Here is a 144179-nt window from a genome sequence, read left to right as displayed (position 1 = left end):
ACCACCGATAAATCCATGATTATCGAAAACTTCAATAAGCATTTCTCAACGGCTGGCCATGCCTTCCGCCTGGCTACTTCAACCTCGGCCAACAGCCCCGCCCCCCCCCCGCTGCTCCTCGCCCAAGCCTCTCCAGGTTCTCCTTTACCCAAATCCAGATAGCAGATGTTCTGAAAGAGCTGCAAAACCTGGACCCGTACAAATCAGCTGGGCTTGACAATCTGGACCCTCTATTTCTGAAACTATCCGCCACCATTGTCGCAACCCCTATTACCAGCCTGTTCAACCTCTCTTTCATATCGTCTGAGATCCCCAAGGATTGGAAAGCTGCCGCAGTCATCCCCCTCTTCAAAGGGGGAGACACCCTGGACCCAAACTGTTACAGACCTATATCCATCCTGCCCTGCCTATCTAAGGTCTTCGAAAGCCAAGTCAACAAACAGGTCACTGACCATCTCGAATCCCACTGTACCTTCTCCGCTGTGCAATCTGGTTTCCGAGCCGGTCACGGGTGCACCTCAGCCACACTCAAGGTACTAAACGATATCATAACCGCCATCGATAAAAGACAGTACTGTGCAGCCGTCTTCATCGACCTTGCCAAGGCTTTCGACTCTGTCAATCACCATATTCTTATCGGCAGACTCAGTAGCCTCGGTTTTTCGGATGACTGCCTTGCCTGGTTCACCAATTACTTTGCAGACAGAGTTCAGTGTGTCAAATCGGAGGGCATGCTGTCCGGTCCTCTGGCAGTCTCTATGGGGGTGCCACAGGGTTCAATTCTCGGGCCGACTCTTTTCTCTGTATACATCAATGATGTTGCTCTTGCTGCGGGCGATTCCCTGATCCACCTCTACGCAGACGACACCATTCTATATACTTTCGGCCCGTCATTGGACACTGTGCTATCTAACCTCCAAACAAGCTTCAATGCCATACAACACTCCTTCCGTGGCCTCCGACTGCTCTTAAACGCTAGTAAAACCAAATGCATGCTTTTCAACCGATCGCTGCCTGCACCCGCATGCCCGCCTAGCATCACCACCCTGGATGGTTCCGACCTAGAATATGTGGACATCTATAAGTACCTAGGTGTCTGGCTAGACTGCAAACTCTCCTTCCAGACTCATATCAAACATCTCCAATCGAAAATCAAATCAAGAGTCGGCTTTCTATTCCGCAACAAAGCCTCCTTCACTCACGCCGCCAAGCTTACCCTAGTAAAACTGACTATCCTACCGATCCTCGACTTCGGCGATGTCATCTACAAAATGGCTTCCAACACTCTACTCAGCAAACTGGATGCAGTCTATCACAGTGCCATCCGTTTTGTCACTAAAGCACCTTATACCACCCACCACTGCGACTTGTATGCTCTAGTCGGCTGGCCCTCGCTACATATTCGTCGCCAGACCCACTGGCTCCAGGTCATCTACAAGTCCATGCTAGGTAAAGCTCCGCCTTATCTCAGCTCACTGGTCACGATGGCAACACCCATCCGTAGCACGCGCTCCAGCAGGTGTATCTCACTGATCATCCGTAAAGCCAACACCTCATTTGGCCGCCTTTCGTTCCAGTACTCTGCTGCCTATGACTGGAACGAATTGCAAAAATCGCTGAAGTTGGAGACTTTTATCTCCCTCACCAACTTCAAACATCAGCTATCTGAGCAGCTAACCGATCGCTGCAGCTGTACATAGTCTATTGGTAAATAGCCCACCCATTTTCACCTACCTCATCCCCATACTGTTTTTATTTATTTACTTTTCTGCTCTTTTGCACACCAATATCTCTACCTGTACATGACCATCTGATCATTTATCACTCCAGTGTTAATCTGCAAAATTGTAATTATTCGCCTACCTCATGCCTTTTGCACACATTGTATATAGACTCCCCCTTTGTTTTCTACTGTGTTATTGACTTGTTAATTGTTTACTCCATGTGTAACTCTGTGTTGTCTGCTCATACTGCTATGCTTTATCTTGGCCAGGTCGCAGTTGCAAATGAGAACTTGTTCTCAACTAGCCTACCTGGTTAAATAAAGGTGTTCTCAACTAGCCTACCTGGTTAAATAAAGGTGAAATAAAAAATAAATAAAATAAATAAAAAATACAAATTCAAAGCACCAAAGAGGCAAGTAAGAGAGGAAAGGCTGCCAGATATGATCAAATGTTGATAATTCATTGTAGAGAATATATCTAATTCTTACTAATTGTACAGTGTTTGCCAGTTCGCTGAGCCATAATTTGGTAGAGGGAGCTTCCCTCCTTTTCCAAAACAGCAAGATACATTTTTTTGCTGAAATTAGACAGTAAGAGATGAGTTGTTTTTGGGGGTTGGTTTATCCGTTTAGGGAATCAGACTCTCCCAGGATTATGAGGTGCGGGTCTGGGTCTATTGAAGTCTCCAGAACTTCAGAGAGGATATAAGCCAGATACAGCATCGCATGATTATATTGCTAAGCAATGCCGGTCTAAACATAAACCATCAGCAACCGACATAGACAGCAGTACATTTACATATTGTGGGTTAGGAGATCGGAACAAGGATTTTACTAAATTAAACGCACCCCCCAATCAAAAAATAAAAACTATATATTTTTGTATATATATATATATATATATACACAATGGGGCAAAAAAGTATTTAGTCAGCCACCAATTGTGCAAGTTCTCCCACTTAAAAAGATGAGAGAGGCCTGTAATTTTCATCATAGGTACACTTCATCTATGAGAGACAAAGTGAGAAAACAAAATCCAGAAAATCACATTGTAGGTTTTTTTAATGAATTTATTTGCAAATTATGGTGGAAAATAAGTATTTGGTCATTAACAAAAGTTTCTCAATACTTTGTTATATACCCTTTGTTGGCAATGACAGAGGTCAAACGTTTTCTGTAAGTCTTCACAAGGTTTTCACACACTGTTGCTGGTATTTTTGTCCATTCTTCCATGCAGATCTCCTCTAGAGCAGTGATGTTTTGGAGCTGTTGCTGGGCAACACGGACTTTCAACTCCCTCCAAAGATTTTCTATGGGGTTGAGATCTGGAGACTGGCTAGGCCACTCCAAGACCTTGAAATGCTTCTTACGAAGCCACTCCTTCGTTGCCCGGGCAGTGTGTTTGGGATCATTGTCATGCTGAAAGACCCAGCCACGTTTCATCTTCAATGCCCTTGCTGATGGAAGGAGGTTTTCACTCAAAATCTCACGATACATGGCCCCATTCATTCTTTCCTTTACACGGATCAGTCGTCCTGGTCCCTTTGCAGAAAAACAGCCCTAAAGCATGATGTTTCCACCCCCATGCTTCACAGTAGGTATGTTGTTCTTTGGATGCAACTCTGCATTCTTTGTCCTCCAAACACGACGAGTTGAGTTTTTACCAAAAAGTTCTATTTTGGTTTCATCTGACCATATGACATTCTCCCAATCTTCTTCTGGATCATCCAAATGCTCTCTAGCAAACTTCAGACGGGCCTGGACATGTACTGGCTTAAGCAGGGGGACACGTCTGGCACTGCAGGATTTGAGTCCATGGCGGCGTAGTGTGTTACTGATGGTAGGCTTTGTTACTTTGGTCCCAGCTCTCTGCAGGTCATTCACTAGGTCCCCCCGTGTGGTTCTGGGACTTTTGCTCACCGTTCTTGTGATCATTTTGACCCCACGGGGTGAGATCTTGCGTGGAGCCCCAGATCAAGGGAGATTATCAGTGGTCTTGTATGTCTTCCATTTCCTAACAATTGCTCCCACAGTTCATTTCTTCAAACCAAGCTGCTTACCTATTGCAGATTCAGTCTTCCCAGCCTGGTGCAGGTCTACAATTTTGTTTCTGGTGTCCTTTGACAGCTCTTTGGTCTTGGCCATAGTGGAGTTTGGAGTGTGACTGTTTGAGGTTGTGGACAGGTGTCTTTTATACTGATAACAAGTTCAAACAGGTGCCATTAATACAGGTAACGAGTGGAGGACAGAGGAGCCTCTTAAAGAAGAAGTTACAGGTCTGTGAGACCTGTTTGTAGGTGACCAAATACTTATTTTCCACCATAATTTGCAAATAAATTCATTAAAAATCCTACAATGTGATTTTCTGGATTTTTTTCTCATTTTGTCTATCATAGTTGAAGTGTACCTATGATGAAAAACACAGGCCTCTCTCATCTTTTTAAGTGGGAGAACTTGCACAATTGGTGGCTGAATAAGTGCTTTTTTGCCCCACTGTATATAGTGGGGATAACAAGTATTTGATACACTGCCGATTTTGCAGGTTTTCCTACTTACAAAGCATGTAGAGGTATGTCATTTTTTTAATCATTGGTACACTTCAACTGTGAGAGACGGAATCTAAAACAAAAATCCAGAAAATTACATTGTACGATTTTTATGTAATTAATTTGCATTTCATTGCATGACATAAGTATTTGATACACCAGAAAAGCAGAACTTAATATTTGGTACAGAAACATTTGTTTGCAATTATAGAGATCATACGTTTCCTGTAGTTCTTGACCAGGTTTGCACACACTGCAGCAGGGATTTTGGCCCACTCCTCCATACAGACATTCGCCAGATCCTTCAGGTTTCGGGGCTGTCGCTGGGCAATACGGACTTTCAGCTCCCTCCAAAGATTTTCTATTGGGTTCAGGTCTGGAGACTGGCTAGGCCACTCCAGGACCTCGAGATGCTTCTTACGGATTCACTCCTTAGTTGCCCTGGCTGTGTGTTTCGGGTCATTGTCATGCTGGAAGTCCCAGCCACAACCCATCTTCAATGCTCTTACTGAGGGAAGGAGGTTGTTGGCCAAGATCTTGCGATACATGGCCCCATCCATCCTCCCCTCAATTCGGTGCAGTCGTCCTGTCCCCTTTGCAGAAAAGCATCCCCAAAAAATGATGTTTCCACCTCCATGCTTCACGGTTGGGATGGTGTTCTTGGGGTTGTACTCATCCTTCTTCTTCCTCCAAACACGGCTAGTGGAGTTCAGACCAAAAAGCTCTATTTTTGTCTCATCAGACCACATTACCTTCTCCCATACCTCCTCTGGATCATCCAGATGGTCATTGGCAAACTTCAGACGGGCCTGGATATGCGCTGGCTTGAGCAGGGGGACCTTGCGTGCACTGCAGGATTTTAATCCATGACGGCGTAGTGTTTTACTAATGGTTTTCTTTGAGACTGTGGTCCCAGCTCTCTTCAGGTCATTGACCAGGTCCTGCCGTGTAGTTCTGGGCTAATCCCTCACGATCATTGTTGCCCCACGAGGTGAGATCTTGCATGGAGCCCCAGACAGAGGGTGATTGACCGTCATCTTGAACTTCTTCCATTTTCTAATAATTGCGCCAACAGTTGTTGCCTTCTCACCAAGCTGCTTGCCTATTGTCCTGTAGCCCATCCCAGCCTTGTGCAGGTCTACAATTTTATCCCTGATGTCCTTACACAGCTCTCTGGTCTTGGCCATTGTGGAGAGGTTGGAGTCTGTTTGATTGAGTGTGTGGACAGGTGTCTTTTTCAAACAAATTCAAACAGGTGCAGTTAATACAGATAATGAGTGGAGAACAGGAGGGCTTCTTTAAAGAAAAACTAACAGGTCTGTGAGAGCCGGAATTCTTACTGGTTGGTAGGTGATCAAATACTTATGTCATGCAATAAAATGCAAATTGATTACTTAAAACCTCTTGAAGCTAGGGGGCACTATTTTTATGTTTGGAAAAATAACGTTCCCAAAGTAAATGGCCTATTTCTCAGGACCAGATGCTAGAATATGCATATAGTCGACATATTAGGATAGAAAACACTCTAAAGTTTCCAAAACTGTCAAAATATTGTCTGTGAGTATAACAGAACTGATATTGCAGGCGAAACCCTGAGAAACCCTGAGAAAAACCAAACCAGGAAGTGGCTTCTATTTTGAAAACTCCATGTTCCATAGTCTCCCATTGCTCCATTTAAAGAGATCAACCAGATTCCTTTTCCTATCGCTTACGCAGGATGTCAGTCTTCACACATATTTTCAGTGTTTTATTTTGAAGAATGAGCGTGAACGACCACATTGCGTAAGTGGATAGGTGGGGGCTCTGAGTGAATTAAGCGCAAAAGAGAAATGCGGCCATTGTTACTCCCGGGCCTAGAGAAAAGCCAACTGTCCCAGTTGATATATTATCAAATAGATATTTGAAAAACACCCTGAGGATTGATTATAAAAAACGTCTGACATGTTTCTGTGGACATTATGGATATAATTTGGAATTTTTGTCTGCGTTGTCATGACTGCTCTTTCCGGTGGATTCCTGGGCATAACGCACCAAACTAACGGAGGTATTTGGATATAACAAATATCTTTATGGAACAAAATGAACATTTGTTGTCTAACTGGGAGTCTCGTGAGTGAAAACATCCCAAGATCAAAGGTAAATGATTAATTTGATTGCTTTTCTGATTTTCGTGACCAAGTTACCTGATGCTAAGTGTACTTATAGTTTTGTCGAGCGATCGATAAACTTACACAAACGCTTGTATTGCTTTCACTGTAAAGCATCATTTCAAAATCTGAGACGACAGGTGGATTAACAAAAGGCTAAGCTGTGTTTCTAGTAATATTATTTGACTGTGGTGCTATGCCATTCAGCGTTGCTGATGACAATTATCCCGGATCCGGTATGAGGGGTTAAAAATCATACAATGTGATTTTCTGGATTTTTGTTTTAGATTCCACCTCTCGCAGTTGAAGTGTACCTATGATAAAAAAATATATATAAATATAGTATACATACACACAGACACATACATAAATATACACACACATACATATACACAAAGACACATACACACCTACATACATACCCCAAAATAATAATCTACACTAATTTAAAATATACACATACTGTAATGCCCGGGGTGTAGTGGAGGAAGGAGTCAGACGCAGGAGACAGAGAGTTCAGAGTTGCGCTACTTCTTTATTCACCAACCAGGTGAAAACAGACACCACTCAAAACAAAATGCCCCAAAACATAGGGGAACTAAACAGTCCCAAAAACAACTCACGTACACAAATAACCGTGACATACAGGCATGTACAATGAGTACACATAAAACAATCCCGGACACCCAGCAGGCGGGCCGGCTGGCTAATAAAGCCCAACTAATAAACCTAATTAACAACAGGTGTAACTAATAAACAGACAAGTAGGGGGAGGAAAAGATCAGTGGCAGCTAGTAGGCCGGTGACGACGACCGCCGAGCGCCACCCGAACGGGAGCCACCTTCGGTAGGAGTCGTGACAGTACTCCCCCCCCCTGACGCGCGGCTCCCGCAGCGCGCCGACACCGGCCTCGAGGGCGACCCGGAGGGCGAGGCGCAGGGCGATCCGGATGGAGGCGATGGATATCCCTCAACATTGACGGATCCAAAATGTCCCCCACGAGTACCCAGCACCTCTCCTCCAGACCGTACCCCTCCCAGTCCACGAGGTACTGCAGGCTCCTCACCCGGCGTCTCGAGTCCAGAATGGCCCGTATCGTGTACGCCGGGGACCCCTCGATGTCGGGGACACCTCACCGTCCTGCAGGGGACCAGCTACCACCGGCCTGAGGAGAGACACATGAAACGAGGGGTTAATACGATAATAGGAAGGGAGTTGTAATCGATAACACACCTTGTTTATTCTCCCCAGGACTTTGAAGGGCCCTGCACACTGCGGCCCCAGTTTCCGGCAGGGCAAGCGGAGGGGTAGGTTTCGGGTCGAGAGCCAGACCCTGTCCCCCGGTACAAACACGGGGGCCTCACTGCGGTGGCGGTCAGCACTCCTCTTCTACCGTCCACTGGCTTGTTAGAGGGATTCCTGGACGGCCCTCCAGGTCTCCTTGGAGCGCAGCACCCATTCCTCCACCGCAGGAGCCTCGGTCTGACTCGGATGCCACGGTGCTAGGACCGGCTGGTACCCCAACACGCACACATGTTGGTAGAGGAGTGGCTTAATGAGTTCTGGGCCATTTCAGCCCAGGGGATGTATCTCACCCACTCCCCTGGCCGGTCCTGGCATACCCGGAACGTGAACGGGGGACCCCGATGAGAGACGATGTCCTCCGGCACCCCGTAGTGCCAGAAGACGTGGGTGAATAATGCCTCCGCAGTCTGTAGGGCTGTAGGGAGACCGGGCAATGGGAGGAGACGGCAGGACTTAGAGAACTGATCCACAATCACCAAAACCATAGTGTTCCCCTGAGATGTGGGGAGATCGGTCAGGAAATCTACGGATAGGTGAGACCATGGCCGTTGTGGAACGGGGAGGGGTTGTAACTTCCCTCTAGGAAGGTGCCTAGGAGCCTTACTCTGGGCACACACCGAACAGGAAGAGACATAAACCCTCACGTCCCTAGCCAAGGTGGGCCACCAATACTTCTCCCGGAGGCCCCCACTGTGTCCCGACACGCTAGCTCCCTGCGGACGTCCTCCCGGAGACTACACCGGTAGTGGTCTATAAGGGCCCTGTCGTTCCACCCAGACCCAGCGGCCAAGGTCCGGAACTCCAGCGCGTAATCCTGGGCGCTCCTCTTCTCCTGCCTAAGGTGGAACAGTCGCTCTCCCGGGTGAATTCTGGGTAGTGCTCCTTCGCTGAATCTGGGCCATTCCAGACCGCGTTTGCCCACTCCAGAGCACGACCCGTCAGGCAGGAGACGAGGACACTCACCCTCTCCGCTCCCGAGGGAGTGGGTCTCACAGTCACCAGGTACAGTTCTAGTTGGAGTAAGAACCCCTGACACCCCGCCGCCGCTCCATCATAATCCCTCGGGAGTGCAAGACGGAGAGCGCTGGAGCCGGGGGATGGGGAGAGAGGAGAAGGGGAATCCTGAGCTGGGGAAGCCGGCTGCTTTTCCTTCACTCTGCGGCCCAACTTATTCCAAACCATCTCAATTGCATTGAGGTTGGGTGATTGTGGAGGCCAGGTCATCTGATGCAGCACTCCATCACTCTCCTTCTTGGTCAAATAGCCCTTCCACAGCCTGGAGGTGTGTTGGGTCATTGTCCTGTTGAAAAACAAATGATAGTCCCACTTAGCACAAACCAGATGGGATGGCGTATCGCTGCAGAATGCTGTGGTAGCCATGCTGGTTAAGTGTGCCTTGAATTCTAAATATATCACAGACAGTGTCACCAGCAAAGCATCCCAACACCATCACACCTCCTCCTCCATGCTTCAAGGTAGGAACCACACATGCGGAGATCGTCCGTTCACCTACTCTGTGTTTCACAAAGACACGGCGGTTGAAACCAAAAATCGACATTTCGACTCATCAGACCAAAGGACAGATTTCCAGCGGTCTAATGTCCGTTGCTCATATTTCTTGGCCCAAGCAAGTCTCTTCTTCTTATTGGTGTCCTTTAGTAGTAGTTTCTTTGCAGCAATTCGACCATGAAGGCCTGATTCACACAGTCTCCTCTGAACAGTTGATGTTGATAGGTGTCTGTTGCTTGAACTCTGTGAAGCATTTATTTGGGCTGCAATTTCTGAGGCTGGTAACTCTAATGAACTTACACTCTGCAGCAGAGGTAACTATGGGTCTTCCTTTCCTGTGGCGGTCCTCATGAGAGCTATAATATGGACTTGGTCTTTTACTAAATAGGGACATCTTCTTTATACCACCCATGCCTTGTCACAACACATCTGACTGGCTCAAACGCATTGAGAAGGAAAGAAATTCCACAAATTAACTTTTAACAAGGCACACCTGTTAATTGAAATGCATTCCAGGTGACTACCTCATGGAGCTGGTTGAGAGAAACCCAAGAGTGTGCAAAGTGTGGCTACTTTGAAAAATCTCAAATAATAAATATATTTTGATTTGTTTAACACTTCTTTGGTTGCTACATGATTCCATATATGTTATTTCACAGTTTTGATGTCTTCACTATTATTCCACAATGTAGAAAATAGTAAAAATAAATAAAAACTCTGGAATGAGTAGGTGTGTCCAAACGTTTGATTAGTACTACTACCACACACACACCCACCCACTCCAGCGGCACAGGAATCCATGGAAGGTCACAAAGTGTTTATACAGAAATCCAGCCCAATACCCCAAAGAGGATACAATGCAGATGTAGAAGCATTGTGGCTAGGAAAAACTCCCTAGAAAGGCAGGAACCTAGGAAGAAAACTAGAGAGGAACCAGGCTCTGGCCAGTCCTCTTCTGGGTGTGGAGATTATGAGAGTACATGTCTATTAAGGCCAGATTGTTCTTCAAAATGTTAAAATATGACCAGCAGGGTCAAATATGAATCACTTTTGTTAATATAGGATGCTTTTCATGGCAGAGCATTGAGAGAGAGCGAGAGAGCGAGAGAGCGAGAGAGCGAGAGACGAAACAGCAGGTCCGGGACAAGGTAGCACATCCGATGAACAGGTCAGGGTTCCATAGCCGCAGGCAGAACAGCAGAAACTGGATCAGCATCACAACCAGGTGGACTGGGGATGGGGACAGCCAGGAGTCGTCAAGTCAGGTAGTCCTGAGGCATGGTCCTAGGGCTCAGGTCCTCCGGGAGGGGGTAGAGAGATCGAGCAAGAGAGAGAGATGGGAGCATTAGAGGGAGCATTCCTAAGATCACACAGGACAATTACACCAGACAGGACAGACTGACCCTAGCCCCCAGGCACATAAACTATTGCAGCATAGATACTGGAGGATACTGGAGAATGAGACAGGAGAGGGTCGGGGGACACTGTGTCCCTGTCCAAAGCTACCTCCAGATAGGGCCAACCAGACAGTATATAACCCCACCCACTTTTCCAAAGCACAGCTCCCACACCACCAAAGAGATATCAATAGACCATCAACTTACTACCCTGAGATAAGGCCGAGTATAGCCCACGAAGATCTCCCCTACCACACGAAACCCAAGAAGGTGCAAAACCTGACACGAACATCACATCAGTGAATCAACCCACTCAAGTCGAGTATAACAAAAAAAAAGCCTGGCATGACGTGATCCACCCCTCTTAGGGACGGCATGGGAGAGCGCAAGCAAGCCAGTGACTCAGCCCCTGTAATAGGGTCAGAGGCAGAGAATCCCAGTGGAGAGAGGGTAGTCGGCCAGGCAGAGACAGCAAGGGTGGTTCGTCACTCTAGTGCCTTGCCATTCACCTTCTTACCCCTGGGCCAAAGTACACTCAATCATAGGACCTGCTGAAGAGATGAGTCTTCAGTAAAGACTTAAATGTTGTGACCGAGTCTGCGTCTTTCAAAAGACCGGCAAACCATTCCATAAAAATTGAGCTCTATAGGAGAAAGCCCTGCCTCCAGCTGTTTGCTTAGAAATTCTGGGAACAATAAGGAGGCCTGCATCTTGTGACCGACCGTAGCATACGTGTAAGTATGTTTGGCAGGACCAAATCGGAGAGATAGGTAGGCTCAGGTATTTCCTGTATACAAGGGAGCTAGTTTCTTGTGAAATATACACTACCATTCAAAGGTTTGGGGTCACTTAGAAGTGTCCTTGTTTTTGAAATAAAAAAATAAAAAATAATTGTCCATTAAAATAACATAAAATTGATCAGAAATACAGTGTAGACATTGTTAATGTTGTAAATGACTATTGTAGCTGGAAACGGCAGATTTTTAATGGAATATCTACGTAGGCTGTCGTGGAAATTTCCTGTATTTACCAAATCATGAGAGCAAACCACACACAAGTCAGAGTTATCACAAAGTCAATTTTTAATTATATGTCTCCTAAACTATGTTATTTTCTCAAACTCAGAACCTAAACAAATCCTCACATCAACAGGCATATATCAAATCCATCCTATTTTGACAAGATCACAGAGACACATTGACTGGCACACAGACATTGTGGAGCCAAGAGATACACGCTTGACCTCTCCCCTCTCTCCGGCCCAAGCAACTTAGTCTTGACAGAGAACAGATACTGCAACCCCGCCACAGTATTATACAAAAATAAACATTCTGATGAGAAGTAACTTACAAACATATGATGAATATAAAACATCTTACCTATGTTACCAACTAATTCTGATTATTCCCCAACAAGGCGCACAGAGGTCCATTATCAGCAACCATCGCTCCTGTGTTCCAATGGCACGTTGTGTTGGCTAATCCAAGTATATCATTTTAAAAAGGCTAATTGATCATTAGAAAACCCATTTGCAATTATGTTAGCACAGCTGAAAACTGTTGTCCTGATTAAAGAAGCAATAAAACTGGCCAACTTTAGACTAGTTGAGTATCTGGGGCATCAGCCTTTGCGGGTTCAATTACAGGCTCAAAATGGCCAGAAACAAAGCACTTTCTTCTGAAACTCATCAGTCCATTCTTATTCTGAGAAATGAAGGCTATTCCATGTGAGAAATTGCCAAGAACTGAAGATCTCATACAACACTGTGTACTACTTCCTTCACAGAACAGGGCAAACTGGCTCTAACCAGAATAGAAAGAGGAGTGGGAGGCCACGGCGCGCAACTGAGTAAGAGGAAAAGTACATTAGTGTCTAGTTTGAGAAACAGATGCCTCACAAGTCCTCAACTGGCAGGTTCATTAAATAGTACCCACAAAACACCAGTCTCAACATCAACAGTGAAGAGGCGACTCCGGGATGCTGGCCTTCTAGGCAGAGTTGCAAAGAAAAAGCCATATCTCAGACTGGCCAATAAAGAAAAGATTAAGATGGGCAAAATAACACCGATACTGGACAGAGGATCTCTGCCTAGAAGGCCAGCATCCCAGAGACGCTTCCTCACTGATGACGTTGAGACTGGTGTTTTGTGGGTGTAGTGAACTACTTTTTCAAAGTAGCTTCAGTTTAGTAAACTATGTTTTCCATAGGGGTAGCTTTAGTGTAGCTTCAGTTTAGTAAACTATGTTTTCCATAGGGGTAGCTTTAGTGTAGCTTAACTTCTTTCAGTGTGATTTAAATGGTAGCTTGGTAAACTATCATTCTAGAGTAGCTTCCCCAACACTGTGAGCAAACAAGAGCAAGCGTGCATCTATCTTCAAAATACCAAATACATGTCCAACATGCTATTGTAGTCTAGCTTTTTCCTGGTTCCTTTTCCTGGCGGAGAACAGCAGCCTAGCCTTATTGTGCAAGAGAACAGTAAAGTCAGAGGCTAGATACAGTGCCTTGCGAAAGTATTCGTCCCCCTTGAACTTTGCGACCTTTTGCCACATTTCAGGCTTCAAACATAAAGATATAAAACTGTATTTTTTTGTGAAGAATCAACAACAAGTGGGACACAATCATGAAGTGGAACGACATTTATTGGATATTTCAAACTTTTTTAACAAATCAAAAACTGAAAAATTGGGCGTGCAAAATTATTCAGCCCCCTTAAGTTAATACTTTGTAGCGCCACCTTTTGCTGCGATTACAGCTGTAAGTCGCTTGGGGTATGTCTCTATCAGTTTTGCACATCGAGAGACTGAAATGTTTTCCCATTCCTCCTTGCAAAACAGCTCGAGCTCAGTGAGGTCGGATGGAGAGCATTTGTGAACAGCAGTTTTCAGTTATTTCCACAGATTCTCGATTGGATTCAGGTCTGGACTTTGACTTGGCCATTCTAACACCTGGATATGTTTATTTTTGAACCATTCCATTGTAGATTTTGCCTTATGTTTTGGATCATTGTCTTGTTGGAAGACAGTCTCACGTCCCAGTCTCAGGTCTTTTGCAGACTCCATCAGGTTTTCTTCCAGAATGGTCCTGTATTTGGCTCCATCCATCTTCCCATCAATTTTAACCATCTTCCCTGTCCCTGCTGAAGAAAAGCAGGCCCAAACCATGATGCTGCCACCACCATGTTTGACAGTGGGGATGGTGTGTTCAGCTGTGTTGCTTTTACGCCAAACATAACGTTTTGCATTGTTGCCAAAAAGTTCAATTTTGGTTTCATCTGACCAGAGCACCTTCTTCCACATGTTTGGTGTGTCTCCCAGGTGGCTTGTGGCAAACTTTAAACGACACTTTTTATGGATATCTTTAAGAAATGGCTTTCTTCTTGCCACTCTTCCATAAAGGCCAGATTTGTGCAATATACGACTGATTGTTGTCCTATGGACAGAGTCTCCCAGCTCAGCTGTAGATCTCTGCAGTTCATCCAGAGTGATCATGGGCCTCTTGTCTGCATCTTTGATCAGTCTTCTCCTTGTATGAGCTGAAAGTTTAGAGGGACGGCCAGGTCTTGGTAGCTTTGCAGTGGTCTGATACTCCTTCCATTTCAATATTATCGCTTGCACAGTGCTCCTTGGGATGTTTAAAGCTTGGGAAATCTTTTTGTATCCAAATCCGGATTTAAACTTCTTCACAACAGTATCTCGGACCTGCCTGGTGTGTTCCTTGTTCTTCATGATGCTCTCTGTGCTTTTAACGGACCTCTGAGACTATCACAGTGCAGGTGCATTTATACGGAGACTTGATTACACACAGGTGGATTGTATTTATCATCATTAGTCATTTAGGTCAACATTGGATCATTCAGAGATCCTCACTGAACTTCTGGAGAGAGTTTTCTGCACTGAAAGTAAAGGGGCTGAATAATTTTGCACGCACAATTTTTCAGTTTTTGATTTGTTAAAAAAGTTTGAAATATCCAATAAATGTCGTTCCACTTCATGATTGTGTCCCACTTGTTGTTGATTCTTCACAAAAAAATACAGTTTTATATCTTTATGTTTGAAGCCTGAAATGTGGCAAAAGGTCGCAAAGTTCAAGGGGGCCGAATACTTTCGCAAGGCACTGTACGTTATAAGTTTATGCATATTAACCTATAACTCATTATCTAAATAAAATACTAATACTGCATTGAACTGCATTGACAATAAAATGATCCTACATAAGCTGCAAACACACAATGCAATGAAGAAGCCCCTGCGCCTCCATCTTAGCAGTCCCCCACCATTGTAAAAACATATTTTGTAAGCTATAGAAATTGATTTATTAATGTCTACATTTGTTTTTGCCATGTTTATTATATTACAGAAACCTTTATGCATTCTTTTAAATAATTGTATGTGAGCTTTAATACCTTGAAGTATAATTTTTAAAGATGACTAATGTTACTGTCCCCACTACGAGGAACAAAAATACTGAAATATATAGAATATTGTCCTTGAAACATTTATATGAAATACTGTAGAATTCAATTCATTCCTCTGGGGGACTGCTCCTACTGGAGAGTGCCAATATTGCCACCAGTACCTTCAAATGCTCTCAATGGCCAATACATAGCATCAGCCATCCAGAGTTTATATAGATAATTGGTCTACTCTCGACGGTTTACAAGGTCCAGAAACAGAATTTGATTGAAATTGAGGGAACGACTAAGAGAACATCCCGCATGTGCACTGATTTAAAGCAAGATATTACTGTAGCCTATAAGCTATGCAGACTATGCTGCAGCAAATTTGACCTGTCACATGAAAAACAATTCCAGCTGATGAGATGACACATGCACCTGCGTATGGAGCGATTTTAGTGCCAACATTTCTATGTAATATTTTTGAATTTGTAGTGCACAAATAAATAAAAATTATGCATGAATTGAACTTGTATTTCTTGATTTGAAACTGAATTGAATTAATATTGAATTCAGTTTTAAAATTCAATTTCAATTTAATTGAATATTCAAGTTTAAATATTTCTATATTCTTTTTCAATATGGTAGATATTTCATTCATTGTCTGTGTATCAACTTTACAAACTGTCATTTCAAGTTTATCAAAGTTTCATATTTCAACATCTCAGATGCCTTCAGATTCAGTTTTCAAATTCAGATTCAAAACCAGACACAACATCTTGATACTTTGCCAACCAGGAAAAGGAGAGGTAAACAGGCGGTTTCTGAAGCCAAATTGGCATGTTGAATTTATTTTCATCCTATGAATTTGGCTCTAGCATTCTAACCGTTTCGGCTATAAACTATTATGACCCCAATCCTGAAAGCAAAGACTCTGCCGTCTGTTCTCCTCTATGCTGATCACAGGCCACGTTAGAAGGGTGTCACAGAAACCACAATTTGGCCCCATAATAGTACAGTTGAATGGTCCTGTCATTGCCCTTCTAAAGAGGATAGCCTTTCCAATCCCTATTTCATCTTGCTCTTGTGACTTACTATGTTTGAACCAGGTCTCCTGCATGTCACAAGACTGTGTTCGTCCACTGATCTAAAGCCCATAGGGATGAGTTCAGGAAGCTAATGGAAGCTAATGGAAGTCTTCCGGGCTCCAGCAAGGTTACTCATCAAAGGAGCGTGGTTCATCAAACCACCTCAGTTACATTTCACCCCCCTTAAACCTCATACTCAGAGATCACGGCACCAATACAACTGACTGGCTTCGAAATCAGGCTTACTGAACAACAACACTTTCTGAGGCAAACAGAAGCAGAAGGATCTGTGCACCCCATTTAATGAAAATGCAACAGAGGTAATTTGGTGATCCATGTATTTGATGAGCAACCTTGCCTGAGACCTGAAGACGTGTTTGTTTGACTGATGGAGTTCTAACCATAGATATGAAACAGTGATATCTTGATGGTTCTAACCCAGGTCTCCTGTGCACCAGAAAATGCAACTCAGACAAGATACTCATAACACAAGTGTGGTCACCGAACCACCTGTGTTACACTTCACCCCGCCCCCCACCCCATTGACCTGCTTCTTGAAGAGACCAGTCCAAGTGACAGGACCAATGCCTAGGCTGTAGCTCAACAGGGTGCAACAGTCTTAACCCAGCCAGTCACATTTTAACCTTACACTGAGTGTACAAAATATTAAGAACACCTGCTATTTCCATGACATTGACTCACCAGGTAAATCGAGGTGAAAGGTATGTTATTCATGTCACTTGTTAAATCCACTTCAATCAGTGTAGATGACTGGAGGAGACAGGTTAAAAGAAGGATTTTTAAGCCTTGAGACATGGATTGTGTATGTGTGCCATTCCGAGAGTGGATGGGCAAGACAAGATTTATGTGCCTTTGAACGGGCTATGGTAGTAGGTGCCAGGTGCACTGCTTTGCGTCAAGAACTGCAACGCTGCTGAGTTTTTCCACACTCACCAGTTTCCTGTGTGTATCAAGAATGGTCCACCACCCGAAGGACATCCAGCCAACTTGACACAACTGAGGAAAGCATTGTAATCAACATGAGCCAGAATCCCTGTGGAACGCTTTCGACACCTTGTAGAGTCCATGGTGGGTTGGAATGCTTCAGGAGGACGGTCACCTGTGTTTGCAAGGCAGAGGTTCTCAATACGAGTCTAGGTATCAGGGGAAACAGTACTCATCAAGCAAGCAGCATGTTGTCCTTTACATTAACTTCCTGAACTTATCCCTATAGGCTTTAGCTAAGTGGGCTAAAACAGTCTTATGACATGAATTTTGGGCAAATGCCAGATGGGCTGGTCCACTTTTAGACCGCAACTTTTTAGGCCGCAACTGCTCAGCTATAGCGACCAATACATTTCAGTTTGCTACTAGCTAATTTTGCAGTCTGGTCGACATGGATAAATTTATTGTAAAAACAGAAACGTAAATCTATTGACAATGAACATGAGGGAGAAGAGCTGGAGAACAACGTGACAGCTATGAACGAACAACCACCGGAGAACTAGGAAGATGGCGGCGGAGAAATGCAGATAGCTACTTTACCTAACGTGCCTCCAGTGGCTAAGGATATGGTCGATTCAAGAGGAACACAAAGTTCCAAGAGAAATTAACATTCAAGTATTTTTTTGTACTTCATGATGGGACTAGCTCACTTTGTCTTATTTGCCAGAAGGCAGTCAATTGTTTTAAACGAGCAAATTCAGGGCAACATTTCCATTCACACCATGCCCACTTTGACAAAACATATCCGTCCCAAAGCAACCTTAGAAACAACAAAATAGCACAACTCAATAACAACAAATGATGGACAGATCTAGCACTGTGGCAGAGAAAACATATGAGCTTGCTTGGATACTCGCAAGAAACAAGAAGGCCTTCACAGATGTGGAGATTGTCAAATAATGTTTTTTGGCCTCAGCCAAAATGTTGTATGCTGATTGCACAAACAAGGAGGCTATTTTAAAGCAAATTAAGGGACTGCAACTCTCAGACTCAACCATAACAAGACATCGGCAAGGACATTGGTAAGCAACTGATTACTGACATATCCGTGGCGCTGTGTTTTAGTATTACGCTTGACGAAAGCACTGATGTAAGTGACATTGCCCAATTGTTTTTGGGTCCACTTCCCTCAAAACGAGTCATTCAGAGAGGAACCTTTATGTTTACTGCCCCTTCAGGGTCAAACACGAGAGGATATTCTGAAAGCCCATGTTGTTTTTTTTGCTGCTAATAATATTGACTGGTCAAATCTGGCGCCCCAAACACACGGGGAGAAGGGACTCATAGGCCTGATGAGAAAGAGAGAGAATATTCCCAAATTTGTTACGTTTCATTGTATCATTCATCAGGAAGCACTTGTGGCTAAACTCAAAGACTGACTTACAGAATGTGATGCAGCAAGTCATGCGAGTGAGTGGTGAACCTTATTGCGAGGGCACTGAATCCCCGGCAATTCTGCAAGTAGCTGGAGGAATACCAGACAGAATACAGCGACTTGATATTTCACAATGAGGTGAGATGTCTGTCTCGTGGCAGAGTTTTGGAAAGATTTCTCTCTCTCCTCCCTCAAATCCATGAATTTGTTGCAAGCAAGGTGAGAGAGGAGCCAGAGCTGGATGATCCACAGTGGATATTAAAGCTGGCTTTTTTAACTGACATCACCTGCCACCTGAACATGGTGAATCTCCAGCTCCAAGGGAAAGCTAAAACTCCGGGCAAAATGATGTGTGTGGTCACAGCATTTCAAAATAAAATCATTTACAACATTAACAATGTCTACACTGTATTTCTGATAAATGTTAATGGATAAAAAATATGCTTTTCTTTCAAAAATAAGGACGTTTCTAAGTGACCCCAAACTTTTGATCGGTAGTGTAGATGTTTCCAAAAATCCCTGTGAGGTATTGGATGGAGACAAACAAATTAAGATATCAAATTGGGTCCATTTGCTAATAGGTTTTTATTTACTAAGAATATTATCAAATCAAATCAAATTTTATTTGTCACATACACATGGTTAGCAGATGTTAATGTGAGTGTAGCGAAATGCTTGTGACACATTACATGCTACAGAAAATAAAAGGTCAAATTTGAACTTCAAATAATATGGTTATAGCAGAATGACACAACTTGAAATCAATAAATCAGTCATCTTTCTTTTTTCACCTGCTCCTGTCCTCTTCTAAAATATAGGGATGGCACAAAAGGAAAATTGTGATTGGGTACAAAAATACAAGACAATGAACACCATTTGGCATGATCAAAATAAAACCTAAAATGATGGCTAACGGGGGTAACATAGCAGATAAGATGCATTAAGGGGATTCAACATTGAGGAACTTTTGTGAAAGGACACCATTTTAAAGTCACAGATTCAAATCCAAGTATTAATTGGTCTACAGGCAAAAATGGCTTTACCTGACTGGCCTATAATCCTCTAGACAAATCAGTAATAATATAATCATCTCCCTCTATGAAATAGAGACAGTCTTTTCTCTTCAAGGAAAGCATGAAAAGGAGTTGGATGACAGACAGGGGTCACTGGAGGCAACATGCAAGGATGACTGACGCGTGGGGTCCATATTTGCGAACATTTAAAACTTTCTCCTCAAAATCGTCATCACCCAATTAAAATTGTCAACGTAATTGCACGTGATAAAACGCGACATTAACTATTCCCATTACATAACTTGGCACATTTAGCCCTAATGCTAACCTGACCAGGTGGCAGTGATTATTTCCTGTAACAAATTCTGCATCAGCCTATCAAAGATCTTAGACCTTATATCCACCAACCAATAGATGGGTTAGCTGAAAATGAAAATGATGCACGCTCTTCAATGGAGTAGAAAGACCCCATTGAAGAGCGTGCATCATTTTCGTTTTCAGCTAACCCATCTATTGGTTGGTGGATATAAAGTCTAAGATCTTTGATAGGCAATGAGCTCTTTTTAAAAATGGCGGGTGGGGAAGCGAAACTAATGCGTGATAGTGAGGAGAGATGTCATGAGGGAAAATTGCTTTTTATCCACTCAATCTGTCCAATTTATCACCTTATCGCCTCTAAAATGTAAATAAAACACTATAAAGATGTTCTATAATGTGTCATTACATACATATTTGAAGGTTTGTGTCGAATTTAAATCGGGTTTTTAGGGCGGTGCTAAAGTGATCTTAGAAGTAAACGGCTTTGAGAATGATGATCGCATGCAATGATGATGCAAAAATGACTAGGTATCCCCCCTTACCCCCGTCATTGTCCATTTCTTGTTTTTAAAGGATGAGAGAAGTGCTACACCTGGTGGAAAGAGATTGTAAGACAGAAATAGTTGCTTTATGCGTGCACGACATGACACGTCCCGATGTAACAGAGGGTCCGTTTTTTCAACATTTCTCCAATACTATAGAGCCATTACCATGTGGATCAACGCTTGAATAGAAACCTAGTTCACACCCCCGATTTTGAAGTCAACACAGGCCCATTAGTTTTCTTTGTAGCCTCGTTAGAATGTTGTGGTTACGCACATTTGTACAGAATGGGGTGAATTTACGTTAACTACTAACGTTCAACAAAATTCCAAAGGCATATTTTCGAAATGACAAAATCACAAATGTTCTTATCCTTTTCACACATCTTTGTGCTTTTACGGGAAAAAGATAAAGGTCTATAAACAATTTATAGTTTATCGTACATCGTAAAAACCAAACTGGATGAGCCTCATGGTCTTGTTAAATAGCTGTGGAAGAATGTGCAAAGTAGAAATAAATATTACCTAGTTACAGTTCATAAAAGGAAATCAGCAATTTAAATAAATTAATTGGGCCCTAATCTATACATTTCACATGAGTGGGCATGTGCGCAGCCATGGCTGTGCCTGGGAGGGCATAGGGAGCCAGGTCCAGCCAATCAGAATGAGTTTTTCCCCACAAAAGTGCTTTACTACAGACAGAAATAGTCCTGTTGCGTAAATATTTTTGTTCAGCATAGATAATATAAAACTGTTTACTGCTGGCCCTCAATGCTCGATTCAAACATGAAGTGGATGATTCTAATAATGCATATAAAACGTACATTTAAGTGTAGCTATGTAACATATGTAGGTCTAATAAACGTATTATTAGCAGTGTGTTTGTCGACAAGGCTGAAGAAAGATGCATCTCATGCATCTCATGTAGGCAGTTCTTAATCTTAATTTTCAATGTGTTGTCTGCACCTTATTTACATAAGTATTCAGACCCTTTGCTATGAGACTCGAAATTGATCTCAGGTGCATCCTGTTTCCATTGATCATCCTTTAGATGTTTCTACAACTTGATTGAAGTCCAATCAATTGAATTCACCAAAGGTGGACATGATTTGGAAAGGCACACCAGTCTATATAAAAGTCCCACAGTTGACAGTGCATGTCAGACCAAAAACCAAGCCATGAGGTCGACTGAATTGTCTGTAGAGTGCCGAGAGAGGATTGTATATGGCACAGATCTGGGAAAGGGTACCCAAAATATTCTGCAGAATTGAAGGTCCCCAAGAACAGTGGATTTCATAATTCATAAAAATGGAAGAAGTTTGTAACCACCAAGACTCTTCCAAGAGCTGGCCGACCAGCCAAACTGAGCAATCGGGGGAGAAGGGACTTGGTCAGGGAGGTGACCAAGAACCCAATGGTCACTGACAGAGCTCCAGAGTTCCTCTGTGGAGATGGGGGAACCTTCCATTTCTGCAGCACTCCACCAATCAGGCCTTTATGGTAGAGTGGCCAGATGGAAGCCACTTCTCAGTAATGGGAAAGACAGCCCACTTGGAGTTTGCCAAAAGGCACCTAAAGGACTCTCAAACCATGAGAAACAAGATTCTCTGGTCTGATGAAACAAAGATTGAACTCTTTGTCCTGAATGCCAAGTGTCACGTCTGGAGGAAACCAGGCACCACTCATCACCTGGCCAATACCATCCTTACGGTGAAGCATGGTGGTGGCAGCATTATGCAGTGGGGATTTTTTTTCCAGCGACAAGGTCTGGGAGACTAGTCAGGATCGAGGGAAAGATGAACGGAGCAAAGTGCAGAGCGATCCAGAGCACTTAGGACCTCAGACTGGGGTGAAGGTTCACCTTCCAACAGGATAATGACCCTTGGCACACAGCCAAGACAATGCTGGAGTGGCTTCAGGCCAAGCCTCTGAATGCCCTAAACTGGCACAACCAGTTTGAACCCGATCGAACATCTCTGGAGAGAACTGAAAATAGCTGTGCAGCGACGCTCCCCATCCAACCTGTCAGCGCTTGAGGATCTGCAGAGAAGAATGGGAGAAACTCACCAAATACAAATGTGCCAAGCTTGTAGCGTCATACCCAAGAAGACAAGAGGCTGTAGTCGCTGCTGAAGGTGTTTCAACAGGGTCTGAATACTTATGTAAATGTACGTTTTTTTACATTTTTTAATACATTTGCAAAAAAAACTCTTGCCATGTCAATATGGGGTATTGTGTATTGTGTGTAGATTGAGGAACAATAATAAATCATTTTAGAATAAGGCTATAACGTAACAAAATGTGGAAAAAGTGAAGGGGTCTGAATACAGTCCACAGTAGCCTTCCCAATCAATGTATTGACTTTATAAAAAAATATTAAATGTTGTGCAATGGGGAACTGTCATGCAGTTTAATGTCACATTTTCAGTTTGAGTTTCAGTCACATTCATTCATTTGTGCAAGTCTTTCTCAGTCATTGCTAATTACAGATTGCATAATTTCAAATTCACAAAACGCTTTGAAATATTCTTACACAGGGGCGACAAGGGTTGTTGGTTCTAGCAGTGACCCTGGTCTTGTTCAGTAGGGAGAAAACATTAAGACAGAGTGAAACTGGGAGGTACTACCTGAACTTGACCAATAAGAACACTGATTCCCCCCATTGCAAACATTTTGCTACATTGTACCCTACTGAACACAACACTGGTGCTTTCTGTAGAAGTCATAGTTCAATAATCCTCTTGCCATACTACTCCGTCACTGAACTCAGTTTATATCACAAACAGAGCATAAAACCATTAGACATTACTGTTCATTGTCTCATAAATACAATCCCACTGCAGTCAACGCAACTTATGCAGGTTGCCCTCAGTGTTGCTTTCAATAGAGCAACCATATTGTCTATGTAAACTTTAACAAACATCTACATAGGGCTTGTTAATAGTCTAACTCTTACTTAGTATTATTAAAAAGCCTTGCAGCTTCATTAGAATTGGACTTGGAAGGAAAGGGGAAAGGAAAGAGTGTTTTGGCTATAATTGCTCCTTAAAACAAACAAAAAACATTTCCACAAAAATACTGATGAACTGAGCATGGCACTTCAGATCAGCTTTTTTTCATATGTCTGAGGGGAAAAAATCTATATAAATTAAAACAATTCAGACACGAGCTAGAGAGGACAAATCAACAGTCTCTCCCTAAATGACAACGATTGGCCTAAAACGCTCCCATATTTATTTATTTTTTTATTTTACCTTTATTTAACCAGGCAAGTCAGTTAAGAACAAATTCTTATTTTCAATGACGGCCTGGGAACAGTGGGTTAACTGCCTGTTCAGGGGCAGAACGACAGATTTGTACCTTGTCAGCTCGGGGGTTTGAACTCACAACCTTCCGGTTACTAGTCCAACGCTCTAACCACTAGGCTACCCTGCCGCCCCCATATGCCTACGATTGGTCCACCCATGTTACTATGATTGGCCAGTGACTATGTGCCTTTCACCCACAGTCCTTTAGCAATGTGGTCATCTGCATATGATGACATTTAGCATCCTGCAATGCATCTGGCATGTCAGTGGCTTTGTGTGTCATAGCTGAGCCCAGAGGGTAGGTATTGGGTGAGGGTGACAGATTGGCACCAAGGGAGAGACTCTAGGGAAATTACTATGGTTGTGTTTAGTCGGGAGGAGAGAGAGAGACATTTTGAAACTGGGAGGTACTACTTGAACCTGTCCAATAAGAAACATTCATTATTGTTTTCTGTTACAAAAACTTTAACACTTTCAACACTGTGCCTTACCAAACTCAACCCAGACCTAACTCGGAGCTCCGAGTTGAAACTAAGCGAGCAGAAATGAATTTAGTACATGTAAAAACGTGTGTGTACTGTGTTTGTTACAGTCCGCATGGGATGGAAACAAGCGGAGAGACCAAATGATTAACGCTGTGGCTTTGTGTTGATTATGACAATGTGAGGTTCTGAATCATTTTAAATATGTTGACACATTTCCCCCTGCCAAAAAGGCCTTTGTATACAATAACACATACTCAGCAGGTGTATCTAGTGTCTTTGACATGGGGGGGGGGCGGGAGGAAATGGATCGGACCATTATATAAATGAATGAGACAGGAGGAGATCAAGAGGATGGGAAAGGAGGGGACCGGGGCAGACCAAAGTAAGAGGAGAGAGTGTTCAAATATCTGCTTGGTATTTTTATATACAAAGCTGTTGTTTGGCCATTGTATCTCTCACAACAATGAGGTGGACTGGACAAAGGCCCCATACTTTACAGTCCTAAGGAATGTCTCCACAAGACACAGTCATCATAGCATTTCAGAAAGTCAGTGATCACACAGGGCGGCGAGGGTCTGATCATGCACAGGGTAAAAAGAAACACACAAAAAAACATTTAACATAATATTTAGTATGTAATGGTGTCATATGTCATAATATTTTCCATTTAATTTCCGTACAAAAAGAGGACTTCGTAGTGTGGGGTTTGTAGCAGAGGGGGTTGGTTAGGGCCCCGTTGGTGGGTGTCCTGTGGTAACTTGTCCTATCTGTGGAGTGCAGCAATGGTCGGTTTCAGTCGCAGTGAGCGTCTTTCTCCACTAGAGGGAGTCAATCAGGAGTCAGTATGGCCACTCTTCTCCTCTAGGTCCCAGATTCCCTGTCCTGTACTACAAAAGGGTGATCCATGAGTCTGTGAGAGAAACCACATATACACCAGCGTCTGGTCCGTGTGCGGGCATGTGTGTGTGTGTGTGCGTGCGGACAAATATGTGTGTAAAGGACGATTTCATGCCAAACATGGGAGACTGCTGTGTGTGTGTGTGTAGTGTATCAGGACTTCAATACAGGGGTAGAAGTGTAAATTATATTATGTGTGTGTGAGTGAGAACTTCATATAAATAAATTCTCTCTCACACACATTAGCAACAACAGCGAATGAGTTGCAACTTCTGACCACTGCAGTCCGTATATCATGTGTTATTTTCGATCATAGGTGAAAATCACAGAGGAGGAATGGATTGGACTTATGTGAAGTGAGGAGTGTGGCTGTGTAAGTGTGTGTGTGTGTCTCAGCTCTCGTCCTCGGAGTGTTGGTGGTCCAGCAGCCGGACATGCGTAAAGGGAAAGTGGCCTCGCTTGCCCTTGCACTCGCCCTCCCACTGGCCGTTCACGTTGATCTTAGTCACTTTCACCATGTCTCCGACCTGCACAAAACACACACAGGTTAGACTATAGAGACAAATTGGGTAGAAGCAATACCTTTTTGGTTAGGGGTCTGCAACGTGTGGCTCTGGAGCCGCTTAAAAAGACCCTATGGGGCTCAATGATGTTCAATAGCTATTTAAAGCAGCCTAATCAATCAACTATAATAGTAGTAGAATTAATACATCAAATCAACTCTATTCACACTTGAACCACATTAAAATGATTTAGCCTAATTAGTTGGCTACAGCCCTTAGCCTGACGACTCAAAGAGAGAGAGTGCACGCCGCAGCAGGTGCCAATGGTGGGGGGAGGGGGGGGGGGAGGAAAAAAAAGTAACAACTGACCCCTGCTAGTTGACAAACTTGTAAATGCCATAGGTTATCTATCATCCCATCTGGCAGGGCCTGTCTTTACTGTATTAGGTCGAGGTAAAGAAGCTAGCTATGATTGCCCGATATTAGCTAGCCAGCTTGCTAGCTATGCCAGTTGAGGCTATTTTGCTGCGCTCCTCGTCCTCTACACCAACTCCATGCATTAAAAACAGCAGCCTAACTTTTGGTTGCTCGTTGTAACCTACTTCTCATTTAGCTAACTTACTTCAATTTTTTAAATTTGCATTAATTTGAGACCTCCCACTTCACAGCCTCCGACTGTAGTGCCAACAACAAGAAACCTGTGTAGGCAAAAAGTATTTTGATTGTAAGTCAGAACTCCATTCAAAAGTTTGTTTTATTAGATTAAGAATTTCAAATATCATGGCATATGTGTGTAACAACGTCAGAATTATTTGATTTAATTGAGACAAACTTTTCATTGTAGGCCTGTGACCCCCCCCTCAAATAAATACTCTCACAAGTATTCTAATACTAACGTGCCCATCCATACTGACAAGCACAGTAGCGAAACTCTTTATTTCGTTTCGCTAACCCAGGCCAGGGTTGGGGTTGCTTCCATTTCAAATACACTCAGTTCATGAACAGTTTCAATTGGAAATCAATGTGAACTACCGGTATGTCCACTGACTGACCAATATTGGTATGGAATTACCCGAACCCTGATTGTGTAGATCAGCAGCACAGTCCTACTAAGCCTTTACCTTGGGATACACACTCCACGCCAATTCCCCACCATTCACTATAATCACTGTTGCTTCCCCCCCCCCTTTTTTTTTATGGTCCAAAATTGCACCCTGGCCTATTCCTTAGATGGTGCACAACTTTAGACCAAAAGGAGTGCACTAAATAGGGAATAGGGAGCCATTTGGGACAAATCCCATGTTCCTCTCATGACATACAGTTATACCTGCAGGTGTGGTACTTCACAGGAATGCTCTTTATCAACTAGAGGTCGACCGATTAATTAGGGCCGATTTCAAGTTTTTATAACAATCGGAAATCTTTATTTTTTTATTTTTTTAACTAGGCAAGTCAGTTAAGAACACATTCTTATTTTCAACCTAGGAACAGTGGGTTAACCTCTTGAAGCAAGGGGGCAGTATTTTGATGTTTGGATAAAAACGTTCCCAAAGTAAACTGCCTATTTTTCAGGCCCAGAAGCTAGAATATGCATTTAATTGGCAGATTAGGATAGAAAACACTAAAGTTTCCAAAACTGTCATAATATTGTCTGTGAGTATAACAGAACTGATATTGCAGGCGAAAACCGGAGGAAAACCCAACCAGGGAATGCTGTTATTCTGAAATCTCTCTTTTCCATTGCAAGCCTATCCTCCATAAAAAGGGATATCAACTAGATTCCTTTCCCTATGGCTTCCACATGGTGTGAACAGTCTTTAGACAGTTTCAGGCTTTTATTCTGAAAAATGAGCGAGAATGATCACATCGCGTCAGTGGATAGCTAGGTGTCCCCAGATTTGTGCATGTGCGAGCAAGACCTTTTCTCTCTCTCCTATTGAAAAGGCTACTGTCCAGTTGAAATATTATCGATTATTTATTGTAAAAACGACCTGAGGGTTGATTATAAAAAAACGTTTGCCATGTTTCTTCGAACTTTACGGATACTATTTGGAATTTGTGTCTGTCCGTCGTGACCTGCACGAGCCTGTGGATTACTAAACAAAACACGCCGACCAAACAGAGGTTTTTGGATATAAAAATAATCTTTATCAAACAAAACGAACATCTATTGTGTAACTGGGAGTCTCGTGAGTGCAAACATACGATCATCAACGGTAAGGGATTAATTTGATTGCTTTTCTGACTTTCGTGACCAATCTACTTTGCTGCTAGCTGTTTGTAATGTTTTGTCTGCTGAGAGAGCTGTCCTCACATAATCGCATGGTTTGCTTTCACCGTACAAGCTGTGTTTTGGTGTATTGCACTTGTGATTTCATGAAAATGTAATATTTTTAGGGATTTAATTTGAATCTGGCGCTCTGCAATTCACCGGATGTTGCAAATGATCCCGCTAAAGGGATCGGCGCGCCAAGAGGTTAACTGCTTTGTTCAGGGGCAAAACGACAGATTTTTACCTTGTCAGCTCGGGGATTCAATCTTGCAACCTTCCAGAGTTAACTAGTCCAACGCTCTAACCACTTGCCTCTCATTGCACTCCACGAGGAGCCTGCCTGTTACATGAATGCAGTAAGAAGCCAAGGTAAGTTGCTAGCTAGCATTAAACTTATATTATAAAAAACAATCAACCATAATCACTAGTTATAACTACACATGGTTGATGATATTACTAGTTTATCTAGCGTGTCCCGCGTTGCATATAATCGATGCGGTGCGCATTCGTGAAAAAGGACTGTCGTTGCTCCAACGTGTACCTAACCATAAACATCAATGCCTTTCTTAAAATCAATACACAAGTATATATTTTTAAACTTGGATATTTAGTTGATATTGCCTGCTAACATGAATTTATGTTAACTAGGTAAATTGTGTCACTTCTCTTGCTTCATATGCAGCAGTTTGGGCCGCCTGGCTCATTGCGAACTGTGTGAAGACTATTTCTTCCTAACAAAGACAGTCAACTTTGCCAAACGGGGGATGATTTAACAAAAGCGCATTTGCGAAAAAAGCACAATCGTTGCACGAATGTACCTAACCATAAACACCAATGCCTTTCTTAAAATCAGTACACAGAAGTATATATTTTTTAACCTGCATATTTAGCTAAAATAAATCCAGGTTAGCAGGCAATATTAACCAGGTGAAATTGTGTCACTTCTCTTGCGTTCATTTCACGCAGAGTCAGGGTATAAGCAACAGTTTGGGCCTCCTGGCTCGTTGCGAACTAATTTGCCAGAATTTTACGTAATTATGACATAACATTGAAGGTTGTACAATGTAACAGCAATATTTAGACTTAGGGATGCCACCCGATAGATAAAATACAGAACAGTTCCGTATTTCACTGAAAGAATAAACGTTTTGTTTTCGAAATGATAGTTTCCGGATTCTACCATATTAATGACCAAAGTCTTGTATTTCTGTGTGTTGTTATGTTATAATTAAGTCTATGATTTGATATTTGATATAGCAGTCTGACTGAGCGGTGGTAGGCAGCAGCAGGCTCGTAAGCATTCATTCAAACAGCACTTCCGTGCGTTTTGCCAGCAGCTCTTCGCTGTGCTTCAAGCATTGAGCTGTTTATGACTTCAAGCCTATCCCTAACCCTAACCCTAACATCCAATAGTCAACGGTATATGAAATACAAATGGTATAGAGGGAATTAGTCCTATAATAACTACAACCCAAAAGTTTGTACCTGGGAATATTGAAGACTCATGTTAAAAGGAACCACCAGCTTTCATATGTTCTCATGTTCTGAGCAAGGAACTTAAACGTTAGCTTTCTTTCATGGCACATATTGCACTTTTACTTTCTTCTCCAACACTTTGTTTTTGCATTATTTAAACCAAATTTAACATGTTTCATTATTTATTTGAGGCTAAATATATTTTTATTGATTTTATATTATATTAAGTTAAAATAAGTGTTCATTCAGTATTGTTGTAATTGTAATTCTTACAAATACATTTTCTTAAAAAAGTTTTTTTTTTTTTATTTTTTTTTTATTTTTTTTATTTTTTTTTTTTTTTTTTAAATCGGCAGATTAATCGGGATCGGCTTTTTTGGTCCTCCAATAATTGGTATCGGTATTATCACTACTGACAAATTGGACTCTTAAACTGCAAGCTATGATCTGTGAGGCAACCTTTGTTCGGGCATTGCCAATTCTACTGTACGACTCGCAACCTTCAAACAGCTTCTAATCTTAAAGGGTTAGTTCTACAAAACTACATATTTATGTGGAGCTGAACTATACCTTTAATAGGTATTTAATAGGCGTTTGTCTCATTTTGGCCGTTTGTTTCTCTACTTAATTATACAAGAGGAGTAGAAGAGCACGAAAAGTGTAGTCTTTGGTACAGAGAGGGATGAAGGTGAGAGAAATAGAAAGAGAGGGTGCACTTCTTCATCTCTAATCTGTATTTGATAACCAGGACAGTGACCTCTCTGACTCCAGCCAGCCTCATTTATTCATTGTGTTATTATTTTTTAACTGCATTGTTGGGAAGGGCTCGTAAGCAAGTATTTCATGGCCCGTTCTGAAGGTTGGGCCCAGGCGTGTTGAAAAAGGGCTGAGCATACTGGCCCGACTCCCCTAGAGGCAGGTAGGGCAGCTGGGGCACTGCTCCGTCCATAGTACTGCCCCCACTATCATTTATATATTTTTTTTTACTTTACTTTGCATCGTTGTATTTAGCGCATGTGACAGTACTAGCTCTCCTCTCGGTCTGCTTTTCTCTATATTCATGAACCCATTATACATGTCATTGTGTATGTGTGTGTGTCTGTGTAAGCATGCAAGTGTGCCTGCCCACATGTGTATGGATGGTTGTGTATACTTACAGGAAAGAGTAAGCAATTACAGCAGCAGCACCCTGGCTCTCTGAGCAGAGAGAACATATAGGGGACATGAAACAGAAAAGAGGGAGAGAGTGCCATGAGGCACAGAGGAAGGCGAAGGGGGTGAACCAATACCTCCAAGGCGAGGGCCGTCTTGTCGTAGGCGTTGGGCACCCTTTTCTGAATGGCGCGGGCATAGACGGGCCCGTTCTGCAGGTTGGGCAGGGGAGTGTTAACCATGGGCTGGGCATACTGGCCTGGCTCTCCCAGAGGCGGGGGCAACTGAGGTACTGCTCCATCTGTAGTGCTGCCCCCAACACCCGCCGGCCCTCCCGCCACCGAGGTGGGCGAGGCGGGTCGGTACTTCTCCACATAGGGTACGGGGATCATGCCGGCGCGGCACTCCTGGTTAGCCGCGTTCCACCACTGCTCCTCAGGCTTCTCCAGCACACGCAGCACGTCACCCTTGCGGAAGGGCAGGTCCTCCTCGTCGTTGCCGGGGAAGTCGAAGAGGGCGCGAACAAACTCTGCCTCCTGCGGGGCGCTGCCCGATGCAGTGGGAGGGGCGGTGGCGGCACAGCTCACAAAGCTAGTGTGCTTGGCCTTGCTGATGGGCTCGATCAGCGTGGTGGTGTCCAGGTAGTGGATCTTGTAGAACTCCAGAAGGATGGGCAGGGCGTCAAACTCCTGGTCCCCGATGCGGAACCGCGGAGGGGCCAAACCTGGATGGCGAGAGGATGACAGATTTATTTTTTAAATTATCTTGGAACCCTGAGGCTACTGAAACTTAAAGTGCCTCACAGCTGAGCATTCTTCTGACAATCGAGTCCTAACAAAACAATTAGGCTTAAGCCAAGGACTTAGCTGAAATAGTTTGTTTAAGCCTCCCACGGCTTCACATACAACATGTATACACTCCCTGTCACAACTTTTGCAAGTTTATTAAGAAAAACAATCTGTTCCAGAAGATATAGACCTACTCATTCGATAGTTTTCAATTCAATTTGACAGCTTTGCTAATGGTCACACACTCGCAAAGCCTGCAAGTTAGGACATGTATGGTGAAATTTCCAAAAGGAAGTAGCCTAAACAAATAAAAAAGTACTGAGTGTGTGTGTGTGTGTGTGTGTGTGTGTGTGTGTGTGTGTGTGTGTGTAATTAAAACAGGGCAGGACCACATGCATTCCACACACACCATTCGAGAACAGTCATCCTCCAATTGTGACAGCATGTCCATTCATTCATAGGATCAGCCCAATCCGACCACTCACTCACTTTCTACCTGGCTCTTACTAAAGGCAAAGTACCGAAAGCCTGCAGCTGACAAAACTAAACAAAGACATTTAAAAACCCACCATTACTACGGTTACAAAAACCACAGCCAGATATGTGTAGCAAGGTAAACACACTACAAAATCCCTAAAAAAATACTGAATTTCCAAATCTTGGTGACTATTCAAATTTGAGCTCACTAGCGAGCCCAGACCACGACTATAAGTTAATTGACACAAACTACATAATGACTGTCAAGTAGTTAACATAACTAGGGGGTTACTTGTTTCTGTGCAGCCATAGTTTGCCTTCCGTTCCAACAGCTAGCTTCAGTCCGACCGTAAACAAGAATGATAGCTAGCTACTGATACTAAGTGTTCATAGTGTAATACAGTTTTCAAACGTATACTCAATTTTGTTTAGCAAACTAACATTAGCTATGTCTGGTGTAGCCAGCCGAACTAAATTATCTTAAACGTAGACGTAGTTATGTACCGCTAGCTAGCGCCCGCTATAACTGGGTCAGTGGCGTTTTCCCACGTTAGCGAGCTAGTATGAGACAGTAAACTAGTTATCTAATCTTACCTGATCCAGATTGCCGGTTGTTGCTGATGCTGTTGATTATATAATGTGATACTTTTGAGTTCTCTGAGACGGATAGCACGTAGTCCCCGGGACTGGTAATAGAGTCTCTGACGAGAAACACGCCATGTCTCTGACCCTGCAAGAGGAAAACCGCCTCCTGTCGGCTCAACCTTCCCCAGTACCAGCTAGCACGATCCTCCGCATCAAAATTCCCGGCCATTACTGCAAATCCACTCCGAGGCCTTCCCCTTGCCTCTCCCTGTCCACAACTAGGATTCAACTCATACAACTTTGTTTCACTGTAAGAACACGCTCCGGGAAAAGACACGGCATCGATACCGCTTTAAACCGTTAGATGTATATAAATGTAACCGACTACCACAAAACAATACTGTCCCCCCCCTTAAGAATTAATTGTTGCAACCAGAACTATATAATGTATTTATTTATCAAGGCGTTTTTAAATTAAATCTGAAGTCATTTGCAACGTGAAACTCAGGGGCTGAAATGGCGGATCTTGGGGTAAAGGTTGACTTCATCCCCCTGGATTTAACTGGGCGTAGTTTGTCACGATGGGGCATGTCCGCTAGAGGCTGCCACTGAGGTATGGAATGTCATGATGGGCATCACATCCATCCATTTTGAGAAGGTCGAGAAATGTTGATCAGTCAAAGGTTCACATGCTCTGACTTCAAAACTCAGCTGGCTGCTTGTTAAATATTACAATACCAGGTTATTTCGCCTGGACCGAAATATTTTGTTATTGACAAGTAAAAAACAAGAAGACGATTATGCCGTTTCAACAATTTGACACTAGATGTCATTCAAATGTCACTCCTGAACGCCAAGTTAGGTGTGGTGAGAACTCGTTCTGGTGGAATACGAAGACACGAGCGCTTATTTCAAAGAGCGCTCCGTAAGCCACGCCCCAGTGGGTAGAGCTGGACATGTTGAACTGGATCACGTTTTAATACGATTAAAAGACTCATTTTACAGTGGGTCCGCCATGGTTCTGTGTAGCTTAGTTATGCTGATATATTTCCAGTTAATTTGGTCTTTGACGTAGTAAGTAAAACATGGAAACAACAATGATCGAGTCACAGACAGTTCGCAGTAGAACTAAACAGAGAAGGGCATCGTTTACTACTTAAATTATTGGGATCATCTGGTTACCGCCAGTGTTTGGAATATGACGAGCTCGTTGACAAAACAGACCATGAGACGCCTTTTTTACACCGATATTTATTTGTTAAAGGTCCGCGGTGGGTCGGTGTAAACTATGCGATTAAATTGGAAGAACGTTTATAGCAGTGAATGTAATCTATTAATGTACTTTTATAGTATTTTTAAGTAGCAGCCATACAACAGCCAGGGAAACTTATTGTACTCACTCTCTAACATTCCGATTTTTCTGCCTGACTGGCGCTCTTTATCTGAATTTATCCATGATTTCCTGGTAATCACAACAAAACTACTTATTTTGCTCAAATAGAGATAATTAAATGGTGTTTTCTTTGAAAAGATTGGTCAGGCCAGAATACAACATTCTGTTTTCTGCATGAGTTTGGCGCTGTTTATTGCAATTTTCTGGATTGTCATCTGATCAGAATAAAACGTAAATATTGAAGACTCATCTCTTCAGTAGGGCCTATGATTGAGTGTAGTCTGGCCCAGGAGTGTGAAGGTGAACGGAAAGGCACTGAAGCAACGAAACGCCCTTGCTGTCTCTGCCTGGCCGGTTCCCCTCTCTCCACTGGGATTCTCTGCCTCTAACCCTATTACAGGGGCTGAGTCACTGGCTTACTGGTGCTCTTTCATGCCGTCCCTAGGAGGGGTGCATCACTTGAGTGATCTTCCTGTCTGGGTTGGCGCCACCCCCTTGGGTTGTGCCGTGGCGGAGATCTTTGTGGGCTATACTCGGCCTTGTCTCAGGATGGTAAGTTGGTGGTTGAAGATATCCCTCTAGTGGTGTGGGGGCTGTGCTTTGGCAAAGTGGGTGGGGTCATATCCTGCCTGTTTGGCCCTGTCCGGGGGTATCATCGGATGGGGCCACAGTGCCTCCCGACCCCTCCTGTCTCAGCCTCCAGTATTTATGCTGCAGTAGATTGTGTCGGGGGGCTAGGGTCAGTCTGTTATATCTGGAGTACTTCTGTCTTATCCGGTGTCCTGTGTGAATTTAAGTATGCTCTCTAATTCTTTCTCTCTTTTTCTTTCTCTCTCTGAGGACCTGAGCCCTAAGACCATGCCTCAGGACTACCTGGCCTGATGACTCCTTGCTGTCCCCAGTCCACCTGGCCGTGCTGCTGTCCAGTTTCAACTGTTCTGCCTGCGGCTATGGAACCCTGACCTGTTCACCGGACGTGCTACCTGTCCCAGACCTGCTGTTTTCAACTCTCTAGAGACAGCAGGAGCGGTAGAGATACTCTAAATGATCGGCTATGAAAAGCCAATTGACATTTACTCCTGAGGTGCTGACTTGTTGCACCCTCGACAACGACTGTGATTATTATCATTTGACCCCGCTGGTCATCTATGAACATTTGAACATCTTGGCCATGTTCTGTTATAATCTCCACCTGGCACAGCCAGAAGAGGACTGACCACCCGTCATAGCCTGGTACCTCAAAGTTTATTCCTAGGATCTGGCCTTTCTAGGGAGTTTTTCCTAGCCACTGTGCTTCTACACCTGCATTGCTTGCTGTTTTAGTGTTTCTGTACAGCACTTTGTGACATCAGCTGATGTAAGAAGGGCTTTATAAATACATTTGAAATTTGATATAATTATTTACTCAACTACAGCTTGAAATAGTATTTCTTAAAAAAGATGCGCCTGGCTGACATGGACTGTTTCCCTACCTTATTCCCTTTGTGGTTATCCCTGGTTGTTGGTTATTTACCAGGTAACAAGTGAAAATGAAACAAGGACCGAAGCAATAGGCTCCTTATTTTACTCAACTAGAGGGTTTCTTTGAAGAGATTGTCCATGGCTGACTTTAAAAATACATTAAGGGGAAAGGATCCACAGAGAGGCTGATTATCTTTCTGCACATCTCTTTATGTCCAATGCTGGCTGCCATTGATATCATATCACAGGGGCACAACTTTGATTTTTAAAGTGGGGGGGACATAACCTGGCGAGGGTCTGGGGGAGGACTTTTTTTGGCCATCTAAAGCTGCTTTCCTGCATTTCTACACAATCCAATATGTTGTATTTCTGTCTGTAATAAAGCCCTTTTGTGGGGAACAACTTTGATTGGCTGGGCCTGGGTGATGCCTGTGCACCTGCCTAGTCATTTGAAATCCATAAATTAGCGACTGATTAACTTATAATGAATACTTTCATGTGACTGTTGCGCAAAATAAATTCAATTGAAAAAAATCTCATCTTTTAAATGGTTGCATGTTGTTCAGTATAATTAATATCACTGTTGAGCTCTTTTTACTTGCACACAATATAGCTGGATCCACCGCTCTGCAGCACCCCAACCCAACACACCCTACTCAGCTTTAGGATCTTAGTGAAACATTCATTACTGGTTTCAGGTGTGTTAGGCCAAGGCCAGAGTGACAACACACAGGACAGCAGAGCAGCCAAGCAGTTAGGGACTGCCTAAATAGATATCTCCCCTGAGATATTATGTTTTCAATACAGACTCCTTTCTATCGTTCACTGATATTGTTAATATACTGCAAAAGTCACAAGCTCAATAGACTGGTCTTCCCTGGCTGTCTGTCCCTGCTGGGACACCTGTCACCATCTGATCCTGCTTAGAAATGATGAGCATAGTGTTGTGTACTGACTGCACCATGACAGTGAAGCCAGTAGAGATGTTAATTACTGTGTTTGAAAAGTGAAAAGTAGGGAATTAGCTTGGGAAACTGACAGATCAATAACGTTACATTGCTATACTAACTAATATAAATTCACATTGCACTGAAAAAACGTTTGGCCGCTGGTTTCATAGTTTGATTCAGGTCTAGTGTGATTCAGGCAAAAAAATAATAGCTAGCGTTAGCCAACATTTGTCCAGCTCTCTCTCTAACGGTACATCAACTGGTGAAAGCTAGCCAAGTTAATTTACGTATGTTGAAACAGGACAAAGCAAAGGATAAAAAACATTTCCATACAAACAGATTTTAGATAGTAATAATAACCTCATATCTGACATAGCTAGAGGCTAGAGCTGAACTGGCTGTTAGGTAATTTAGCTACTAGCTAGCTCATTTATTAATCTCAGTGAAGAGGGGATGAAACATTAGCTAACATTACATGTTAGTTACACTAGCTAATAGCTCAGCACTGGGAATAAACACTAGTTTAGTTTTTTTCTTTTAAGTTAACCAGCAGTTACCTTGCCAGCTGCATCACTGATGATGATCAGTCAACAAAAGACTGGTCAATTTCTGCTCTGCTTGCTTTAACAACTCAGAAGAAAGTGCACATACAGACAGCAGCTGCCTCTGATCAATTATCCTGTGCTGGTCCAGCCACCCTTCCAGAAGCTTTGCCTTTCACACAGCCAGTCCGCCCACTCTGCACTGTCCTCGTGGTCCTAAATCCAGACGGCTGAAAACTAAACAGCCTACCCGACTGTTCTAAGGCGTCCGAATGGTCCAAAAGCACAACCCAGTGTCTCTTCTTGTATCACATTGCAATGATAAAACTGGGAGAGACAAAAGTGCAATTTTAGAATGTGGAGGGGGACATGAACCCCCCATCCCCAGTGAAAGTTGCGCCCCCGTTATATCATATGGTTATTATTCTTATGCTTAAGACATGCAAATGTACAGACAATATGAACATTCCAGATGTTTTCATATACAGTTGGTCTGTTATGTCACCAAAGACCATTCTTCTAAAACTACATGAGATCCAACTGAATCAGGAGAACTTGACCTCATAAGAATCTGACTTTCTGGGCTAGAGTTAATGAAACTAATTCAATGGGGTAAAATGTACAAGCAGACCAATACGATAGTCACAGATTCTTAACAAATGTACTGTGCATATAAAAATATACATACTTAAATGGAATAAAAATATTGGTAGTTACATTTGGCATAATGTTTATGCTTAAGCCATGCATAGGCCTATAAACAAGCAACGCATGTGTTCCATTATTTTCGTTACTTTGACATTAGCAAACTAAATGACCTTTCTCAGACATTGTAGATCCCCTCTAACTTGCATACAGTGTACTTGGAAAGTATTTAGACCCCTTCCATGTTTACACATTTTGTTACATTACAGCCTTGTTCTAAAATGGAATTTAAAAAAAATCTCAATCTACACACAATAACCCATAATGATAAATCGAAAACAGGTTTTTAGAAAATGTTGCTTATTAATAAAAAAACACAAAACAGTAATACCTTCTTTACATAAGTATTCAGACCCTTTTGTATGAGACTCGAAATTGAGCTTGTGCATCCTGTTTCCATTCATTGGAGTCCACCTGTTGTGAATTCAGTTGATTGAACATGATTTGGAATGGTACACACCTGTCTATATGGTTGACAGTGCATGTCAGCGCAAAAACCAAGCCATGATGTCGAATAAATCGTCCGTAGAGCTCCAAGACAGGATTGTGTGGAGGCGCAGATCTGGGGAAGGGTACCAAAACATTTATGCAGCATTGAAGGTCCCCAAGAAAACAGTGGCTTCCATCATTCTTAAATGGAAAGCTTTTGAAACCACCAAGACTCTTCCTAGAGCTGGCTGCCCAGCCAAACTGAGCAATTGTGGGAGAAGGGCCTTGGTCAGGGAGGTGAGAACAAGATGGTCACTCTGACAGAGCTCCAGAGTTCTTCTGTGGCGATGGGAAAACTTTCCAGAAGGACAACTATCTCTACATCACTCCACCAATCAGGCCTTTATGGTAGAATGGCCAGACGGAAGCCACTCCTCAGTAAAATGCACATGACAGCCATCTTGGAATTTGCCAAAAGGAACCTAAAGGACTCTTTAGACCATGAGAAACAAGATTCTCTGGTCTGATGAAACCAAGATTGAACTCTTTGGCCTGAATGCCAAGCGTCACATCTGGAAGAAACGTGGCGCCATCCCTACTGTGAAGCATGGTGGTGGCAGCATCTTGCTGTGCGGATGTTTTTCAGCGGCACGGACTGGTAAACTAGTCAGGATCGAGGGAAAGGTGAACAGAGCAAAGTACAGAGAGATCCTTGAGGAAAACCTGCTCCAGAGCGCTCAGGACCTCAGACTTGGGCAAAGGTTCACCATCCAGGACAACGTCCCTAAGCACACAGGACAACACAGAAGTGGCTTCAGGACTAGTCTCTGAATGTCCTAGAGTGGCCCAGCCAGAGCCTGGACTTTAACCCGATTGATCTCTGGAGAGACCTGAAAATAACTGTCAAGCGATGCTCCACATCCAACCTGATAGAGCTTGAGAGGATCTGCAGAGAAGAATGGGAAAAACTCCCCAGATACAGGTGTGCCAAGCTTGTAGTGTCACCCAAGACTCAAGGCTGTAATCGCTGCCAAAGGTGCTTCAACAAAGTACTGAGTAAAGTGTCTGAATACTTTTGTAAATGTATTTCAGTTTATAGTTTTTATTTTTGATACATTTTCAAAAGATTCTAAAACGTGTTTTTGCATTGTGATTATGGGGTATTATGTGTGGATTGATGACGCAACAAAACAATTGCTGGCCTTCTAGGCAGAGTTGCAAAGAAAAAGCCGTATCTCAGACTGGCCAATAAAAATAAAAGATTAAAATGGGCAAAAGAACACAGACACTGGACAGAGGCACTCCCAGAGTCGCCTCTTCACTGTTGACGTTGAGACTGGTGATTTGCGGGTACTATTTTTAATGAAGCTGCCAGTTGAGGACTTGTGAGGCATCTGTTTCTCAAACTAGACACTCTAATGTACTTGTCCTCCTGCTCAGTTGTGCACTGGGGCCTCCCACTCCTCTTTCTATTCTGGTTAGAGACAGTTTACGCTGTTCTGTGAAGGGAGTAGTACACAGCATTGTACGAGATCTTCAGTTTCTTGGCAATTTCTCACATGGAATAGCCTTAATTTCTCAGAACAAGAATAGACTGACGAGTTTCAGAAGAAAGTCTGTATCTGACCATTTTGAGCCTGTAATCAAATCCACAAATGCTGATGCTCCAGATACTCAACTATTCTAAATAAGGCCAGTTTTATTGCTTCTGTAATCAGGACAACAGTTTTCAGCTGTGCTAACATAATTGCAAAAGGTTTTTCTAATGATCAACTAGCCTTTTAAAATTATACATTTGGATTAGCTAACACAACGTGCCATTGGAACACAGGAGTGATGGTTGCTGATAAATGTGCCTTTGTACGCCTATGTAGATATTCCATTAAAAATCGGCAGTTTCCAGCTACAATAGTCATGCACAACATTAACAATGACTACACTGTATTTCTGATCAATTTGATGTTATTTTAATGGACAAAACATTTGCTTTTCTTTCAAAAACAAGGACATTTCCAAGTGACCCCAAACTTTTGAACAGTAGTGTGTGTCTGTGTGTGTGTGTACACATATATATATATATATATACAGTGCATTGCGAAAGTATTCGGCCCCCTTGAACTTTGCGACCTTTTGCCACATTTCAGGCTTCAAACATAAAGATATAAAACTGTATTTTTTTGTGAAGAATCAACAACAAGTGGGACACAATCATGAAGTGGAACGACATTTATTGGATATTTCAAACTTTTTTAACAAATCAAAAACTGAAAAATTGGGCGTGCAAAATTATTCAGCCCCTTTACTTTCAGTGCAGGAAACTCTCTCCAGAAGTTCAGTGAGGATCTCTGAATGATCCAATGCTGACCTAAATGACTAATGATGATAAATACAATCCACCTGTGTGTAATCAAGTCTCCGTATAAATGCACCTGCACTGTGATAGTCTCAGAGGTCCGTTAAAAGCGCAGAGAGCATCATGAAGAACAAGGAACACACCAGGCAGGTCCGAGATACTGTTGTGAAGAAGTTTAAAGCCGGATTTGGATACAAAAAGATTTCCCAAGCTTTAAACATCCCAAGGAGCACTGTGCAAGCGATAATATTGAAATGGAAGGAGTATCAGACCACTGCAAATCTACCAAGACCTGGCCGCCCCTCTAAACTTTCAGCTCATACAAGGAGAAGACTGATCAGAGATGCAGCCAAGAGGCCCATGATCACTCTGGATGAACTACAGAGATCTACAGCTGAGGTGGGAGACTCTGTCCATAGGACAACAATCAGTTGTGTATTGCACAAATCTGGCCTTTATGGAAGAGTGGCAAGAAGAAAGCCATTTCTTAAAGATATCCATAAAAAGTGTCATTTAAAGTTTGCCACAAGCCACCTGGGAGACACACCAAACATGTGGAAGAAGGTGCTCTGGTCAGATGAAACCAAAATTGAACTTTTTGGCAACAATGCAAAACGTTATGTTTGGCGTAAAAGCAACACAGCTGAACACACCATCCCCACTGTCAAACATGGTGGTGGCAGCATCATGGTTTGGGCCTGCTTTTCTTCAGCAGGGACAGGGAAGATGGTTAAAACATCCCGGAGTCATCAATTCCCTGTTGATGTTGAGACTGGTGTTTTGCAGGTACTATTTAATGAAGCTGCCAGTTGAGGACGTTACAAGTGGCCTCACCAGGTCCATTCCCACCAACGCCCAAGGTTCTGAGGTCTGAAAAACATTTTGATTGACTTTGGGACGATACATAGACAACTCCAACATTATAACTGTGCCTTTTTTTTAAGACTAGATTTTCACAAATGTATAATTCACTTCCTGAATGGCACAACCAGAACTGGCCACCACTCAGAGCCTGGCTCCTCTCGGTTTCTTCCTAGTTTTCTGCCTTCTAGGCATTCACTCTGCTTCTGTCATGTACTGTCATGTTGTGTCTTGTTTCTGTCCTTTCCCTTCACCCTGTCTCCCTCTGCTGGTCGTTGTTAGGTTACCTTTTCTCCCCCTCTTTTCCCCAGCTGTGCCTTGTCTCCTCCTAACTACCTCGTCACCCCTTTTCCCACCTGTTCCCTTTTTTCCCTCTGATTAGTCCTCTATATCTCTCTCTGTTTCTGCTCCTGTCTTTGTCGGATTCTTGTTTGTGTTGTTCATGCCTGACCCAGACTATCGTCATGTTTGCTGCAACCTTGTCCTGTCCTGTCGGAACCTGCCGGTCCATCTGAGCCTACGTTTTGTTTTGTTATTAAAGAAGCTCTGTTTACGTTAATTCGCTTTTGGGTCCTCATTCACGCACCGTAACAGCTTCTGCATTGCTTTATTTTAGGGGCTTTAGGCCAGGTATCGTGAAAGCATTTTGTGACAACTGCTGATGTAAAAAGGACTTTAAAACATAGATTTGAATAGAAAGGATTGACTTAGCGATTTGGACTCCATATCCACCAGAGACATGTCCACCTGTACATTAAATGCTATGAGTATTATCATCACCCAGTTAAAAAGCACTTTTTCTTTGAATGATTATCAAATGCAATGGCATATAAAAAGGTGTTGAATCAATGGCTCATACGTTTGGGCAAAAAAAAAAAAAAAAACAGGAATACTGTCAGAACCAGTCACTTTGAAACCTATAAAACATAGTGTCACGACAATTTTCAATCACAATGATAACTAACAATCAATAGCTTTGACCAATCCCGAGGTTTGTAAGACCATGGGTTTAATAATAATTAGGCAAAGACTCAGCTTATGCAAAAGGTCCGTACAGTTTATTCATGAGAACGTTCTGAAGTCCATAATACAAAGACGTCCATTTTATAACTTGCTCCCTACTTACGCACATACTTCCACACAAACTGTAGATATCCTATGCACATACATACACACGAACAGTAGGTGAGTTGTATCCTTCCCCAAAGTTCCCACCACTGTTTATCACTACCCAGTCAACAGTTCCATCCCTCAGAGATTAGAGGAACCCTGAGAAGGACTCCCTGTCCTATCATAAGTTTCTCAGAGTTCTAGCCAGATCGGGTCAAACACAGTTTAATTGTTCTCAGTGTTTTCTTAGGCACACACATACCTCTCCCTCACAGGTCTCTTCTGAACCTTGTTGGACTTATGTTTAATACTTTAACTATTCATTATACATGCTACATAAACTAATAATCACAAATTAGTTACGTTTCAGGGTGGGATCCTTTAATCATTACCTTTAAGCATATAATTCCCTTATCACATAGCAAAGTCCCCCTTAAGAGAAGATACATACAAGACGTGAGAAAATGTGAGGATGTTCATGTGACATTGTTGAAGTCTCCACATTCTCTGTAAAGACACAAAACAAAAATGCACTTCATAGTCCATGAATAACAATTCAAAAGCAGAGATTCAATGGTCATAGTAGTGGGAATAACACCTAACAATTGTGCAATGCATACAGACATCCCTGACCAGTAGAATCTGTCCCCAGTGGCTCTCTGGCTCTTGTGGACTCCACAATGAACTGTACGTGGGCTGCTCTGGAAATCCACAAATATAGAATTTACCTCCTCAGGTGTTCTGACCACTTTGTCCAGGTGTGGAGTGTCCTTGACCTGGGTGCACTTATATTGCAGTTCACCATCTGTTGAAATTAGACATTTGATAGGTTCCCTTAACACCAGAGGGTAATTTCCACACAAAGTATGTTTAGGGATATTATTGAGCATGGTTAATAGGGATGCAATTAATCTTATCTCAAACGTTTTATCCCTCTGTGTAATGGCAAACCGTTCGGTTTTAGTTTAATTGTCATCTGCCGTGGACTTTAAAGTCCATAATTAAGCTATAAGACAATGGATCCAGAGTAGTACCTACTACTGCAACAACTATTTGTCCTTTTATAGAATAGCCTTAAAATTATTAATGACTCAAAAGGTGTGTGACCATTAACATAGGCTGCATATCCTGGGCCCATAGGGAAAAGTTATAGGGAATAGGGTTCCCTTTGGGAAACATTCAGGCTGTTGAGCCCCACTCTGCCTATTGTAAATCATTTCTTCATCCCATTCCCCCAGTTAAGCAAACAGAGGGAAAAGGCTGTGACTATAATTGATGTAGTACATTACTTTTCCTGTCAATATTTGATAAACGTCCTTTGTGTAGGTGTGTGTCCCTTTTGAAGGTGTAATAAAACATTTATTCAGTCAAGAAATGCATCTGTTCATTGATGGAATTTTCAATAGACTGAACAGATTCATTTGTTGCATTGCAGTTGTGTGGTGGTTGTGTGGTGGTGTTGCCATTCAGCCTCATCTAGCATTGGTATGGAATCACTGATAACTGAAAATACCTCAGAAATCATTAGGGAAAAAAGTCACACCTCTATTAAATCTCTAACCTTGTGTCTTACTTGAAAATTGTCTGCCGTTATTCACAATTTTAATAAGGAAAGAGCAATAGCACTTTTTTTTATTTTTTAACCCCTTTTTCTCCCCAATTTCGTGGTATCCAATTGTTGTTGTCTCATCGCTACAACTCCCGTACGGGCTCGGGAGAGACGAAGGTTGAAAGTCATGCGTCCTCCGATACACAACCCAACCAGCCGCACTGCTTCTTAACACAGCGCGCATCCAACCCGGAAGCCAGCCGCACCAATGTGTCGGAGGCTACACCGTGCACCTGGCAACCTTGGTTAGCGCGCACTGCGCCCGGCCTGCCACAGGAGTCGCTGGTGCGCGATGAGACAAGGACAGACCAAGCCCTCCCTAACCCGGACGACGCTAGGCCAATTGTGCGTCGCCCCACGGACCTCCCGGTCGCGCCGGTTACGACAGAGCCCAGAGTACAGCGCCCTTAACCACTGCGCCACCCGGGAGGCTGCAATACCACTATTAATGGCCAGCAGGCTTTGACAATATCCAGAAAGTACTAACACTTCAAGGCTTTTCATAAAGATGTCACGGTAAGTAATGGAATCCAAGTATCTGGGTGTTTGGGTGAGGGTGTTCTATTCTGGCAAGACCCATCTTTTCAAGGAAAACACCATGTAATTCTCTCTCAATTTGAGCAAAATAAGTAGTTTTGTTGTGATCACCAGGAAATCCTAATAATTCAGGTAAAGAGCGCCACTGTCAGGCAGAAAAATCTGAATGTTCTATCATAAGGTGAGTACAATAAGTTTCCCTGGCTGCTACTTAGAAATACTATAAAAGTAAATGAATAGATGACATTCACTGCTTTGAACCTTTCTCCAATATAAATAGATAGTTTACACAGAACCACCGCAGACTTTTGACAAATAAATTCCTGTGTAAAAAGGCATCCCATGGTCTGTATTGTCAATGAGCTCATCATATTCCAAACACTGGTGGTAACCAGATGATCCGAATAATTTAGGTAATTACACGATTCGATGTGTTCTATTGTGAACTGTCTGGGACTCAATCGTTGTTGTTTCCCAGTGTTCTACTCAAAGACGTTTTACTTATTAAGTCAAAGACTAAATTAACTGCAATACATCAGTCTCAAAAATATGAGCATAACTAGGCTACACAGAACCATGGCAGACCCACTGTAAAATGAGAGGATTTTAATAGTATTAAAACATGTCCCAGTCACACATGCCAAGCTCTGCTCAATGGTAGCGCTCTTTGAAATAAGCACTCGTTTTGTCATATTCCACCGGATCTAGTTCTCTCACCACACCGGTGAGAGATTGGTCAACCTCTGTGGTTCTCTCCTCCTGTAACAATGCTTGAAAAATACAAACACACACTTGATGTCTCCTTCAATTGTGATAATTTAGCAGTAGGGGAGAGAGGGGTATGTGGAGATTTTTTCACATTTAGCATCAAGGGAAATATAGTATTCTTTCTAAGAAAGATATCTACATATACATATACAGTACCAGTCAAAAGTTTGGACACACCTTTTCTTTATTTCAACATTGTAGAAAAAGAGTGAAGACATTAAAACTATGGAATAACACATATGGAATCATGTAGTAACCAAAAAAATCAAAATATTTTAGATTCTTTAAAGTAGCCACCCTTTGCCTTGACAGTTTTGCACACTCTTGGCATTCTCTCAACCAGCTTCACCTGGAATGGTTTTCCAACAGTCTTGAAGGAGTTCCCACATATGCTGAGCATTTGTTGGCTGCTTTTCCTTCACGCTGCAATCCAACTAATTCCAAACCATCTCAACTGGGTTGAAGTCGAGTGATTGTGGAGGCCAGGTCATCTGATCACTCTTGGTCAAATAGTCCTTACACAGCCTAAAGGTGTGTTGGGTCATTGTCCTGTTGAAAAACAAATGATAGTCCCACTAAGCCCAAACCAGATGGGATGGCGTATCGCTGCAGAATTCTGTGGTATCCATGCTGTTAAGTGTGCCTTGAATTCAAAATAAATCGCAGACAGTGTCACCAGCAAAGCACCCCCACACCATCACAAAGACAGGGTGGTTGAAACCAAAGATCTCAATTTGGACTCATCAGACCAAAGGACAGATTTCCACTGGTATAATGTCCATTGCTCATGTTTCATGGCCCAAGCAAGTCTCTTCTTATTATTGGTGTCCTTTAGTAGTGGTTTCTTTGCAGCAATTCAACCATGATGGACCGTCATTTCTCTTTGCTTATTTCAGCTGTTCTTTCCATAATATGGACTTGGTCTTATAGGGCTATCTTCTGTATACCACCCCTACCTTATCACAACACAACTGATTGGCTCAAACACATTAAGGAAAGAAATTCCACAAATGAACTTTTAACAAGGCACACCTGATAATTGAAATGCATTCCAGGTGATTACCTCATGAAGCATGTTGAGAGAATACCAAGAGTGTGCAAAGCTGTTTGAAGAATCTAAAATATATTTTGATTTCTTTAACACTTTCTTGGTTACTACATGATTCCATTTGTGTTATTTCATAGTTTTGACATCTTCACTATTATTCTACAATGTAGAAAATAGTAAAAATAAAGAAAAACCCTTGAATGAGTAGGTGTGTCCAAACTTTTGACTGGTACTGCATTTCAGAATATTGTGTATCACTGGAAATAAAACAGGATTCATGTAAGAATAGTTTAAAAAAAATAGCTTGTCCAAAAAAAAGTGGTCTCTCGGCACAATTTAGGGTAAATTGAGCGTAGGTACAGGTTAAGTTGAGCCACTTTGGGGTAAGTGTCTACATATTTTCTTCTTCCAATTTTTTTTTCATCTCTTGCAGCTGCTCGAATGGACTTCTTCCCTTCTCTCACTTCTTTGGCTGGTCTCTCAAGCAGCCAGGTCACCCGTGATACAAGTCAGTATTCGACATCCATCCTCGTCTGAGGACATCGGGAGATGAAGTGGAAACCGGCCATTAGGGGCAACAGTGAGCGCTGCTACCTTAAAAGTAGGTTTCGGTTTTGTGAGGTTGTTGTAGACGGGGATGGCAGATGGGCGTAAGCATATGCCTCTGATTCCCAAGGTGGCAGTTTGAATCCAGCGATAGAAAGTTGTTTTAGGTATTTTGATTTAAGCCTATCCAAAACCTTTACCTTAACCATTCTGAGTTAATGACTAAGGTTAAGATTTCTGAGTCAATGCCTAAATTTAACCCTATCCTTAAAAAATCTAAATTTGATGTTTGGAACAACTTTGAGAAACATGGATGAACATCTAATTCTGACCTGAGACTGTGAGAGCTAGTTGCTCTCAAGAACCTCAAGGGCAGGTAGACACCTGCTTGTTTTAGGTTTGTATACACAGGGCATGATGATATCTTCTCTGTAAGAATACAAATACATCTAGAGTTCATATGCATGACACATTGCCAAAATACAATGTATAGTATTCCGAAAACTGACAAAATAATTTCTATCATAATTTATATTGGGTATGGTGGCCATTGTCTATATTAGCCCAGGATGGATGCACTTTCATGTGAGGTTTAAGACCTCATATTGTTGCTCTATAATGTATAAAACAATCTTAAAACTATCTACTTTGGTTTAGATACGAGAATCATGAAACCTATAACACTTACCACTTCCTTCACAGACTCCATGAAATGCTGACCTCTCCCTATATATTTGGTCACATGATTCATTTTGTTTATGGTTTCCTAGAAACAAGGGGTGGCTCGATTAACCCTTTGGCTCAACTTACCCCACTCTCCCCTACTGCTATTACTTGACTTCTGCCTCACCAACACAAGTGACTGTCCTGCTTGACAACGTACTAACTGTGGAAACACCACTGAAAAGGATTCAATTCAATGGCGCCATTGACAACTTTTCAAGCTGTGGGGTAAATTTTTCCAGTACAATCTCAGTCTGTTACATCAATAAGAATGCTGACACTGTATTTTACGATCAACATCCATTGTATCATCAACTTGGCCACAATCACTGCTATCACTGGTGACAGAAATGACTCCTCATATAATCAGAAATGTTTCTATCTGTCCTTGACATGTTATTGGAGAAAAGTGGGTGAGAGCAGGGGAGAAAATAAGCGGGTACAGTCCAGCACGGCGTCCCAGCAAAATAAATAGTGGGGGTACGCCGTACCGGTAGAACATGAGCCTATCGCAATAATTAAAATGAAATGCCAAGGAAACTATAGGCAAATAATTATTTAACATTACCGCATGTCAGGTGCATTACAATGAGCAAATTGACTTTAAAATGGGTGGTATATGCTCCAAATTGTGGTTTAACGAGAACACAAAAGTTTTGCCAAGGTGGAGATTAGTGGCAGTCTCGAGGTATGGTTCGCCTAAAGTAGAGTACCATAAGCCATAAGCAAACAAGAAAATGCTCATCCAGAAGCGGCGCTCCTAGTGGCCGTGGACTTTAATTCCAGCCAAACTTAAATCAGTTTTACCCCATTTTTACCAGCATATCACATGTGCAACCAGAGGGAAAACAACTCTAGACCAACTTCACGCCACACACAGAGATGCATACAAAGCCCCCCCAAGCCATAAGACTGCTGAACAATTAACAAAATGGCCACCAGACTATTTACATTGACACTCCCCCTCCATTTGTTTTGTGCTGCTACTCACTGTTCATTATCTATGCATAGTCACTTCACCCGTACAAATTACCTCAACTAACCTGTACCCCCGCACACTGACTCGGTATCGGTACCCCTGTATATAGCCTCATTATTGTTATTTTATTGTGTTACCTTCTTATTATTTTTACTTTAGTTTATTTGGTAAATATTTTACTTAACTTCTTGGTGACAGGGGGGCAGTATTGCGGTCCCGAGAGAGTTACCTCTCGTTCCATTGCTTTTCTACAGACATAGGAATTGTCCGGTTGGAACATTATTGAACATTTATGATGATAACATCCTAAAGATTGATCCTATACTGAGTTTGACAAGTTTCTACGGGCTGTAACGGAACTTTTTAAAACTTTTCGTCCGACGTTCGGCTGGACCTGAACGCGCGCTAACAAAAGAAGCTATTTGGACATATATTATTAACTTTATCGAACAAATCAAACATTTATTGTGGAACTGGGATTCCTGGGAGTGCATTCTGATGAAGATCATCAAAGGTAAGTGAATATTTATAATACAATTCTGACTAATGTTGACTACACAATATGGCGGATATCTTTTTGGCTGCTTTCTTGTCTGAACGCTGTACTCAGATTATTGCATTTATCCCTAAAGTTTTTTTGAAATCTGACACAGCGGTTGCATTAAGGAGAGGCATATCTCTAATTCAATGTATAACACTTGTATTTTCATCAACATTTATGATGAGTATTTCTGTAAATTGATGTGGCTCTCTGCAAAATCACTGGATGTTTTTAGAACTACTGAAAGTAACGCGCCAATGTAAAATGAGATTTTTTGATATAAATATGCACTTCATCAAACAAAACATACATGTATTGTGTAACATGAAGTCCTGTGAGTGTCATCTGATGAAGATCATCAAAGGTTAGTGATTAATTTAATCTCTATTTGTGCTTTTTGTGACTTTTTGTGACTCTTTGGCTGGAAAAATGGCTGTGTTTTTCTGTGAGTTGGTGGTGACCTGACATAATCGTTTGTGGTGCTTTCGCTGTAAAGCCTTTTTGAAATCAGACACTGTGGCTGGATTAACGAGAATTTTATCTTTAGAATGGTGTAAAATACTTTCTCCAATTTAACTTGGATGAATTTTTTGTTTTGTTTTGTTATTATGCTGTTGTTGTATTCGTTGCATGTGACAAATAAAGTTTGATTTGATGACAGACTTGTGCATAAAGCAGTGGACACATCAATTCAGGCTACAAGTGTATTGGGCCTAATGACAATCACTTAGTTTTTTTTGTAACAGATGTATTTATCCATTTATCAAATTGTGTGTGTACAGTGCACTGTTTGGCTGCTGGAATTATTTTGTGAGTGGACAAACGTGTGTGGCTAGCCAACAGGAGCGCCTTTTGTTAAGTTATTGTTTGACAATCAGATGAAAACGTTGTAACTGGTTGTGTTTACTAGGCCTACGGCGTGCACACATAGTAGGTCACGTACCAGTAAGAAATTAAATCTACTTGCACCCCTGGGTGAGAGACATTAGTTCAGACTAGGCACCCTCTGTAATCTCACCCTATCTTTCAGCCTCATACTGTATGTCCACAGGAAGGTGTAAGGTTGCAAATTGTGGTTTCTTGAATCTCTGGAATCTTCCCAAATTCCCAAGTTCATTCCCTCCTGATCCCGGGAATCTTCCAACCTGGAAAACCTGGGAATTTTGGAAAAATTACCAAAATATTGCAATTCTAGAGGTGTTAATAATACCCATGTATCAGGGGCCTGCTCAGAAGAGAACTATGTTACAGATAGTAATGTTTTGTGTAGAAATGATCTGTCATGCAGAATAGGGAAAGGTGTCAGCTCTCTTCATGACGTTTCTATCTGCAATTTTCTGAATGTTTCACCTCACTCAATACACAGCCAAAAATAATTTTTCAGTTCAGATTGGTTGACTGAGGGGACCCGTGATCATCAATCTCCCTGCCACGGGACGCAACGCTCTTTAAATAATTTTGTCCTCTGTCTCCATTCATTGGATCTCTCTTTTCCTTACTCTTCGTTTCACTGCTTTCAATCTCGTGCGTCCTCATGTTATAGTCCCATAGTTCACCCTCTAACTCCTCTGTCGATCCCTGCCACTCATTAGAGACCCCAGCTCTTTCCTCTGGTAGCCTGCCATTTGGGTCTTCTCCCTGGGCATGGCCCCCCTGTCCCTGGGCCTCTCCCTGTTCCTGTATGGTGGGCAGCTTGCCCTGCTTGGGACAGCGCTTCCTCAGGCCCATGAGGAAGGGTTGGGGGAGGGAGAAGATGTCCACATTATTGCCCAGGTCCATCCAGGTGAGGGCGGGGAAGCAGCGCGGGTCCTTGAGGGTGTCGGTGAGCTGGCGGAGGACGACGCGCGTCAGCCGGTTGCCATTGAGTGCCAGCGTTTGGAGGTAGGGCAGCGTGGACAGCGTGGGCAGCAGCAATAGCAGTGCCTGTTTAACAGAGGGAGTAGGGTGAAGATGCCTTTAGTCACTGATGCATTTTCCCCACACATTTTTAAGGTTAAGATTGGGGAGGGGGTACTGATCCTGGATCTGCACCTAGGGGAAACTTCCCCCTGGAGCATAACAGAGATGAAATTGCATCCCTTGTAATATTGTGATTAAAATATATAGTTATTTGGTGACAACATCTGTGCATTACTAGTAGGGTGTAATTTCCTTTCTCTGAAGATGTTCCATGCTGTGCTAGGGATGGGTTACAGCATAGAGATAAAACTATTTAGGGTTCCATCTCTGTGGATTACACAAGCTCTTGCTCAGTTTAGAATTTTTGTTTGAGAATATGAAATACCATGATTTTTGGTTGAAATTAGAATGTGTTGTAGTCATTTAATATATTATACAAGCTGTATTCGTAACGATGAGCTGTTTTCATAATACCTGGTCTGTGAGCTCGGTGAAGCCCAACTCGAGGCTTCGCACAAGGGCGGCGTGCAGGCAAAGGTGTGCGGCCAGGCGTTCCGTGTCCCGTACACCCAGTGGCACGCCAGAGAGGTCCACAGTACCGCCCACGGGAGGGGAAGAGAGGGTGGCTTTCAGACTGGGAAGAGGAGAGACATTAACACGGTATATCAGGGGAATAAGAAGAAGTAAAGGCCTTGTTCCAGGTCTGTATACAAAATGGCACCCTATTCCCTACATGATGCACTACTTTTGACCTGAGCCTATATAGTAGTAAAATATTGTGTCTTCTGAGGGAAAATCTCTATGAATGTGCCCAGTTAATGTATATTTGAATAAGTATTTTAGTTTGCTTCAGGACATGGGTATGGGGGTTGGAATGTTTTTCAGGGTCTGCCTGACTAGAAGTGCTACTGCACTTCTAGTCAGCCAAAGAGTGACAAAGAGTGACAAAGAGTGACTTAAAGCTGGTCTTTATTAGCTGAGAGAAAAGCAATAACTCGGTAACACGCACACACTGTAAAGTACACCAAAAATGAGGGTCAAATGACACTGAAAGGGTATCTTGTCAGCCCATTGATCAATGCTAAGCCAATTAGGATAGATCTCCCACTGAGGCCACTGACCCTCTGGAGAAGATTAATGGCACTGGGGATCATACACAAGCACACACACTCAGAGAAGCAGGCGCTCACACACACACACACACACATAATGGGAAATGTTAAAATGCTTAGCAAATGGCCAATTGGGGAAAGAAGATGCAGTATGAGAGGCAAATGACTGCAAACACATCAATCCTCTAAACACACACTGTCACCGTCAGTAATTACCTGACTGCTAAATGAACGCCTGCTTTCAGGTTTGCTCACTGATTCAACTGGATTAGGACACAGACCTTTGTTGGCTTTGAGGTCAGGGCAACTAATAATAAACTTTCCTTTCCCTGCATCCTCTCCTTAATGATCACTGATAGGTGAAAAGACTTGTTTCTACATCATTGATTTCTACTATATGATGACAAGTGAGATGAGGGCAGTGGGAAGGTAAGCCCCTAAATGGCAGGTAATCCAAGAAAGAAGAAGAGCAGGCGGCCAGTACGTTGCAATAAACTTTTGTGAACTATTACAGTTTTTTCCAACTGCTTACACACAAAATCTTTTCATGTCACACGATTTTTGAAACCTCTCACTCAAAGTGCAAAACTACACACCAAATATCCAAAACCATAAGCTATTTCTCAGCCTTTGACTCAGTTGTCAATTGCATAAAACACTTTTTTCAAAACACTACACACAATTCTCTACCTAAAACACAAAAATCTAACAGGAAGTGACTTGCTTTCCTTTTCTAAACACAACCAATCAAAATGCTACACTTATTCACCAGGTCACTCACATGTGCAAACACTAATAGCCTAGTATAGGCCTATAAATAGGTCAAAGGTCAGATTACCTGTTTTGAACAATGGATGCCAAAAATGGACAGAGAGCAAGAGGAGTAGGAGGGAGAGGAAGAGGAAGAAGAGGACGAGGGCAAAGAAGAGAAGGAAGGAGAGCCATCTCTGATGAGATTAGGGCAACACTTGTTGATCATGTGATCAACCACGGTTTGACCATGAGAGAGGCTGGACTGAGAGTCTGTGTTTGAATTCTGTACAGAGTGGAAAGGCAAAGACATCATGGAGGACGAGGACTCTTGTTTAGAGATGTACAAGAGACTGCAATTATAAATATGGTCTTGGCCAATAATGCAATTAGGATTCATATTTAACAACATCAATGCTGTAAGCCTGTCGACCATACAACTCATCCTCCAACGGCACCGAGTGACAATGAAACAACTTTACAAGGTGCCATTTGAGAGAAACTCTGACAGAGTCAAGGATATGCCACATTACTTTGTAGAGGTATGTATGCAACACTACTTCCAGTACTTCAGACATAAACTATTTACTCATCTGTATATCCTTTTGTCTGTTACAGAGAGTATTGGAGCTGGATGCCCATGTTATTCGCCATGAATTTATTTATGTGGATGAGGTTGACTTCAACCTCACCAAAACCAGGCACCGCGGAAGAAATGTAATAGGACAGAGGGCAATTACCAATGTCCCTGGACAGTAAAATAACTATGTGTGCTGCCATCACTCAAATCGGGGTCCTCCATCACAATGCCACACTGGGTCCGTACAACACCGGCCATATGCTCACTTTTCTGGATGCAATTTACACAATGCTTGTCCCTGATCCAGATCAGGAGCCTGCTAGAGTTTTATGGGACAATGTTAGTTTTCACCGGGCTGTTCTGGTCCAAAACTGGTTTGCCACCCATCCACAATTTGTAGTGTTGTACCTACCCCCATATTCACCTTTTCTAAATCCCATAGAGGAATTCTTCTCAGCCTGGCGCTGGAAAGTGTATGATCGCCAACCCTATGCCCGCATGCCGCTTCTCCAGGCAGGGACATAGAGGTTGCCTCTGTCCAAGGTTGGATACGCCATGCTAGGAGATACTTCCCTCGATGTTTGGCAAGAGAAAACATATCTTGTGATGTGGACGAAGTATTGTGGCCAGACCCAGGCCGGAGAAGAGATGAAGCGTAGCTTAGCACTGGTGACTGCCCCCCCTACCAATTCCTGGACTGCCCCCCCGGGACCCCACACACACAATTGTGTACTTTACAGTATTCTAAAGAATATACCTTTGGTTTACATATGTTTATGGTTTTGTTGTATGCTACTGTATACAACAGTAATGTTTGGTCTAATAAATATTTTCTGTTTCTACATTGCATTGGTGTTTACAGTATACTTGTTACCCCTCTCAGCCGATTACTTTAACTGTAGAACATTGTATTGAAATGTAGATATAAGCCTATGAAAGACCAAAGACCTTTAGATTTAGAACAACAGTGTTAACATAGTATATCCAAAAATGTACTATTATGAAAGCAGTGTTTGCCATTTGATGTAAATGCTTCATTCTGACATGTGTTTATGGCATTTTGAATGCAGTGTTACATTTTGAAGGAGATGTGAGGCATTTTGCATTTTGTGTGTGCAGTTTTGGGAATTGTGTGTAGAGAAAACAGAAAATAGTTACAAAAGAATACATACAGGAGCAGTCAGCATAGTACACCAGGACGCACAACTGCAACGCATTTCGACTACTATTCTTCCTTAGGCAGCGTGAATATGTATTATTTTGTAATTTTTTTCTGTTTACATTTTAGTCATTTAGCAGACGCTCTTATCCAGAGCAGGGTTAACCTCTTGAGTGTAGGGGGCAGTATTTTGATATTTGGATGAAAAACGTACCCAAATGAAACTGACTATTTCTCAGGCCCAGAATCTAGAATATGCATATAATTGTCAGATTAGGATAGAAAACACCAAAACTTCCAAAACTGTCAATATATTGTCTGTGAGTATAACATAACTGATATTGCAGGCGAAAACCTGAGGAAAATCCAACCAGGAAGTGCTGTTTTTCCTGAAACCTCTCTGTTCCATTGCATGCGTTCCCTCCATTTAAAGGGATATACACCAGATTACTTTCTCTATGGCTTCCACATAGTGTGAACAGTCTTTAGACATAGTTTCAGGCTTTTATTCTGAAAAATGAGCGAGAAGGATCACATCGCGTCAGTGGGTGGCTGGGTGCCAGCAGAGTTTTGCATGCGCAATAGCTTGGAGCAGACCTTTTCTCCCTCTCTCCTATTGAAAAAGCTACGGTCCGGTTGAAATATTATTGATTATTTATTGTAAAAACAACCTGAGGATTGATTATAAAAAACGTTTGACATGTTTCTACGAACTTTACGGATACTATTTGGAATTTTCAACTGCCCCGTCGTGACCGCTCGAGCCTGTGGATTTCTCAACAAAACGTGCTAACCAAATGGAGATATTTTGGATTTAAAATTATCTTTATGGAACAAAATGAACATTTATTGTGTAACTGGGAGTCTCGTGAGTGCAAACATCCGAAAATCATCAAAAGGTAAGCGATTCATTTGATTGTTTTTCTGACTTTCGTGACCAATCTACTAGGCTGCTAGCTGTTTGTAATGTTTAGTCTGATGTCCTAACATAAACGCTTGGATAGCTTTTGCTGTAAAGCTTTTTTTAAATCTGACACGCCAGGTCGATTAACAACAAGCTAAGCTGTGTTTTGCTATATTGCACTTGTGATTTCATGAAAATAAAATACTTTCAGGAATTTAATTTGAATTTGGCACTCTGCAATTCAGCGGATGTTGACGAAAATAATCCCGCTAACAGGATGGGTGCGCCAATAAGTTAAGTGACTTGCTCAAGGGCACATTGACAGATTTTTCACCTTGTCTGCTCAGGATTCGAACCAGAAATATTTCAGTTACTGGCCCAACGCTCTTAACCACTAGTCTACCTGCCTCTGATAATAGTTTAAAGTTTATTGCAACGTACTGGCCGCGTTACTCTTCTACCATATGATAACTCATTCTCTACCTATCAATGAAAGGGAAGGAGGATAGGGAGCAATTTAGGATACATAGACCACATTGTCATCTCACAGCCCAGTGTGTTCCCAGACAAAGAGATGTGAGGGATAAAACTGATAGGAATTAACTTCTCTTTATCTCGATGATCAGAGGTACCAAGAATTGGAGACGGTCCAAAATGGGACCTCTCCCCTCTGCCATCTCTTTCTTGGCAATAATAGCCTCTTAACGAGGGGGAGGGCACTTAGTTTAAAGTGGCTTAACGATGGAAAACAACAGCTTACTAAATTGATGCCTTATCTCCAACAGACATAATGGGTAGAAGATTGCTTCCTGTTCCTGTATTCCAGATGTTAAAAGTTGCCTCTAACTGCTGATCCAGAGTCAGATACAGTGCCTTCGGAAAGTATTCATACCCCTGGACTTATTCCACATTTTGTTGTGTTACAGCCTGAATTCAAAATTGATTAAATAAAAACTCACCCATGTACACACAATACCCCATAATGACAAAGTGAAACATGCTTTTATAATGTTTTGCAAATGTATTGAAAAGGAAATACAGAAATGTCTAATTTACTTACATGCAAGTATTCACACCCCTGAGTCAATATTTTGTAGAAGCACATTTCACAGCGATTACAGAGTCTTTCTGGGTAAGTCTCTAAGAGATTTCCACACCTGGATTGTGCAAAGTAAAAAAATAATAATAATCTAAATTCTTCAAGCTCTTTCAAATTAGTTGCTGATCATTGCTAGACAACCCTTTTTCAGGTCTTGCCATAGATGTTCAAATAGATTTAGTATTGTGGAGTAACTACAACTTTGATCCATCCTCAGTTTTCTCCTATCACAGGCATTAAACTCTGTAACTGTTTTAAAGTCACCATTGGCCTCATGGTGAAATCCATGGTTTCCTTACTCTCTGGAAACTGAGTTAGGAAGGATGCCTGTATCTTTGTAGTGACTGGGTGTCACACCGACCAAAGTGTATTGAATATTCAACGTCTGCTTTTTTGGGCTCCACAGTGGCGCAGCGGTCTAAGGCACTGCATCTCAGTGCTAGCGGCATCACTACAGACACCCTGGTTCAAATCCAGGCTGTATCACAACTGTCCGTGATTGGGAGTCCCATAGGGCGGAGCACAATTGGTCCAGCATCGTCTGGGTTTGGCCGGTGTAGCCCGTCAATTTGAATTTGTTCTTAATTGACTTGCCTAGTTAAATAAAGGTTAAATAAAAAATACAATTTACATTTTTTTTTACCCATTTACCAATAGGTGCCCTTCTCTGCATAGCATTTGAAAATTGCCCGGGTCTTTATGGTTGAACTTTTGTTTGAAATTCATTGCTCGAATGAGGGAGCTTACAGATAATTGTATGTGTGTGGTACAAAGATGAGGTAGTCATTCAAAAATCATGTTAAACACTACTATTGCACACAGAGTGAGTCCATCCAATTTACGTGACTTGTTAAGCAAAATTTTACTTCTGAACTTAGACTTGCCATAACAAAGGGTTTGACTACTTATTGACTCAAGACATTTGTTTTTACATTTTTAGGTACATTTGTAAACATTTCTATCAACATAATTCCACTTTGACATTATAGGGTTCTGACAAAAGAAATCTCAAATTAATCCATTTAAAATTCAGGCTGCAACACAACAAAATGTGGAAAAAGTCAAGTGGTGGGAATACTTTCTGAAGGCACTGTATATTTCATAATCCTAATGGTTATGGGTAGGATTAGTAGTAGGATAATATGATCATAGATCTGAGATTAGGGCCAACCTTCACAGTATTTCAAGCAGAAAGGTAGTGATTGGTGTGAATTTGCAAGACGGCCTGCATCCTGGAGTCGCCTCTTCACTGTTGACGTTGAAACTGGTGTTTCGTGGGTATTATTTAATGAAGCTGCCAGTTGAGGACTTATGAGGCATCTGTTTCTCAAAATAGACACTAATGTACTTGTCCTCTTGCTCAGTTGTGCACCGGGGCCTCCCACTCCTCTTTCTATTCTGGTTAGAGCCAGTTTGCGCTGTTCTGTGAAGGGAGTAGCACAGTGTTGTACAAGACCTTCAGTTTTTTGGCATTTTCTCACATGGAATAGCCTTCATTTCTCAGAACAAGAATAGACTGACGAGTTTCAGAAGAACGTTCTTTGTTTCTGGTCATTTTGAGAATGTAATCGAACCCACAAATGCTGATGCTCCAGATACTCAACTAGTCTAAAGAAGGCCAGTTTTAGTGCTTCTTTAATCAGGACAACAGTTTTCAGCTGTGCTAACATAATTACAAAAGGGTTTTCTAATGATCAATTAGCCTTTTAAAATGATAAACTTGGATTAGCTAACACAGGAGTGGTGGTTGTTGATAATGGGCCTCTGTACACTTATGTAGATATTCCATTAAAAGTCTGCCGTTTACAGCTACAATAGTCATTTACAACATTAACAATGTCTACACAGTATTTCTGATCAATTTTATGTTATTTTAATGGACAAAAAAAATATGCTTTTCTTTCAGAAAACAAGGACATTTCTAAGTGAACCCAAACTTTTGAATGGTTGTGTATGTGATATCAACAGAAGTATATTTTCTGGGTGATTTAAATATTGACTGGCTCTCATCAAGCTGCCCACCCAAGAAAAAACTTCAAACTGTAACCAGTGGCTGCAACCCGGTTCAGGTTGTCAGTCAAGCTACCAGAGTATTTACAAAGAGCATAGGAATGAAATCATCAACATGTATTGAAATGTGCTTTAAGCAGTATCCAAACCCATAGGACGTAGTGATCACAATAGAGTGGCCATATCTAGGAAAAGCAAAGTTCCAAAGGCTGGGCCTAATATAGTGTATAAGTGGTCCTACAATAAGTCGTGTAGTGATTCATATGTTGATGATGTAAAGAATATTTGCTGGTCTGTTGTGTGTAATGAGGTGCAACCAGACGCTGCACTTGACACATTTATGAAATTGCTTATTCCAGTTACTAAAAAGCATGCACCCATTAAGAAAACGACTGTAAAAACTTAAATCCCCTGGGATTGATGAGGAATTTAAAAAATGGTATGGTTGAGAGGGATGAGGCAAAAGGTATGGCAAATAGGTCTGGCAGCCTAACTGATTGGCAAACATACTGCAAAGTAAGAAATCATGAAACTAAATAAACTATACTATGAAACAAAAATATATGATATAAAGAACAATAGTAAAAAGCTTTGGAGCACCTTAAATGACATTTTGGGAAAAAAAGGCAAACTCGGCTCCATCATTCATTGAATCAGATGGCTCATTCATCACAAAACCCACTGATATTGCCAACTACTTTAGTTACTTTTTCATTAGCAACATCAAATGCTGACACTACACATCCAAGTATGTCTGACCAAATTATGAAAGACAAGAATTGTACATTTGAATTCCGTAAAGTCAGTGTGGAAGAGGTGAAAAAAATATTGATTGTCTATCAACAATGACAAGCCACCGGGGTCTGACAATCTGGATGGAAAATTACTGAGGATAATAGCAGACGATATTGCCACATCTTCAATTTAAGCCTACTGGAAAGTATGCGCCCTTAGGCCTGGAGGGAAGCTAAAGTCATTTCGCTACCCAAGAATAGTAAAGCCCCTTTACTGGCTCAAATAGCCGACCAATCAGCCTGTTACCAACCCTTAGTAAACTTCTGGAAAAAAATTGTGTTTGACCCGATACAATGCTATTTCACAGTAAACAAATGTACTTTAAGCATGATTATAGGGAAGGACACTCAAGCACAGCACTTACACAAATGACGGCTGTTAGGACTGACAGAAATTGATGATACAATTATTTTGGCGGCTGTCTTGTTTGACTTCAGTGCAGCTTTTGACATTATTGATCATAGTCTGCTGCTGGAAAAACGTATTTGCTATGGCTTTACACCCCCTGCTATATTGTGGATAAAGAGTTACTTGTCTAACAGAACACAGAGGTTGTTATTTAATGGAAGCCCCAAACATTATCGAGGTAGAATTAGGAATTCCGCAGGGTATCTGTTTAGGCCCCCTACCTTTTTCAATCTTTACTTTGAGTAAAGCCAGTGTGTCTCTGTATGCAGATGACTCAACACTATACACGTCAGCAACTACAGCAACTGAAATGACTGCAACACTTAACAAAGCGCTGCCGTTAGTCTCGGAACAGGTAGCAAAGAATAAGTTAGTCCTACATATTTCCAAAACTAAAAGCATTGTACTTTGGACAAATCATTCACTAAAACCTAAACCAAATCTCACAACGAATAATGTGGAAATTGAGCAAGTTGAGGTGACTAAACTGCTTGGAGTAACCCTGGATTGTAAACTGTCATGGTCAAAACATATTGATACAACAGTAGCTAAGATGGGGAGAAGTACATCCATAACATAGCATGGCTTCTTAAAAAATATATATATATATTTCACCTTTATTTAATCAGGTGGGCTAGTTGAAAACAAGTTCTCATTTACAACAGTGACCTGGCCAAGATAAAGCAAAGCAGTGTGACACAGACAACAACAGAGTTACACATGGAATAAATAATAAGTCAATAAACAAGTCAATAACACAGTAGAAAAAAAGAAAGTCTATATACAGTGTGTGCAAAAGGCATGAGGAGGTAGGCAATAAATAGGCCATAGGAGCGAATAATTAGAATTTAGCAGATGAACACTGCAGTGATAAATGAGCAGATGATGTGGTGCAAGTAAAGATACTGGTGTGCAAAAGAGCAGAAAAGTAAATAAAAACAGTATGGAGATGAGGTAGGTAGATTGGGTGGGCTATTTACAGATGGACTATGTACAGCTGCAGCAATCGGTTAGCTGCTCAGATAGCTGATGTTTAAAGTTGGTGAGGGAAATAAAAAAGTCTCCAACTTCAGCGATTTTTGCAATTCGTTCCAGTCACTGGCAGCAGAGAACTGGAAGGAAAGGCGGCCAAATGAGGTGTTGGCTTTGGGGATGATCAGTGAGATATACCTGCTGGAACGTGTGCTATGGGTGGGGTGTCTTAAAAACACCATCAACAAGGCAGGTCCTACAAGCACTAGTTTTGTCGACCTTGACTACTGTTCAGTAGTGTGGTCAGGTACAACAAAGAGGGACTTAGGAAAATTGCAGTTGTCTCAGAACAGGAAAGCACGGCTGGCCCTGAAAAGAACACAGATTGCGAACAGTAATGACATGCATGTCAATCTGAATGTACCAAGCTTCTGTTTAAGATACTTGCACACAGCTCGGACACCCATGCATACTCCACGAGACATGGCACCAGAGGTCTCTTCACAGTCCAAGTAAATAAACAGACTGTGGGAGGCACACAGTACTACTGTTAAGGGAATTTTTATCAATAATGACTAATGTATACATTTCAATCAGGACTGACTAATCAGAATACTATCATATTACTGTATATGTATGCATTTTCTTTATAATCCTAGTACTGAATATAATGTGTGTAAAATGTATCATGGGCGGTATTCTCGAGAATAAACACTGCTGGTTGACTTTTAAGACTGGTCTCTGTCCATTTTATACAAATAAGAGTCTTACAAATTCTTATGAATTGACAGAGTGTTTAATTTTATTTGGGTATTAAAACAGATATATATTATATATTATATTCCTGTAACAACTACATAGAGCTATGACCACATGGAACTCTATTCCACATCAGGTAACTTATGCAAGCAGTAGAATCTGATTTTTCCACACACCTTGTGACGGCCCTGAATTATTTTGAGCCGTCTCAGTGCTTCTCCTTCCAATAGGGTGCTTTCCCTTTAATTCCCAATTAAATAGCCAGCATCAGCTGCGCAAAAGTGGCGTTTGTGATGGAGACGTGACTGAGGATGTGTTCCCGAAGCTTCTCTATTCCGGTTGTTTTGCTGCTGTTAAACGTGTGTTTTGTAGCCTGAGAGTTTACCCAGGATCGGATCCACTCTTTGCGTCCGTGGACTACTCCTCTCTATTCTTCGTGGCCTTTCTCCGCTGGAGATCTGGTGGCGGATTGGATTGTCTGACTGACCGACTGACTACTACCTTTTTTGTATACGGTATTTCATTTGTTTTGATATGATGTATACGGTGATGATTTATGTAGTTAGATGTAGTTGAGGAATTAGTAAAAGCAGATACACTTTAAAGTTCTGTGGTAAAATGGTTATATTGATTGTATGATTTAATACTGGGTTTACGCTACACGGAATGAACGGACCAACATTGCGTGACAAGTCACTTGAGTTCACTGAACTCCTTACCGGGCGGGACTCTTTTTAGGCCCGAGGTACAGGACATTTCTGGAGGAACCAGAACTCATTGTGTTATATTATTATGTGTGTGTAATCCATTGATGTTGCTAATACAACCCACGCAAAAGAATAGTTGTTTTTGAAGTTCTTTCAATGTTTTAAGGGTTTATGAAAAGTTGATTTCCCTTCTGACGTTTACATAAGTCCTTTGTATGGTGTAGACTTGACGGACCAGATGGGACTCATTCCCTCCCAAACAACAAAAGGAGAAACCAATGTTTTCTCTGGTAGGCACAACCTACCTGGCACCCCTATAAAAAAATAACCTCAAGTCAAAACCGTTACATAAAAAATGGCACCCCAGATGGGACAGCTCAACATTGAGAACTAACCAAAGCAAATCTTTTGTGTGGAATTAAAACAATGGATTCACCCCAAGATAATGTGCTCATCCATGTCATACCTGTCAATGGGAATATACAGGGCCATTCTGACCATCAAGCTGACAATACAAATCATAATGTGAATGGAGATAATGGAGTTGATTTGGGCCAGAGCCCTGGGAATCTGAATGCTCGGTCTGAACCACAGGCCACAGGAGGTCTAACCAGTTACTCACTTATTGACATGGATCTGTGTGGAAGTACTGAGCTAGCCCTCCCTCTGACACCCAACCTTCTTCCATTGTCTGGTTTATCTCCAGAGGTGGGAGTCTTACAACTTCAAGGTGACATCCTTGATATTCGTCGGACTCAACAACATCTCCAAACTCTTATCCACGATAAATTTAAATGTCTGAGGGAAGAGCAACAACAGAGTGCCATGGAATTCAGAAACTCACTGAGCACTCTAACCCACACACTGACAGAGCTCAGTGAGAGTGGAAGACGGGAAATTACTGGTGCCATGGACAGGCAGTTTGACTACCAACGAAACCAACTCACTGCCACTCTCCAATGGCGCCTGCAACATCATCACACTGAGGTCCTCAAGGACGTTAATTCTGTTTTTTCTCCCATGGTTAACACTGTAGACCACTTGCAAACAGAGCTCTCTAATTGTGTTAAAATGTTGGATGACGTGTCTGTGGACATGGCCTCCATTAAGCACAACTCCTTACACAGAGTTTCTCTAGTGTCCACTTCTGTTCAGGCCACTGAGGGCCAAGCTGGCACCTCTGAAGAGCCAAGACAAGGCCATGCTACAGCCACCCCTTGCAGGATGCAATCCACCATGCATCCTGGTGTTCATTTTCATTGTCCGATAACTCCCTTCCCCTCTACTTCCTCAATCCCTCCTAGCTCGTTTGTTCATGGTGATTTGAGTAGACGTCATGTGGGGGCGATGCCCATTAAATTGCAATTTCCCACCTTTGGGAAAAAAGATGACAGTCCTGATCCGCTAATGTACCTAGAAAGATGTCGTGACTTTCTTGCCCTCAATCCCCTGGCTGATGAAGAACTCCTTGCCACATTGAGGAATGTGTTGCATGGGACAGCTCGAGACTGGTGGGATGTGGCACGTCTCACCACTACCTCCTGGGCTGACTTTGAGGCCAAGTTTTCCTCTGCATTTCTGTCTGAGGACTACACAGATGAGTTGGCAGACAGAGTCAGGAATCGAGTACAAAGAGAGAAAGAGAGTATCCGTGACTTTGCATACGGTTACCACTCCCTGTGCAGAAGGTGGAAACCTGGCATTGAGGAGGAAGAGGTCATTAAATTGATTTTGAAGAACATCAACCCACTACTAGCCAGTCAACTCCGAGAACGAGTCACCACTGTCGATGGACTGGTTCGCTTGGGACAGCAGTTTGAGAAGGACAGAGAATGCCAACAGCAATATGACCAAAGAAAGAAACAGACACCCAAACCGTTACCCAAGACAGACCATCAACAACAGCCAGAGTCTCAAGCCATGACCCCTCTCATGTTCTGTTGGAGATGTAGCCAAAAGGGACATTCTTCAGCTACATGTCCAAGACCGTATCAAGAAAACCCTTCCAGAAACCACAAATCACAACAGGCCAACACACCTAACTCTCTTCGCAGGAATGACCATCCTTCTCTGGGTGCTTTAACCAGAGCTGAAATCCCAAGAGTCACTGCCTACGCCCCCCCATCGACATCCCCTTCCTTTCAGTTCATACCGCACCAACTGGTGTTACCCCTGTCCATAGGCCCATGGACAGGAAGAGCCATCCTGGACACCGGGTCATCCTACACACTGCTCAATGAGAAACTGTGGAAGGAGGTTAAAGGTCCGCAATACAACTTGAAGCCGTGGACAGAAGGTCCACTCTATCTGGCTGATGGTGAGGCTAAACGACCACTTGGATGGAGTGAGGTAGAGTTCCGCCTGTGTAACCGCTCCTATATGATTCCTTCAGTTATCCTACAAACCAAGAACCTTGCTTTTCCTGTCGTGTTGGGAATTGATTTCATGTACTTCAGTGGTGTCCAGATTGATATCGCACACAATTGCTACTGGTTTCCATACAATCCGAGCAAGAAGCATTTCTTCCAATCAGAAGCTACGAAGTTACATGATTGGGGTTCAAATGTGGCAGTCTTCTCTGCCGTTGCTCCGTTACCACTAACCCTTGATAATCCTGCTGACGATCTCCTTTTACAGGCTGTAAGAAGAGCTCAGCTGGAACATCCAGAGGAGTTAAGGCTGTTGGAACAGCTGCAGAATAATGCTGATGTATGTACTTCAAGGCTAGGACGCACCGGGCTCCTGAAGCACAAAATATTCCTTACACAGGAAATGCCGATCAAGCAAAAGCCATATCGTTTGTCCCCAGCGAAGCTAATCATCCAAAAGGGACTCATTAATGATATGTTAACACAAGATATAATAGAACGTTCCTCCTCTCCTTGGGCTGCTCCGGTTGTCCTCATCCCAAAAAAGACTGGTGGTCTTAGATTTTGTGTGGACTATAGGAAGACCAACAATGTTTCCCAGACTGATGCCTATCCTTTTCCTACCATCCACGAGATCCTGGAGTCATTGTCTGGCGCTGTTGTGTTCACTACCCTTGACCTCAATAGTGGTTATTGGCAAGTTGAGATGGACCAGGAAAGCAAGGACAAGACTGCTTTTGTCTGTGCTGAGGGCTTGTTTTCCTTTAAGGTGATGCCTTTTGGATTAAAGAATGCACCTGCCACTTTCCAAAGACTGATGGAGATTGCGTTAGGTGAGCTCAAAGGGAAGATCTGTTTCGTCTACCTGGACGATATAATTATCTACTCCCAGAACAGAGAACAACACTTTCAAGATCTTCAAGCAGTGTTGGACAAGCTAAGAGAAGCTGGTCTGACCGTGAATATGAAGAAGAGCAACTTCTGCCAAACTTCCCTGAAGTTCCTTGGCCATATTGTGTCTTTCGACGGCATTCATGTGGATCCTGAAAAGACCAAGGCGGTACAAGATTTTCCTGTGCCAACCACACTCAAGGCCCTTCAACGGTTCCTTGGGATGGCTGGATGGTACCATCGGTTTGTGTCGAACTTCTCCCAGGTGGCAGAACCCCTCAACGCGTTGAAGCGAAAAGGAGTGAAATTCCTATGGACGGCAGAGTGCCAGACCTCCTTTGAAACCCTGAAACGACACCTCGTCACACCTCCCATTTTAGGTCATCCCAACTTTGATTCCCCTTTTGTTGTTTACACTGATGCAAGTGATGTTGGACTTGGTGCTGTCCTAGTCCAACAGACTGGACTTGGCACTGAAGAAGTGCTAGCGTTCGCCAGTCGGACATTGAATGGAGCAGAACGTAACTACTCCACAACCGAGCAAGAGTGCCTTGCAGTTGTCTGGGCTTTGGAAAAGTGGAGGTACTACCTGGAGGGAAGACACTTCACTGTGGTCACTGACCATTCCTCCCTTGTGTGGGTGTTCAAGACCAACAAACCAAGCACCAGACTCATAAGATGGGCTCTACGGTTGCAAGAGTTCACCTTTGCAGTAGAATACAGGAAAGGAAAATACAACACTGTTCCAGATGCCTTATCCAGAGCTCCTGCTTGTGGCAACGGTGGCCCGCATCTTACATGTGCTACTGTCCTGTCAAGCAGTCGAGACTCGCCCAAAGCAGACTTTCCCATCTCTGATGAGACCATATGGAAAGCCCAACAGGATGACCCAGAAGTACAGGCTTTGTACCAGACTATCCTGGAAGATGGAGAAAAGATGGTCAATCCTACCACAAAGCTGACCATCCTGGAAGACAAAGTCTACCGTGTTGTACAACTACCACACAGAACCCTCTACCAATTGTACATACCTGAAACTCTACGCCTACAACTGCTTCAACATTTCCATGAAGACCCATTAGCTGGTCATTTGGGCAGGTTCAAAACCTACAAGCGGTTGCAAGCGTTACTGTACTGGCCACATCTGAGCATGGATGTGAAGTCACACATCCGAAACTGTCAGGTTTGTCAAATGTACAAACCAGAAGGTAGAAAGCCTGCTGGCAAGTTGCAGCAAACGGTGGTTACCCGACCTTGGGAAATGCTAGGAGTGGATTTGATGGGTCCATTTCCTAGAAGCTCCAATCAGAATGTGTACATGCTTGTGTTTGTTGATTATTATTCAAAGTGGGTGGAACTCTTTTCCCTGCGTCAGGCCACAGCAAGGACCGTCTCTAACATCCTTACGAAAGAGATCCTGACTCGCTGGGGAGTGCCTGATTACATCCTGTCTGATCGAGGTTCCCAATTTGTCTCTGATCTCTTTGAGGAGACCTGCCAAAGATGGAACCTGAGACAGAAGTTGACCACGGCCTATCACCCACAGACCAATCTCACTGAGAGAGTAAATCGAACCTTGAAGACAATGATTGCTTCCTATGTAGGGACCCAGCACAAACACTGGGACAAGCACCTTCACGAGTTTCGATTTGCCCTGAATTCTGCTGTGCAAGAGTCCACTGGAGTCACACCTGCAGAGCTGAACCTAAGTCGTCCCCTCCGAGGACCCTTGGATATGGTGCTACAGCCCCAGCAGATTACGCCAGACGCTGCTTGCTATGACCAGGTAGTCCATCTCCATGACTTGAGAGCTCTTGTCTCAAAGAACATGACCCAGGCTCGACTCAAGCAGAAGAGAAATTATGATAAGAACAGACGAGACATGCAGTTTCAGCTTCGTGATCGGGTGTGGCTTCGCTCTCATCCTTACTCGAAAGCTGAACAATTCTTCTCTGCCAAGCTCGCTCCTAAATGGCAAGGACCATATAGGATTGTGGAGCAGATGGGCCCTTTGAACTACCGAGTGGTGAAAGAGGACACAGGTGAAGATATGCGCGTTGTCCATGTCTCACGCCTTAAGGCCTGTTACCCCTCGGCTGAGGAATTGGAGGCGATTGAGCGCCGCAAGATCTTGGATATCTTTGAAGAGGAAAGTGAGGAGACTTTTCTCGGATTCCCAGACCCAGAAGTCTCACACCTTAAGGCCTGTGACCCCTCAGCTGAGGAGCGTGAGCTCCAAAAAGTCATGAGAATTTTTGTAGAGGAAAGTGATGAGGAGACCTTTCTCGGTTACCCCGACCAAGATGTGCCTTCCAGGGCAATGGTCGGCTTTTTCCAGGGGAGGGGGTGTGTGACGGCCCTGAATTATTTTGAGCCGTCTCAGTGCTTCTCCTTCCAATAGGGTGCTTTCCCTTTAATTCCCAATTAAATAGCCAGCATCAGCTGCGCAAAAGTGGCGTTTGTGATGGAGACGTGACTGAGGATGTGTTCCCGAAGCTTCTCTATTCCGGTTGTTTTGCTGCTGTTAAACGTGTGTTTTGTAGCCTGAGAGTTTACCCAGGATCGGATCCACTCTTTGCGTCCGTGGACTACTCCTCTCTATTCTTCGTGGCCTTTCTCCGCTGGAGATCTGGTGGCGGATTGGATTGTCTGACTGACCGACTGACTACTACCTTTTTTGTATACGGTATTTCATTTGTTTTGATATGATGTATACGGTGATGATTTATGTAGTTAGATGTAGTTGAGGAATTAGTAAAAGCAGATACGCTTTAAAGTTCTGTGGTAAAATGGTTATATTGATTGTATGATTTAATACTGGGTTTACGCTACACGGAATGAACGGACCAACATTGCGTGACAAGTCACTTGAGTTCACTGAACTCCTTACCGGGCGGGACTCTTTTTAGGCCCGAGGTACAGGACATTTCTGGAGGAACCAGAACTCATTGTGTTATATTATTATGTGTGTGTAATCCATTGATGTTGCTAATACAACCCACGCAAAAGAATAGTTGTTTTTGAAGTTCTTTCAATGTTTTAAGGGTTTATGAAAAGTTGATTTCCCTTCTGACGTTTACATAAGTCCTTTGTATGGTGTAGACTTGACGGACCAGATGGGACTCATTCCCTCCCAAACAACAAAAGGAGAAACCAATGTTTTCTCTGGTAGGCACAACCTACCTGGCACCCCTATAAAAAAATAACCTCAAGTCAAAACCGTTACAACCTTATGGAACAACGGGGACTGTGAAGAGACACACAAAGGTACAAAGACATGCATACGCATACATTGGGATATTGTTGTATGATTTTTTTATTTATTTCACCTTTATTTAACCAGGTAGGTAAGTTGAGAACAAGTTCTCATTTACAATTGCGACCTGGCCAAGATAAAGCAAAGCAGTTCGACACATACAACGACACAGAGTTACACATGGAGTAAAACAAACAAACAGTCAATAATACAGTATAAACAAGTCTATATACGATGTGAGCAAATGAGGTGAGATAAGGGAGGTAAAGGCAAAAAGGCCATGGTGGCAAAGTAAATACAATATAGCAAGTAAAACACTGGAATGGTAGATTTGCAATGGGAGAATGTGCAAAGTAGAAATAAAAATAATGGGGTGCAAAGGAGCAAAATAAATAAATAAATTAAATACAGTAGGGAAAGAGGTAGTTGTTTGGGCTAAATTATAGGTGGACTATGTACAGGTGCAGTAATCTGTGAGCTGCTCTGACAGTTGGTGCTTAAAGCTAGTGAGGGAGATAAGTGTTTCCAGTGTCAGAGATTTTTGTAGTTCGTTCCAGTCATTGGCAGCAGAGAACTGGAAGGAGAGGCGGCCAAAGAAAGAATTGGTTTTGGGGGTGACTAGAGAGATATACCTGCTGGAGCGTGTGCTACAGGTGGGAGATGCAATGGTGACCAGCGAGCTGAGATAAGGGGGGACTTTACCTAGCAGGGTCTTGTAGATGACATGGAGCCAGTGGGTTTGGCGACGAGTATGAAGCGAGGGCCAGCCAACGAGAGCGTACAGGTCGCAATGGTGGGTAGTATATGGGGCTTTGGTGACAAAACGGATTGCACTGTGATAGACTGCATCCAATTTGTTGAGTAGGGTATTGGAGGCTATTTTGTAAATGACATCGCCAAAGTCGAGGATTGGTAGGATGGTCAGTTTTACAAGGGTATGTTTGGCAGCATGAGTGAAGGATTCTTTGTTGCGAAATAGGAAGCCAATTCTAGATTTAACTTTGGATTGGAGATGTTTGATATGGGTCTGGAAGGAGAGTTTACAGTCTAACCAGACACCTAAGTATTTGTAGTTGTCCACGTATTCTAAGTCAGAGCCGTCCAGAGTAGTAATGTTGGACAGGCGGGTAGGTACAGGTAGCGATCGGTTGAAGAGCATGCATTTAGTTTTACTTGTATTTAAGAGCAATTGGAGGCCACGGAAGGAGAGTTGTATGGCATTGAAGCTTGCCTGGAGGGTTGTTAACACAGTGTCCAAAGAAGGGCCAGAAGTATACAGAATGGTGTCGTCTGCGTAGAGGTGGATCAGAGACTCACCAGCAGCAAGAGCGACCTCATTGATGTATACAGAGAAGAGAGTCGGTCCAAGAATTGAACCCTGTGGCACCCCCATAGAGACTGCCAGAGGTCCGGACAGCAGACCCTCCGATTTGACACACTGAACTCTATCAGAGAAGTAGTTGGTGAACCAGGCGAGGCAATCATTTGAGAAACCAAGGCTGTCGAGTCTGCCGATGAGGATGTGGTGATTGACAGAGTCGAAAGCCTTGGCCAGATCAATGAATACGGCTGCACAGTAATGTTTCTTATCGATGGCGGTTAAGATATCATTTAGGACCTTGAGCGTGGCTGAGGTGCACCCATGACCAGCTCTGAAACCAGATTGCATAGCAGAGAAGGTATGGTGAGATTCGAAATGGTCGGTAATCTGTTTGTTGACTTGGCTTTCGAAGACCTTAGAAAGGCATGGTAGGATAGATATAGGTCTGTAGCAGTTTGGGTCAAGAGTGTCACCCCCTTTGAAGAGGGGGATGACTTCAGCTGCTTTCTAATCTTTGGGAATCTCAGACGACACGAAAGAGAGGTTGAACAGGCTAGTAATAGGGGTGGCAACAATTTTGGCAGATCATTTTAGAAAGAAAGGGTCCAGATTGTCTAGCCCGGCTGATTTGTAGCGGTCCAGATTTTGCAGCTCATTCAGAACATCAGCTGAGCAGATTTGGGAGAAGGAGAAATGGGGAAGGCTTGGGCGAGTTGTTGTGGGGGGTGCAGTGCTGTTGACCGGGGTAGGAGTAGCCAGGTGGAAAGCATGGCCAGCCGTAGAAAAATGCTTATTGAGATTCTCAATTATGGTGGATTTATCAGTGGTGACAGTGTTTCCTATCTTCAGTGCAGTGGGCAGCTGGGAGGAGATGTTCTTATTCTCCATGGACTTTACAGTGACCCAGAACTTTTTTGAGTTAGTGTTGCAGGAAGCAAATTTCTGCTTGAAAAAGCTAGCCTTGGCTTTTCTAACTGCCTGTGTATAATGGTTTCTAGCTTCCCTGAACAGCTGCTTATCACGGGGGCTGTTCGATGCTAATGCAGAACGCCATAGGATGTTTTTGTGTTGGTTAAGGGCAGTCAGGTCTGGGGAGAACCAAGGGCTATATCTGTTCCTGGTTCTAAATTTCTTGAATGGGGCATGTTTATTTAAGATGGTTAGGAAGGCATTTTTAAAAAATATCCAGGCATCCTCTACTGACGGGATGAGATCAATATCCTTCCAGGATACCCCGGCCAGGTCGATTAGAAAGGCCTGCTCGCTGAAGTGTTTCAGGGAGCGTTTTACAGTGATGAGTGGAGGTCGTTTGACCGCTGACCCATTACGGATGCAGGCAATGAGGTGATCGCTGAGATCTTGGTTGAAAACAGCAGAGGTGTATTTAGAGGGCAAGTTGGTTAGGATGATATCTATGAGGGTGCCCGTGTTTAAGGCTTTGGGGAGGTACCTGGTAGGTTCATTGATCATTTGTGTGAGTTTGAGGGCATCAAGTTTAGATTGTAGGATGGCTGGGGTGTTAAGCATGTTCCAGTTTAGGTCGCCTAGCAGCACAAGCTCTGAAGAAAGATGGGGGCAATCAGTTCACATATGGTGTCCAGAGCACAGCTGGGGGCAGAGGGTGGTCTATAGCAGGCGGCAACGGTGAGAGACTTGTTTTTAGAGAGGTGGATTTTTAAAAGTAGAAGTTCAAATTGTTTGGGTACAGACCTGGATAGTAGGACAGAACTCTGCAGGCTATCTTTGCAGTAGATTGCAACACCACCCCCTTTGGCAGTTCTATCTTGTCTGAAAATGTTGTAGTTTGGAATTAAAATGTCTGAATTTTTGGTGGTCTTCCTAAGCCAGGATTCAGACACAGCTAGAACATCTGGGTTGGCAGAGTGTGCTAAAGCAGTGAATAGAACAAACTTAGGGAGGAGGCTTCTAATGTTAACATGCATGAAACCAAGGCTATTACGGTTACAGAAGTCGTCAAAAGAGAGCGCCTGGGGAATAGGAGTGGAGCTAGGCACTGCAGGGTCTGGATTCACCTCTACATCGCCAGATGAACAGAGTATAGGAGTAGCATAAGGGTGCGGCTAAAAGCAATAAGAATTGGTCGTTTAGAACGTCTGGAACAGAGAGTAAAAGGAGGTTTCTGGGGTCGATAAAATAGCATCAAGGTATAATGTACAGACAAAGGTAAGGTAGGATGTGAATACAGTGGAGGTAAACCTAGGTATTGAGTGATGAAGAGAGAGATATTGTCTCTAGAAACATCATTGAAACCAGGAGATGTCATTGCATGTGTGGGTGGTGGAACTAATAGGTTGGATAAGGTATAATGAGCAGGACTAGAGGCTCTACAGTGAAATAAGCCAATAAACACTAACCAGAACAGCAATGGACAAGGCATATTGACATTAAGGAGAGGCATGCTCAGTCGAGTGATCAAAAGGGTCCAGTGAGTGGAGAGGTTGGTTGGGGGTCACGCCGATTTAGACAGCTAAATCGGTAGCAAGCTAGCATAGGAGCAAGCTAGCATAGGATGGAGGTCTGTTATTAGCCAACTCTTGCGTTCCGTCAGTAGATTAGTGGGTTTCCGTGTGGTAGAGGGGATTAATCCAAATGATGGTATTAAACATTTTGTATTGTGCATATGTAGTGATGTACTGTTTTAGATTTTGTTTTATATGTAATGTAAGTGCTTTGGCAGCACCTAATGTGGATCCCTAATAAATACAAAATATACAAATGTGTGTGCATGAGTGCAGGTGTCCTTTTGTAGGCCAGTGGCCTGTCCTAACTAGCCTCCCAATGGGACTCACCTGGGCTGAGGCTTGCTATTCAGGAGCCCCTGCCTGCGCCACTGGGAGTGAGGGCTCAGGTGGTACATCAACTGACGACACACCTTCTCCATAGCACCCAGGAAATCCTGTTCCTGAGAAGAGAGTGAAAGAAGCGGAAGAGAGAAAATGTAGAAGTGAGTGGGAGTGAATGAGAGAACTAAGGCAAGCGAGTGATGTTATTGGACCTTTCTTTTTCATAACAGCCTTGACATGTAGCCCAGGGTGCTTTCTTTCCCTGCCAGATATTGACTGAGGCTACTATCAATCCCTGAAACACACCTCTGTCTTGACCGATGATTCTGAGGAGGATTCACACACAGTGGACATTCTGGACGGGGGAAGAGGCCTTTGACCAATAACATCCACAAATAGAGGCCAAACATGATGGCAACAGGCTACCACAACTGGAGACAGTCATTTTTGGAGACAGGTGTTTGACAGGACAGTGCTACGGTAGTTAGCAAAAGAGTGTCGTAGTGGTTGCTAACTGTAAAACACCTTAGCTAGCTAGCACTGCTTTCAAAGCATATTCAATTCAAACTACTTTATTGAAATAACTTTAAAAATCCCCGGATGGGTGAGCATAATACAGGAGAGCCAAAGTGAGACATGGGCTGAATCAGAGGACAAAGTTCGAAAGTAGTTTTCTGAAGAGCTACAATTGGATCAATAGGTTGAACTGGAACGTGCTCACCGGTCTGGGAAACCAGGGGTCACTCATGATGCCAATGGAACCAGACCCAGGCCAATTGTAGTAAAATTCCTCAGTTTCAAGGATAAGCTTGCAGTCTTTGAAAAAGCCAAACGCATTAAAGGGTCCTTCATCTTCATCAATGAGGATTTCTCAGACGCAGTCCATCAAAAAAGGAACTAATACCAGCTATGAAGGCTGCAAGAGAACGAGGTGACATAGCATATCGGAGGTATGACAAACTGATTGTTGACCCTCCTTCCCAAGGAGTTAGGAGGAGCGACAGACAAGTAATTCCAGCCCCCCCCCCCCCCCCCGAAAATATATTTTTGGGGAGATATAAAAATCAATATTCCTATAACACCAACTGTCCAAAAGTATTTATATTGTAACCTGACCGAAGTTGTGATATTTTGTTTTTTACCTTGCAGTGATCATAACTAGGCAAGTCAGTTAAGAACAAATTCTTATTTTCAATGATGGCCTAGGATTAACTGCCTTGTTCAGGGGCAGAAGGACAGATTTTGACCTCATCAGTTCGGGGATTCGACCTTGCAACCTTTCGGTTACAAGTCCAACGCTCTAACCACTAGGCTACCTGCCAACCAGAACATACACTAATATGTCTGGTATCACATCATCAACTTTATTCGATCACATTTTTACTAACATGGCTGAACATTGTTCTAAACCTCTATCAGTGGCACTAGGTTGCAGTGATCATAACTTGGTTGCACTAGGAAAACTTAAATACCAAAGGCTTCCCCTAAGGTAATCTACCGCAGGCCTTACAGGGGGTTCAATCAGGACTCATTTGTGGATGAGATTAAGAATGTGCAATGATTAAAAGTGTGTAGTTAGGATGATCCTGAAATGTCATTAAATTTGTTTATGAAATTATTTACGAGTATAGCTGATAAGCATGCCCCTTTAAGAAAATGCACTGTGAGGTCAAACAGTGCTCCATTGATTGATGATGTGCGGAGAAATTTAATGATTCAACGGTATGCGAAAAAAGTAGAAGATAAATCTGGCACTCTGTTTGATAAGCAAAGTTATTGTAAATTAAGAAATCTTGGGACCAAGCTAAACAAAGGAAAGAAGGGATTCTATCAGCACAAAATTGATGAAGCAAAGGGTGATGGGAAAAAGCTGTGGAGAACGTTGAACACTATTATGGGTAGGAATTCGAACTTGTCCGTCTCTTTTTTTGTATCAGAGAGTATAATTATTACGAAACCACATGACATCGCAAACTACTTTAATGAATATTTTACAGGCAAATTGCACAAGTTGAGGAATGCTGTGATTCCAACTGATGGCTCCATGTCATATACCCTCATAAAAGACTATCATGAAGGAGAGGCAATGTATGTCTGAATTTCAAGTAGAAAGGGAAGAGGCAGAAAGGATGCTGCTGTCTCTTTCAAATGACAAGTCAACTGGTACAGATAATCTTGATGCCAAATTGCTTAGAGTTAAGGCTAATCAAATATCTACCCCAATCTCTCAAAAGTGCTTGATGTATAGGGTGTACCCAGAAGTCTGGAACGAGTCAAAGGTTATTCCACTACCTAAGGATAAACAAATCTGCATTCATTGGTCCTAATAGTCATCCAATAAGCTTGCTGCCTGCGTTAAGTAAATTATTGGAAAAAATTGTATCTGTACAAATCAAGGATTATTTCTCATGTAACGGGTTTCCAGTATGGGTTTCCAGTATGCATACAAAGAAGGGCATTCTACGAGTACAGCCTTAGCACAAATGACAGATGATTGGTTAAAGACTATGGATGACAGGAAGTTAGTTGGTGCAGTGTTGCTAGATTTTAATGCTGCTTTTGATGGAATTGATCATGAACTGTTACTAGGTAAACTCAAATGTAATGGTTTTAAGTCTGCAGCTCTATACTGGATGGAAAGCTATCTATCCAGTAGAAGGCAAAAAGTGTTCTTTAAATGTTTGCTTTTCAAACAGTACAGATATCCACTGTGGTGTTCCTCAAGGAAGAGTCCTAGGCCCACTTCTCTATCTTTACTCATGATTTACCTTCAGTAATGAACAAAGCAAGAGTGGTCATGTATGCTGATGAATTTACAATGTATAGTGCAGGATCAGAATGTAATGAGCGAACAGATGTACTGAGCAGTGAACTAAGAATGGTGTCTGAGTGAGTTGATATGAATACATTGGTGTTGAACATTTCTAAAACAAAATGTCAATCAATCAATCAAATGTATTTATAAAGCCCTTTTTACATGTTACAAAGTGCTGTACAGAAACCCAGCCTAAAACCCCAAACAGCAAGCAATGCAGGTGTAGAAGCACAGTGGCTAGGAAAAACTCCCTAGAAAGGCCAGAACCTAGAAAGAAAAGAAAAGGGAAAAGCATACTTAAATTCACACAGGACACCGGATAAAACAGGAGAAATACTCCAGATATAACAGACTGACCCTAGCCCTCCGACACAAACTACTGCAGCATAAATACTGGAGGCTGAGAGGTTCAAAATATATGCTTTCTGATGATCCCCAATTGAATTTGTCAACGAATAGAATGCATGTTGAGCAAGTGAAAAAAAAAAAACTAATAGGCGTGATGTTGGATGCAGCTTTATCATGGTCAGAACACATAGATAATATTAAGATTGGTTAAAAGAAAATGTTCAGAGTATATAACATCTAGCACACTGAATCAGGTGATTCAATCTCTGTCCAGTTATATGGTCATCTGCAGCAAAGAAAGATACTTAAAAAAAGCCCCAAATTGCTCAAAACAGGGCTGCCAGATTATCTCTTCATTGCTCTATCCATATGAATATTATCCAAATGCATCAGAATCTCTCATGGCTTCACGTTAAAAACGAATGACTACCCAGTCTTCTGATTTTCTTTAGGAATGTAATATTTTTTTAAAAAACTGTATTTTTCAGGACAGTTAGTACATACTAGCAACATGCATAACCACCAAACCAGACAGGCAAATTCAGGGCAGCTAAGACAACCCAAGCCAAGGACAAATCGCCTTAAATCTACAGTTTTATATAGAACCATAGCTGAATGGAACTCTTTACCAATCCATATTTCTCAGGCATAAAGTAAATCCACCTTCAAATCCACCATGTGACTGGACAGGAAATAGAAAGCATCAACTGAATGTTAAATGTGTTTCCTGTCAGGTATTTCAATTGTCTGTATTGTCTACTTGTTGAATGTTTGTGAAGTCTTGATTTGTGGTTGTTTGTAATGTCTTGTTAATTGGTGTTGGACCCCAGGAAGATTAACTAGTTTCACGGCATTAGCTAATGGGGATCCTAATAAAAACGTAAATTACAAATACACAAGGAATCTCTTAAAGCTGCTAATGAGAACCTTGACGACTTCGTACCCAGCTGGTGAGAATTCTGGTGGAGTAACTCCACCCAGGTAGTGGCAGTGCTGGCAACACTAGCTGCAGTAACCCATGGGGAGGGGGTCACACTCGGACAATCAGAGGGGGGAGATTAGTGGCCCTGGCGACAAAATAATCTAATTATTTGACTGCAGAGTGCTGCTTGGGAAAATGGTCACAACGGGGGACCAGCATGTGTTTTTGCAGAGAAAAGGGTGTATCTGAGCTCCATCAGATAGGACTAGAAATTGTTTAATCAAATCTCCCCATTCCTGCTCAATTTGGCATGCCTTCTCAAACAGCTTCCACTGTATATGCATTCACACATCAAGTCTTCTCGAGTTGGGCTCGGGGTTGGAACAACTGTTGAACATCTGAGCTTGTCGTTGTTTGTGGGGGAGGGGTGGGGAGTGTGTGTGTGTATGTATCCACATCTGTTGCTATGAGGTAATGTTGTTAGGGAAAGGATAGGATGAATCACAATTGTTTGCTTGCAGAGGATGTATTTTGTCTGTTTGTGGATACTGATTGGAAAGTCAAATAATATTTTTTTGTAATGTCAGTCCTGGTTATAGGTAATAATCCTTTGCAGGAAGTGCCAACATTATTACGCATATGATTTGTTAATTGTGGAAATAAATTGAGAGATGTAATAATTTTTTTATATATACATTTTTTGAATAGCTGTATACAGTATATTCGGGGTGGGGGAGTTAGAAATGCTTCTGTTCTGTAGGTGGCACTGTGTACTCTTTCAAAGGATGGGTCACTATCTCTCAAAGGCCCTAGGATCCAGGTGGACAGGGGTGGTCTGCATGTCACTGGGACAACAAGGTTCTAGCGGGTAGTGGAGAACAATTGGAGGTTTACTCAGTAGCAGTGCAAATATCACGGTACAGCAACAGTGGGGCAAAAAAGTATTTAGTCAGCTACCAATTGTGCAAGTTCTCCCACTTAAAAAGATGAGAGAGGCCTGTAATTTTCATCATAGGTACACTTCAACTATGACAGACAAAATGAGAAAAAAAATCCAGAAAATCACATTGTAGGATTTTTTATAAATTTATTTGCAAATTATGGTGGAAAATAAGTATTTGGTCACCTACAAACAAGCAAGATTTCTGGCTCTCACAGAACTGTAACTTCTTCTTTAAGAGGCTCCTCTGTCCTCCACTCGTTACCTGTATTAATGGCACCTGTTTGAACTTGTTATCAGTATAAAAGACACCTGTCCACAACCTCAAACAGTCACACTCCAAACTCCGCTATGGCCAAGACCAAAGAGCTCTCAAAGGACACCAGAAACAAAATTGTAGACCTGCACCAGGCTGGGAAGACTGAATCTGCAATAGGTAAGCAGCTTGGTTTGAAGAAATCAAATGTGGGAGCAATTATTAGGAAATGGAAGTGTGGCAAAGAAGGGGGTCGAGTGATAAATGGCAGATATGTGAGAGCAGAACTAATAAACGGGCTCTGCCCGATCACTAAAATGGCCACCCCTGGCAGAACTACAGATCACAAAATGGCCGACCGCCAAAACTACAAGTCCCAGAAGCAAGGGGAACCCTCAGAAGGTGGAGCCGACACACAGATAAAGGGTCAAGAAAAACCAGGAAGAGAGAGAGAGAGTGCTGGAAGGATCTATGAACAATAGAGAAAGAGACAATAGAGATTGGCTGGATTTACCGTGTATGAGCTGGATTGTTTTGGACTTACCTGTTGGCGTTTGGACTTGGACCTACCGAGAACCCGATTTGTGTACCGAACCCTGCTATCCTTGACCTCTCCTACAGCCTGGGTGGACCAGGACGGAGAAACAAACACACAGGTTCGAAAGAACTCTCATTCTTGGGTGATTTGGTGACAGTTTACCACTTAATTTGTGACAAACGCTCCTAACCTTTAAGAGGTTTGCCACAGGAAGACATACAAGACCACTGATAATCTCCCTCGATCTGGGGCTCCGCGCAAGATCTCACCCCATGGGTTCAAAATGATCACAAGAATGGTGAGCAAAAATCCCAGAACCACACGGGGGGACCTAGTGAATGACCTGCAGAGAGCTGGGACCAAAGTAACAAAGCCTACCATCAGTAACACACTACGCCGCCAGGGACTCAAATCCTGCAGTGCCAGACGTGTCCCCTGCTTAAGCCAGTACATGTCCAGGCCCATCTGAAGTTTGCTAGAGAGCATTTGGATGATTCAGAAGAAGATTGGGAGAAAGTCATATGGTCAGATGAAACCAAAATATAACTTTTTGGTAAAAACTCAACTCATCGTGTTTGGAAGACAAAGAATGCTGAGTTGCATCCAAAGAACACCATACCTACTGTGAAGCATGGGGGTGGAAACATCATGCTTTGGGGCTGTTTTTCTGCAAAGGGACCAGGACGACTGATCCGTGTAAAGGAAATAATGAATGGGGACACGTATCGTGAGATTGAGTGAAAACCTCCTTCCATCAGCAAGGGCACTGAAGATGAAACGTGTCTGGGTCTTTCAGCATGACAATGATCCCAAACACACCACCCGGGCAACGAAGGAGTGGCTTCGTAAGAAGCATTTCAAGGTCCTGGAGTGGCCTAGCCAGTCTCCAGATCATACCCATAGACCCCATAGAAAATCTTTGGAGGGAGTTGAAAGTCCATGTTGCCCAGCAACAGCCCCAAAACATCACTGCTTTAGAGGAGATCTGCATGAAGGAATGGGCCAAAATACCAGCAACAGTGTGTGAAAACCTTGTGAAGACTTACAGAAAACGTTTGACCTCTGTCATTGCTAACAACGGGTATATAACAAAGTATTGAGATAAAACTTTAGTTATTGACCAAATACTTATTTTCCACCATAATTTGCTAATAAATTCATTAAAAATCACATAACGTGATTTTCTGGATTTTTTTCCCCTCATTTTGTCTGTCATAGTTGAAGTGTACCTATGGTGAAAATTACAGGCCTCTCATCTTTTTAAGTGGGAGAACTTGCACAATTGGTGGCTGACTAAATACTTTTTTGCCCCACTGTATATACACACACACACATACATATATACACACACACACACACCCAAACAAACACCCAAACAAACCACACATTTCATTGCAAACTGCAAATGATTTTTTTTTGCAAAAAAAAAAAAATATATATATATTTCATAAAACGGCATTAGCACTTACCCGTCCAGAAGTACGTCCTGTCCTTGCAGAAACAGCTCCTCAGCTCCTGTTTGAATCATAACACTCAAAGATTCCTCAAACAAAAAATCTAAGCCCTCTGATAGTCAAGGCGAGAATGGAGTTCGTTACGCGTGCAATTACAAACAAGGAATGGTGGTCCAACCCATAACATACTGGCGTTTACCTCAGCTCATTGGCTATCTACCCAGCTAGATTTCAAGAAGATCAGTGGTCATTGGGCAGAAATACAGTCAATCAACGAAGCTTCGCTAAAATAATTGGTGCGCAATGAAGTCATTGCTCGTTGTCTTCAAATCAGTTCACTTTGGTCAATACTCCCCGCAAAAAAACAATCGTGTTTGGCTGTGTTGCAAACATCCAGAGGAATGCACTGAAACCAACCCTGACTAGATAAACGATTGTCTACTGTGTGTAATTACGTCAATTGCTCCGTAAAAAATTGATAGAAATGGAATTCACGGCACAAACGGTTTACAAAATGTTTCGATTTAGGCTCTAAAAATAGATTTTTTCAAAGAAAACGGCACTTCATTTGATCACTGGGACCCTCAGGAAGAGAAATAAGAGCAAGATATCAGAACAGAATATAAGCCTTCAGATGTGAATGTGTAAAAACTGTCATGGCGGAAAATGTTTTTGTTGTTGATTGCTCTTCTCAAACAAAAGCATGGTATTTGTTCTCTGTAATAGCTATTTTAAATCAGAAAACGTAGTTTGATTACCAAGATTCTAATCTTTTGAAGGGTGTAAGACACTTGCATTTTCAAGAATGTTTAATGATACGACGTTGTATTTTTAGTTGTCACTCTGAAATTTCCCCTGATGTTGATCCCTGTACGGGGATCGCAGCCATATGAACACTTTTTTGGTTATTACATGATTCCATATGTATTATTTCATAGTTTTGATGTATTCACTATTATTCTACAATGTAGAAAGTAGTTAAAATAAAGAAAAGCCCTTGAATGAGTAGGTGTTGTCAAACTTTTGACTGGTACTGTGTAGTTCAGTCTCTGCAAGCATGTGTGTCTGAACTCAACCCTCTATGGCTTTTCATCTTGGACATTCCTAATTGGCTCACGGTGACAACTCTTAGAACACTGAAACACAATTATTGTGAAGTAACAAATAGAAATTGTAATTCAGTAAATCAGTGAGCACAATTCAATCTTTGCCCCAGCCATGTCCAATTTAAAGTTGATAAATTGGAGTTGACTGCAGATGGGAACTTCCCCTATACGTGTATCCTAAAACATACACACACACTCACATGGATGCACAATCACACACGCTATGCATTCATGCGATAAACACACTCATCCAAATGTAATTTTGCTGACATACTTTAGCAAAGGTCCATAACACACTGTGTGTGTGAGAGAGGGAGAGATGTGTGTGTGTGTGTGTGTGTGTTTGTGTGTGAGAGAGAGAGGGAGAAATTGTGTGTGCGAAAGAGAGAGAGAGAAAGATGGTCCCACCGTCTTGGGGCAGGTCACGTATCTGGCCAAGTGGATGATGAGGTCGTGGGTGATAGGATCTACCAGGTTCCTGAAGCTGGCGTAGCGGTACAGAACATCGTCCAGAGTCGTGGACTCCATGCCTAGATCCTACAGCCAGGGGAAAAGGGATTAACTGTTTACATTGAATTCACTTGGTGGCAAACCTTAACTTCCACTTAAAGATGAACTCTCAAACCTTTGTATAATTTCAGCCAGTAGTTTTGAAAGCGGTGCTCACAAGCCGAAATTTTTTTTGTGTACTACGTCATCCATTTTGTATGCTGCTACATCCTGCAAAAAATTTAATGCATTTTATTTATTTTTTTGCAATTCATATGATATTTTGGTAATGCAATTTGTACTATATGTTACGAAATTGTTGTGCTTAAGTTCCTGGAGTGCATTTTTAAGTTTTCATTTAGTCATACATTGATGTCAATGGGAGACTACAGCAAAATGTGATTTAAGTGGAAGTCCGGATTCTCCCCTTGATTAAAAACATAATGGATACAGTGTAGTTGAAAGAGAGTACGCTGTCTTTCTGACTCACATTTATCCTACCTTACCTGTCTGCCCTACCCGTTCAATATAACTACAGAAAATAAAACTAAATCAAGGTGTGTCTAAATGTAGCCTACTGATTTACTTTCCCTGGGAGAGAACATCTGCATGCAAAATGACTGTCCATCTCCAACAGAATATGTCCCAAATGGCATCCTATTTCCTATGTAGTCTACTTTTGACTAGGGCCCATAGGGATGCAGATGTTGTCTCCCAGGGAAAGTAAATCAGTAGGCTACATCGAGGACCAGTTTCCAGAACACAGATTAAGTGTAGTTGTGGACTAAGAAACACTTTCTATGGATAATCTGCATTGAGCATGCTATTCAGGCCATGACTAATAATGAGGAGTGACGGACTCCATCCTAGCTGGAGGGGTGCTCTCATCTTATCTACCAACATAGACAGGGCTCTAACTCCCCTAGCTCCACAATGAAATAGGGTGCAGGCCAGGCAGCAGGCTGTTAGCCAGCCTGCCAGCATAGTGGAGTCTGCCACTAGCACAGTCAGTGTAGTCAGCTCAGCTATCCCCATTGAGACCGTGTCTGTGCCTCGACCTAGGTTGGGCAAAACTATACATGGCGGTGTTCGCCTTAGCAATCTCACTAGGATTAAGACCTCCTCCATTCCTGTCATTATTGAAAGAGATCATGATACTTCACATCTCAAAATAGGGCTACTTAATGTTAGATCCCTTACTTCAAAGGCAGTTATAGTCAATGAACTAATCACTGATCATAATCTTGATGTGATTGGCCTGACTGAAACATGGCTTAAGCCTGATGAATTTACTGTGCTAAATGAGGCCTCACCTCCTGGCCACACTAGTGACCATATCCCCCGTGCATCCCGCAAAGGCCTGGGTGTTGCAAACATTTCCGATAGCAAATTTCAATTTACAAAAAATAAAAGACGTTTTCGTCTTTTGAGCTTCTAGTCATGAAATCTATGCAGCCTACTCAATCACTTTGTATAGCTACTGTTTACAGGCCTGCTGGGCCATATACAGCGTTCCTCATTGAGTTCCCTGAATTCCTATCGGACATTGTAGTCATAGCAGATAATATTCTAATCTTTGGTGACTTTAATATTCACGTGGAAATGTCCACAGACCCACTCCAAAAGGCTTTGGGAGCCATCATCGACTCAGTGGGTTTTGTCCAACATGTCTCTGGACCCACTCACTGTCACAGTCATACTCTGGACCTAGTTTTGTCCCATGGAATAAATGTTGTGGATCTTAATGTTTTTCCTCATAATCCTGGACTATCGGACCACCATTTTATTAAATTTGTAATTGCAACAAATAATCTGCTCAGACCCCAACCAAGGAACATCAAAAGTCGTGCTATAAATTCACAGACAACACAAAGATTCCTTGATGTCCTTCCAGATTCCCTCTGTCTACCCAAGGACGCCAGAGGAAAAAAATCTGTTAACCACCTAACTGAGGAACTCAATTTAACCTTGCGCAATACCCTAGATGCAGTTGCACCCCTAAAAACATTTCTCAGAAGAAACTAGCTCCCTGGTACACAGAAAATACCCGAGCTCTGAAGCAAGCTTCCAGAAAATTGGAACGGAAATGGCGCCACACCAAACTGGAAGTCTTCTGACTAGCTTGGAAAGACAGTACCGTGCAGTATCGAAGAGCCCTTACTGCTGCTCGATCATCCTATTTTTCCAACTTAATTGAGGAAAATAAGAACAATCCGAAATTCCTTTTTGATACTGTCGCAAAGCTAACTAAAAAGCATAATTCCCCAAGAGAGGATGGCTTTCACTTCAGCAGTGATAAATTCATGAACTTCTTTGAGGAAACGATTATGATTATTAGAAAGCAAATTACGGACTCCTCTTTAAATCTGCATATTCCTTCAAAGCTCAGTTGTCCTGAGTCTGCACAACTCTGCCAGGACCTAGGATCAAGAGAGACGCTCAAGTGTTCTAGTACTATATCTCTTGACAAAATGATGAAAATAATCATGGCCTCTAAACCTTCAAGCTGCATACTGGACCCTATTCCAACTAAACTACTGAAAGAGCTGCTTCCTGTGCTTGGCCCTCCTATGTTGAACATAATAAAACGGCTCTCTATCCACCGGATGTGTACCAAACACACTAAAAGTGGCAGTAGAAAAGCCTCTCTTGAAAAAGCCAAACCTTGACCCAGAAAATATAAAAAACTATAGGCCTATATCGAATCTTCCATTCCTCTCAAAAATTTTAGAAAAGGCTGTTGCGCAGCAACTCACTGCCTTCCTGAAGACAAACAATGTATACGAAATGCTTCAGTCTGGTTTTAGACACCATCATAGCACTGAGACTGCACTTGTGAAGGTGGTAAATGACCTTTTAATGGCATCTGTCCTTGTGCTCCTAGACCTTAGTGCTGCTTTTGATACAATCGATCACCACATTCTTTTGGAGAGATTGGAAACCCAAATTGGTCTACACGGACAAGTTCTGTCCTGGTTTAGATCTTATCTGTCGGAAAGATATCAGTTTGTCTCTGTGAATGGTTTGTCCTCTGACAAATCAAATGTAAATTTCGGTGTTCCTCAAGATTCCGTTTTAGGACCACTATTGTTTTCACTATATATTTTTCCTCTTGGGGATGTCATTCAAAAACATAATGTTAACTATGTAGATGACACACAGCTGTACATTTCAATGAAACATGGAGAAGCCCCAAAATTGCCCTCGCTAGAAGCATGTGTTTCAGACATAAGGAAGTGGATGGCTGCAAACTTTCTACTTTTAAACTCGGTCAAAACAGAGATGCTTGTTCTAGGTCCCAAGAAACAAAGAGATCTTCTGTTGAATCTGACAATTAATCTTAATGGTTGTACAGTCGTCTCAAATAAAACTGAAGGACCTCAGCGTTACTCTGGACCCTGATCTCTCTTTTGAAGAACATATCAAGACTGTTTCAAGGACAACTTTTTCCCATCTACGTAACATTGCAAAAATCAGAAACTTTCTGTCCAAAAATGATGCAGAAAAATGTATCTATGTTTTTGTCACTTCTAGATTAGACTACTGCAATGCTCTACTTTCCGACTACCCGGATAAAGCACAAAATAAACTTCAGTTATTGCTAAATACCGCTGCTAGAATCCTGACTAGAACCAAAAAATTTGATCATATTACTCCAGTGCTAGCCTCCCTACACTGGCTTCCTGTCAAGGCAAGGGCTGATTTCTGCTGGAAATACCTACACGTACGCTACGGCCACAAGACGCAGGCCTCCTAATTGTCTCTAGAATTTCTACGCAAACAGCTGGAGGCAGGGCTTTCTCCTATAGAGCTCAATTTTTATGGAATGGTCTGCCTACCCATGTGAGAGACGCAAACTCGGTCTCAACCTTTAAGTCTTTACTGAAGACTCATCTCTTCAGTGGGTCATATGGTTGAGTGTAGTCTGGCCCAGGACTGTAAAGGTGAATGGAAAGGCTCTGGAGCAACGAACTGCCCTTGCTGTCTCTGCCTGACCGGTTCCCCTCTTTCCACTGGGATTCTCTGCCTCTAACCCTATTACAGGGGCTGAGTGCATCACTTGAGGGGTGCGTCACTTGAGTGGGTTGAGTCACTGATGTGATCTTCCTGTCTGGGTTGGCGCCCCCCCTTGGGTTGTGCCGTGGAGGAGAACTTTGTGGGCTATACTCGGCCTTGTCTCAGGATGGTAAGTTGGTGGTTGAAGATATCCCTCTAGTGGTGTGGGGGCTGTGCTTTGGCAAAGTGGGTGGGGTTATATCCTTCCTGTTTGGCCCTGTCCGGGGGTGTCCTCGGATGGAGCCACAGTGTCTCCTGACCCCTCCTGTCTCAGCCTCCAGTATTTATGCTGCAGTAGTTTATGTGTCGGGGGGCTAGGGTCAGTTTGTTATATCTGGAGTACTTCTCCTGTCCTATCCGGTGTCCTGTGTGAATTTAAGTATGCTCTCTAATTCTCTCTTTCTTTCTCTCTCTCGGAGGACCTGAGCCCTAGGAACATGCCTCAGGACTACCTGACCCCTAGGACCATGCCTCAGGACTACCTGACATGATGACTCCTAGCCTGGTTCCTTTCTAGGTTTCTTCCTAGGTTTTGGCCTTTCTAGGGAGTTTTTCCTAGCCACCGTGCTTCTACACCTGCATTGCTTGCTGTTTGGGGTTTTAGGCTGGGTTTCTGTACAGCACTTTGAGATATCAGCTGATGTACGAAGGGCTATATAAATACATTTGATTTGACTAGCCTTAATCTGTGTCTGTGAAACCGACCCATGAACGTGTTTTGTGGGGATGCAGTAGAGTAGTGCAGAGTAGTGATTAGCAATGCACACGTGCACAGGGATGTGAAAGGAGACAAGCAGCATTCACGTCATAATGGATTCTCCATTTGAAAGGGAACAACGCCTCTGCTCTACAGCTGGCCTGCTAACATTAGCATGAAAATACACCGGACATCATGGGACACAAAGCGAAGGAAAACATAAATCAAATTTATTTAAATCAAAAAAATATATTTATAAAGCCCTTCTTACATCAGCTGATGTCAAAGTGCTGTACAGAAACCCAGCCTAAAACGGCAAGCAAAACACGGTGGCTCGGAAAAACTCCATAGAAAACATGACGTAGTAGATACTTTTAGACCTACATAGAGGGAGTTAAATCCTGTGTAACTCTTTTGCAGGGTTATGACAGTGATGCCAATTGAGCAATTTTGTTGCTCGATTTAGCAACTTTTCAGACTACCCTGTCAACTTTTTTCACGAATGTTTGATCTTGAACAGAACTTACAACATCAATCAACATGTCTCAATCAAAAATGTACAGAAAAGAGTGGGAGTCTGTACCTGAATAAACGTCAAATCATATTTTTTTGCCATGATGGCCCATCAATTTGAGTAACGTTATTGTGTATTCTACGTAATGACGTCTGTTTTACGTTGTCACGCAATGACATCACAACGTTATTTAGCAACAACCCAACCTGCCTCTAGCAACTTACCCTGAAAATTAGTTGGCAACACTGGTTATGACATATGCATCCATTCGATAATTCATAATACTCTCGGGGGTCTATTGAATTGCAGCTATGCAGTGGAGAGGGGGAGCCATGGCACAATGGGCTCGACATCAGGGTCATATTCATTACTGCAAAACGTAGCTAAACATTTTGCAACTAAAAACAAGCATGTTATTGGAAAGTTAAGGCAGTCCCTCCCCGTTGTGGTCGGGTTTCTTCTGTTTGCCGTCTAGTCAAGTGAATAAGAACCAGATATGTCGGGGGTTGAAGGGATGAAGCACCCTCCACTAATTTCAAATGTACAAATCCAAGCAGCAACACCCTCCCCGGGGTCCCAGCTGGGTCAGCATGTGATTCACCTCATACCGATTTCCACGAAATCAAGCACCTACAGCAATGTCACAAACATCCTGTGTGTGTGTGTTAACATGGAACGCTGTATTTTTTTTTATCTCAACACTGATTCTGACATGATTTTTTATGTCACACAACTCACCTGTCGGAGTGTCTTCAGCAGCTCCGTGGCGTCCTCTTGTCTCCCCTCCCTAGCCATCACAAACACCTCCTGGATCATACTGATGCGTTTCTGGTAGGGTGGAGGAGCCCCGCTGCGTCCCAGCCGATCACCCGAAGACCACCCGCTGAACGAGCTCTGCGTCCGTCTCCAAGCGCTGAATAGTGAGCAAGACCCGCCGGTGTCCGACGCGGCTCCCTTCGTCTGTTTAGTCCCCATTGTACATTGTAAACAGACTTGGCAAATCGTGAATAGGACACCTATTAATCTGCTAATTTGCTACTCACTCAACCTCCCATAGCGCATGAGTGGCGAACCAACGCAGAATTATGATACAAATCTAGAAACACCACATTTGAAGGATGAAGAACCCATGCACAAAAAAGTTATATTGCGCAAAGCCAACATGGCTCAATATGGAAAAATAAAGATGGCAAATGTGAGTATCCAGTCCATATAGGCTACTGTATAAAAAAATAACCAGGCAGACGAAGCTTCACGACCTACACAAATCGCAATGAGCCAGAGAATAGGCTACTGAACCACTTGAACCGCAAAAATAAAATAAAAATCGCTTGATTTCCTCAAACGGTTCCACAGATTCAAGCGCACGCAATTAATCCAGAGAATAGCCAAATGGGTAAAAATGTCTAGCCAGACTTGATGCCAATCGAAAAGGCAATCAAATCCCATATGCGAAACCAAATTGAACTGATCTCATCCAGGCAGGTTGTGAGAGAAGAGAGAAAGAGCGAGGGTGATTTTAAACTGAGCAGACTAGCCTTCAAGCAAGCCTTGACAATTCAATTTAGGCTATAGGCCTACCCCTTCACATTATTCCAAAAGTGGTGTATCTATTTTATTTGCTATGAACAACTACACATCTGTAGGTTTTAGGAATTGCTAGAGAGCATGGATGTCTTCTACAAAGCAGGATCAACGAGCTAACTTTGAAGTAACTATTTATTTTCTGGTTCATTAAGACAGCTAAACTTGTTTATTTTGGTTGTTGAGTCAATTAGGCCCATAAACAACTCAAACATTAAGGTTTAACTATATCCATTGAGTTATACTGTGCAAATATACAGTTCATTATAGTGAATTATATACAACGGATGGGTCTAATCCTGAATGCTGATTGGTTAAAAGCGCATTCCAGCCCGTGTCTATTCCACAAATTACCACCAACTAAATCTATGACATTAAAATGCCTATTTACTCTATTCCATCTGACTGCACAATCAACTGTCTCATCAGCCCAGCCAGGCACTTTATACACTTGACCTCCGTGGCGGAGGACTTTGTGGGCTATACTCAGCCTTATCTCAGGATGGTAAGTTGGTGGTTGAAGATATCCCTCTGGTGGTGTGGGGGCTGTGCTTTGGCAAAGTGGGTGGGGTTATATCCTTCCTGTTTGGCCCTGTCCGGGGGTGTCCTCGGATGGGTGTCACAGTGTCTCCTGACCCATCCTGTCTCAGCCTCCAGTATTTATGCTGCAGTAGTTTATGTGTCGGGGGGCTAGGGTCAGTTTGTTATATCTGGAGTACTTCTCCTGTCCTATTCGGTGTCCTGTGTGAATCTAAGTGTGCATTCTCTAATTCTCTCCTTTCTCTCTCTCTGAGGACCTGAGCCCTAGGACCATGCCCCAGGAATACCTGACATGATGACTCCTTGCTGTCCCCAGTCCACCTGACTGTTCTGCCTTATTATTATTCGACCATGCTGGTCATTTATGAACATTTGAACATCTTGGCCATGTTCTGTTATAATCTCCACCCGGCACAGCCAGAAGAGGACTGGCCACCCCACATAGCCTGGTTCCTCTCTAGGTTTCTTCCTAGGTTTTGGCCTTTCTAGGGAGTTTTTCCTAGCCACCGTGCTTCTACACCTGCATTGCTTGCTGTTTGGGGTTTTAGGCTGGGTTTCTGTACAGCACTTTGAGATATCAGCTGATGTACGAAGGGCTATATAAATAAATTTGATTTGATCTCCACTATAAAAAGCATCTGGAAATTCTCACGGAGATTAGTTTAAACCTTGCTGTCTGTCTCTCCGACATTAGCAACATTGTTTCAATATTCAAATTCAATCTCCAGCTGTCCCCTAGTAATGAACGTGTAGGGTCGGGACGAGACACAGGCAGCGTTTCTCAGCCAGTCAAAATCATGAATCAGATGGCATTATTTTTATGGATATATACAAAGAAATGGCAATTGAAAAAATGTAAAACGAAACGAAGTGCAGATAGTTTGCAGTCTTAGAAAACACTAGAGAACACTAGAAAACACTAGAAAACACTAGAAAACTTAAACAAATGCAAATGTAGCTACTGTTGTTATTCTGACTGCACTGTTTGACGAGACTGTAAATTAGCCGTAGTTGGCTGGCTAGCAAGCAAGTGATAAGAACGTAGCCAGTCAGTATGGTAATGGAACATTTAGAACGAACAACTGGGTCACGTCCATATATACAGAACAAAAAGACTGAGCGACTGGGTCACGTCTCTGTCAAACGAACCAATAGAACCATAGACCAGCCGGCTTGGGTAGCAACCCTAGATTTGTGGAAGCATGAAATAGTATGAATAAATGCATCAAAATAACATTTTTAATTAAAATATGTCAACCATTATTTGAATATGTTGGTACCCCAGTTGAAATAAAAGTGATAATGCCCTTGACTTCATATCAGGTCTAACAACACCCTTGCCAATATATTCTCCAAACACCAGCTTCTCTGGCATTATCACTTAAATAAAGCATTATAATCCAGGAATTTTGTAAGGGATAATCAAGGAGTGGCTATGGATTCTATAGAAAATAATGAATGATGTGGAAGGTGTGTTCTATGGCACACAAAAAACGTATTTCTCTCAAATTTTGTGCACAAATTTGTTGACATCCCTGTTAGTGAGCATTTCTCCATGTCCAAGACAATCCATCCACCTGATAGGTGGGCCACAGGTGCACCTTGTGCTGGGGGCAATAAACGACCACCCTAAAATGTACAGTTCTGTTACTGTCAAGTAAAGTAGGCCAGAAGGCTAAACTGAAAAACCTAACCATCAAATAAAAAAGATGGCGGGCCGCAAAAGTACTTCTGTGCAAGTGTGTTTATTTACATAGTGAATTAGGAAGAAAAAGAACAGTACTGCCATTCAAAGTATACATTATGGGCACAGCTTAAAAACAATGCTGCCCCGATCAACAGCTTAATCCAAAATGGTTCCCCCCCTTGAACTGGGAAGGGGGAACCCCTCTCATCAGAACATACCCAGCACTAATTAAGCAATTATCTTCATCAAAGACTACATTTTCCACTCAGCTAAACATACTGAATTATATACAGTGGGGCAAAAAAGTATTTAGTCAGACACCAATTGGCAAGTTCTCCCACTTAAGAAGATGAGAGAGGCCTGTAATTTTCATTAACATGGAAGAAAAAAATCCAGAAAATCACATTGTAGGATTTTTAATGAATTTGTTTGCAAATTATGGTGGAAAATAAGTATTTGGTCACCTACAAACAAGCAAGATTTCTGGCTCTCACAGAACTGTAACTTCTTCTTTAAGAGGCTCCTCTGTCCTCCACTCGTTACCTGTATTAATGGCACCTGTTTGAACTTGTTATCAGTATAAAAGACACCTGTCCACAACCTCAAACAGTCACACTCCAAACTCCACTATGGCCAAGACCAAAGAGCTGTCAAAGGACACCAGACACAAAATTGTAGACCTGCACCAGGCTGGGAAGACTGAATCTGCAATAGGTAAGCAGCTTGGTTTGAAGAAATCAACTGTGGGAGCAATTGTTAGGAAATGGAAGACATACAAGACCACTGATAATCTCCCTCGATCTGGGGCTCCACGCAAGAGCAAAATGAGCAAAAATCCCAGAACCACACGGGGGGACCTAGTGAATGACCTGCAGAGAGCTGGGACCAAAGTAACAAAGCCTACCATCAGTAACAGTACGCCGCCAGGGACTCAAATCCTGCAGTGCCTGACGTGTCCCCCTGCTTAAGCCAGTACATGTCCAGGCCCGTCTGAAGTTTGCTAAAGAGCATTTGGATGATCCAGAAGAAGATTGGGAGAATGTCATATGGTCAGATGAAACCAAAATATAACTTTTTGGTAAAAACTCAACTCGTCGTGTTTGGAGGACAAAGAATGCTGAGTTGCATCCAAAGAACACCATACCTACTGTGAAGCATGGGGATGGAAACATCATGCTTTGGGGCTGTTTTTCTGCAAAGGGACCAGGAAGACTGATCCGCGTAAAGGAAAGAATGAATGGGGCCATGTATCGTGAGATTTTGAGTGAAAACCTCCTTCCATCAGCAAGGGCATTGAAGATGAAACGTGGCTGGGTCTTTCAGCATGACAATGATCCCAAACACACCGCCCGGGCAACGAAGGAGTGGCTTCGTAAGAAGCATTTCAAGGTCCTGGAGTTGCCTAGCCAGTCTCCAGATCTCAATCCCATAGAAAATCTTTGGAGGGAGTTGAAAGTCTGTGTTGCCCAGCAACAGCCCCAAAACATCACTGCTCTAGAGGAGATCTGCATGGAGGAATGGGCCAAAATACAAGCAACAGTGTGTGAAAACCTTGTGAAGACTTACAGAAAACGTTTGACCTGTGTCATTGGCAACAAAGGGTATATAACAAAGTATTGAGATAAACTTTTGTTATTGACCAAATACTTATTTTTCACCATAATTTGCAAATAAATTCATTAAAAATCCTACAATGTGATTTTCTGGATTTTTTTTCTCATTTTGTCTGTCATAGTTGAAGTGTACCTATGATAAATTACAGGCCTCATCTTTTTAAGTGGGAGAACTTGCACAATTGGTGGCTGACTAAATACTTTTTTGCCCCACTGTATTTCATAATTTTGACATCTTCACTATTATTCCACAACGTAGAAAATAGTAAAAATGAATGCCCAGAGATACCGTGACGAGATCCTGAAAAAACCCACTTCAGAGTTAAAATCAGGTCTGCATTTTATCAAACACAAACAACATTTATACACAATTACTATGACAGGCCATTGGACAAATTCTTCAGTAACTGGCCATCACAGTAGTATGTCGAGACTTACGGACAAAAAGGACAACCAGATATGAAGTCACTTTGACATGTTTATTAGTTACAGAATTGCTATAAATCCCATTGAGCTATCCTGTATATAGCGTGAAGGAGAAATAGGGCCAAGTTTCACATGCCATGTCATCTGTTCACAATATGAAAATAAATACATAACACCAGTTTTTAAAAGGCATCTAATATTTGTCTGTTACACTGCAGTGTACAACAGTTACCAGATCAAAATGGTGTGAGCGTACTGGAGGCTTTGAACCAGTCGCATACCCTACAAGCTGTAACCTAGGAGGGTAGTCAAACTGCCCACATCACCCAAGTCATAAGAACAAATGTCTATTTAAAACACTAGTTAAGTTTATAAGTGCTCTGGGTACTTGATAACATCATGTAATGTTTTCTCATTGTGACCCTTTAAAATATTCAGACTAATTCTTAATTTCTTGTGGGCAGATGTACGAAAAGTTGTCCGGAGGCCAGCGCTCACGGATGATTCCGAATATTTTCCGAGATAACTATTACCTAATACAGACTGTCAGCACGGTCAATTAATTATCCCTGATGACATTCAAAGTGAAGAGGCAATTTCCCATGTAACAGGATGCAGCCACATGCACTCCCATGCTGCAAACATCACATACAATTTTAAAACAGCTATAGTTCTCAAACCCATGATTTCTTTCCATTGGTTCTTAACCATCTTAAAGATAGAATTCACAGTATGGTGAAACAGCACCACTGTCCGACCCAAGGCCATTGTTTTGTTGACGAAGCAGAGCTGGGGGAGAGTCGTGCATCGTAATAATAACTAAAAAAAATCAGCACTACATACAGTAGTGTTCTATTGCACGTGCAATGATGTCCGGAGAGGTGAGGCTGTTTGCAGTAACTTTGTTGTAATATCAGGCAGATGTGACAGTTTCACTATTAAGAACTCCAGCTTTAATATCACTGAGCAAGAAATATATTTTTACTGTTAAAATACATGAAATAAAATAGTTGAAAAGATAAAAAATAAAAAAACTTTCATATATGCTAGATAAATGTAAACAGAGCTAAGTAGAAGTGATTTGAGTGTTAAAACAAAAAAAGTGTGGTATGAATCTTTTAAATGAAAACCATGAATTCTAATCATCATTTTAAAAAGTGTCTGAGTAGTAGCGTATAATAAGGTAACACGCGTATATAACAGCGTCTTCAGAAAGTAGTCACAGCCCTAGACTTTCTCCACATTGTTTTACAGACCGAATTTGTTTTGATTAAACTGAGATTGTGTCACTGACCTACACACAATGTCAAAGTGGAATTACATATTTTTTTATGAAAAGCTGAAATGTCTTGAGTCAATAAGTATTCAACCCTTGTTATGTTATGCCTACATAAGTTCAGGATGTGCTTAACAAGTCACATGATAAGTTACAAGACTCACTCTGTGCTTAACACAATTTTTATACCGAAACAACAATATAAATGCAACATGTAAAATTGTTGGTCCCATGTTTCATGAGCTGAAATAAAAGATCCCAGATAATTTCCATATGCAGAAAAAGCGTCTCTCTCTCAAATGTCGTTTACATACCGGTTAGTGGGCATTTCTCCGTTGCCAAGACAATCCATCCACCTGACTGGTGTTGCACATCAAGAAGCTGATTAAGCAGCATGATCATTGGTGCACCTTGTGCTGGGGCCAATAACACACTAAAATGTGCAGTTGTTACCCATGCAATTTCCATGCTGACAGCAGGAATATCCACCAGACCCGTTTCCAGAATTTCTCTACCATAAACTGACTCCGTCATTTTAGAGAATTTGGCATTACGTCCAACTGGCCTCACAACTGCAGACCACGAATAACCACGCCAGCCCAGGACCTCCACATCCGGCTTCTTCACCAGCAGGATCATCTGAGACCTGCCACCCAGACAGCTGATGGAACTGTGGGTTTGCACAACCAATGTGTATTCCCAGTCATGTGAAATCCATAGATTAGGGCCTAATACATTCATTTCAATTGACTGATTTCCTTTAAATGAACTGTCACTCAGTAAAATCTTTGAACAAATTTCAGTGTAAATGACTACCCCATCTCTGTACTGAGTGGCATAGCGGTTTAAGGCACTGCATCTCAGGGCAAGAGACGTCACTAGTCCCTGGTTCAAATCCAGGCTGTATCACAGCCGGCCGTGATTGGGTGTCCCATAGGGCGGTGCACAATTGGCCCAGCACCATCTGGGTTTGGCCATCATTTTAAGTTTTAAACTGACTTGCCTAGTTAAATAAAGTCAAGGGGTGTGAATACTTTCTGAAGGCACCATGTGCACGTCGTCTTTGCTCCCTCACGCTCGGCTGTATGTCCATCTTGCTAGCTGTCACTCAAATAGCAACACTCTGGCGAGGGGCTGAAGCTCATTGGCTAGAACTCAAATTGTTAGGGAGCTGGCCCACGTGGGGGAAAATGTTTTTCTGGAAGATCAGCTCTTTCAAACTCAGGATTTCGTGGCTAATTGAGGTAAGACAGTAATTCTGTGCATTGATTATACAAGGATGACCTACACATTGAGACATCCAGCCCAAAGTGTGAGGTACAAAACAATTAAAATACTTAGTCGCCAATGTGCCACCGCATGTCTTTAACCGCTTTACACAACCTCAGTGTGAGGTGTGTAACTTGTCTAATATCAGACCTCTGGTTGCATGCATAAAGGATTGCCTTAAAGGTGAAAGCGTAAATAAAGTCCCTGAGGAGAAGAGATAAAATACAAATGTGGGGGGGGGGGGGACCATTTCCACCATAAAGAAGAGGAGCCAGTATTGGCAGCCTATGTAGCAGTCATCTCTCCCAGCATACAGTCTCTCTTTCCGCCCCTCTCTCAGAAGAGGAAGGAGTAGGGGCTGTCCCTACGGCCGTGGCTCTCCAGGGAGAAGGAGGGGATGGCCACCTCGAACATGGCGCCGCCATGAGCCCGTTGGCAAGTAAAAGTCCCCCTGCAGAAGGCGGAAAATACCAATCAGCAGGCGCAGAATTTTTTTTTTTTAAATTCAAAAAACAATTAAATTCAACAAGGATATGGCAGAGCATTCTCTTTCGCCCACTCACTCAGGGGAAATGGCTTCAGTCCCTGTGCTATGAAAAGTTTTGCTGAGGTACTAGACCAAGGGTGGGTAACTCCAGTCCTCGAGGGCCTGATTGATGTCACTTTCCTCCATCGCTAGCAAACACAGCTGATTGCACATTTCATTCTAAACTGAAGATCATGATTAGGTGATTATTGGAGTCAGGTGTGTTAGCTGGGACAAAACTGACACCAATCAGGCCCTCGAGGACTGGAATTGCCCATCCCTGTACTAGACTGTAGTAGCCTGTACCACTGTTGCCACTAGCCACAGAAATACAGTATCTAGCACAGCATGCTGGCAGTAACATCTCACCGAAAAGCTAAAAGGGATCTATTCTGCCAGTGCCAACAAAGCATGTTTCCATGTGTGAATCCTGAGTCAAAAATGCTGTTGATCATTCAATATAAAAATAATAATTATTAAGTTGAGTGTTATCAACTGTTTTGGCCACAGTGCGATCCTCACATCAGGACCTGCTAGTGGGTGTAATGCAGAACAAATGAAAAATAGTAGACAAAAGTGAGCAGGTCTAATTTTTGGGGAAAACATTTGTAAAATGAGCAAAAGTGGCAGCCGGGCCCATCTGCCTGTTAATTAACATTATGATTTTTGCACAGAATGAGCATTTGGCTCCTGTCCCTTTTCAGATACTGGCTCCAAATGGTCCGCAATAAAATAATGACTATCAGAAATGCCTGATTTGTGGTCCCAGTCCGCCCCTAATGCATGCAAATTAAAATGGGAGTACACTCAGATAGTGATGGACGGAACAATTTCAATGATTCACAGAAGCGTTTATTTAGGATTCCCAAACTGAAGTCCACAAATCCAGTCACTGATTCATTTAGCCAGTCACAGTAACACAAATTTGACATTTCCATTCAAATGCATTGACTAATCAGTGTCACTTCAGCCACATTAATGCTATACAAAACTGATTCCGTCACATAAAATTGTTTATATATACACATATATACACACACGCTAAAGTATAAATTAACATTAAGAAATATACACGTGTGACCTCAGTTGTGGTCACTGTGTGGCAGTGCCTTGCCTTTACTGGAGAAACAGGAAAGTGCCAAAAAGATGAGCATGAATACTTAAATCACCATGAAATTACTAGATATACAGTAACACATTGACAACAACTTCAAATGTCTGCCATTGATTGAACAATCTAGTAATTGAGCATCTATGATTAGTGACTGGCTATTTGATCAGCAGTGAATTAGCTGTGATCATATCATAGCAGCACAAATTAAAGCGGGAATCCTTAATAGTGAATCTGCCACATTTGTTTTGGGTATTACAACAAAAAAGTTACTACAAATGAACAAACAGTTTGACGCACCTCACCTCCGTTTCATCAACAAAACAAAGAAAGGTGCTGGGGCAGACAGTGGGCTGTTACCCCTAATGCGGATTCCATCATTAAAAGGGGATGTACAATATTTTACAACTTAATGTTAAATCTTGAAAGTAGTCTCTGGCCCAGGAGAAACTATAATCCCTGGTTAAATTCTTTAAACAGCCAACACAAAAATGGAAGCGATAGGGTCATGCAGCATACTTTCAGGGTGAGGAACCATTTAACATTAAGTTGTAAAATACTGAACTTCCCCTTTAACAGCTCATGTGATAAACAAAGCAGCATGATTATAATTAGTAGGCGTGTACTACGTCACAGCTTTGCTGCCTCTGTGTTAGAGGGTTGAGGTCCTGATAAATACAGCACTGACAGGGAGTTGAAAACACAGATTATGTAGTCACCTCAGTTCTTTTAGGAAGTAGGTCTCTACTATGAGCGGTGTTTAGGAAGATGTTAAGCAACAGACTATTATAGGTGCTATGATGTTCAAATAAAACACTATACTTATGTTCCTCATTGCAAACAGTCAACTGCTCTTCTTCATTTGTGTACACACACAGTATGTTGTTGACGGACAAAACATAATAGATAGTGTTTCATTCACAATGAGTTATACTTATTGATTCACTATGGCTTGGTGAGAAATGGACTTAAAATGTCTTAGGAAACGTGTCAGAGCACAGACTCAAATAACATTTTCTTTTAAACTAACGTACCATTGGAAATGTAAAGAGATGATCCAAAAACAGAACGGGTCGCTCAGTAGGATACTGAATACCATGTTTGTGTTCCTCTCAGCCTGAGCTTCTACTCTGTTTGTCCTTTTCACAGTCAAACCGGCACTGGCCTAGTTAAAAATAGTCTAACAGTATTAGGCCTAATGGTTTCAAGTGTCTAAAAGTCTTATCATTCTGGAATAGATGCAAAAGTCAGAATAGTCTGATGGTTTCCTTTCCTCATCCACTGCTGAGCCTGCCCTGCATATGACTGGTGAAAAACAGGATGGCAGAAACCTAGCTCTTTAAGTCATAGGAGTTGTACTGAAGGGCAGGAGACTGGAGGAGAAAAGGAAGCAATTTAAGAGTATTGACTCATCTAGGTGACTGACTAAATGTTGGGTAGACTACTTTTCATTAGAGAACCACAGTCTGCACTTGTCTTGGCCACACTGCCATGTGCTACCAAAGCAAAGGTCACTATTGAAGTGCCACTGTAGATGTAGTGCAGACAAGGTAGTCCCCGGGTATGTACACAATGCTTAGCTCCACAGGGCTCTCTGCAAGGTTTGGCATAGAGTCACATTCACACTTCCCAATGACTTAGTCTTGACATCGATCCAAGAGTCTAGTGCATTTGTGTGGGAAGGAGGGGCTACAGTTGTTGATTAGGTGGTACAGCCTATGTAGAGAAGAGAATGGGTGGTGAGCAGGACAGGGGCAGGCTTTGAAGAGGGTGATATGAGTGTGGGTGGAGCAGTGGGGCACTTGAGGATGGCATGGCATCACTCAGGCCAGTGAGGTGAAAGGGCCGGGCAGGAAGCCGTTGGGTGTATCGTCTTTCTTGCTTTCGAGGGAAAAGGGAGGGATGCGGACATCGAAGAAGGTGCCGTTGGGCCTCTCGAGCCGATAGGAACCCCTGCAGGGGTCAAAAGACAACGACAGGCACCGTCAGAGTCCGAGCCCCTTCTGCCCTGCCCAGCCCAGCCGCTGCCCAGTCCAGAGTCCTACAGTAGTACTGCTATGACTCATTTTTTACTACTAGCTTCCCAAGTATTCTACTTCAACTACTACTGCTCCTACAATTAGCCTACTTCAGCTTCTACTATGACTAGGGTAATTTGACTACTACTGTTTCCACTGACAATTTCCATGCTTCTACAGTATGCTACACAAACATAGCAATTTACTTACATATATACACACGCACAGCGTGTCCCTCATCGACTAATACAACAGACCTGGCACAGAGTGGGCAAACCTGGCCAAATTAGGTAAATAAATTGCCCGATATCACGAGTCAGAAAACTTGAGGAAGTTTTCAGAGCGTATTAACCACAAACAAAGTGTGTTTGTTCATTGGAGCTCAGACCCATACTTGAAATTCCATATTAGGATGATTGAAAAGAGAGATAGCCCTCACACACACACACAATGCAGTAGCCAATGTCAGTTTCCATATAGACAAGAGTCCGAACTACGTGTTGCTAAAGCTCAACCATACTAGTCTCTACTAGGTTTGCAGAATTCGGGTAACATTGGGGGAATCTGGCATTGCATAGTCCAGATAGGGTGAAAGTTGAGGTACTTTCAGTACATTTTTCTTCTGTTTGGCACCTAATGAACCATTTTACAATTCTGCGTGATGTTTGCTATATGGCACATATTGTCTATTATGTTGATTAGGCTAGTATTCATATTAGGGTGGAAATAAACCCTGCCATCATAGTAGGTTACTTGGACCAGGAGGAACAAAACATGGTCACCACTTGTGTGACATTCTGCCATTCGTGTTCTGCTGGTACAAAGTGTCTACTTTTTGACAATGGGCAGGTGTTTCACAGTGCGTGTGTGCATTTCTTTGCAAGACTCACCACATGTGCCCGCTGGGTGCCTGCAGTGAGACGTGACTGCTGTACTGGAAGGCAGGCTGCTCTTCAGACAACACTGGCTCCTACACACAGTGAGGGGGTATCATTTGGTAGACAAGTCTTTACCACACTTTTTTTGACCTTCTCCAATAGATTTTGAAAAGGAGAGGATGTGAGGAATCAGGAAAGATGAATTGAAAGCTGCCGAGACTCACCCGTCCCACCACTCCTCTGCCACGGACCGTCTCCAAAGTGCCTGAGAGGCTGAAGATCCTCCAGTGTCTCTCCCTCAGTTGCACCACCTCCTCCCCCATGTTCTCCAGACGGATACAGTACCGCCACTGTCTCACACACACACCGAGCAGTGAGCCAACGGAAACCACTCTGGGCGCGTCTGAAATGCCACCCTATTTCCTATGTAGTGCACTACTTTTTACCAGGGCCCATGAGGCTCTGGTCAAAGTAGTGCACTCCAAAAAGAATAGCATGGCATTTTGGATGCACACTGACTACAGTAGTATGCAGGTACGTCGGCACAATCGGCGGTTTCTATGGGAATGGGAAGCTAGCTTGTATGGCTAAAATTGTAGCTAGATTCAGAGATTCTAAAAAATAATGACAGCACCACCCAAATATCACTGTTTTTAGCCTAAAGAACACCGTGAAATGGACTGAAGTGAATATAATTGTTTCCTCATATCTGACAGTTTGCTAGCACACAGTAACAACAGTCGCTAGGCTACAGTCATCAGTGGCAGCTTCTTTGACTTACCCAATATACGTGGGAATTCTGGGCTTCCTGACAGAGAAAATGACATACATAAGCAAAAGTACAAACAGTTTCTAATCATGACTGGGGCACATTCAGCAGGGCGGAGTTGTGGAACCAGATAGAAATACAGGGAGCTCTAAAAGTATTGGGACAGTTACACGTTGTTTTGACTCTGTACGCCAAATTATACAATGACGTTGAGGTTAAAGTGCAGACTGTCAGCTTTAATTTGGGGGTATTTTCATCCATATCGGGTGAACAGTTAAGAAATTACAGCCCTTTTTGTACATGGTCTTTCTCACTCACTCATCATTCATTCAGTAGTATTCGTAATCATGGTATCATAGAAATATTGTATTCTTATTTACAATAAAAGTGACTCCAAAATGACAATGTTATTTACCATTAATTTCTATTGGGAACTAAATAATCTGAAACACCCAAAATAAACCAATGTCGCCAACAAGTTTGTAGAGTCACAAGCTTGATGTAATCATTGGGTTCAAGGAATATGGGACCAAATACTAAACTTGTTACTACTTTAATACACACAAGTGCATTTGTTCCAATTCATTTGTTCCCCTAAAATGGCGGGACTATGTACAAAAATAGTTGTAATTTCTAAACAGTTGACCTGCTATGGATTAAAATACCCTAAAAGGTCTTCACTTTAATCTCATAGTCATCACATAATTTCAAATCCAAAGTGCTAGAGAAGAGCCAAAACAAAAAAATGAACTGTCCCAATACTTTGGAGCTCACTGTATGTTATGTAGAACAACATGCCTCTGACATCTAGAAAGGGAATCACGTCAGCTCTATTCATTAAATTTCTTCCACAAAACGTGACCCTGATTCTTTATTCCCTTAGAGAAGTGGTGTGGGGGCGTACCCTCATGCCCATGTAGAAGGGAATAACAGTAACGCGGATGTTCTCCGTGGTCTCGCGGTGCACGTCCGACAGCTCCAACCATGGGTGGTTCTTCTCCTGCCACGCCTGCAGCGTGTCTCGTGGTATGAATGGGGGAACTGGAGAACGGGTCACAGCGCAACGGTCACATTTTAAACTTTGGGATTTACCTGCCAACAAGTTCTCATTCATACATACGCATTACGTTTACTGGCTAACTGACTGAATACACCCAAAAAGACTTTTGGTTTGTAGTACCTTTGGAGGCATTGAACTGGAGGAAACGCTCAAACAGCTCATGCTGAATGGGGACCTGGTCTGTGGAGTTGTAGGGCAGGATGTCTTCATGACTCACATAGTCCAGCCCTGAGAGAGTGAGAACAAGAGTTAGCTCAGGGCATTAATTCCTTTGTGCGACAGTAACTAAGTATTAGCAACACTTAAAATACATCTGACTCACCTGGAATGGCATAAAGCGCCCTGCTGTCATCGTGATTGGCCAGAAACGTCACCGCCTCAGTCTGTGATCTCTGAGACTGACCGACACAGACCATTTATAAGGAGACAATTAGGGTTGCAAAATCAGAAGAACCAGGGTTTGTGGAAAACCTAGGAGTTTTGGGGAAAGTTACCATAATTTTGCGGTGTGTGATTTAGACAATAGTGATGGGGGGAATCTCGTTACACGTCTCAATATTATTTTTCTACGAAATTGATTTGAGATTCCAAGTATCTATAAGAAGAGAAAAAAAATGTAAGTAGTATTGTTTGCACTAGTCAGGTGTACCTGGGCCAAAATGCAAGTATTTTTTAAATTCTATAGCTTCTTCTCTAGCTCTTTAAATAGTGAGCCAACGTGTTTACAGCATTTTAATTTCCCTAACTGATAAAAACTTGTTTTCTCATGCTCCCTCATCTCTCTGCAGCAGACATGTAGTGAGCAATATGTTTGGAACACCAAATCACAATACATATAGAACGATAATATCACATCATGAGGTCCCTGGCAATTCCCATCCCTAACAGACAATGCAGAACCAAGTCAGAGTACCAGTGGAGGTAGTTGACAACCTTTGGGTCAGATACTCACAATGTGGGGACAGTCCCTGGTGTCTATCAGAACCTGATAGTATGTGTGAGTTTTCCCTTTCACCTCTTTGGACCGGTGTGCCCCAGGGGGTTCCGTAGGCTTGCTGGGGGCAGAAAGCAAGCAGAGGAAAGGTGTCAATGAAGAATAACCAGTCAACGAGAGCTAGACCACTTCCAAACCAATCCATTTCCATTACAAACTGCCTGTGACATGTTTGGATCTTATGGCTACATCGGATATAGCACCCTACTCATTATATACAGTGGGGCAAAAAAGTATTTAGTCAGCCACCAATTGTGCAAGTTCTCCCACTTAAAAATATGAGGCCTGTAATTTTCATCATAGGTACACTTCAACTATGACAGACAAAATGAGAAAAAAAAAATCCAGAAAATCACATTGAAGGATTTTTTATTAATTAAATTTGCAAATTATGGTGGAAAATAAGTATTTGGTCAATAACAAAAGTTTCTCAATACTTTGTTATATACCCTTTGTTGGCAATGACACAGGTCAAACGTTTTCTGTAAGTCTTCACAAGGTTTTCACACACTGTTGCTGGTATTTTCGCCCATTCCTCCATGCAGATCTCTAGAGCAGTGATGTTTTGGGGCTGTTGCTGGGCAACACAGACTTTCAACTCCCTCCAGTCGTCCTGGTCCCTTTGCAGAAAAACAGCCCCAAAGCACGATGTTTCCACCCCCATGCTTCACAGTAGGTATGTTGTTCTTTGGATGCAACTCAGCATTCTTTGTCCTCCAAACACGACGAGTTGAGTTTTTACCAAAAAGTTATATTTTGATTTCATCTGACCATATGACTTTCTCCCAATCTTCTTCTGAATCATCCAAATGCTCTCTAGCAAACTTCAGACTGGCCTGGACATGTACTGGCTTAAGCAGGGGGACACGTCTGGCACTGCAGGATTTGAGTCCCTGGCGGCGTAGTGTGTTACCGATGGTAGGCTTTGTTACTTTGGTCCCAGCTCTCTGCAGGTCATTCACTAGGTCCCCCCGTGTGATTCTGGGATTTTTGCACACCGTTCTTGTGATCATTTTGACCCCACGGGGTGAGATCTTGCATGGAGCCCCAGATCAAGGGAGATTATCAGTGGTCTTGTATTTCTTCCATTTCCTAATAATTGCTCCCACAGCTGATTTCTTCAAACCAAGCTGCTTAGTCTTCCCAGCCTGGTGCAGGTCTACAATTTTGTTTCTGGTGTCCTTTGACAGCTCTTTGGTCTTGGCCATAGTGGAGTTTGGAGTGTGAATGTTTGAGGTTGTGGACAGGTGTCTTTTATACTGATAACAAGTTCAAACAGGTGCCATTAATACAGGTAACGAGTGGAGGACAGAGGAGCCTCTTAAATAAGAAATACTTATTTTCCACCATAATTTGCAAATAAATTCATTAAAAATCCTACAATGTGATTTTCTGGATTTTTTTCCCTCATTTTGTCTGTCATAGTTGAAGTGTACCTATGATGAAAATTACAGGCCTCTCATCTTTTTAAGTGGGAGAACTTGCACAATTGGTGGCTGACTAAATACTTTTTTGCCCCACTGTAGGTCTAGTGGACTACAAAAGTAGTGCTCTATATAGGGAATATGGTGGTATTCCAGACAGTGGAAAGCACGCTAAGCAGACAGGTGTTGCGGAGACATGGGTGACCGTGTGAGGTGGTGTCATCACCTCTCCGTCGCAGGAATGACGTCGCGGTCGTAGAGGCGGGCGTGCCAGGGGAAGAGCACGATCCCTCTGTAGCCAAACACACTGTGCAAGAATAACTGGGGAGAGAGGCAGACAAACTTAAGGCTGTGTGTGGAATAGCTTGGCAGTGAGTATAACAGTTGATTAAATAGAAAACCCTGCCAGGTTGGCACAGTATTTTGCTTATCATAGAAATTGAATTAGCTATATAATTAGTAATTTTATTGCTATGGCACTAAGGCAGATCCCTGGGGAAACCCCATGTAAAATTGTTAGTCTCTAATGTGGAGTGAAATATCAAGTTGTGGTTGGAGACCCTCTCACCTGTCCTGTTTCATATTTCCCCTGCTGTTTGGGAGCCTCAAACACTCCTACTGTCTCCAGCACCTTCCCCTCTGGCCTGTAGGACAAAGCAAATCAAGACGTTAGGAGAAGAACAAGTTATAAGACAGACACTGACTTATGTCATGACTTGTCCTTCCAAAGTTATCCATGTAACTCCCTCAGCCAATTATTGATCAAGTTGTTGACAGTGTCTTAATTGCAGGCGTGATTTGTTCATTGCATAGGGTAACATGTCACTAAAACCAGTGGAGTGGAGAACAATAAAATAAGTAGACTCAAGTAGGGCTGAGGCAGACATTACATTGTGTCAGACGGTTATTGTCATGCAAAAAGACTGCCAGTCTCACCGTAATTGACCGTTAATTAACAAACACGTTTAGCATCTCCAGGAATACTCGCTGCATATAGTATAATAAATCAATTTGATATACTCCATCTCAAATCCATTATTTTAGTCAGGTCTAAAGAAACATATGATGAACAGAATATGAGTTGACCTACTGTATGTTATCTGGCTATGCTCCATGCCAATACCCGAGTGACGCAGCGGTCCAAGGCACTGAATCTCAGTGCTAGAAGAGTCACTACAGACCCTGGTTCGATTCCAGGCTGTATCACAACCGGACGTGTTTGGGAGTCCCATAGGGAGGCGCACAATTGGACCAGCGTCGTCCGGGTTAGGGTTTGGCTAGGGTATGCAGTCATTGTAAATAAGAATGCTCTTATCGTCGTAACCGGCCGCGACCGGGAGGTCCGTGGGGCGACGCACAATTGGCCTAGCGTCGTCCGGGTTAGGCCGGTAGGGTTATCCTTGTCTCATCGCGCACCAGCGACTCCTGTGGCAGGCCGGGCGCAGTGCGCGCTAACCAAGGTTGCCAGGTGCACTGTGTTTCCTCCGACACATTGGTGCGGCTGGCTTCCGGGTTGGATGCGCGCTGTGTTAAGAAGCAGTGCGGCTTGGTTGGGTTGTGTATCGGAGGACGCATGACTTTCAACCTTAGTCTCTCCCGAGCCCGTATGGGAGTTGTAGCAATGAGACAAGATAGTAGCTACTAAACAATTGGATACCACGAAATTGGAGAGAAAAAGGGGTAAAATTTTTTTAAAAAGTATATATATATATATATATATATATAGTCCTCCGATACACAACCCAGCCATATATATAAAATAATGTTCTTAACTGATTTGCCTAGTTAAATAAATAAAAAATACAATGATTGAATTTAAATTCTATGTGTTTAATGCAGGCCCTGAAATCTTCATCCCTAACTACAACATTTTCAGACAAGATAGAACAGCCAAATGGGGCATTGTTGCAATCTACTGCAGATATAGCCTGCAGAGTTCTGTCCTATTACCCAGGTCTGTACCCAAACAATTTGAACTTCTACTTTTAAAAATCCACCACTCTAAAAAAGAAGTCTAACCTTTGCCGCCTGCTAAAGACCTCCCTCTGCCCCCAGCTGTGCTCTGGACAGCATATGTGAACTGATTTGCCCCCCCCCCCCCCGTTACACTATTGAGAGTTGTACAAGACGTAAAAAGGAGCATGGTTTGTTTACTTGCTGTTTTGAATACAGATTGCCCCATCTACAATTTGATCGATTATTAACGTTTAAAAATACCTAAAGTTGTATTACAAAAGTAGTTTGAAATATTTTGGCAAAGTTTATAGGCAACTTTTGAAATGTTTTGTAGTGACGTTGTGTTTTTGTAAGCTGTTTTTTTCTGGCTCAAACGCACTTTATAAAATGGACATTTTGGGCATATATGGACGGAATTAATCGAGAAAAAAAAGGACCAATTGTGATGTTTATAGTACATATTGGAGTGCCAACAAAAGAAGCTCGTCAAAGGTAATGCATGTTTTATATTTTATTTCAGCGTTTTGTGTAGCGCCTGCAGGTTTGAAATATGCTACCTTCTTTATTGACATTGTGCTATCATCAGATAATAGCTTCTTAATGCTTTCGCCGAAAAGCTTTTAAATATGACATATTGGCTGGATTCACGAGTGTAACTTTAATTGAGTATCTTACATGTGTGATTTAATGAATGTTTGATTTTATATCATTATTTGAATTTGCCGCGCTGCATTTTCCCTGTTTTTTTTCCCCAACTGGGATGCAAGCGTCCCCTATACCATAAGAAGTTAACACCCCAGCCATCCTACAATCTAAGCTTGATGCCCTCAATCTCACACGAATGATCAATGAACCTACCAGGTACCACCCCAAAGCAGTAAACACGGTATCATCCTAACCAACTTGCCCTCTAAATACACCTCTGCTGTTTTCAACCAAGACCTCAGCAATCACTTCCTCATTGCCTGCATCCCTAATGGGTCATCGGTCAAACGACCTCCACTCATCACTGTCAAACGGTCCCTGAAACACTTCAGCGAGCAGGCCTTTCTAATCGACCTGGCCGGGGTATCCTGGAAGGATATTGACCCCATCCCGTCAGTAGAGGATGCCTGGTTATTTTAAAAAAAATGCCTTCCTCACCATCTTAAATAAGCATGCCCCATTCAAGAAATGTAGAACCAGGAACAGATTTTGCCCTTGGTTCTCCCCAGACCTAACTGCCCTTAACCAACACAAAAACATCCTATGGCGTTCCGCATTAGCATCGAACAGCCCCCCAATATACACAGGCAGTTAGAAAAGCCAATGCTAGTTTATCAAGCAGAAATTTGCTTCCTGCAACACAAACTCAAAAGTCCTGGGACACTAAAGTCCATGGAGAATAAGAACACCTCCCAGCTTCCAGTTCTCTGCTGCCAATGACTGGAACGAACTACAAAAATCTCTGAAACTGGAAACACTTATCTCCCTCACTAGCTTTAAGCACCAGCTGTCAGAGCAGCTCACAGATTACTGCACCTGTACATAGCCCATCTATAATTTAGCACAAACTACCTCTCCCCCTACTGTATATATTTTGCACCCCATTATCTCTCTACTTTGCACATTCTTCCACTGCAAATCTACCATTCCAGTGTTTTACTTGCTATATTGTATTTACTTTTTTTTTTTGCCTTTACCTCCCTTATCTCACCTCATTTGCTCACATTGTATATAGACTTGTTTTTCTACTGTATATTTGTTTTACTCCATGTGTTGTTGTATGCGTCGAACTGCTTTGCTTTATCTTGGCCAGGTCGCAATTGTAAATGAGAACTTGTTCTCAACTTACCTACCTGGTTAAATAAAGGTGAAATAAAAATAAATGTAAAAAAATGCCACACCTGTCAGGTGGATGTTTGTATTGGCAAAGAAGAAATGCTCACTAACAGGGATGCAGACACATTTCAGGGATCTTTCATTTCAGCTCATGAAACCAACACTTTTACATGTTGCGTTTATATTTTTGTTCTGAGTAGTTACGTAAACCTGAAGACTAAAGGTGACTAGAGATAGTATGTGTGCATTGCTGCCCTGACAATGATCCAAAAAAAAACAAAAAAAAACAGCTTGCTTTCAAGGTACTGGCATTGGTCCAAAGAAGCTCACACCTTATTGCATTGACAAGGTTACTGGTGTGGCCTAACTTTTGGGCTCCCATCAACAGTGGAAAACTGTAATATTGTGTCAATCATTGTCTCATTTCATCAGTGTTGCCTAAACGTTCTATCTACCTGACTTGCACATACACCTAGTGAACAAAACATTAGGAACTCCTTCCTAATATTGAGTTGCACCCCCTTTTGCCCTCAGAACAGCCACAATTCATCGGGGCATGGTCTCTACAAGGTGTCGAAAGCATTCCACAGGGATGCTGCTTACCCATGTTGACTCCAATGCTTCCAGAGTGGTGTTGTTGGCAGGTTGTCCTTTAGGTGGTACACCATTCATGAGACACACGAGAAACTGTAGAGCGTGAAAAACCCGGCAGCAACGCAGTTCTTAACACAAACCTGTGCTCCTGGCACCTACTACCATACCCCGTTCAAAAAGGCACGTCTTGCCCATTCACCCTTCGAATGGCACACATACACAGTCCATGTCTCAAGGCTGAAAAATCCTTCATCTGCGCTGATTGAAGTGGATTTAACAAGTGACATCAATAAGGGATCATAGCTTCCACCTGGTCAGTCTCATGGAAAGAGCAGGTGTTCCTGATGTTTTGTACACTCATGGCTATGGAACGCGTCTTTGCGTGTCAAAAAAGACACGTCAAATAACGCCGACTAGGTATCCCCCTTTCCCTTTGACGTGTCAAATAAGCTTGATGACCAATCAGGACCTGAATATGACTGCACTGCAATTTAATGCGTTCATACATTTTTTACGTATTTATTACACCATCACTCGTATTTCATGTCACAACGATACGTATGCTATGATGCTGGTATTGCTGTCTTGCGCATATACAGTGCTGGTCATAAAAAAAGCTATCTAGCTGCTCCGTTACAAATGTTCTTCCCCAAAAACATAGCAAAATGACAATCTGTTACAGTAGCTATAGTTAGCTAGCTAACTATACAGCTTAGTTGTCATCGAGTAAAATAAACCTAATTCACAAGACAGTTCTTATTTGAAGAATGGTGGTTGGACCCATCTATGTGAAGCTACCCACAATAAGGATTAGCCACAATAGTGGACTTTGCAGTTAGCCTTCAAAATAAAAGTATGTAATTAACAGTGATGCAAATGAACACAAATCGTAGAATGCCATAATTGAATAGATGTAGCACGCAGTGGGTTACCCAGTAGACCTGGTTTATACTAGAGGTCGACCGATTAAATAGGGCCGATTTCAAGTTTTCATAACAATCGGAAATCGAGTATTTTGGGGCGCCGATTTCCTTTTTATTTAATTTTTTTAAATACCTTTATTGAACTAGGCAAGTCAGTTAAGAACACATTCTTATTTTCAATGACGGCCTAGGAACGGTGGGGTTAACTGCCTTGTTCAGGTGCAGAACTACAGATTTTCACCTTGTCAGCTCAGGGGTTCCAATCTTGCAACAGTATAGTTAACTAGTCCAACGCTCTAACCATTGCACTCCACGAGTAGCCTGCCTGTTACGCGAATGCAGTAGAAGCCAAGGTAAATTGCTAGCTAGCATTAAACTTATCTTATAAAAAAAACAATCATAATCACTAGTTATAACTACTAATCCAGTTTAGCAGGCAATATTAACCAGGTGAAATGTTGTCATTTCTCTTGCGTTCATTGCACGCAGAGTCAGGGTATATGCAACAGTTTGGGCTGCCTGGCTCATTGCGAACTAATTTTCCAGAATTTTACGCAATTATGACATAACATTGAAGGTTGTGCAACGTAACAAGAATATTTAGACTTAGGGATGCCCCCCGTTAGATGAAATACCGAACAGTTCCGTAATTCACTGAAATAATAAACGTTTTGTTTTCGAAATTATAGTTTCCGGATTCGACCATATTAAATCACCAAAGTCTCGTATTTCTGTGCTTATTATAATATAAGACTATGATTTGATATAGCAGTCTGACTGAGCGGTGGTAGGCAGCAGCACGCTCGTAAGCATTCATTCAAACAGCACTTTCGTGCTATTGAGGAGACAACATGTTTCTCGAGTAAAGAATGGATTCCAATAGACTTTGTCACAAGAGAAACTCGCTCTACAGTTCATGTTTGACAAGCAGCGCTCACCCACCACCATTAAGGTGTTCGCGGCAGCGATTTCAGCTTGTCATGAGGGTTTGGCAGAGACACCGTCTTGTCACCCTCTAGGGAAACGGTTTCTATTGAAAACGCAGCGACTTAGGCCAATGCCTAGAGCCATGCTGCCCCAGTGGGATTTAACTTTGGTACTCGAGGCGCTCTGCGAGACGCTCCACAGCAACACTTACCAATTACAATGGAAAAACCACTCACATCAAAAAAAAATCCACTTCCTGGATGGATTGTCCTCGGGTTTTCGCCTGCCATATCAGTACTGTTATAGTCACAGACATTATTTTAACAGTTTTTAGAAACTTCAGAGTATTTTCTATCCAATGCTACCAAGTACATGCATATCCTAGCTTCTGGGCCTGAGTAACAGGCACTGTTGCTTGCTTTGACTACGGCCAAGCGCATCAGTGATTTGTGTGCTCTTTTGACGAGACCCGACTGCCTTGCCATTAATGGTGATCTGAACAGAGCGGTGTTACATCCTAATCCGGCATTAATGCCGAAGGTTATCAAGAGCTCATATAGGTCACAGACCGTTAAGCTGTGGGCCTTCTCCTCCTCCTCCTCCTCCTCCACACAGAGCAGAGAGAGAGGCTTCGCCTGTGCCTGGTGCGCACCTTGGCGTGCTAAGTGCAGAGCACGGCGATGATTAGGTCGACGCCTCAGCTGTTTGGGTGTCACGGTGCTAGTACACTTGGTAGACCGCTGTCTCATTGGCTTTGCGAAGGCATTGAGACGGCTTATGAGGTGGCAAGGTGGCCATTGCCTCAGGGCATAAGAGCCCACTCCACCCGTGGAGTAGCAGCGTCTACGGTCCTTTTCAGAGGAACACGGGTAGAGGATATTTGTGCAGCGGCGTCGTGGTCGTCATCGTCTCCTTTTATCAAATTCTACCTGTTAGACATGTCGTCTAGCTCTTTCTGTACTCAGCGTTGCTGAATGGAGAACTTGAGTTAAGGATGCAGGGCTATTGGGCGGGGTTCCCATTAGGTCTGCTCTTTTTTCAAGGAGAGAGACGTTTGACATGACCTCTGTTTGACACTGTCAGTACAGTAGGGAATGTCTTGACTGCCCACCAGTCTATCACTGTGTTGGGGCTGCGTGATGAGGGAAATAGTACTGTAACTAGTGTTACTTTACTATTAGACCGGTCACTAAATTTGATGGAATATTGAGGTATCAACTATCTGCCGAGTCAGATTAGTATGACCTATTTTCTAATGTCTGCCCGCAAATCATTGGCTTTGCCTATGGATTTAGTGTGGCGGGTTACACTGAGAAATCAGTGAGTATGCCTTCTAAATTGGTTCAGCCTGCACTCAGCATTGCTGATGGGAAGGCTAGAACTAAGGTGAGAAACGCAGGACCAATGGACAGAGTTTCCATCAAGTCCGCTTTTTCCTATTAGAATGACATGACAGTAGAGTCAAATGTTACATCCGGCCCACAAGTCTATGACTGTGTTTGGGCGAATGGATTAGGGATATAGTACTGTAATACTAGTTACAGAACTATTAGACCAATCGTAATCCCAACCCTATAAAAAAGGTATATCAAAGGTCCTTACACCTTGAACACACCGACAGAGTCATTGCGCAAAATGGTACACAACATAATGTGGATGTGTGTGCAACAAAAGTTCACCATTCACCTTCTGCTACCATTTCTGTCAAGCCGTCTATGCAAACAATTTGATGCATACTAGTATACCATATACGGGGGTATTTGTAAAAATCCATGGGATGGTTTTTCAATACTGTCAAAACTATTTATTTGAAGTTAACAAATGTGAATATTTTTTGCTACTTTTTAATTTATTACCTGCAGTCAACTTGTGCAATACGTTAGGAGATAAAGCAGATTGCGTTCTTCATTTCACTTGTCACATTATGAAGCTTACCATAGTTCCCCAGAACAGTTGAGCCAGATACGTGCTTGTTTGTAAATAGAAATATGTATCGGGAATCTGTGCGATGCACATGAGGTGATGGAAGTTACACTTGTATGCAATCCACTACTTACTACATGTTAGCCATCAGATATCTTATAACCGCTTTCTGACAGAAGTCAAAGAGTTCTGGATGAGTTCTGTACAGTTTCCATTTTTCCCGTGCTTAGTACAAGTGTTTATTTTCCCTCTGCTCCATGTACATATGTTGCTCTTCCTTCAGAAAAGCATGTACCACAACTTCTCATTTACACAATTTCCCTCATTCACATTTTCTTGTAAATGTCCACACTGGTTGAAAATGACATTTGGTAGCTACTAGTTATGTTTGTATAACTTTATGAGCTGGATTTGCCTGCCTTTGCAATTAGTTTGTTCATTTTCATTTGTTACCAGCATTAGTTTGTGCTAATTTTGTTAGCATTCTGGTACTTGAGGCCCAATGGGCTTTCCTTGAGTTTTTAGCGACCCCTTGTGTGCCAAAACGCTATGACCCAGTACAGCAGGCAATGCGTGTTAATGTGCAGCATCAAAAAACACCTTAATTCAAAGACTTGTGTAATGGAAAAAAGCATCCTGATCAAGGACTAACAGTTAGATTGCTAGCTGTTATGTATTTGAGGAGCCAATAGTGCGAAGCTACCATCTGTGGGATTATGACTTAACACCTCTAAGTCAAAATACCCCTAAATGTAATGATGCCATAGCGCCGCAGATCTTCGGTTGGCCAGGGATAGCCTGCCTCTTTTGGCAGGTGAGTAGAGTTGTTCGTGATGGGGTTGGGGTGCAGCTGGATTAGTTACAGCCCCTCTCCTGATGCGCACCGCATGTTTGTGGGGAACCTGGTGCTAAATAACTTGTTTATGACCCGATTCTTGCCATTGGCCAGATGACCAGATGTTGACATTGGCACATATGTGTTTGAATCAGGAAAGTTTCCTTTGACGACCTCTACAAACCAGAATGTTGAATACACTTAAATTTTTACATTCTTTACCGGTTGTTTTGCGGTTGGTCCTTTTGGCAGGAGGCATGAGACAATATATCCACAGGGAAGTATATGTAGCCTAGTGGTTAGAGCGTTGGACCAGTAACCAAAATGTTGCTAGATCAAACCCATGAGCTGACAAGATAAAAATCTGTCGTTGTGCCCCTGAACAAGGCAGTTAACTCACTGTTCCGCCATTGTAAATAAGAATTCGTTCTTAACTGACTTGCCTAGTTAAATAAAAGGTACAATTATAAAATAAAAAAAGCGCTGGTAGTGCATTCCGATTACTATCACCTGACGCATGCAAAGAACCAAAAACCCGTGCACGAGCTCAGCAAGTATGCGGACAAGTCCTGAATTTATTTATTTTCTTCGTCCTCACATACTTCAGGTCATAGAAATCTGAAAACACAACCAGCGCTTTGAAACGTAATTATACTTTCCTGTGGATATACTGCCTCACATTTTTACAGCCAAAAGGACCAACCGCACGGACAACCGATAAAGTACATTAAAATATAATTGTATTTAACATGCTGGCTTGTAGAGGTCGTGAGAGGACACCTTCCTGATTCAAACGTTAATTTCTACCCGAAGTAGAATCCAATGCCATTCAACGTCGGGTTTCCAGGCAAGTATTGTAATTAACGAAGTTACTATGATACAAAGGATGCAATGACAGTAATTGGGAACTTGACCTTGACGTGCAGTAGATTCTGTAGTCAAAACACTGGTTCGCTAACCAGCTAACTAGTTAACCTACCGATCTAACGTTAGCTGGCTAAAAACAAGTAACTAGCTAGCTAACAATGCTATTAATGAAAGGGTACTATACCCAGCTTTTGGTGGTTTTGTTTTAGCACAGACGCAGGACAGTAACAACTGTTACAGCTAACTGCTAATCGGTCAGGCTAAATTAGTTAGCTAACAAACGTGAGCTACCAGCCGTAGCGAGTTAACTAGCTAATATCTAACTTACCTTGACGACATCAACCGTTTCTGTTGGACGTTGAACAAGCTACATGATAAACGCTTCATATTCGGAGTTTGTCTACTGTTTAAATCGACATTTAGTACACTGATGGCGTGTTTTCTATTATATTTATTAACCGTGGACAGCAAGGTCCGACGAATGACACAGGCCGCCATCTTTGTTTAGATTAGCATTTGCAATGGCCTGGACACCACACGCGCCTACACAGTATTTTTGGTTTATAGCATTCTTCTTCTTCGATGGTATATTGGCGATCTCTCAATTTAATGTGCATTCCGCCACCTACTGTACAGGATTACCAAATATATTTAAAAAAAAAATTAAAAAGAAAGAAAAGAAATCAAACAACTTTTCTGAAAAATACATTCTAAAATAAAACAGGCTCAAGGGGCACCTGAGTCTTGGTCTTCCAGCTCCAGTGCCCCTTGCAAGTCGCAAAAAGCCACAATAATGTCCAGTTTCTTAGATTTCTGCCATACAGTTTATAACTGTGGCAATGAACACCACAAAATCCATCTTTTGCCTGGCAGCAAACATATATATTTACTATGTATTTATTATAATATATTTATTTATTTAAGTAGGCATGTCAGTTAATTAAGAACAAATTCTTATTTACAATGACAGCCTACTGGGGAACAGTGGGTTAACTGCCTTGTTCAGGGGCAGAATGACAGATGTTTACCTTGTCAGCTCTGGGATTCGATCTAGCAACCTTTCAGTTACTGGCCCAATGCTCAAATCAAATTTATTTATAAAGCCCTTCTTACATCAGCTGATATCTCAAAGTGCTGTACAGAAACCCAGCCTAAAACCCCAAACAGCAAGCAATGCAGGTGTAGAAGCACGGTGGCTAGGAAAAACTCCCTAAAGGCCAGAACCAAGTTTTTTTAAATTTATTTTTATTTCACCTTTATTTAACCAGGTAGGCTAGTTGAGAACAAGTTCTCATTTGCAACTGTGACCTGGCCAGGATAAAGCATAGCAATTTGACACATACAACAACACAGAGTTACACATGGAATTAACAAAACATACAGTCAATAATACAGTAGAAAAAAATAAAACCAAAAAGTCTATATACAGTGAGTGCAAATTAGGTAAGATAAGGGAGGTAAGGAAATAAATAGGCCATGGTGGCGAAGTAATTACAATATAGCAATTAAACACTGGAATGGTAGATGTGCAGAAGATGGATGTGAAAGTAGAAAGTATACTGGGGTGCAAAGGAGCAAGATAAATAAATACAGTATGGGGATGAGGTAGATAGATGGGCTGTTTACAGATGGGCTATGTACAGGTGCAGTGATCTGTGAGCTGCTCTGACAGCTGGTGCTTAAAGCTAATGAGGGAGATATGAGTCTCCAGCTTCAGTGAGTTTTGCAGTTCGTTCCAGTCATTGGCAGCAGAGAACTGGAAGGAAAGGCGACCAAAGGAGGAACATACACTCCAATTTTAGACAATTTCGTTTTTGTTCCAGTTTTTGATACTATACTTTTGTTCCAGTTTTCGATACTACTGTCCATTCAGTACATTCGTCTTCACCAACTTTGCTCAACGCACAGCTTGATTCGACCTGTTCATCCACTTCTGCCATCTTTCCACCACTCCCCCCTCCTGCACCATTATGTAGCATTATATTGGATCACTTCATATGGTATCTTTTGCGTGGCAGGATACATTCCGAATAAGGATTTCCAGATTAGTCCCATGTAGTGCTGTGGCTGACTCCGTTAAAAAGCTGCCTCGGCACTACTTCCACCTCTTCTTTTACTTGGTTCCTTCCAGAGAGAGTTAGCTTGGTAAGAGCTCTATGTTAGTGTATTGCAGAAGTATACTTCTCCATCTGGGTGCTCTGCTGTCCCCCCACTTGTTTTGTTTTTTTTGTCCATGTTTTAATTACTTGTGACAGTGTACCAACCTGGGCGATACACAGTTTGGTCGACCAGTATTGCGGTGCTGAGGCTTTGTCCTAGCTGTCCATGTGACTTGTCTGTCCACCTAAACCCTCCCGGTTTTAGCCTTTGGGAAACTTGCAGCTTTAACCCTGAGTAGGCTCAACCTGGTATCAGAGCATTTCGTATTATTCGGTACGTAAATCCGCTACACCCCATTGAGTATGGTATGTATTAATTTGTGAATGTCCATCACCCATTTTCATATTTGGTATGAATTACAATTCGAATAATATGTTTTGAATTTGCAAAACGTATTTGTTTACAAATTCTAGCAAGGTGGTTAACGTTAACTAGGCTAGGGTTTAGGGTTAATTTTAGGAGTTAAATGGATAGTGGAAGGGTTAGCTAACATGCTAAGTAGTTGCAAAGTAGTAAGTAGTTGCTAAAATGCTTAATCTGTCCGTGATGAGATTCGAACTCGCAACCTTTGGATTTGCAACCACCCTACTTTTGTTTTTTTTGCTTTATGTAGCCAGCTGTCTTGTATAACCATACCAAACGTAACATATCATACATATTTTGAGTGTCTCGGATTAATGTTTACTATGTTAAGTCTATGCTATGAGACCAGGCTGGTAGGCAAGGTGTGGCAAGGCCACCTCACTTTCATCGCTCACAGGGTGCAGCTCTCTTGCCTAGAATATTGTGTTCCACAGTGAACAAGCTATGTAAAGTTTCTAGCTTAATGAGAGGTGACCATTGCAGGATTAAGCACAAAGTTATAAGCATGCTTTCCCTTAAGTCCTGCCAACCTGAGCCCCCACGTATAAAGCGAGAAATAAGCTATAAACATGGCGTGAGTAACAGCCTGGCTCAGCTCCAGGATGACATGCCTAAAAAGAGGGTATTTTAAAACCATGACGGGGGCACAACTATTGTAGTATTGCTTTAGAGTCTTAATAAAACAAGGTAGATTGGTCCTACTACTGTTCAAATGTACAAAAATGTATATGAAATGTATCAGCAACTGTCGTTGTACAGAATAACACAAAGATATGCGCCCCACTACAAATGCTGCCGTAGGACTACCAACACGCGCAGATCAGCTCGACAAAATGAGCACCACTAGGCTATCAAAGATTCTTACAAGCTTCATAGCTTAAACTTCAATAATTAGAAGTTATAGGCTACATTTCTGTCAAATCTGTGACACTACGCAATAGGGCTGTCCCTAACAAAAAAAACAATTCTCCATATATTGACATATCCTATGTGTTTTAATCAAATGAATTATATTCACTAAGTTAGTCTGATGCTTTAAGCACACTGTTTGATTAAATAATTAAGACACATCAACTCAGGAAAAAAAATAAACGTCCTCTCACATTTCAACTGCGTTTATTTTCAGCAAACCTAACGTGTAAATATTTGTATGAACATAACAAGATTCAACAACTGAGACATAAACTGAACAAGTTCCACAGACATGTGACTGACAGAAATGGAACAATGTGTCCCTGAACAAAGGGGGGGTCAAAATCTAAGTAAAAGTCTGTATCTGGTGTGGCCACCAGCTGCATTAAGTACTGCATTGCATCGCCTCCTCATGGACTGCACCAGATTTGCCAGTGTTACCCCAGTCTTCCACCAAGGCACCTGCATGTTCCTGGACATTTCTGGGGGAAATGGCCCTAGCCCTCACCCTCCAACACAATCCAACAGGTCCCAGACGTGCTCAATGGCATTGAGATCCGGGCTCTTCGCAGGTGTCTTACTTCATTTTGAAACTCAGGTGTAAGATCTCTGGAATACTTCATGATCAGTGGTTGGCACACAGAAGGGACTTTATCCTCACTAATCTGCCCAACTTTCAGAACAAATACTTCTACATTTTTTTGCAGTGGTGTGGAACCTAGTGTTCAAGTCACTGATGCTGTTGTCTATAGCAGTAAAAAACACAGTGTTCCGAAACACCGTTGCTGCACTGTCCTGAGCTGTCTCCTCTTGAGAGGTCTTATCATGGAATCTCTTTATTTTCCTCTGGCAGCTGTGTTCCTTGCTAAATTGAGGTGTAACATCCATTTGCGTAGCAATCAGTGTTGCCTCAGACAGGAGAGACTCCCATCCATCTCTAAGAGCCTGCATCTCTTCCTTTAAGGCTCTGATATTGGCTGCCTCTGTGTCAAGTGAGATTTTTCCTGACTGGAGAATCACATTCCTGTCCTCAATGCATTGCAGTACTTTCAGCCAGACAGTGAGGAGGACAATAGCATTGAATGACATGAAGTAGTTCTTCAGACCACTAGCTTCTGATCTGGCCTCACTGGTGAGACTGCATGTTAGGATTACGCTATCAAGGACCTTGACGACACACGGTAGGTGTTTTACTACAGGTTTAACAGCATCAATCCTTGCACTCCAGCAGGTATCAGAGAGGCGATACAAAGAGCAACCTGTTTTCTCTTTGTAGATGGCCCATCGCTCTGGGCTGTCACTAAACAAGTGTGTAAAGGTGAACTATGTTGATACTACTGGGCTTGACTCTGCAGCATGCGCACCTACAAGATTTAAGGGGTGAAAGGGGCACAAGGTGAAAATGTAGCCATATCATTTTTCTTTAATATTTGGGCTTGGACTCCCTTGACTTTCCCTGACATGTTTGCCCCGTTGTCATATCCCTGCCCTATGCAATCTCCGAGGTCTATCCCTTGGTAATGAAGCACATTTTCAATCATCTCTGCTATCTCACTTCCTGTCTTTTTGTGAAAGTCCTTGAATTCAAGAAACCATTCAGTGATCTCCCAGTCATGTTTCTTTGTTATAACTCACATATCTTATGAACACAACATTCTGCTCAGTATGGGAAATATCTGTCATAGCATCACAGATGACTGAATAATAAATAGCATCCTCCCTTTAGAATTATTTAGAAAACTCCTCTGCCACATAATTCAATGAATTCATTTTGAATGTCAGAGCTCAGATAATGCATCAGCCTGGTTCCTTTTTTTTGTCCCTGATATTTTGTAAGTGCTGATTCAGCAGTGGATCGTAATGAGACAAGAGCTCTAGTGTGCCTAGGAAATTACCATTGTGGATGTCATCTAGGTCTTTGGTTTTACCCCTGAAAGGTAAATTCCTTGAAGCCAAGTGAAGCTCTATTTTTCTCAGTTTCTGTTTATCTTCTTCTGCAGCTGACAGTCAATGCTACTAACTGCCATTACAGATTGTTGCAAATTCTTCCACTTCAAGTTGCAGTCTCTGTGTGCCTTATTCCTCTCATGGCTTGGGAATTTATGATACATACAACGCTACTTCACATCGGACATTTTATATCCATAATGACTGTTCAGTGCAATGTTAGAGGAGCAAAAGTAGCATATTTCACTATGGACTAAGCTAACAGGTACATTTCCACCACTCACGGACTACACCCACCTTCCTTTGTGAAACAATGGGTGACATACTGTCACCCTTTCTTTTCTCTCTCATGTCTTTCTTTTTCTTTTTTTTCGATTTTGGAAGCCAGATTTTTCTTTAGGAAGCTGAGACATGATGCTCCACCTCACTCGCCATTCACTGCTAGCAAGTACCGTTCGCGCCTGGTCTGGTTATTTAAATGAATGATCATAAATTAATGATCAATGATCATGAGGACGGTAAGGAATCAGTCCAGAACTACACGGGAGGATCTTGTCAATGATCTCAAGGCAGCTGGGACCATAGTCACCAAGAAAACAATTGGTAACACACTACGCCGTGAAGGACTGAAATCCTGCAGCGCCCGCAAGGTCCCCCTGCTCAAGAAAGCACATATACATGCCCGTCTGAAGTTTGCCAAAGAACATCTGAATGATTCAGAGGACAACTGGGTGAAAGTGTTGTGTTCAGATGAGACCAAAATGGAGCTCTTTGGCATCAACTCAACTCACCGTGTTTGGAGGAGGAGGAATGCTGCCTATGACCCCAAGAACACCATCCCCACCATCAAACATGGAGGTGGAAACATTATCCTTTGGGGGTGTTTTTCTGCTAAGGGGACAGGACAACTTCACCGCATCAAAGGGACAATGGACGGGGTCATGTAACGTCAAATCTTGGGTGAGAACCTCCTTCCCTTAGCCAGGGCATTGAAAATGGGTCGTGGATGGGTATTCCAGCATGACAATGACCCAAAACACACGGCCAAGGCAACAAAGGAGTGGCTCAAGAAGAAGCACATTGAGGTCCTGGAGTGGCCTAGCCAGTCTGAAGACCTTAATCCCATAGAAAATCTGTGGAGGGAGCTGAAGGTTCGAGTTGCCAAATGTCAGCCTCAACCTTAATGACTTGGAGAAGATCTGCAAAGGGGAGTGGGACAAAATCCCTCCTGAGATGTGTGAAAACCTGGTGGCCAACTACAAGAAACGTATGACCTCTGTGATTGCCATCAAGGGTTTTGCCACCAAGTACTAAGTCATGTTTTGCAGAGGGGTCAAATACTTATTTCTCTCATTTAAAATGCAAATCAATTTATAACATTTTTGACATGAGTTTTTCTGGATTTTTGTTGTTGTTATTCTGTCTCTCACTGTTCAAATAAACCTACCATTAAAATTATAGACGGATCATTTCTCTGTCAGTGGGCAAATGTACAAAATCAGCAGGGGATCAAATACTTTTTTTCCCTCACTGTGTGTGTGTGTGTATTTATTACATATGTACGCATGTGTGTATATGTCTGTGTGTATGTATGTATGTATGTACACTACCGTTCAAAAGTTTGGGGTCACTTAGAAATGTCCTTGTTTTTGAAAGAAAAGCACATTTTTGGTCAATTTAAAATAACATCAAATTCATCAGAAATACAGTGTAGACATTGTTAATGTTGTAAATGACTATTGCAGCTGGAAACGGCAGATTCTTTATGGAATATCTACAAAGGCGTACAGAGGCCCATCACTCCTGTGTTCCAATGGCACGTTGTGTTAGCTAATTCAAGTTTATCATTTTAAAAGGCTAATAGATCATTATAAAATTATTTTGCAATTATGTTAGCACAGCTGAAAACTGTTGTGATGATTAAAGAAGCAATAAAACTGTCCTTCTTTAGACTAGTTGAGTATCTGGAGCATCTAGCATTTGTGGGTTCGATTACAGGCTCAAAATGGCCAGAAACAAAGCACCCTCTTCTGAACCTCATCAGTCTATTCTTGTTCTGAGAAATGAAGGCTATTCCATGTGAGAAATTTCCAAGAAACTGAAGATCTCGTACAACGCTGTGTACTACTCCCTTCACAGAACAGCGTAAACTGGCTCTAACCAGAATAGAAAGAGGAGTGGGAGGCCCCAGTGCACAACTGAGCAGGAGGACAAGTACATTAGAGTGTCTAGCTTGAGAAATAGACGCTTCACAAGTCCTCAACTGGCAGCTTCATTAAATAGTACCCACAAAACACCAGCCTCAACATCAACAGTGAAGAGGAGACTCCAGGATGCTGGCCTTCTGGGCAGAGTTCATCTCTGTGTTCTTTTGCCCATCTTAATCTTTTATTTTTATTGGCCAGTCTGAGATATGGATTTTTCTTTGCAACTCTGCCTAGAGGGCCAGCATCCCGGAGTCGCCTCTTCACTGTTGATGTTGAGACTGGGCACTCATCATGCTCCGCACTGACACAAATGATTGATGAATTGCTGAAAGAAATTGATAATAAGAAGATTGTGTGAGCTGTTTTGTTTGATTTCAGTGCAGGTTAAGATATCATTGATCATAACCTATTGTAAAAAAAAAAAAAAAATGTAAAAAAAGCTGCAATATGTAACTAGCCAGCCTGAGGTCCGCTGTATTCACTGGTATTCATTTTCCCAGTCGGGTCAGATTTCCCCGCCAGATTTTGTGGGGCGCACAATGAATTAAGTGTTTTCCGTCAGTGAGGAGGTGTTGTGATAGCTAGCTGGTCAACACTTGGGTAATGGCTAGCGGAGATAGCTAGCTTACAGACATGGTAGACGTGATGGACAAACAACCTGACCTAGCAGCAACTACTCCTCCATCTAAGCCAAAGATACAGAGAAATGTGGAGAGCACAGGCAAAAAGGGAAAGCGATAGAGACCATGCCAAACGATAGTAAACCTCTGATTTGCGTTCACACAGTGGAGAGAACGAAGGGAGTTGAAGTGATTCAAAAGCTTTTTTTCCTACTGAAAAGGTAAGGTAAGGCATAGCTAGCTAGATTATATATATTGCTAGATATAAAGTGAAATGTTGCTATTTAGTAAATGTGTATGCAAGTAATATTTTAGATGACTTATTTTGATTGTTTTCAAGCCACACGTCCAATAGTTCAAATTTGCCAGCAAAGTTAGGTAGTAGCTTGTTATTAGAATGTGATATTGGTTTGTTTCAGTTGAATATAACATTTTGCTTCACTAGTTAGACCTAACTAGCTAACTTATGTGTAAAATGTTACTTGACCTTGTTATATTTCTAATGTCTGGTCTGAAAATCACGCTGATAATGGCCAGCTTGCTTGCTTGCTACTTCAGTTCACACAAGTGTACAGGCACGGAATAGCCACAAAGCCCAGTTCAGATATACATAAGATGAGACACAACGCAACGGTTTGTTTGATCTGAACAGTCTAGTTTTTAAACGTCTCATGTTGTTGGCTGGTATATCCTTATTCAACATGTCAACTTTAGCCAAAGTCTTGTGACGAGACAGAGCCATTTAGCCATTCAAGAACAGTGTGCTAACATTCTATGTTCAGCTAAGCAGCTAGCTAGCTAGCCAAGCAGAGAGCTAGCTATTTTTATGTACAGAGCTAGCCTGGCTTGCTGACATTTCTGACAAGTGAAAAACTACGGTTTCTGGCGCATGTATTTTATGACACACAACTTTTTGTTTCAAAGTTTCTTTACGGAATTGTAAAGTGGCACTGTTACCGTGGAAACGTTCTCGTGTTTTTTGATCTGAATGGCTGTCTCTAGTCAGCTGTTGTACAACACATCATTCTAAAACTAGCTAGTTTTATCTCTGATCTTGGTCAGGGATGGTCAACTCCAATCCTCTAGAATTTTTTTGGTGACACACTTTTGCCCCAGTTAACACATGAATCCAATAATCAACTAATCATGGTCTTCAGTTTAGAATGCAAATAGTTTAATCAGGTGTGATAGTTAATTCTATAAACAAAATACTCACCAAATATTATATATTTCAACTAAAGGAGACTGCAATATCTAGTCTCAAAGGTGAAGTGTATACCCATTAAAAACTGCATAGGACTACACCGACATCCCAGAACTTCAGAGAGCTGTATTGAGAAGACTCTCAATTGGGGCTATCAAGGAGTATGATCCTGAGATCAGATGACCCAAGACTCCCTGAAGTGCCACCACCAACAATGGTTGAGCTGCTACAACTTCAAGGAGATGTCACCACACAACACATGGTGCAGTATGCACAGATTTGAGCTGGGAAGGACCGGAGCTTTCCCGGTTGTTAGACTTGGTGGTTCCCGGGAAGTGCAAAAACCTACAGAGTACTCAGAATTGTTGCTAAATGAGGTGGGCCTACAACCAAACATATAAATCATATAAATAAGGAGAGCAAACTACCTGCCCTCCAGGACACTTACAGCACCTGATGTCACAGGAAGGCCAAAAAGATAATCAAAGACAACAACCACCCGAGCCACTGCCTGTTCACCCCACTATCATCCAGAAGGCAAGGTCAGTACAGGCGCATCAAAGCTGGGACTGAGAGACATCAGACTAAAAAATAGCCATCAGTAGCACCTTAGAGGCAGCTGCCTTATATACATAGACTTGAAATCACTGGCCAATGGGAAGGGAACACCGGTCACTTTAATAATGTCTACATATTTTACATTACTCATCTCATATGTATATACTGTATTCTGTCCTATTCTACTGTATCTTAGTCTATGCCACTCCGACTTTGCTCGTCCAAATATTTATATATTCTTAATTCCATTCCTTTACTTTGGATTTGTGTGTGTTGTTGTGAAATTGTAAGATATTACTTGTTAGATATTACTGCACTGTTGGAGCTATAAATACAAGCATTTCGCTACACCCGCAATAACCTCTGCTAAACACGTGTATGTGACCAATGAAATTTGATATGAGTTTGTGTGGGCAGCAATAAACTTGTGAGAAACAATACTTGTGCATTTTTTATCTAGCACATTGTCATTTTTATTTATTTATTTATTTATTTTACCTTTATTTAACCAGGTAGGCAAGTTGAGAACAAGTTCTCATTTACAATTGCGACCTGGCCAAGATAAAGCAAAGCAGTTCGACAGATACAACAACACAGAGTTACACATGGAGTAAAACAAACATACAGTCAATAATAAAGTATAAACAAGTCTATATACAATGTGAGCAAATGAGGTGAGAAGGGAGGTAAAGGCAAAAAAGGCCTTGGTGGCAAGGTAAATACAATATAGCAAGTAAAACACTGGAATGGTAGTTTTGCAATGGAAGAATGTGCAGTAGAAATAAAAATAATGGGGTGCAAAGGAGCAAAATAAATAAATACATTTAAATACAGTTGGGAAAGAGGTAGTTGATAGGGCTAAATTATAGGTGGGCTATGTACAGGTGCAGTAATCTGTGAGCTGCTCTGACAGTTGGTGCTTAAAGCTAGTGAGGGAGATAAGTGTTTCCAGTTTCAGAGATTTTTGTAGTTCGTTCCAGTCATTGGCAGCAGAGAACTGGAAAGAGAGGCGGCCAAAGAAAGAATTGGTTTTGGGGGTGACTAGAGAGATATACCTGCTGGAGCGTGTGCTACAGGTGGGAGATGCTATGGTGACCAGCGAGCTGAGATAAGGAGGGACTTTACCTAGCAGGGTCTTGTAGATGACATGGAGCCAGTGGGTTTGGCGACGAGTATGAAGCGAGGGCCAGCCAACGAGAGCGTACAGGTCGCAATGGTGGGTAGTATATGGGGCTTTGGTGACAAAACGGATTGCACTGTGATAGACTGCATCCAATTTGTTGAGTAGGGTATTGGAGGCTATTTTGTAAATTACATCGCCAAAGTCGAGGATTGGTAGGATGGTCAGTTTTAGGGTATGTTTGGCAGCATGAGTGAAGGATGCTTTGTTGCGAAATAGGAAGCCAATTCTAGATTTAACTTTGGATTGGAGATGTTTGATATGGGTCTGGAAGGAGAGTTTACAGTCTAACCAGACACCTAAGTATTTGTAGTTGTCCACGTATTCTAAGTCAGAGCCGTCCAGAGTAGTGATGTTGGACAGGCGGGTAGGTGCAGGTAGCGATCGGTTGAAGAGCATGCATTTAGTTTTACTTGTATTTAAGAGCAATTGGAGGCCACGGAAGGAGAGTTGTATGGCATTGAAGCTTGCCTGGAGGGTTGTTAACACAGTGTCCAAAGAAGGGCCGGAAGTATACAGAATGGTGTTGTCTGCGTAGAGGTGGATCAGAGACTCACCAGCAGCAAGAGCGACCTCATTGATGTATACAGAGAAGAGAGTCGGTCCAAGAATTGAACCCTGTGGCACCCCCATAGAGACTGCCAGAGGTCCGGACAACAGACCCTCCGATTTGACACACTGAACTCTATCAGAGAAGTAGTTGGTGAACCAGGCGAGGCAATCATTTGAGAAACCAAGGCTGTTGAGTCTGCCGATGAGGATGTGGTGATTGACAGAGTCGAAAGCCTTGGCCAGATCAATGAATACGGCTGCACAGTAATGTTTCTTATCGATGGCGGTTAAGATATCGTTTAGGACCTTGAGCGTGGCTGAGGTGCACCCATGACCAGCTCTGAAACCAGATTGCATAGCAGAGAAGGTATGGTGAGATTCAAAATGGTCGGTAATCTGTTTGTTGACTTGGCTTTCGAAGACCTTAGAAAGGCATGGTAGGATAGATATAGGTCTGTAGCAGTTTGGGTCATCATTATTGTACTTCTGGAACTGTTTAAGAATTATTTACTAAACTGTTTTCATTATGCTTGAAGGTTTACACTTCAAATTAGCAGACCTACTGTACAGGTGGGTAGTTATCCAGAAAGACAGTTGGATTACCCTGGTGTAAATACAGTACAAAAGAAGTTGGCCCAAATTACACAGATCAGTTGAAATAGTTTTATTAGGGAGATAAACAATACTTCCTCAAAATAACAAAAGCACCTTGTAAGGGAAACATTCTGTTAAAGAACTGCTATCACCCAGACCATGGGAATATTAACAAAAAACGACTTACTCCATTTGGTGATGTCTTTGTATTTTTCCTAATTGGGATCCAAATGAAGAACAAAGTACAGTGAAGTTGTGGAAAACCTGTTTTGTAAACATACTTGGTAATGAATCAATTGAATATTATAATGGAGAAATGGCAGCACTTGTATGTTGTAAGGTGCAAGAGTCTCCCTGCAATTCATGCAGGTGCACCAGTGAGGTTGTCTGGAGACCCTGGAATAGCTCTCCAGTACTCCATGATGTCAGGAATTACTCCAGGTAGATGGGAAGAGGCCAGCTCCAGTACCTCTCCCCTTTCTTTAAAGGACAGCTCTTGCAATTGAGCCTTTAATGATAAGAAAAAAAGTTAATAACATTACAGAATGCAGCCAAATGTGTGATGTGATTATAAGATTTTTCCTAAAATTAATCTCGGCCAGCCTGTCTTCTTGCATTCGGGCAGCCCTTTCAAGATCTTTCTGTCCAATTCTTTCTGCAGCCCTGCCTGTGCCCCTGATGGTCTGCGGCTCTTCAAAACTGGAATCCTACAGAAAAAAACATGTACAGTATACAACACTTATTAGGATTGTAATGTTTACTACATGGTCTTTATGTATAACCAATAAGGATTTTCATGCAGATATAGGATTTTCATAGCCATAGCTCTCGAGAATCAAGGGGCCATCCCTGTAATCTTATTCAGTAATAGTCAGTTTTAGAATGGGTAACTAGCAATAGCCTGGTACTAAATTTCTCAAAAACCAAAAGCATAATTTTTGGGACAAATCACTCACCCAACCCTTAACCTCATCGAGATATATTATTGAATAATGTGGTGATTGAGCAAGTTGAGGAGCCTGAACTGCTAGCTGGCGCTGGAGAAAGCAGATGTTTTACGTGCCCCCAGACGATTGTGTTTTTTGTTTGTTTATTTGCGTTGTTTGTAACATTGTTTTACTTATTTTGTACATAATGGTGTCGCTACCTTCTCTTATGACCAAAAATAACTTCTAAGACTTCAGGACTGCAATTACTCACCACGGACTAACAGAATCCTTTTTTTCGTTTCACAATCCTGACGAGCCCGACGCGAAGGATATACTGCTTCCTCGAGAACAGGCCCCGATCCCCGTGATCTGCATGAAGAGGAGGCGGAGAATCCACAATCATGTCCTTTGTCTTGATCACGTTGAGGGAGAGGTTGTTGTCCTTGCACCACACGGTCAGGTCTCAGACCTCCTCCCTATTAGCTGTCTCATCATTGTCGGTGATGAGGCCTACCACCGTTGTCATCAGCAAACTTAATGATGGTACTTGAGTTGTGCCTGGCCGTACAGTCATGAGTGAACAGGCAGTACAGTAGGGGACTGAGCACTCACTCCTGAGGGGCCCTCCCATGTTGAGGATCAGCGTGGCGGATGTGTTGTTACCTACCCGTACCACCTGGGGGCGGTCTGTCAGGAAGTCCAGGATCCAGTTGCAGAGGGAGGTGTTTAGTCCCAGGGTCCTTAGCTTAATGATGAGCTTTGAGGGCACTATGGTGTTGAACGCTGAGCTGTCGTCAGTGAATGGAATTCTCACATAGGTGTTCCTTTTGTGCAGGTGTGAAAGTGCGGTGTGGAGTGCAATAGATATTGCATCATCTGCGGATCTGTTGGTGCGGTATGCAAATTGGAGTGGGTCTAGGGTTTCTGGGATGAAAGTGTTGATGTGAGCCATGACCAGCCTTTCAAAGCATTTCATGGCTTACGTCACTGGTCAGCTCTCGGCTGTGCTTCCCTTTGTAGTCTGTAATAGTTTGCAAGCCCTGCCACATCTGACGAGCGTCCGAGGCGGTGTAGTACGATTCGATCTTAGTCCTGTATTGACGCTTTGCCTGTTTGATGGTTCGTCGGAGGGCATAGCAGGATTTCTTATAAGCTTCCGGGTTAGAGTCCTGTTCCTTGAAAGTGGCAGCTCTAACCTTTTAGCTTAGTGCAGATGTTGCCTGTAATCAATGGCTTCTGTTTGGGGTATGTACGTACAGTCACTGTGGGGACGACGTCCTCGATGCACTTATTGATGAAGCCAGTAACTGATGGGGTGTACTCCTCAATGCCATCGGAAGAATCCCGGAACATATTCCTATCTGTGCTAGCAAAACAGTCCTATAGTTTAGCATCTGCTTCATCTGACCACTTTTTTATAGACCGAGTCACTGGTGCTGCCTTCTATCATTTTTGATTGTAAGCAGGAATCAGGGGGATATAATTATGGTCAGATGGAGGGCAAGCTTTGTACGTATCTCTGTGTGTGGAGTAAAGGTGGTCTAGAATTGTTTTCCCTCTGGTTGCACATTTAACATGCTGATAGAAATGAGGTAAAACGGATTTAAGTTTCTCTGCATTAAAGTCCCTGGCCACTTGGAGCGCCACCTCTGGATGAGCGTTTTCCTGTTTGCTTATGGCGGTATACAGCTCATTGAATGCATTTTTAGTGCCAGCATTGGTCTGTGGTGGTATGTAAAACAGCTACAAAAAATACAGATGACAACTCTCTAGGTAGATAGTGTGGTCTACTGCTTATCATGATATACTCTACCTCAGGCGAGCAAAACCTTGAGACTTTGAGCACCAGCTGTTGTTTACATATATGCATCTGCCCCCGCCCCAGAGGCTGCTGTTCTATCCTGCCGATAGTGTATAACACGACAGCTGTATGTTCTTAATGTCGTCATTCAGTCACGACTCGGTGAAACATAAGATATTACAGTTTTTATGTCCCATTGGTAGGATTTACCTGCTTTCAGTTCATCCCATTTTATTTTCCAGCAATTGAACATTAGCTAGCAGGACGGAAGGCAAAGGCAGATTAGTCACTCGTCGCTTGATCCTCACAAGGCACCCTGATCTTTTTCCGCAAAATCTGTTTCCTTCTCCAGCAAATGATGGGGATCTTGGCTTGGTCGGGTGTCTGTAGTATCTCCCTCCCATCCAACTCATTGAAGAAAAACTCTGTCTAATCTGAGGTGAGTAATCACAGTCCTGATGTCCAGAAGCTCTTTTCGGTCATAAGAGACTGTAGCAGCAATATTATGTACTAAACAAGTTACGAACAACACAAAAAAATATATATTATGGTTGGTTAAGAGTCGATAAGACGGCAGCCATCCCCTCCGGCGCCATCATGTCAACTGTGAGACCTTATATAGACAGGTGTGTGCCTTTCCATATCATGTCCAATCAATTGAATCTACCACAGGTGGACTCCAATCAAGTTGTAGAAAAATCTCAAGGATGATCAATGGAAATGTGCTCAATTTCGAGTCTTACTGTATAGCAAAGGATCTGAATACTTATGTAAATGTGATATTTAATTTTTTTATTTTTACTTGCCTAGTTAAATAAAGGTTAAATGAATATATGCACATAGGAATGATCAATGTAATTCCCACCACCATCTACACACGACACACAATAGTACTAGTCACCAACTCACTCTGGTACCTATTTGGCATCTCTGGCCTCTGTTCACATTTTGGTGTGTGTGTGTGTGTGTGTGTGTGTGTGTGTGTATCAATGACTATTTGAGAGGATTTCAACAAGATTCATAGCTACCAAGTCAAAATTGTCTATTTACGTATATTGTAGAAATACATGGAGAAAAAAACATGCCTTTTGGTCTTAAGATTAGGCATATGGTTAGTAGTGTGGTTAAGGTTAGGATTAAGGTTTAAAATCTAATTTTAAGAAGATAAAGTGTCGAAATAGGCAGGGTTTATGACTTTGTGGCTATGGAAGCAAGTGACAATACCTTGAATGGTGTAGGCTAGGGGATAGTGTGCCTATAACCAAATGGTCGCTGGTTTGATGCTGTGTTCATGTGTTAGTCGGAACTAGGAAACTCAGACATTTCCGACTTGCTAACTGGTTGTAGTTATACACATGCCGTGTTCAAACAGTTAGCAATTTGGTCATTTCAGAGTTTCCTAGTTCAGACTAGCACATGAACGTGGCGGCATAAGCTCCACTCTGGTTTCATTCTCAAGATATAACAACAACAACAATTCAGAAAGTGATAACAAATAGTGTACATCACTATTATTTTAATACAGTTGAAATAAAAGCTAATCCAATACATTTGATTGACATTGAATACAATTTGTAGATACAGCTATTTATTTGCAACACTAACAATCTGGACTTTTTATTACATAAAAACAGACGTCTTTTAAACATCAACATACCTGAAAATATCATGATCTCACTGCAAGACAGTCCTTCAAAAATGCCTTGAGTCCAATGGCATTAGCAGAAGGCCAAACTGATTCAAGACCAGTGCGTACAACTAACAAGTTGTTCCTGCCACCTTTCTTTGCATTTACACTTCTTTCATTTTCACTTTCTTTACAACTTGAATTTTAAATTGTCTTTCAGGTGTTTTGCTAGCTTCATGCATGACAAACACTATTTTAGAAATCTTGTTTCATTTAGTTTATGATCTACATTGAATTCTAATTACACCACTAAAACAACCAGCAGGTGGCTCTCTGAGTTAAAAAATATATTTGTAAAACTACAATCTTTTCTCCAATTCACTACCTCTATTTTCTAAACGAGGCAAAATAAGAGCCCCAAACCATATGCATAGCACATTATTACATGACAAGACAAATTCAAATAGAATTGTACAAGCACAATCGTTATATACAGTTATCGAGAGTTGAACAAATAGGGAGTAGTGCTTTGGCTCGCTGACAAAGTGTCAGTGTGCCTGGTGATCGGGGTGTCACTCAAACTTCTTGAGGTGGTTGTAGAGGGACTGGACATAGGTGAAGATACACATGGGGTCTGGTTTGTTACCCATCACCATCATATCCTCTACCTCTATGAGACGCACACAGTCAGCCTGCTCCCTAAAAGAGACAGAAGGAGAAAGAGAAAATAAAAATATATAACCCACAATATTTAAAGATAAGGTTTCTAATACATATTATATATGTATATATATATATATATATATTATAACACCATATGCCACAGACTTGTCCCAGGATCTCCTCCTTGGGGTATTACCCCCCAACACACACATACACACTTACTCTGCTGTGGTGAAGGCCACTTCAAAGTTGTGTTTGCGATTGGCAGGATTCAGTGTGTTGTAGTCAAACTCCAGGGGGAAGAAGGAGTGGACCAGGGCAGCAAATGCCATTCCATCACACCAGCTGGATGAGAAGTTCTGGATGTCTATGTTCTGATGGAGGAGAAAATGGTAGGAGCCAAATGCAGTGTTAATTCCATAGAAGACCAGTTAAAAACGTAAGTATTCCTATATATTGACTAACTTTAAGGGACACATTTGCTGGTAAATCTTCCAGGTAAATCTCCCATTAACATAACACTCCAATTATGAACAAAAGTTAATGGTATGTTAATATGGAGCCTCTTAAGCTGTCTAAAGCCCTGGGAAGAATTGAGATGGACAAATTGCTGGAAACCAGAAACAAATCTCAAGTGTGCTAGCTAACATTTATCACATTGTGAACAGTCTGTCACAAAGGACTAGGGCTTGACTCACCTGGTAGCTAAAAGTTTTGGATCGGCACCACTCCAGGAGCATTGCCTTGATGCTGCTGGCGCTGTTAAAACTCTGGGAGCGCTGCAGTTTGGGCTTGGAGCCTGCAGCCTTGGACCTGCAGAGTGGAACATAGAGGTGGTCAATTGTTTGTGGCTGTGTAGTTCACTTGGTAAGAACATGATTCTAGCAACACCAAGGTAATGAGTTCAATTCCCAAAGGGATTCTTTACACACACATTACAAATGTATGCACACACTATGCTTTAAGTCACTTTGGACAACAGTGTTTGTGTCTGACTTCTCACACAATGATAGTGATAATATACATGTAATAAAGGGTTGAGGGACATGTACAAATGTGATACAAGGGCCTGTTTGACACTCAAAACAAAGTACTGGGTTGATAGGAGTAGGGTTATGGTCTCAACCTAGGGTTCAGCATTTACTCAATAGGGAGTAATAGCTAGCTAAGTCGGGCAAGAGAGACAATGGGTGAAGTCAGGGTGACTGACTGTGCCTTTTGTACCTGTCACACTCAGAGGCCAAACCCTCAAACAGAGACCGTTTGCTCTGCATCCCGAGGTTGCGAGGCAGCGTTTGTGACCTCTGCAGTTTCCGCTCCCCACCGCCCCCAAACTTGTCCAGCCCACCAAGCCTGTCCGGACCGCCTAACTGGTTTGGACCGCCAAACTTGTTTGGACCACCAAATTTATTTGGACCGCCAAACTTGTCCAGGCTCCTAAAGATTATGTAAAAATGTACATCATTGAGCTTCTGAATAAATACTAAAATGCCAGGTTTACATGGTTGTGATTTACATGTATTTGAATAGTGTCTCATTTGATATGTTTTATAATTTGTCAAGGACTGACCTGTCTGTGCCAGGGGGTGGCACTTTTCTGGGGGGTAGGAGTTTTTCTGCACATCACACAGAGAGAGAGAAAGAGACAGACAGAGAGGAGGAGAGCGAGACAGAAAGAGAGAACAATGTTAACCTGACAATGAACAAAAGACTAAGAGAGGCAAAGGCAGACAACAAAACACACAATGAACAAAGATTCACAAAACACTTTACACAAAAACAAGCTTCTTAACAAAAAATAGGAAGTTCATAAGATAGTTTGTAAGTGCAAACTAATATTTCTTAAGAATTCATTATTTTTCTCACAAACCTCTCAAATATCTTCTAATGAACTTCTTAACTATCTTCTTAAGATGATTGTTGCTAGACAACCGGTCTAGCTAGCAATCTAAAAATGCTAGCATATTTATTACTGAGATGTTCTTGGGTTTAAAATAATCAATACTGACAATTTCAGAGGAAGTTTGTGAGTGAATTAAACATGTTCAATTGCTTTCATTAGCTTATTATCTCACTGCCCATAGTTTTTAAGACTAGGGTTTAGCTATCTTGGAATTAAGAACATTTCCAAGAAGAAATCCAATAACTTTATTTTCAAGAATCTAATTTCCTCTGAACTTCTTGCTTAATGAGAAGCATAAGAAATAACGTAAGCACCTTATTAAGGAATAGCAACTTTTCATAAGTTCATAGTTAAGGAAAAATTACAATTAAGAAGAACATTATTCTTAAGAAGATTTTGCAAATTCGGGCCCAGTTCCTAGTTTTACCTGTGGTTGCTGGGAAGCTCATGCTACGCGTTAGACTCGGGCTCACTGCCTTAACTGCAGGTGCTACTGTAAAAGAAAGAAAGAAGGGAAAAAAACTGAAATAGAACGGGAGGTCAGAGAAAGAAATGTGAAAGAACAAAGTCGGAAATGGAAAAGAGGAAAGAGATAGTAGGGAGAGAGTCCTTGTGTCCCTTACCACGTTCACCACGTTTGAAAGGAAATTCTCCCGATGCTTTGGGTGTGGTATCCTCAAATACTGGTTGACTAGGTGTTTTGGGTGCAGGGGACGGAGATGGAGGGGCTGCAGGAGCCTGCGTTGGTGTTGCAGAAGATTGAGTTGGGGTGGCAGGGGGCTGAGTTGTGGCAGAAGGAGACCAAATTGGGGTCGCAGGAGCCCAAGTTGGGGTGGCATGGGACTGAGTTGGGGCAGCAGGAGCCCATGATGGGGGGGCAGGGGACTGATTTGGGGCAGGTGCAGTTGATAACTCTGGACTAGTTCTGCTCAAGGCACTGACAGGGGTATGAGGTGGGGCCAGAGATACAGAGATGTTCTCCTTCTGCACTGCATGACTGCTGACTGGTGACCTCACTTGCATTTGTTGTCCAGAAAAACTCTCTGATTGGGTGAGAATAGACAGAAGAGGAGAAAATGTTTGCTGGTAAAGTTTAGCTTGTATGCAAGGTGTGATTTGAACTAGAGGGTGACATCCGGTCAGATGGATTGTGTCAACCAGACCTGAGTTCAAACAGTATTCGTTTTCTATCAAATACTTTAGCTGCACTTGATTGAGTTTGACTGCTGCAATGAAACCAATGGAAACATTGTACATTTGACATTCCAGGCCGGCTCAATCAACAAGTATTTGTATTTGAAAGAAAACAAGTACTATTTGAACCTGGCCAGGTGTCAATGAGAGTAGATGACAGACACAGATTCCCAATCTGGCAGAAATGACTACATGTTACAATCTAGGCCCACTGAAAGCAAAACATATGATGTACCTGATCCTTGTGATAGATCTGGAAGGGTAAATGTATGCATTGATACAGGGGTCTCTCTCTTCAATGCTGGTGCTGAAACAACCAAGACAAGTCAAAAACGTCAGCCATGGATATGTTCCTGCATTTACCTTTTATTAATAATAAAGGTTGATTTTTCAAAACACATCTTAGGGGGACAGTTCACCCCAAAATTACTAGACTTTTGCACAAAATCCAAGGGTAAGGGTAGAGAGTCCAATCCATGTTCAACTCACCAGGACTAAACAGAGCATCAAGTGCTGTTTTGGGAGTGGCGATGTCAGCAATTGGGTAGGTAGGAGACTTTAGTGTTGAAGCAGGAGATTTCCTGGCCAAAGCAGGAGATTGGGCTGGCGGTTTGGGGCCAGTCGGGGAGTCGGTTTTGGTTATGGCAGTGCAGGGAAGATGTGGCTCGCCGAATGATGAGTCGTCTGATTTGTTAGGAGTGTACATACAATATGAGGATTACAAAAATATCAATAGCCTGCTTACAAGGTAAGTAAACAAACATGTAACATATAGCTAGCTATATTATATTACAGTTATTTTACTCACCAGATTTAAACAAAAAATCTGGTCTGGCTTTAGGTGAGGTGACACCTGCTAATAAATGACCAGGAGACTTGAGCTCCACTGAGGCTCGTCTGGGGCCAGTTGGTGACTCGGGACAAGTCCTGGTCATGGCACTGACGGGGAGATGAGGCTTGTGCTCCTCTGCCTCCTGACCACTGACTGAATGGGAGGTAGCAGACATGCATGAGGAAAGAGGTGTGTGTGTGTCAATTCAGTTTCAATTCAATTCCCTAATATAAATTGTTTTCTAAAATCTTGAATAGTAACTTAGAATTTTCAACTGAATTGACCCCAACACTGATGTGTGTTTAAACCTTGGTCTTTGTGATGTCCATTCTCCAACACAACAGCAACATTTTTGTCTTCCGTTTTGTCAACACCTTTGTGACCCTATATAAAAGAGAAACAGAACACACTTAACTACGGCCCCACTACTACACAATAGGCACAATCTAAAAGAACACACAATAAATAAACTGTATAACAAAAGTTAAATCAGGAACAATAAATGATGTGAGCACGGCTCATGGCCCTGTTAAGAAATGTTATTATGATTTTTGCTAATGCATACGAACGGCCAACACGCTTCCTGTGGTTACTTTTTTTATTGACATTGCTGTGAAAAGCAGGTGAAGGACTTTTGAATGTGTTGATGGGCTTCCCGCCTTCGCTTATACTAGTCTGGTGGGAGTATCCAGGACTGAGGCGGGGCTCACTCGAGACAGAGAGGGATTGCTGGTTGATAACAAGTGTGAATGAAAGCTTTATTAACTGGCCCAACTTTCCCAGTGAACTCGGCAGATGTTGCCCAGGCCAGCAAGCAGCCCTGATTGTCGAGCCCTGCAGTCTCTTTCGCTAATCCACTCCCTGTACTCTATGTCATTTGCCAAATAAAATGCCACCTGCTGGAGAAGACAGACTTTGGTCCCAGTTATCCCTCTTGCTCCCGCCTTGGGCTATAGTAATCAGTGTAATTTTGTAAATGCTGGATCTCTATGGCAAGATGCATCACTCACCCAAGTTTTGTCAAACTCTGGCCAGTGTTGTCTGAGATATGGTGTGTGACTTCCCGATTTCATAGTGGGGGACAACAACCTGGAATTTGCTACAGGCCCAAAATGGCACCAGGAACATAGCCTTAGAATCTAGCATTGCCTTAAATGGCCAGATGAGCAAATTGAAAACATGGTCCACCTTGTGGATACAAACAAAAGTACAGCTTTAGGTCTTCTTTAACCCCCCCAAGAACGAAAAAACAGAGCCATTTTGACCCCTCCTGACAATGACAACATTGGACATTTGGTCTGGGAATGGTATTATTCCTATTCATCTCTGGGTCTCCATAAGTCCCAATTGTGACTGTAGTCTTTAGTGGCACTGGGGCCTAGCGAGTGGGTCTAACTGAGAGGTGTGGAGAGACAAGCCTTAAGTCCTGGAGCTATTTTGGATTTGTAATCAGTCACCCCAATGTCCCCCACTCCTCTTACATCCTAATATAGCCCCAAACAGGGCCTTTTGAGATCAGGGAGTTAGTAGTGGGACAGCCAAACTGTTCCAATGCTATCATTCAGTGCCAGAACTCAATACTTCAGAGCCTTCTAGATTGGCAGCCGCACCCGCTATCCCCCATGGCTGCGACTGCCAGCGATAGAGCCACGATGAGAGCCCGGTCAAGTCATAGCAGAGGCTAGGGACACTAGAGACTAGGGATTAGCTGTAGAGATGATCTGTGTGCACGGCTCACATACCTACTGTATCATTGTTGCTCTCTATTTGTCTCACCCGGTCTGCTTCTCCATTTAAAAAATGTTCCCGCTCACTCGCTTTCTGAATCTATTTGACTTTTAGTCGATCTCTCCCTTTTTCCTCAGAAACACGCAAACACACATACAGATACAAACACACAGAGTCAAACAAACACAGTCAGACACACATTTGCAGGAAATTTAGGGTTACAGGGTATACACACACACATTTTAAGATGTCATTTAGATCTACTTTTAACTATAAAGATGCTTTTTATTTATTTCCATTGTCCTCCAAGACTTGCTGAATCTCAGGATTACAGTACTATGGTTACAAGGGATATACACACGTACAGACGTAAGATCTTAATTTGATCCCTCTTTTGTTGCTGAGAATTTTTCTGCAGATGAGCTTTGTGATTTACATAAATTCACTGAAAACCTGCACTAACACATATTAACAGTATTGCACTTTCACGAAGCCTAATTTTGACCAGCTAATCCGTAGGAACGCATTTCTGACGTAGTCAGGGTTGATGGGGGAACAGCCAGGTGACATCAGCGCTGTGGAATGTTGGCAGGGTGTGTGTTTCGAGAGGGGAACAGCTGGCAATCCAGCTCAGGGGGATATTGACAGGGAGACGGAATTCTACTTTCGGAATTCTACTTTCCGTCCCGTCAGGAGGCTCAGCTCAGGACTGGGATTGGTTGGACGAAGCACTCCCTCATGTGCTGCTCTGAAGTGAAGAGATATGGAGACCCAGAATAGTTCCTTAAGGGCCTACACCTGGTACTTGCTGCCCCAAGATAAATGCGTGTGTGTGTGTGTGTGTACCACTTGTAAGCCTAACCCTTTATTTCATTGTAGATCCAAATACAAATTCAAGTGTGTATGTGTGTTCAGATACATTAGGGGTGGAAGTCAAATAAGAATAACAACAATCCGTGTCAGACTATCACCTACCACCTATCATAATCCTACCAACCACTAATCCTATCATCGATCCAACAACCAAACCCTTCTCATTCTCCAAGAGCAGTTGATATGAAACACAAAAAATCCTGACCTGTAACCAGCAACAACGCAACATAGCCTCTCAGCTAGCACATAACATTCTGAGAACCATGTTTCTTAGAGCATGGTGAGAGCGTGGTTGTCCTATGGTTATTTTGCATACAACCTTCCCACAACTTTCCCACAAAGTTGCTTGGCTTTGGAACTTTCTCAGCACATTTAAAGGGATACTTCAGGATTTTGGCAGTGAAGCCCTTTATTAACTTCCCCAGAGTCAGATGCTCATGGGTACCATTTTTATGTCTCTTTGTGCAGTTTGAAGGAAGTTGCAAACTAGCACTAGCGCAATTGCTAACGAGTGTTAGCGCAATGACTGGAACTAGCAGATACCCATAGACTTCCAGTCATTGCGCTAACGCTAGTTAGCATTGGCTTTCTAAACTACAGTACCACTAACTTACTACATATTGGACACAAAGACACACAAATTGTATCCACAAATTCATCTGACTCTGGGGAAGAAGATAAAGGGGCTCTCTTCTAAACTCTCGAAGTATCCCTTTAAGGAACTTGACAAAAACAGTTTCCTAAAAGTTTGGTGGTTTCTTTTAAAAACATAGTTACTTTTAATCTAAATGTTGGTAGTGTTCTAGGAAACTTCTCCTACTGGTTTGAAATTTGGAATTTTCTCAAATACAGTTGAAGTCAGAAGTTTACATACACATAAGCCAAATACATTTGAACTGAGTTTTTCACAATTCCTGACATTTAATCCCAGTAAAAATTCCCTGTTTTAGGTCAGTTAGGATCATCACTTTATTTTAAGAATGTGAAATGTCAGAATAATAGTAGAGATAATTATTTATTTCAGCTTTTATTTCTTTCATCACATTCCCAGTGGGTCAGAAGTTTACATACACTCAATTAGTATTTGGTAGCATTGCCTTTAAATGGTTTAACTTGGGTCAAACGTTTTGGGTAGCCTTCCACAAGCTTCCCACAATAAGTTGGGTAAATTTTGGCCCATTCCTCCTGACAGAGCTGATGTAACTGAGTCAGGTTTGTAGGCCTCCTTGCTCACACACACTTTTTCAGTTCTGCCCACAAATTGTCCATAGGATTGAGGTCAGGGCTTTGTGATGGCCACTCCAATACCTTGACTTTGTTGTCCTTAAGCCATTTTGCCACAATTTTGGAAGTATGCTTGGGGTCATTGTCCATTTGGAAGACCCATTTGCGACCAAGCTTTAACTTCCTGACTGATGTCTTGATGTTGCTTCAATATATCCACATAATTTTCCTTTCGCATGAGGCCATCTATTTTGTGAAGTGCACCAGTCTCTCCTCAGCAAAGCACCCCCACAACATGATGCTGCCACCCACGTGCTTCTCGGCTGGGATGGTGTTCTTCAGCTTGCAAGCCTCCCCCTTTTTCCTCCAAACATAACAATGGTCATTATGGCAAAACAGTTCTATTTTGATTTCATCAGACCAGAGGATATTCCTCCAAAAAATAAAAATGTTGTCCCCATGTGCAGTTGCAAACCGTAGTCTGGCTTTTTTTAATGGCGGTTTTGGAGCAGTGGCTTCTTCCTTGCTGAGCGGCCTTTCAGAATATGTCGATATGACTTGTATTACTGTGGATATAGATACTTTTGTACCTGTTTCCTCCAGCATCTTCACAGGGTCCTTTGCTGTTGTTCTGGGATTGATTTGCACTTTTCGCACCAAAGTACATTAATCTCTAGGAGACAGAACGCGTCTCCTTCCTGAGCGGTATGACTGCTGTGTGGCCCCTTGGTGTTTATACTTGCCTACTATTGTTTGTACAGATGAACATGGTATATTCAGGCATTAGGAAATTGCTCCCAAGGATGAACCAGACTTGTGGAGGTCTACAATTATTTCTTGGCTTGGCTGATTTCTTTTGATTTTCCCATGATGTCAAGCAAAGAGGCTCTGAGTTTGAAGGTAGGCCTTGTCATACATCCACAGGTACACCTCCAATTGACTCAAATGATGTCAATTATTCTATCAGAAGCTTCTAAAGCCATGACATCATTTTCTGGAATTTTCCAAGCTGTTTAAAGGCACAGTCAACTTAGTTTATGTAAACTTCTGACCCACTGGAATTGTGATACAGTGAATTATAAGTGAAATAATCTGTCTGTAAACAATTGTTGGAAAAATGACTTGTGTCATGCACTAAGTAGATGTCCTAACCGACTTGCCAAAACTATAGTTTGTTTACAAGAAATTTGTGAAGTGGTTGAAAAACAAGTTTTAATGACTCCAACCTAAGTGTATGTAAACCTCCAACTTCAACTGTACATTCCATTCTCACCCTCAACAAAACTCTCTCTATCCTCCATCTTAAATGTGTTCAGGTGTGCACGCTAATTGGCCACACCTGATCTTAATGAGTGCTTGTTTCCTTTGAAATGGGGTCTGTTTGAATAGAATAACATGAACAGATTTGTATGCTTAAAAAACATGGCATGCCAGCTCCATCCTGGTGGTGTAGTGGACTAATTCCATGGAGAGACGACGATTTGATTCTCACTGATGCTATGTCACAATAAAAATGTGTTTGCATGATTAATGCCTAAGGAAATTAATTTCCATGTGTCCTATCTGTGCTTTGAGTTTAAAAATGTTAGCTCAAAATACGCACCTATGAAGGTGCTGGGAAGGGTGGAGAGGTTTGCTGCTATGTCTGTCTCCTATTCCAGCCTTTCTCTCCTCTCTCTCTGTTTCTATACATCCAGAGTTGCAGTTATGGGAAGTTATGTTAGCTAGGACTTTGTGGTGCTATTAAAATCTGTCCTGAACCAAGACTGGAAATTATACTTTCAGGTGAAACACACACACACACACAGCTGAGGACTCAAACTAGCTTGGCGTTGGATATAAAAAATGAGGCCTGTTTTAAAAGTTGATGGGAGGTTTAAAGCTCCACACAGAGCTGTCTGGACCAGGGGGGTACAGAGCGGTCCCAAAGAGCTCCAACCCAAATGTCCAGGACCAGAGCCATCAATCAGACCTGCCCTGCCAAAAATACATGTGCCCTTTTGCGAGGACGGAAGGAGCGGAGAGAGGGGAATGGAGGAGCAGATAGCACTGACTGGCCTCTTGGCTTAACCGAAAAACACACAGACAGATTTAAATCTTTGGATTCAATGAGAGATTAGAAGTGTACGAGCATCCAGTTAGTTCAAGGTGCACTACAGGGTACAAAAAGTACACTTAAAAATAGCCACGAAAGAAAAATAGATACCCTTACACAGTCTGAATAAATAATAAAACTGTGGGAGCATTCATGTGTGTACAAGTACAGTATCTTCTTTCAACGGAAGGTACCTAATGACACACAGACAGACAGGCAGACAGTAAGAGGTCCTCTGGATGTCATGCTCATGGTCCCACTGGAGGAACCACCAGCAGAGATGCTACATTGAATGTGTAGAATTTGGGTGTCTGCAAAAATGTGTATGTGTGTTATTTTTTAATTTAAAAACTTTTTCAAATGATGTGGCCCGAATCAACTAGTTCTATTTGATGTACAGTGTATGTGAACGTATTTTCAAATAATTTCCTATAAATAGCCTACTATTTGAAAGTATTTTGAAATACTTATTTCTATTTCAGATACATTATTTCAAACACCGAAACCACTTGGGTTAAATGTATGGGAGTGTATTTGGGTATTCTCAAATATATACCTTTACTTTCCAAGTGTATTTCCAAATACATTCCACTACTTGTATTTTCTGGTGTGTGTGTGTATACCACAGGAGGTTGGTGGCACCCTAATATTATAATATATATTTTTTGTACCTTTATTTAACTAGGCTAGTCAGTTAATAACAACAAATTCTTATTTTCAATGACAGCATAGGAACAGTGGGTTAACTGCCTTGTTCTGGGGAAGAACGACAGATGTTTTACCTTGTCAGCTCTGGGATTTGATCTTGCAACTTTTTGGTTACTAGTCCAATGCTCTAACCACTAGGCTACCTGCCGCCCCTAACAGGAAGGATGGGCTCGTGGTAATGGCTGGAGTGGAATAAGTGGAATGGTATCAAATACATCCAACACGTGGTTTCCATGTGTTGGATGCCATTCCACTCACTCCGTTCCAGCCATTATTATGAGCCGTCCTCCCCACAGCAGCCTCCTGTGGTGTACACATAGACGCTTGAATTCGTTTTTTGGAGTGTCTCCAAATGCAAAAAGTGACATGTTTAAAGAAGGTCATTCGGGTGGAGGATGGGCAGCTTGCCCTTGTCCCATTACTGCCTACTGTAGATACACACAGCTTCACACCATTTAATTTATTAGTACTACACTAAGCCAGGAGCTTTAAAATGAATGACCAGGGACAACACAGCACTTTCCCCACTGAGAGAGACAACAGATTTACAACTTAGCACTGTCTCAATCTCTCTTTCTCTCTCACACACACACACACACACACACACACACACACACACACACACACACACACACACACAAACACACACACACACACACACGAAAGGCTTTCAATTTTCCCAGATGACATTCCCTTGCATTCAACTAAATGATACAATATCTTCTCCAGTAACAAGGCAATACTCACATTAACCATGTTGTCCTCCATGGGCTCTCTGCTGGAGAGATGGGCTGATGTGGAACTAGAGGCGCCAGAACCAGAAGACCCAGAACCAAGACCAGAAGAAAAAGACTCTGACGGTCCATTGGGGACCATGGTGGAGGGACTCCCGTGGCTCCTGTTCACCATCCCCTGGGACGAAGTCATGGGGATCTGTCCCCTACTGTCCCTGTCCTCCAGGGCGCTCCTGTCCACCCCTTTCCCTGTCAGACCCTCCACTAGGCGGGCCAGCGCCTCCAGCTGACTCCGGAGCTGCAGGTTCTCCTGCGTCAGCCGTTGCACCGCCTCGGCCAGAGGCCCTTGGGCTTGACATGCCTCGTCCACCCGCCGCTCCACGGCCCGCTTGAAGGCACTCACGTCCACGTGCACCTCGCGCACCGCCGCCGCCAGCGTGACCTCGAAGCGACCCAGTGCCTCACACACCGTCTCGTCGCACGTGGCACCCCCGGCTGCCGACACGGTTGTAGGAGCGGCATCCATGTCCCCACTAGCAACAGACACCCTCAGCTTAGAGGAAATGGAGCGGTGCATATGTTTAATGGACGATGGCGGCGGCGGCTCTACTGTTCTTTCCTCTTCTTCTCCTTCTCTCCCCGTTTCTCCTGCCTGGGCTACTGAGAGGAGGTGATGAGGGAGGGATTGATCTTTCTCTGATACCACAGTGAGGTCTTAGAAGGAGGGAGTTTTAGAAGGTGCTCTATAACTGTTTCCCAGTACAGTTAAAATAGTTTTCAAGGAGGACTGTGCTGGAAAATAGACTCAATTAACTCCACAGAGGTCTTTCAGTCTCGACACAGTCAGATTCTCTCACTTCCACAGAGGACAAGAGCTATTATTCCTAGGCTCTGTGGTTCTGTTCAAAAAGAGAGATGCAAAATTATACCCTTCAAAATCAAGTTGTCAAGTTGTCAAAATCAAGTTGTCAACTGTCACACTGCGGAGGTTATGGAAAATTTGAGGAGGTAGACATATCAAACAAACCTTTTGAAGAGTCCTGCTGAGGGAGCAGTCCAGTAGTGTAATCCAGTCCCCATGTGTGTATGTTTATATAAGTGTGTGTATGTGTCTGTTTGTTTGTTTGTGTGGATTTCATCCACACACCTCTAAAGTAATGTCATGAGAATTGCTTTATTGTGTGTGTTCTGTATGCTGTGCAGCTCTGCTTTAAACCACCAGCCTTGTGAGTAGGTTCATCTCTGTATTAGGGGAATAAGCAGGAGGAGGGAGTAAAAGGGGAGGGTACAGACTTCATGCAGTACTCCTCCTCCCTCCCTCCCACCCTGATGTGGGCCCAACTTGTGCTGGAGTTAAAAGTAAGTGTGTGTGTGTGTGTGTGTGTGTCAGTGGAGGCTGGTGGGAGGAGCTATAGGAGGACGGGCTCATTGGAATAAATGGAATGGTATCAAGCCATCAAACCATGTTTGACTCCGTTCAATCAATTCCATTCCAGCCATTACAATGAGCCCATCCTCCTATAGCTCCTCCCACCAACCGCCACTGGTGTGTGTGTGTGTGTGTGTGTAGGAGATAGAAGATTACATCACCTAAATATGCCCGATACAAGAAAAGGGAATGCATTGGGAGATTAGAGAATGACAAGCCTGAACCAGTGATTTCACATGACTGTATATAGCTAGTGACTGTATAGTTAGAAACTGTATAGCTAGGGACTGTATAATTAGTAACTATATAGCTAGGGACTGTATAGTTAG

The 144179-nt window shown here is 42.4% G+C and overlaps 4 protein-coding genes and 1 long non-coding RNA gene across 9 annotated transcripts; 1 reads left to right on the top strand and 4 right to left on the bottom strand.

Moving 5' to 3' along the window:
• Positions 1–22760: 22760 nt before the first annotated feature.
• On the bottom strand, positions 22761–33192 carry LOC110533469 (adapter molecule crk). The gene is made up of 3 exons (XM_021617703.3): positions 32317–33192; positions 30595–31181; positions 22761–25581 (listed from the first exon to the last, which is right to left on the bottom strand). The coding sequence occupies exons 1-3, from the start codon at positions 32534–32536 to the stop codon at positions 25447–25449; spliced, it is 942 nt and encodes a 313-aa protein (XP_021473378.1). The 5' UTR covers positions 32537–33192; the 3' UTR covers positions 22761–25446.
• Positions 33193–33288: 96 nt separating this feature from the next.
• LOC149979957 (uncharacterized) lies at positions 33289–35569 on the top strand. 2 transcript variants are annotated; one of them, XR_016483609.1, is made up of 3 exons: positions 33289–33381; positions 34146–34252; positions 34541–35569. It is a non-coding gene; the product is annotated as an uncharacterized LOC149979957 (long non-coding RNA). The 2 variants fall into 2 exon arrangements; XR_016483608.1 differs by having other exon boundaries at positions 33289–33772.
• Positions 35570–49256: 13687 nt separating this feature from the next.
• LOC110533468 (leucine-rich repeat-containing protein 75A-like) lies at positions 49257–87972 on the bottom strand. The gene is made up of 5 exons (XM_021617702.3): positions 87531–87972; positions 81445–81573; positions 72664–72776; positions 51236–51395; positions 49257–50785 (listed from the first exon to the last, which is right to left on the bottom strand). The coding sequence occupies exons 1-5, from the start codon at positions 87765–87767 to the stop codon at positions 50243–50245; spliced, it is 1182 nt and encodes a 393-aa protein (XP_021473377.3). The 5' UTR covers positions 87768–87972; the 3' UTR covers positions 49257–50242.
• Positions 87973–92681: 4709 nt separating this feature from the next.
• Positions 92682–114414, bottom strand: LOC110533467 (polymerase delta-interacting protein 2). 2 transcript variants are annotated; one of them, XM_021617701.3, is made up of 11 exons: positions 114142–114405; positions 104536–104611; positions 104194–104288; positions 102502–102604; positions 101872–101947; positions 101670–101777; positions 101394–101530; positions 100502–100528; positions 99945–100070; positions 99733–99812; positions 92682–95638 (listed from the first exon to the last, which is right to left on the bottom strand). In XM_021617701.3, exons 1-11 carry the CDS (start codon positions 114309–114311, stop codon positions 95524–95526), a joined length of 1113 nt encoding a protein of 370 aa, XP_021473376.1. In that variant the 5' UTR covers positions 114312–114405; the 3' UTR covers positions 92682–95523. The 2 variants fall into 2 exon arrangements, with proteins under 2 accessions (XP_021473376.1, XP_021473375.1); XM_021617700.3 differs by lacking the exon at positions 92682–95638 and adding an exon at positions 96544–98777 and having other exon boundaries at positions 114142–114414.
• Positions 114415–130326: 15912 nt separating this feature from the next.
• Positions 130327–143763, bottom strand: LOC110533466 (uncharacterized). 3 transcript variants are annotated; one of them, XM_021617699.3, is made up of 13 exons: positions 143449–143763; positions 142435–143320; positions 135368–135443; positions 135036–135212; positions 134717–134911; positions 134463–134534; positions 133657–134076; positions 133461–133526; positions 132701–132746; positions 132355–132567; positions 131829–131943; positions 131353–131504; positions 130327–131166 (listed from the first exon to the last, which is right to left on the bottom strand). In XM_021617699.3, exons 2-13 carry the CDS (start codon positions 142996–142998, stop codon positions 131040–131042), a joined length of 2223 nt encoding a protein of 740 aa, XP_021473374.3. In that variant the 5' UTR covers positions 142999–143320; positions 143449–143763; the 3' UTR covers positions 130327–131039. The 3 variants fall into 3 exon arrangements, with proteins under 3 accessions (XP_021473374.3, XP_036845754.2, XP_090042220.1); XM_036989859.2 differs by having other exon boundaries at positions 133461–133523; XM_090186094.1 differs by having other exon boundaries at positions 136802–143320; positions 143449–143649.
• Between the last annotated feature and the right edge of the window lie 416 nt (positions 143764–144179).

This window comes from Oncorhynchus mykiss, chromosome 10 (assembly GCF_057628025.1).
Source record: "Oncorhynchus mykiss isolate SJ-2025 chromosome 10, ASM5762802v1, whole genome shotgun sequence".
Taxonomy (NCBI): domain Eukaryota; kingdom Metazoa; phylum Chordata; class Actinopteri; order Salmoniformes; family Salmonidae; genus Oncorhynchus; species Oncorhynchus mykiss.
The sequence above is the reverse complement of the archived record's forward strand: the minus strand, read 5'-3'. Positions and strand labels throughout refer to the sequence as shown.

Bases quoted from the DNA above. Each gene is read 5' to 3' on its own strand.
- LOC110533469 (XM_021617703.3), bottom strand. From the start codon at position 32,536: ATGGCCGGGAATTTTGATGCGGAGGATCGTGCTAGCTGGTACTGGGGA. The intron at 31,182-32,316 runs GTAAGATTAGAT...CTCGCCATCCAG, and splicing joins CAACCGGCAATCTGGATCAG to GTTTGGCCCCTCCGCGGTTC. The intron at 25,582-30,594 runs GTATTGGTTCAC...TGTTTTGTGCAG, and splicing joins AGACGGCCCTCGCCTTGGAG to GTCGGAGACATGGTGAAAGT.
- LOC110533468 (XM_021617702.3), bottom strand. From the start codon at position 87,767: ATGGGGACTAAACAGACGAAGGGAGCCGCGTCGGACACCGGCGGGTCT. The intron at 72,777-81,444 runs GTGGGACCATCT...CTCTCTTCTCAG, and splicing joins ACGTGACCTGCCCCAAGACG to GAACAGGATTTCCTGGGTGC. The intron at 50,786-51,235 runs GTATTATGAAAA...TCTGTTAAACAG, and splicing joins TCACCGAGCTCACAGACCAG to GCACTGCTATTGCTGCTGCC.
- LOC110533467 (XM_021617700.3), bottom strand. From the start codon at position 114,311: ATGGCGGCCTGTGTCATTCGTCGGACCTTGCTGTCCACGGTTAATAAA. The intron at 100,071-100,501 runs GTAAGTCAAAGA...TGTGTGAGACAG, and splicing joins AGAATTCCCACGTATATTGG to TGGCGGTACTGTATCCGTCT. The intron at 98,778-99,732 runs GTGAGTCTTGCA...TGACCCCTGCAG, and splicing joins GCACCCAGCGGGCACATGTG to GGGTTCCTATCGGCTCGAGA.
- LOC110533466 (XM_021617699.3), bottom strand. From the start codon at position 142,998: ATGCACCGCTCCATTTCCTCTAAGCTGAGGGTGTCTGTTGCTAGTGGG. The intron at 134,912-135,035 runs GTGAGTAAAATA...CTAACAAATCAG, and splicing joins AGATTTTTTGTTTAAATCTG to ACGACTCATCATTCGGCGAG. The intron at 132,747-133,460 runs GTAAAACTAGGA...TGTGATGTGCAG, and splicing joins GAGCTTCCCAGCAACCACAG to AAAAACTCCTACCCCCCAGA.